This window comes from Chionomys nivalis, chromosome 4 (genome assembly GCF_950005125.1).
Source record: "Chionomys nivalis chromosome 4, mChiNiv1.1, whole genome shotgun sequence".
NCBI classification, from domain to species: Eukaryota; Metazoa; Chordata; class Mammalia; order Rodentia; family Cricetidae; genus Chionomys; species Chionomys nivalis.
In genome coordinates this window covers 21271718-21412508 of record NC_080089.1, presented here as the reverse complement: position 1 = coordinate 21412508, position 140791 = coordinate 21271718, and the positions used below count along the sequence as shown (strand labels likewise).

General features: G+C 50.2%; 3 protein-coding genes across 6 annotated transcripts; 2 read left to right on the top strand and 1 right to left on the bottom strand.

The window, feature by feature from the left end:
- Positions 1–47221: 47221 nt before the first annotated feature.
- Dock6 (dedicator of cytokinesis 6) lies at positions 47222–107004 on the top strand. 3 transcript variants are annotated; one of them, XM_057766648.1, is made up of 49 exons: positions 47222–47287; positions 52423–52510; positions 52995–53170; positions 54435–54503; positions 54724–54853; positions 55771–55983; positions 57266–57351; positions 58716–58782; positions 58908–59057; positions 61143–61223; positions 61316–61469; positions 61563–61690; positions 61806–61899; positions 62146–62308; positions 68460–68577; positions 68666–68736; positions 68928–69066; positions 69153–69254; positions 70223–70309; positions 70577–70808; positions 71027–71188; positions 72558–72721; positions 74004–74108; positions 77857–77952; positions 79089–79229; positions 81853–81966; positions 82117–82287; positions 83210–83349; positions 83439–83608; positions 86001–86161; positions 86468–86650; positions 87505–87631; positions 87948–88032; positions 88678–88774; positions 88903–89037; positions 89639–89791; positions 90151–90309; positions 91355–91455; positions 93008–93200; positions 93283–93426; positions 102257–102388; positions 102546–102560; positions 104181–104306; positions 104397–104486; positions 104702–104938; positions 105414–105557; positions 105643–105749; positions 105974–106135; positions 106782–107004. In XM_057766648.1, exons 1-49 carry the CDS (start codon positions 47244–47246, stop codon positions 106822–106824), a joined length of 6249 nt encoding a protein of 2082 aa, XP_057622631.1. In that variant the 5' UTR covers positions 47222–47243; the 3' UTR covers positions 106825–107004. The 3 variants fall into 3 exon arrangements, with proteins under 3 accessions (XP_057622631.1, XP_057622632.1, XP_057622633.1); XM_057766649.1 differs by lacking the exons at positions 81853–81966; positions 82117–82287; XM_057766650.1 differs by lacking the exons at positions 81853–81966; positions 82117–82287; positions 83210–83349; ... (19 more) ...; positions 105974–106135; positions 106782–107004 and adding an exon at positions 79532–79588.
- Positions 64049–66039, bottom strand: Angptl8 (angiopoietin like 8). Its single transcript, XM_057766652.1, has 4 exons — positions 65734–66039; positions 65436–65597; positions 64435–64544; positions 64049–64323 (listed from the first exon to the last, which is right to left on the bottom strand). The coding sequence occupies exons 1-4, from the start codon at positions 66028–66030 to the stop codon at positions 64296–64298; spliced, it is 597 nt and encodes a 198-aa protein (XP_057622635.1). The 5' UTR covers positions 66031–66039; the 3' UTR covers positions 64049–64295.
- A 4884-nt stretch (positions 107005–111888) lies between the features above and the next one.
- On the top strand, positions 111889–138807 carry Kank2 (KN motif and ankyrin repeat domains 2). 2 transcript variants are annotated; one of them, XM_057768480.1, is made up of 11 exons: positions 111889–111998; positions 112350–113573; positions 126680–126844; positions 126933–127035; positions 127554–127790; positions 130913–131000; positions 131358–131577; positions 133670–133812; positions 135791–135991; positions 136069–136158; positions 136806–138807. In XM_057768480.1, the coding sequence occupies exons 1-11, from the start codon at positions 111962–111964 to the stop codon at positions 136857–136859; spliced, it is 2562 nt and encodes an 853-aa protein (XP_057624463.1). In that variant the 5' UTR covers positions 111889–111961; the 3' UTR covers positions 136860–138807. The 2 variants fall into 2 exon arrangements, with proteins under 2 accessions (XP_057624463.1, XP_057624464.1); XM_057768481.1 differs by having other exon boundaries at positions 111892–111998; positions 126948–127035.
- The last annotated feature ends 1984 nt before the right edge of the window (positions 138808–140791 follow it).

The following is a 140791-nucleotide window of genomic DNA, read 5'->3' as shown; positions in this document are numbered from 1 at the left end:
TCCATCCAGGTCTATTAAGGTGAGCATCCAAACTACCTGGGCTCCCACAAAGCCATTACGTGCAATAGGATCAAGAACCCATTGCCATTGTTCTTCAGTTCTCAGTAGTCCTCATTGTCCGTTATGTTCAGCGAGACCGGTTTTGTCCCATGCTTTTTCAGACCCCGGCCAGCTGGCCTTGGTGAGTTCCCAATAGAACATCCCCTTTGCCTCAGTGTGTGGGTGCACCCCTCGCAGTCCTGAGTTCCTTGCTCGTGCTCACTCTCCTTCTGCTCCTCCTTTGGATCGTGAGATTTCAGTCCAGTGCTCCAATGTTGGTCTCTGTCTCTGTCTTCTTTCATCGCCTGATGAAGGTTAATATTCAGGAGGATGCTTATATGTTTTTCTTTGGGTTCACCTTCTTATTTAGCTTCTCTAGAATCACGAATTATAGTCTCAATGTCCTTTATTTATGGCTAGAAACCAAATATGAGTGAGTACATCCCATGTTCCTCTTTTTGGGTCTGGCTTACCTCACTCAGGATAGTGTTTTCTATTTCCGTCCATTTGTATGCAAAATTCAAGAAGTCATTGTTTTTTACTGCTGAGTAGTACTCGAATATGTATATATTCCATACTTTCTTCATCCATTCTTCCATTGAAGGACATCTAGGTTGTTTCCAGGTTCTGGCTATTACAAACAATGCTGCTATGAACATAGTTGAGCATATACTTTTGTTGTATGTTTGGGCATCTCTTGGGTATATTCCCAATAGTGGTATTGCTGGCTCAAGAGGTAGGTTGATCCCGACTTTCCTGAGAAACCGCCACACTGCTTTCCAAAGTGGTTGCACAAGTTTGCATTCCCACCAGCAATGGGTGAGAGTGCCCCTATCTCCACAACCTCTCCAGCAGAGGCTATCATTGGTGTTTTTGATTTTAGCCATTCTGACAGGTGTAAGATGGTATCTTAATGTTGTCTTGATTTGCATTTCCCTGATTGCTAAGGAAGTTGAGCACGATCTTAAGTGTCTTTTGGCCATTTGAACTTCTTCTGTTGAAAAGTCTCTGTTCAGCTCAGTGCCCCATTTTATAATTGTATTGATTAACCTTTTACGGTCTAATTTATTGAGTTCTTTGTATATTTTGGATATCAGACCTTTGTCAGTTGCGGGGTTGGTGAAGATCTTCTCCCAGTCAGTGGGTTGCCTTTCTGTCTTAGTGACAGTGTCCTTTGCTTTACAGAAGCTTCTCAGTCTCAGGAGGTCCCATTTATTCAATGATGTCCTTAGTGTTTGTGCTGCTGGGGTTATACGTAGGAAGTGTTCTCCTGTGCCCTGCCTGCCACTCTTGGATCCAGCAAATTCCCAGAGCTGGGGTGATAAATGTGGCTCTTGCCAGTACCTGCAGACATGAGGCTAGGCTATTACAGAACCAAGGGAGTGGAGCCAGCCTCCAGCCTCACTCTGCAGGGGTGCCCTAGCCATTTAAGGCTTGTCTCCTGTCAGAGAATGCTGCAGACAGGTCCAGACTGAGAAAACTCTAAAAGGATTTATTATGCTTAAAAATGTGCTGAGGTGCTGAAGAAAGAAAAGAAAGTGGGTACAGACAGTCACAGAAAATAAATAGTTTAAAATAATAAAGTTTTTAAAGAGAGAATAAAGTAACGGGGCAGTGGTGGCGCACGCCTTTAATCCCAGCACTCGGTAGGCAGAAGCAGGTGAATCTCTGTGACTTCAAGGCCAACCTGGTCTACAGAGCAAGTTCCAGAACAGCTAGGGCTGTTATACAGAGAAACCATGTCTTAAAAAACAAAAAAGATGGAAATACACAGGGCATCTGAATCCTGTATGGTGATTTGTTGACTTTGAATTTCTAAGTCTAATAAGTAAAAACAATAGCTGCCAAGATATTAGATTATGGAAACTGCTGAATTAGACCAACCTATATATTTTAAGAATGTCTCAACTTTAAAATGAAAGCCAGAAAATATGTTCTACTGTGAGAGAGGTTATGCCTTTGTTTCCACAGGAAACAAAAAGTTATGATTCTCTTCAAAATTAATAAAGGTCAGATTTGATTGGGGAAGACCTTCTGAAAACATTGGCTGCAGACATGAAAAAAAGAAACCAAGAAAGACAAATATGCTGATCTCTCTACTATGGGAGCAGTTTTGAAATGATAAATCTTGTTGGCTACAGAGACCTCATGAGTTATTATTATATGCCATTCTTTCATGTAGCATGGATAAAGATTTATATTAGTTTGATTATATAGTCCAAATGGACTTATAAAGTTGACAGAGGACTTTTACCCACTCAAACATAGAACCAAAAAAATCATCTTTAACTGACTTGTGCACACCCCCACATTCCATACTTACGTTAATGTAGATATTTGCCACATTTAAAAGTTTATGTCTTCGCCTTTAATCCCAGCACTCGGGAGGCAGAGACAGGCGGATCTCTGTGAGTTCGAGACCAGCCTGGTCTACAAGAGCTAGTTCCAGGACAGGCTCCAAAACCACAGAGAAACCCTGTCTCAAAAAACCAAAAAAAAAAAAAAAAAAAAAAAAAAAAAAAGTTTACGTCTTTTCAATAATAAAAAAGGACCAGACACCAATAAAGGCAAGTAGCTCAGGTGATCTGGTCTCTTAGAGTGCTTCTGTGGCAGTTTCCTCAAAATTCTGCACCAGAACAACTTCAAGTTGCTAACTGGAATGGTCTAGGCTCACAGACTCCTCACGATGCCAGCACTTTCCCATCACACAGAGACTGGACAACAAATGTCACAGCTAGTTTTCCCTGGACTTAACCATTATCATAATTTTCTCAGGGTTCCCTAAAGATGCTGGCACCCCCAGACAATAAGAAGCAGTCTAGAGAATACAATGTCCACATTCACAAGAGGTGGGGTGGGTGGTTTTTGGTCATTTGGTGGGTTATGGATGTTTGTCATCATTTACGGGAGTTGTCTGTGTAGGTCATGGTGAGGAAAAGGCTAAACAATGAAGATTAGATTCAGGGATCTCTTTCTGAAGGGAAAAGTGAGGGATATAGTGTAGAAATGATGAGACACAAGGGTAAATTGTTGAGTCTAGTTTTGAACAACTACTAGTCTCAAATATTTTACAGGGGTATGAATTATTGTATATTGATACAAATTTAAGGTTATTTTTGTTTTACTGTATGTATGTTTCTATTCTTGCTTAGGGTATTGTACTTATGCAGCTCATTTAAAAATATAAAGTTTTAGTCCTTAAAAGCTATTTAGGATAATAAAGAAAGACAGGTTAATAGCTAGTCATCTATAAGAATCAAATTTATAGTCATGTTAGTTATGTTTTCAGGGTCAAACAGAGATATATTTTAAATAGATGGGCTTCAAATAATTCAAAAACCTACAGAATATGGCGTTTAAAATGTTTTAATAGCATAACACTATTCATGACAGTGAGACGCATCTGCTCCTGGCAGCACCAGTCTACTTCAGAGATGATGATGGGCATTGAAGAACCTCCATATTGAGTTTTTTGCTTTGTGGCAAAAGTTAGCCATGGATCAAAAAACTGTTCTTGCCTCAACTGCTGGCAGTATGTTGTCCAAATTGGACAAGCAGGACACAAAAGAAGATGACTGCTGAACTTCACCAAGACAAGGCAGGATAGTCCTTCAAAACTTTTCTGCTCATAAAAAAAAGTCTGTCAGCTGGTCTAGGCCTATAGACCAAAGATAGATTCCCCAACATTGAAGAGGAACCTTGGATGACTGTCCAGGCAGTCAGCTGTTTCTGTCATTCCTATAGTTTTGAAAGTTGTTTGTTCTGCACTGACTGTTTTACTCAGGTAATATTATATCCTTCTCAGATCTCTGATGGAGTTGAAGACCATATGGTTGTAGTTACAGTTTTCCTTGTTACCAGAATCAGAAAAGAAACTCACAAGAGGTGTAAAGTGTATCAGGTTGAAACCATGAAACTTAAATCATTTATCTAAGAAAATATTTTGAAGTCTAAAAAAATAGTTTTGGGTTGGTAAATACAAGTAGGATAAGAAGTGAATTAGGTACAAAACTTTGGACTCACCAAGATAGGATAGATGATGGAGTATTTCCTCTGAATTTGCCAAATGTAAATGGACTAGACATTGTGAATGTAATTCTTACCTGATGATTGTTCTTATTGTATATAGTTTTACTGTGTTAGAGTTAAAACCTTTTTTTTGAATGAGACAAAAATAGAGGAAATATAGGATATTCATATACTGTGAAGGTGTATTGCTATGACTGGTGTAATAAAAAGCTGAGTGAATGGCCAATAGCTTGGCAGGAGAGATAGGCAGGACTTAGGCAGAGAGAGGAAGAGGATAATTGAGGCATACAGGATGCTTTGGAGATGCCAATGAGAGACAGAGGGAATTGAACATACAGAAAGAGAGAAAGGTAAAAAGATACATGGTAAAATGTAGATTAATAGAAACAAATTAATTAAAGTTATAAGAGCTAGTGAATCAAGCCTAAGATAAAGCTGAGCTTTCATAATTAATAATAAGTCTATGTCATTTTCTGGGAGCTGGCAGGATGGAGAAAGAGTCATTATAAATGTCTGGCTGGGCATGGTGGTGCTCACCTTTAATCCCAGAACTTGGGATACAGAGGCAGGAGGATCTCTATAAGTTTAAAGCTAACCTGGTCTACACAGTGAGTTCCAGAAGAGCCAGGATCACATAGAGAGACACTGTCTCAAAACACTAATAATAATAATAACAACAACAACAGCAACAATAGTAATAAAGTGGTGTTGCACAACATCATCCTAGGCCAAACACATGCTGTCTCCCTAAGTTTGGCTATGCCTACTTACAGAAGGGGACCATGGCCAGATTTGTTGACTGTTGATGCTCCTTCAGAGAAGGAGTGGGTATGGAGGGTCACTAGACTCTCAGTGAGTATCCAGCCTCTTTCCAGCAAGTTTCACCCAACTCTTCCCTAATCACATGTGGCCTCCTGATTTTAGAGGAGAACTAGAGGACAGACTGGGAAAGCTAGGGAGCAGTGAGGCTCCACTCATGCAGCACATGCTGCGTGAGAACTGCGCAGTGTGCCTGCTGCTGGGTACCCACACTCCTGTGAGTAACCCCTGCTTCTGGGTACCCTCACTCCTGTGAGTAACCCCTGTTTCTGGTGCCCACACTCTTGTGAGTAGCCCCTGCTTCTGGATACCCTCAATCCTGTGAGTAACTGTTGATGGAGAGAGGGCCCACTTGTTTGTCCCAGCAGCCTGGCTAGCTTACACCCGAAATAATCACACAGAGACTGTATTAATTTAAATACTGCCTGGCCCATTAGCTCTAACTTCTTATTGGCTAACTCTTACATCTTAGTTTAACCCATTTCTATCAATCTGTGTATCACCACAAGGTCGTGGCCTACCAGAAAAGTTTCAGCACATCTACCTCTGGCCGTGGATCCATGGCATCTCCCTGACTCTGCTTTCTTCCTCCCAGAATTCAGTTCTGTCTTCTCCACCTATCTAAGTTCTGCCCTATCAGGCCAAGCAGTTTCTTTATTGATTAACCAATGAAAGCAACACGTAAATAGAAGGACCTCTAACCGGGCAAGACAGAAAACCCAGACAACAAATGGTGCCCACATGGACAACTGTACCCACATAAAACCTGAGAGTGTTTGAGAAGTAATTCTAGACAGAAAACAATAGAGTAAAGCCTGGCTTCTTGGTAGCAGCAATTTCTCAGGTCTGCTCTGCTTGCTAGAGGCAAGCACTCTCATTTAAGAGAGGTTTCCTGATGCCGCTTTAGCTGTGAAACCCTACAGTTCTTTAAGAGGTCCTGCCACGAAACACTTAAATGGTGTTGATGAAAGCTGATCGTATGCTTTTTGGTTTTCAGCGATAGCAGGAAAAAAAGCTATGCCGTTTTAAAATGTCAGCTTTCTGGGCTGTCCTACCAGTGCAAACTCTGACTCTTTGAGGCAGAAAGTCTGGCTACAGAGAGAGCATTTGAGTGTTGTTTTTGGACACACTGGAACTACCTCTTGTAGACCAGGCTGGCCTCAAACTCACAGAGATCCGCATGCCTTTGCCTCCCAAGTGCTGGGATTAAAGGTGTGAACCACTACCTCAGAGAATCTTGATACTGTATGTTATTATGCTCTCTTTGAATTGTTTGAATGCTGAGGAAGGAGCAACAGCTGCTAAAAGATATTTGCTTATAAATGCTGCTAAATTAATCCAAGATAGGTATTTTGAAAATACCTTGACTTCAAAATTGAAGTCAAAAGGTATTTACTCTGGAAAAGATTTTGCTTTTGTTTCCACAGGAAATGAGAGGCTGTGGATTCATTCTGAGTTAAGAAAAATCAGGTTTGATCAAGGAAGATCACCTGAGAAATCTCCGTTAGGAACAGATGGCCCAGATGTCTGAGTTCTACATCCAGGACAGATTCAAGACTGATACTCCAGTCAGGACTTGATCATAATTCTAAATTTTCTTTAGGTCCCCATAAGATTATCAGTGCCCCCAACTAGCCAGAAATAGCCTGGAAAACTATGCCCACATTCCCAAAAAGTGGACTATGGATATTTTCCTTTGTTAAAAAAAAAAGAGGAGGAAGTGGTATGGGACAATTCTGTATTCTGTCAATTATGTTTTAAATAAATGCTGATCGGCCAGTAGCCAGGCAGAAAGTATAGGCAAGACAACCAGACAGGAAGTAGAGGTGGGTCAATGAGAACAGGAGAATTCTGGGAAGGAGGAAGCCCATTCCTCCCCAGTCCTGTCCAGACACAGAAGAAGAAAGATGTGATTGCCATGCTGAAAAAGGTACCGAGCCATGTGGCTAACATAGATAAGAATAGTGGGTTAATATAAGTTATAAGAGTTAATAAGAAGCCTGAGAGGAGGCTGGAGAGATGGCTCAGCAGTTAAGAGAACTGACTGCTCTTCCCGAGGACCCGGGTTCAATTCCCAGCACCCACATGGCAGTTCACAACTGTCTGAAAATCCAGTTCCAGGGATCAGACACCTTCACACCAATGCACATAAAATAAAGTTAAATATGCCATAGAAAATTAAAAAAAAAAAAAAGAAGCCTGAGCTAATGGGCCAATCAGTTTATCATTGATATAGACCTCTGTGTGATTTTCTTTTGGGACTTAATTATGGGAACTGGACAGGACAGAAAACCCAGACAACAAGTAACCCCTGCTTCTGGGTACCCACACTCCTGTGAGTAACCCCTCACTCATTTTCAGTAAGAAGCCAAATTGAGAGATGCTCAATGGTTAAGAGCACCAGCTGCTCTTGCAGAGGACCTGGTTTTGATTCCCAGAACAGGCACAGTGGCTTATTAACCATCAGTAACTCCAGTCCCAGGGAATCTGATGCCCTCTTCTGTTTCTGAGAGTACCAGTTACACACACAGTGCACAGAATACTTTCAGGCAAACACCATATGCAAAATGAATAAAACCCACAACCCTGAACCTGTTGGGTTTGCTCCCTGCCTTGTAACTTTGCACTTTGTTTGATGTTGGGCAGGGCAGGGTAAAGAAGCAAAAAGCAGGAAGCAGACCCAAACTCAACTCAACAGACACAGCTGTTCATTTCAAACACCGAAGCACAGAAGTACAAGAACTCTTCTGCAGGATGGAGTTCTGGGACCTTGTACAGAAAGCTGGCTGGGACCTCATATAGAGGCAGGTGAGGGGCTTGGGACTAAGGAGGTGGATGCAGTTTCCGGGCTACGTGTGGGCCTGTGGTCTCACCTCCTTCAGATTGTTTGCTCAAGGTGAGACAGGCTATCTTGGGAGACCAGCTATATAAGCAGACACTCCTCTCTGGACTAACTGGTAACAGTTGAGCAAGGCCAGCCATAACCTCATAGAAATTCTGTTTTTACAGCTGAGGCTCTCCATCACCTCCCCCACCACAAATGAATAAATGTAAGAAGAAGATTAAGTTTTTATGAATATTTGTGAGGTGGGTGACATGGTCGTGGGGCAAGGCAACCTACCCTTTTCTCACTCTGAAATCATGATGGATTGGATTCCTTTTTGGTGTATTTCCTTCTGTGATCCCCATAAACATGAAGGGATGTCAAGGCAAGGACCTGGCCTGGTATTAAAAGTGGGAGACAAAGCCAGGTGGATCTCTGTAAGTTTGAGGTCACCCAGGGCTATCCAGTGAGACCCTGTGTCAAAAAACAACAACAACAAAAAAAAATCAGGGCTGAAGAGATAGTTCAGCGGTTAAGAGCACTGGCTGCCCTTCCAGAGGTCCTGAGCTCAATTCTCAGCAACCACATGCTAGCTCAAAACCATCTATAATGAGATCTGGTGCCCTCTTCTGAAGTGCAGGTATAGATGCAGGCAGGACACTGTATACATAATAAATAAATCTTTTAAAAAAGAACGACGAAAAACTCTAACACAATGCAAATGATGCTGTAACGACATCAAGTGGGAGAAGGCCCCAGGAAGAGCAACCTCTGTGTAGCTTCAAACACATTAAAGACATCGGAGCCACAGCTACAACAATGCAGCTGGCTTCCTGCCTGTGTCAGATCAACCCTTCTTTGAAAGTGCCCAGCCCCAGGCATTTAATTCTAACAAAACCTAGACTCACACACCCCTGTTACACTTAGCTGTTTCAGGTTAATATCATTGCCAGATGGAGTGCAAAATAAAAACCAAGAAAGGCACCAGGACAGAAAGGGGCTTCCTGATGGTGTTTTATTATTGAGCAGTGAGTGTCCCTGAGAAATAAATGAGGAGACCCACTCTCCAGCAGCCGGGACTCCGTGTCCTGTTCTTTCCCCGACTCTGTCAGCCCAGCTTGATGAGCAACAGTAAGGTGGCAAGAATTCCCGGAAGCTGTGGAGAGACAAAGCAAAACCAAACGGAAAAAGCTGGCAAGATGTCTCAGTGGGTAAAGGCTCTTGTTGCCGAGCCTGATGAGTTCAGTCCCCGGAACTCACAAGGTGGAAGTTGAGACTCAACTTCTGATTCGTGCAGGTTTTTCTCTGACCTCCCTATGTGTACAGTGACACCCAGTGCCCACCTCCCACTGATGTGGGATTCCCCTCTGAATGCTATGAATATGTTTTATTACCATTGGTTAGCAAAGAAGCTGCTTTGGCCTATGGCAGGCCAGAGTATAGCAAGCAGAAAATCCAAGAAGAGATAGAGGAGGAAAGAAGGCAGAGACAGGCAAATGCTAACCAGTCACCAAGGAAACAAGACATGTAGAAAATAAAATAACACCATGGCCATGTGGCATTACATAAAATAATAAAAAATGGGTTAATTTAAGATGTAAGAGCTAACTAGGAATACGCCTGAGCCATTGGACAAACGGTGTTGTAATTAAATATAGTTTCTGCATGATTATTTGGGTCTTGGTGGCCAAGAAATGAAAGCACAGTCTCCATTTATATCCCAGACAAATATTTCTCAAGTTATTTTACAGATTTGTTTTATGTGTATGAGTATTTGGTCTTCATGTACATTTGTGTACCAACCATGTCTGTCTCAAGGGTCAGAAGAGGGCGTCAGACCCCAGTAACCAGGGTCAGGCCCTCGTCTGGGGCCACTGGTCTGCAGCGGGGAAAGGACGGGGAAGAGAAAAGGCAGCTCTGTCCACGGAAACTTTTGGCTAAGATTAAGTCTCCATCCAGGCCTTGTGCTTTGCCCCTCTCGAGGACTACATTTCCCAGAATCCTCTATAATGACGTCCTATAAAGTTGCACCAATAGGAAGAAGCCTCTGTTCTCTATCTTCTGGCAACTGTTCGGAAATGAAAGCATGGATGAGAGATGTGTCTGCCGAAGGGGAAAGCATAAAGCCACTGTTTCCACACTTTGTCTTCAGCTCTGCGGTTATAGCCATGGAAAGAGGGTCTCTTCTGTTTTCTTCTGCTAAATTCGTTTTTTAATTATTTTATTTGTAGACAGAGTCACACTATGTAGCCAGGCTATGCTGGAATTCTTTGTTGACCAGGCTGTCCTCAGAACCCCGAGAAATCCTGCCTGTTTCTGCCTTCCCAGTGCCGGGATTAATGAGTGCACCCCCAGACCGGGATGGTTTTGTTTCGCTTTAGAAAGATTCTTGTAGCTCAGGCTGGCCTCAAACTCCTGATTCCCCTGCCTACCCCTCCTAAAGCCTAGGGTTACTGGTGTATCCCACCATGCCTGGCTTTTGAGCAAATAACAAACAAACATTTGAACATTATAGTACCTTTCTTTATCGTGTGTGAGCGTGTGTATTTGCTCTATCATGGGTGAGTGTGGCGGTCAGAGGACAACTTTGACAGTTCTTGCCACTTATGGGTTCAGGAAACTGAATTCAGGTCATTCAACTTGTCAACAAGCGTCATTGCCAGCGGAACCATCTTGCTGGCCCTCTTTTCGTGTGTATGTAGTGTGTGCGCATGTTCGGAAGTGCATGCTTATACCTATGAATGTCAGATGTTGATCTTGGTGTTTCCCACCTGTCAGTTTTGAAATTATTTCATTTATTCATTTGGGGTCAGAGAAGCCACAGCTCAAATGTGGAGGTCTGAAGACAACTGGTTCTCCATCCACCTTATGGGTTCTAGGTATCCCCAAATCAGGTCCTCATGTTTGAGGGGTAGACATTTTACAGGCTCAGACCTTGAATTTTCTGTTTTGTTTTGAAACAGGGTCTCTGTGTAGTCCTGACTGTTCTGGAACTTGCAATGTAGACCAGGTTGGTGGCCCTTGAACTATTGCTCCTCCTGTCTCCCACCTTTCATGTACTGGGATTGCAGGACCCGCCACCGCGATGGGCTCAGATTAGAGTTCATTTTCAGAAGGAAAGTCTGTGTTTTTGTTTAAAAGTTAGAGCTGGACATAGTGGCACATACCTTTAGTCCCAGTACTCGGGAGGCAAAATCAGGTGAATTTCTATGAGTTTCAGGCTAGCCTGGTTTACAGAGGTAGTTTTGGGGCAGCCTGGCTACATAGTGAGATTCTATCTCAACACCAAGAAGTTGGGGGATGTTCTCCTACATTTATTGCTTAGTCCATGTGACCAGGACATACCATAATTCATTGTCGCACAAGTATAGGTTGTGTTAAAAAACAAAAGGATTAGATTTCCTGAAAAGCACTTTCCATGACTGTTGTTACCTCTGCATGTGGTGTGTGTCCTTCCTGTGTGTCTCTGGGCAGAGGGGTGGGAGTTGTACTCCATCACTCTCGGCCGTAGTCGCTTGGAGAGTCCCTAGCTGAATCTGGAGATAGACTGGTAGCACCTCGAGGTCCTAGTGCTGGGGCTGACAATACCGCCCTTCTTTTCAGGGCAGCCCTTAGGAGGTGACTAGCTTTGCCAGCAGGATGAGCATTTCTTCAGGGATCGAGTTCTGGAGGGGTCTGGATGACTCACAGCAAGAACAGGGGTCCATGAAATGCGGCTGCCCTCTGTGTGTCGTACCTTCCAGACGAACCTCTCCCCCCAACCCTGGCTCTCACCAGAACCCTGAGCAGATCCAGAGACATTCAACTTGTCATCTGCCTGAGCCATAATCTAAAACATAGTGAGTTTGGGGCCAGCCTAGGATACAGGAGAACCCCTAAAAACAAAGAAACAAAGCTAACAAGAATCCTAAAGCCAGCTCTGGCAGCACACACCAGTAATCTCAGTACTAGGGAGGATAAGGCATGGGGATTGGCTCATTGAGATTGACCAAGCCCCAAACTGGACAGGCGGTTGTTGAAATAACCAGGCTAGCTAAGGATAAAACAACTATATTTTATTTATTATAAGGGGAAAACTCACGAAACAAGAAACGAGAAAATCCAAGCACAGCAATGTCCCTCGAGAAAAGGTGCAGAGAGAGCACACACAGAAATGCACACATTTTACCTTAGGTCCCAGCAAAGCCACGCCTTAACTAAGACCCACCTCTTAAAGATGATTGACTACATTCATTTCACCCTTTTGTCTAAACAAAAGCAATCCAAACCCAATACAAAACTATATACAATAGGAACACATATCAAGTGTAAAATTACAAACAACATAAACAATATTAAGCAAGGAACACATGACAAATGTTTTATTTTTTATTTTTTTATTTTTTATTTTTTTTGGTTTTTTGAGACAGGGTTTCTTTGTGATTTTGGAGCCTGTCCAGGAACTAGCTCTTGTAGACCAGGCTGGTCTCGAACTCACAGAGATCCGCCTGCCTCTGCCTCCCGAGTGCTGGGATTAAAGGTGTGCGCCACCACCGCCCGGCCTGACAAATGTTTTAATAAACATTCTATTCCAAGGAGTCTAAATCTTGCATCGGAAATAAGCTTGGCTAAATCATAAAAGGAAGGTAACCATGATTTTCTAATCTTCAACCCCATCGAAGGCCTGAGAAGGGAGATAATATTACTGGAGTGGACAGGAAGTGCAATCAAGCACCTTCCAAAGTGAGCGGAATATGACAGAGACAATTAGCTACCTGAGCAATCACCCAAAGTCTCATTTGCAACATTGAAGCTACCAACTTTGGCTAAGGCCTAGTGTAACTGACAGACCATCTTCAGAGGCAGGAAACTTTTTAGAACCATCATACCCTGTCTTGGCAAGATTTGACAGTCTTTTTCCTTGTATCCTGCTTATCAATTTCCAGATATCATGTACTTTATCAGTGGTTGAGGCATGGGCACTTTCTTGCCCAAAGGCCAATTGTGCCAAGAAGAAAACAAATTCCTAGTGGAGTGTCTTCAGTGCTCAACACTCTCTCTGGTATAGATTGGTGTTGTCAGGAGCAATCATGTCTCGTGTCAACAGAACCCTAAGTCATTTTAATGCCATGTTCTACAGATTCTTAACGTGGTTGAAGATTACCTATCTAGGCAGAATACAATCTCTATGTATCTAAAGATCCTAATTAATCTGACTGTATGTATAACAAACATGAGCAACTATTGACCTAATATTTAATACCTATATAACTTAAAGACTAAGACTTCATGTCAGGATATTAAATAATCTGTAAACAATTGTGCAGCAAATGAGGACAATGACCTCAACTGTAAAAAGTATAAGTATCTAGGTGTGGGAGGGTCGGCAGAGGAAACAGAGAGGAAGCAGGACATACAGGAGGAGAGGTAACAGCCACGGGTTACGTGACAACTAATAGATTAATAGAGCTAGTTAGAAACAAGCTTAAGCTAAGGTCACACTTCATAATTAATAAGAAGTCTCCATGTCATAATTTGGGGGCTGGTGGTATAGGAAAGATTAACTACATATGGCATCCAACATGGGGGCTTGAATATCCTAACATAGTACCTGAGAAAGCTAAGGAAAGTTCCGGATTAGGAACTAGATATAGCTTTCTAGTTCTGTGGTCTCTCATGCCTGCAGGCTGAAGTCGGCCTCCAGTGCCATGCCCCAGGGCCACACGGCGGCTGACATGCCAGTTTAAGATTTGTCTCATGTGGTCAGAGAACAATGCAGGTGCTCAGTAAATATGGATACAGACAGAAAAAAAAAAACTCTAAATAGTTTATAGTTTAAAATATGTACATAGGCTTAAAAAGAAAAGAAAATGAGTATAAACAGTCATAAGAAATAGTTTATAAATAATAAAATAAAGTTTTTAAAGAGAAAATAGAATAATATAAGAAAGATAAGCCATATAAAGATGGAAAATACACAGAGTCTGGATCCTGTATGGTGTCTTGTTGACTTTGAAATTTTTGATTGCTGATGGGTGAATGACATGAGAGATTTGGGATTGTAAGAGCGACTGCTGAAGTAAATCAGCCTAGACACTTTAGGGATGCTTTGACTTTAAAATAGAGGTCAGAAAATGTATTGCTTTGGGGAAGAGGTTATGCTTTTGTTTCCACAAAAAACAAAAGGCTGTGGATTCCTTCAAGGTTGATAGAGATCAGGATTGATCAGGGGAGACCACCTAAAATCTTGCCTACAGACTTAAAAAAATAAACCTAGAAAAACTACATGACATGTACTTTACCTGCTCAGACATTTGACAAAAAACATCTTTGATTGGCTTGTGTACAACTCACAGGTCCATGCTTGTGTTAATGTGGATATGCATATTACCTTTGAAAGTTTGTTTTCAGAACAAGGGGACCAGATGCCAATGAAAATGGGTGGCCCAAGTTATCCAGCCTCTCAGAATCCCTCTGTTGAAGTTTCTTCAAACTTCTGCATACAGAACAGCTTCAACTGCTGACTGAGATGGTCCAGCCTCACAGACTACTCTTGCCAGAACTATAGATTAACCTTGTGCTTTCCCATTTAACAGAGACTGGACAACAAATGTTACAGCTAGTTTCTCCAAGGCTTGACCACTATCTCAATTTTCTCAGGCTCCCCAAAGTTGCCATTGCCCACAGACAACAAGAAGCAGTCTAGAGAACACAACACCCACATTTCCAAGAGGTTGGATGCTTGATGTTTGGTCATTCAATGGGTTATGGACATTTGGTATCACTTGTGGGGGTAGTTACAAATTGTTACTGGTCATGATCAGGAAGAAAGTTAAACATAGCAGATTAGATTCAGGGATTTCTTTCTGAATGGAAAAGGGGGATATAGTATTAAAATGATGGGATAAATGGGTAGATTGTTGAGTTTACTTTGGAATAGCTATTAGTCTCAAGTATTTTACATTTTTATGGATTTTTGTATATTGATACAAATTTAAGGTTTTGTTTTACTGTATATATGTTTCTATTCTTGTTTAAGGTATTGTACCTATGCAGCTCATTTAAAAATGTAAAGTTTTAGTCCTTAAAAGCTATTTAGGATAATAAAGAAAAACAGGTTAGTAGTTATTCATCTATAACAATCACACCTGTAGACAGGTTAACTATGTTTTCAAGACCATGCAAAGATTTATTTTAAATAGATATATGGTCTTCAAACACTTCAGAGATCTAAAGTGGTATTTAAAATGTTTTAATAATGTAAGGCTTTTCATGACAGTGAGACATGTCTGGAACAATATACTTCAAAAAAGGATGATGGGCATCCAAGAAACTCTATATGAAGTTTGCTTTTTTTCTGGCAAAGCTAGCCATTTGGACAAGAAATTGCCCATGTCTCAACCACTGACAGTATGCTATACAATCTGGACAAGTAGGACACGGACATGGACACAGAGAGAGAGAGAGAGAGAGAGACAGAGACAGAGACAGAGACAAAGACAGAGAGAGAGGGAGGGAGGGAGGGAGGGAGGGAGGGAGGGAGGGAGGGAGGGAGAAACAACTGCCAAACTTTTCCAAGGCAGGGCAGGACAGTCCTTCAAAAAAAAATCTCTGCTCCACAGAAAAGTCTGCCAGATATTCTAGGCCTGTAGGCTGGAGATGGATGTCCCAACAATGCAGAGGAACCTTGGGTGACTGTCCAGGCAGCCAGATGTCTCTGCCATTTCTAAAGTTTTGAAAGCTGTTTGTTCTGCACTGCCTGTTTACTCTGGTATTATGTCCTTCTCAGATCTCTGATGGAGTTGAAGACCATATGGTTGTAGTTACAGTCTTCCTTGTTACCAGAATCAGAAAAGAAACTGGGTGAACCATGTGGAGGACCCAGTACAGTAACTGCGGGTGGACCATGTCTGGCAGGTGGTCCTGGACTGTATAAGAAACCAGGCTGAACAAGCCATGAGGAGCAAGCTAGTAAACAACGTTCCTCTATGGCCTCTGCTTTAGTTCCTGCCTTGATTTCCCTCAATGATAGACTAAAAATTGTAAAATGAAATAGATCCTTTCCTCCCCAGGATGCTTTTAGTCACAGTGTTTTAAACACACCCTTAGGAACCCAGTTTTAAGCATTTATGAGCTGTCTAGTGGAATCCGAACTCAATCAAGTTCTCATGATTGAGCACAAAGCGCTCTTAAGCACTGAGCTACCTATCCAGCCCCTGTGTTTTTTGTCTTTGTTTTGAGGCAGGGTCTCGCATAGCACAGGCTAGCTCAGAACTCTCCATGTAGTGGAGGATGTCTCACATAGCACAGGCTAGCTCAGAACGCTCCATGTAGTGGAGGATGTCTCACATAGCACAGGCTAGCTTAGAACTCTCCATGTAGTGGAGGATGATCTTGAACTCTGATTCTCCTGCTCTCCCTTCCCAAATACTGGGATTTTAAATGTGTGCAACCATAGCTGGTTTATGTGGTCCTGGGGTCCACACCAAAGGTCTCGTGCATTCTGTGTTAGCACACTATCTACTTAGTTACATTCCAGGTTTTATTTATATTTACTTGCTTGCTTACTTAAGATCTTATCTCAGTATATAGCCCAGGCTGGCCTCAGGCTTGACCCAGGCTTAATCCTCCAAAGTGCTGGGATTATGAGCATGTACACCCCTCCTTCTTCCTCCCCTTTCTCTGAGCCTGAACTCAGGTCTTCACACATACTAAGGACTTATTCATGCACTGAGCTACAGTGCTCTTTACATTTCTGAGTGTTCTTTATATATGAATAGAAGGACTGAATGAACTGTATTCAACATCTCCTTCCTTCCTTCCTTCCTTCCTTCCTTCCTTCCTTCCTTTCTTTCTTCCTTTCTTTCTTTCTCTGTATGTCCGTCCCTGGAACTCACTTTGTAGACCAGGCTGGCCTTGAACTAACTGAGATCCACCTGTCTCTGCCTCCCGAGTGCTGGGACTCGAGGCATGCACCACCACCACCCGGCCCATCAGAGTTTCTGTTCAAGTGAATCTCAGTGTATCTGGGTGTGAGGTTAAGTGGTCAATCCAGCCTGGACTGGTTGTGTTTCCTGTGCAGAAAGGTGGACTGTGGCCTCAAGTAAACTTTCAGGTAGACCCCCTATTCATCACCTTATACATGTGCATGGTAGGGTGTAAACTTTCAGTAAAACACTTGAGTTACCCCTGAGAGATGACATCCGAGGACACATTATACCCATCACAGTCCAGAGTGTCTGTGGATTTACAACAGCCCTGGGGTAGGAGTGGCCGGTTGTCTCTTGAAAGGAAGAGCCATCAAAATCTGTGTAGTTATCCCCCCACACACACACACACACAGCACCTCAGCTGCAAAAGAAGGGGTTTTAATGGCTCCCTGTGAGGCCTGTGGAGATGACTCCGTGGTAAGAGTATTTGCTGCACGAGCATGAGGACTTGAGCCCAAATCCCCAACATCCGTGTAAAAAGCCAGGCATGCTCCGTGTGCCTGTTACCACAGCTGGGAGGCAGAGATGGGGAATCACCGGGGCTTGCCGGCTGCTAGTCTAGCTCTCACGGGAAAATGCAGGGAGTGACGGAGCAGGACTCTTTTTTTTTTTAAATCTATTTATTTATTTATTTATTTATTTATTTATTTATTTATTTATTTATTTTACCACTGAGTACTACTCCATTGTGTATATTTTTTTTTCTTTTTTTCTTTTTTTTTTATTCTTTTTTAATTAAAATTTCCAACTGCTCCCCGTTTCCCATTTCCCTCCCCTCCTCCCACACATTGCCCCCTCCCCCCACTCCCCTCCCCCATCCCCACAGCTCTTCTCCTCCCCCCAGTCCATTCCCCCTCCCTCTCGATACTGAAGAGCAGTCCAAATTCCCTGCCCTACAGGAAGACCAAGGTCCTCCCACTTCCATCCAGGCCCAGGAAGGTGAGCATCAAAACAGGCTAAGCTCCCACAAAGCCAGTTCATGTATTAGGATCGAAACCTAGTGCCATTGTCCTTGGCTTCTCATCAGCCTTCATTGTCCGCCATGTTCAGAGAGTCCAGTTTCAACCCATGCTTATTCAGTCCCAGTCCAGCTGGCCTTGAAGAGCTCCCAATAGATCAGTTCCACTGTCACAGTGGGTGGGTGCACGCCTCGTGGTCCTGACTTCCTTGCTCATGTTCTCCCTCCTTCTGCTCCTCATTTGGACCTTAAGAGCTCAGACCGTTGCTCCAATTTGGGTCTCTGTCTCTCTCTCGATCTATCGCCAGTTGAAAGTTCCTGTGCCATTCTCCTTGGCCTCTCGTCAGCTCTCATTGTCCGCCACATTCCGAGAGTCCGGTTTTATCCCATGTTTTTTCAGTAGCAGTCCAGCTGACCTTGGTGAGCTCCCAATAGATCGGCCCCACTGTCTCAGTGGTTGGGTGCACCCCTCATGGTCCTGACTTCCTTGTTCATGTTCTCTCTCCTTCTGCTCCTCATTATAACCTTGGGAGCTCAGTCCGGTGCTCCAGTGTGGGTCTCTGGCTCTATCAACGGAGCAGGACTCTTGATGTGCTTTGTCCTCCACGTGCACACACACGCGTACACACTTGCTCACGCACATTATTTAAAGACTCCCCTTTAAATAACAAAACAGCATCAAGGAAGTCACTGTCACCCCAGAGCTGCCAGACTCTTCTCCCAGGGCTCTGGTTAAATGTCCCTGACACCGTTATCATGGGGCAGAATCTGGCCTCTTAAGGACCTGTCCAGGTTGCCTCTGTCACCTCCCAATCTGAGCTCAGGCTGGAGTTGAACTCATGACGAGCCTCCTGCCTCAGACTCCCGAGTACTGAGGTTGCAGGTGTGATCCGCCCCATCAGTCCTTTTAAATACAATTTTGTTTTGTTTTGTTTTGAGACAGCGGCTCACTGTGTAGCCCTGACTGTATGGAGCTGGTGATGAAGTCCAGGCTGGTCTGAAACATAGAGAGAGCTACCTGCCTCTGCCCTCTGCCTTCCGAGTACTGGGATTAAAGACAAGTCCCACTGCATCCAGTTTACATTTTATTTTTATTTCTCACTTATTATTATTATTATTAGGGAATTTTTTGCTACAGCACAGTGTATAGATCAGAGGACAACATCAGGAGTCTGTTCTCTTGCACCACGCGGGCCCCAGGGCCTGAACTCAGGTCACCAGGGACACAGCAAGCCCTTTTCTTACTGAGTCATCTTGCCAGCTTTGTTCCAATCTTTTCAATCCACAGCTGACTGACGCTGGACAAGCAGTGCTTTAATATAGAGAACTAACTAACTAACTAACTAACTGACTAACTGACTAACTAGTTCTAACAGGTTCATTTCTCTCATTGTGCCCATCAAACTTGGCCAGGCACTTGCGACCATCTACTCAGAAGTCCGGACTGGAGTGCAGTAGTGAGTTCAAAGCCAGGTTAGCTACGTGAGACTCATTTTTTAAAAGTTAAAGCGTGCCTGGGAGAATAGTTCAGTAGTTGTTTGTCCAAGGTGTGGGAGGCCCTTGGCTCCATCCTCTCCGCACAGGAAAGGGTTAAACGGTCAGCTTCACATCACGTCAGTTTCAGCGGCTATAGGGTGCAGTCACCTTCTCCATGGCAATGCTCATTGTGTAGAGAAGTCATCGGCCCCATTGTACCAGTAATTCCTCCTCGGGGTCAGAGCGGTGTGCTCAGAGGCCACATCCTGAGCCTCCCGGGAGAGACCAGGAGCAGACGCAGCCAGGGTGAGTCGTTGATGGAGAAAGCATCCCATCTCCAGTCCCTCCTTTTTTCTCCCTCTCTCCCTCCCTTCCCCTCTCTCCTTCCCTTGTTCTTCCTTTTCTTTGAGACAGGGTCTCATGTACCTCAGGCTAGCCTTAGATACACCACACACCCAGAGCTGACTATGAACTTCCGACCCCCTACTTCTTCTACCTTGAGTGCCCGGACTGTTGAGATTTAGTTCCTGGAGCTAGAAGTTGGGTTTCCTTGGCTACCTCACTTTTTCTCCTTTTCCTCGTGGTTCTGGGCTTGAACTGACTCATTCAGGCTGTCATGGTACTGGCTGGGGAAGAGCAGAGCAGGAGTCCCCAGGCAAGCACATCCGGTCCACCCGAGTAACCATGGAACCCGAATCAGCTCCTCTTTCCTACAAGTTTGGCTGCAACTCCATTAAAAACTGATTCCTAGGCAACCACACCTGGTGCTCACTCTTGTTGTCCCAGCATGGAGGAGGAGGAGGAAGAGGAGAAGGGAGAGGAGAAGGAGGAGGAGGAGGAGGAGGAGGAGGGGGGAAGGAGGGGGAGGAGGAGGAGGGACAAGGGTCCAGAGCTCACAGTCAGCCTAGCTACTTAGTGAATTGGAACCTAGTAGACTGGGTTATGAGAGAGAGAGAGAGAGAGAGAGAGAGAGAGAGAGAGAGAGAGAGAGAGAGAGAGAGATTAAATATTACTTTGACCAACCAAATTCCTCTTGGAACACATAAAAGACAAATTTAGCTTTTTTATATTAGTTTGTTTGTTTATTTACTGACACAGAGTCTCAATAAATCTCCAACCCTGACTGCACTGGAACTCGCTATGTAGCCCAGGCTGGCCTCAAATACACAGATCCGCCTGCCTCGGCCATCCGAGCGCTGGGATTAAAGGTGTGTGCCACCTTGCCTAGCCTCCAAATTTTGATTTTTAAAATAAAGGCTTTAAAATATTGGGGTTGCTGAGGATGCGGCTGAGTCAGTTAGCACTTGTCAAGCACGCATGAAGCGCTGGGTTCAATCCCAGCACCACAGAATCCAGGCGTGGTGCCACGCACCTTGTTCCCACCAGCAGGGAGGTGTGGACAAAACTGTCAGGAACTCAGGGCCATCCTCAGCCACACGGGGGCCCAAGACCCTGTTTCAAAAAAAAAAAAAAAAAAAAATCCCCTGCCACAGCAATGGCATCTTCAAAGTGATCGGGGTCTGGAGGGTCAACCCTGAGAGCTTCCCTCCACCAGTGTCTCCAATCTCCCCCAAAAGGTACCCCAACTGCACCAGGGTGACTGGTCCCGGGGCCTCTGCACACAGTCCTCACGCGACCGACCCAAACTGAAGAGGTCAATCAAGAGCTCAGCGCCTCAGCCCTTGGGTATAGTAACTTAGATCCACGTTTTGTGTCGTTTGAGGTAGGTTCTTGGCAAGTAGCCCAGGCTGGATGGATCTCGTCATTCTCCTGCCTCAGCTGCCTGGATTCTGCAGCCACAGGTGTTTGTCATGATTTCTGGCTCCAGAGGCGTGCTTGCGTGTGTGTGTGTGTGTGTGTGTGTGTGTGTGTGTACCCGCATTCATCTGGAGGACAGAGGCTAACCTTGGGTGTCGTCCACCTTGTGTTTTCTGTTTTGTTTTGGTTATGTTTGCTTTATCTTACGTGTGTGCGTGTGCGTGTACGTATGGAGGCGAGAGAGCATCTTAAAGGCACCCGTCCTCATCTTCCGCCATCTGAGTGGGATGAAACTCACCTTTGCCCAGTGAGCTGCCTTGCCACCTCCACCTTGTGTTTTGAGACAGGGCCCCTCACAGGGATTCTGCTGTCTTGGTCTCCTCACGACTGAGACACAGACTACACCGCCATGCCTGGTTCACAGGGCGCTGGGGATGCTGACTGGCGGCCTATGAGCTGAGCTCCAGCCCTTCTCCAGGCCTTTAGATGGATGTCCTACTCTGTGACTGCTCCAGTGACCCACCGAGGGGCTGTCTCCTTTCCCTTCCTGTCCCCATGAGCACATCCCATCATCACTTCCCAAACAGAGTACATGACTTTTTAAAGCCCCTCCCTGAGGATTCTAGACAGGGCCTTTCAGCTAAGACTCTCCATCCCCCTAATCTTTGGGCATCTTACAAATGTACCTGCCTTGCCCATTACCTCCTATCTCCCTGCAGAAGACAAGAGGGAAAGTGACAATTCCTGGTGTCCTCAGCTTTCCCTTCCCCACCCCACTGTCCCCCCATCTCTGGGTTCCTGGGTGTCAAGACATGGAGTGGGGACACCATTGGGGACCAGAATTCTGATGGTGGCTGTCTCTTTCTGCAACTTAGAAATTCTGTACTTACAATTGGGAAGACTACAAGCAGCACGGACGCCATCACGACTTCCAGAATGACAATAACCAGGAACGGGAAACCCTAGAGGACACAGAGAGGGACAGGGCTGGGCTGGGAGCCTGCTTGGCGGATCCCACCGACCTGGTACTGAGAGGGAAGAGGTTTGGTCCTCTGCCCCACCCCCATTCTACTGGGTTCCAATGTGAAAGAACTCAGACGTGGGTGGGGGTGGGAGGTTTCCAAGGTGCAGGAAGATCCAGGTACAGGCTGGCCTGGGGTGCTTGAGAGAGCTGCAAGATGGGAGCATTCTCTTGAGAGGTTTGAGGGAGGACTCGAAATAGGTGCATATGGAGGGGAGGACTCGAAACAGGGGCATATGGAGGGGAGGACTCAAAACAGGGACATATGGAAGGGAGGACTCGAAACAGGTGCATATGGAGGGGAGGAACTGAAACAGGGGCATATGGAGGGGAGGACTCGAAACAGGGGCATATGGTGGGGAGGACTCGAAACAGGGACATATGGAGGAGGAGGACTCGAAACAGGGACATATGGAGGGGAAAACTCGAAACAGGGACATATGGAGAGAAGGACTCGAAACGGACATATGGAGGGGAGGACTCGAAACAGGGACATATGGAGGGGAGGACTCGAAACAGGGACATATGGAGGGGAGGACTCGAAACAGGTGCATATGGAGAGGAGGACTCGAAACAGGGACATATGGAGGGGAGGACTCGAAACAGGGACATATGGAGGGGAGGACTCGAAACAGGTGCATATGGAGAGGAGGACTCGAAACAGGGACATATGGAGGGGAGGACTCGAAACAGGGACATATGGAGGGGAGGACTCGAAACAGGTGCATATGGAGGACAAGGTTGATGAAGAAGAGAGGACTATAGGAGAGCTCTGGCATTCCTGGCCCACCTACTGGTATCAAAATCAAACAAGGAAACCAGGAACCGTACTTGAAAAGTGGAAGAGAATGAGAGTCATTCTCTGCTGCTTAGCCAGAGAAGACCAGCCTGGACTAAAGGAGACCCTGGCTCAAAGGGGGGAAAAAAAAGCCAGGTATGAACCAGGTATGGTAGCTAACACCTTTATTCTTAGTACCCCGGAGGTGGACACAGGAGGATCTTTGAGTTTTAGGTGTTCTTGGGCTACTTATTGAGACCCTGTTCCCAAAACCAAACAAACAAACAAACAAATACATAGCCAGGTGGTGGTGGCGCACGCCTTTAATCCCAGCACTCAGGAGGCAGAAGCAGGTGGATTTCTCTGAGTCTGAGGCCAGCCTGGTCTACAAATTGAGTTCCAGGACAGCCAGAGCTGATATACAGAGAAACCCTGTCTTGAAAAACAAAGAAAATAAAATATAAACTAAATCAGGGGCTGCGGAGGGAGAGCACTGGGAGCCTGCAGTGAGGATGGACACACGGCAGGGCTGTGCGGTGTCCAGGTATGGACTACTTACAGTCAGGAGCCTGCAGTGAGGATGGACACACAGCAGGGCTGTGCGGTGTCCAGGTACGAACTACTTACAGTCAGGAGCCTGCCTCTGTTTTCCGCGGTCACTCCATACCACCCAGCAAGGCTGAGCACTAAGGAGATACATCCATCCCTAGGCTCACATAACCAGAGTGACAGAGGTAGGCAGAGGGCATCCCGAGGACCTTTGTCCGTGTGACGTTTGGCTACATGACCCCGAGAGCCAGGCCAATGAGGACCATGACAGACACCTTGAGAACAGAAACCAAACAGAAGGAGGTTGGGTGGTACAATTAGGAATCTTCCTGGGTGGGGCCAGAGGAAAGCAGAGGCTAATAAAATCAGCGAAAAAAATGTTAAACAGGGAAATATCCAGAGCTGGTGGTGATGTGGAAACATTCTCATAGTTTTAAAACAAACAAAACAAAACAGAAAACAGCTGGGCAGCGGTGGCACAGCCTTTAATCCCAGCACTAAGGAGACAGAGACAGATGGATCTTTGTGAGTTCGAGGTCAGCCTTGTCTACAGAGTAAGTCACAGGATAGCCAGGAATGTCTTGGAAAACGAAAAGAAAGAAAGAAAACCAGAAAAAGAACATGTTGGGTTGAGGGTGTGGCTCAGCTGGCAGCGTGCTGATGAAGCACACAGAGCCCTGGGTTCCATCGCCAGGACCACGTGAACAGCGTGGCAGTGCACACCTGTGATTCCAGTGCTTGAGATGTGGAGGTTTGAGGACTGGAATTAAGTCATCCTTGGCTACATAGTGGATTAGCGTCTTGCCCGGGCTACAAGAAACCCCATCTCATAAGAAAGAAAAGAGTGGAAGAAAGGAAAGACAAAGTGCAATTCATACACAAAACCCTAAAGATTACACATTTAAAAATAATTTTAGCCGGTCGGTGGTGGTGCACACCTTTAATCTCAGCACTCAGGAGGCAGAGACAGATCTCTGTTTTTCTTTTGTTTGCTTGTTTTGTTTCTGTTTTTAGAAGGTTTCACTGTGTATCCATCTCTAGTTGATCTGGAATTCAATATATAAATAAGGTTGGCCTTGAACTCACAGAGATCCACTTGCCTCTGCCTCCTAAGTACTGGAACTAAAGCCATGTGCCATCATGGCTGACTTTTTATTTCTACATGTATTTTTATTTTCTATGCATGGATTTTGTGTATATGCATGTGCACCCTGTGCATGTTTGATTCTCGAGGATGCCAGAAGAGTGTGCTGGATCCCTGGAAGTGGAGTAAGAGGTGATTGGGAGCTATTATATTGGGTGCTGGAGGCAAACCCAGGTCCTCAGGAGCAGCACCTGAAGCTCTGAGCTGATGCATCCCTCCGGCCCCAGATTTTACTTTTTGAGGTAAAATTTTATTTTAGAAATAACACTTTTAGATTTTTGCCTAATGAAATAGTCACAACCATCTTTCCGAGCAGCAGCGTGTTTGCTATAGTGACATTTTGTATTATTTTTTATTGTTTTATTCTGTAGTCTATAGTTGCTCATTATGTAGACTAACCTTGCACTTCCTCTCCCACCATCCCCCGAGACAAGGTTTCTCTGTGTAGCCCTGGCTGTCCTGGAACTCACTCTGTAGAGCAGGCTGGTCTCAAACTCAAAGATCCGCCTGCCTCTGCCTCCCAATCAAGGAGCAGGACACCATGCTCAGTTAATGTATTCTTACGGGAAGAGGACATGGGGCTGTAGAGATGGCTTAGCCGTTAAGAACATTTGCTGTTCTTATAGAGGACTTGAGTTCAGTTCCCAGCCACCCACACTAGACAGTTCACAACTGCCTGTAACTCCAGCTCCAGAGGTTCTGTCCCCTCTTCTGACCTCTGCAGGTGCAAGTGTGCACACACACACACACAACACACATGCACGCACACAAGCACACACACATGCGTGCACACACACACACCGAAAGAAAGGAGTGCTGTAGAGGTGGCTAAGTGGCTACGAGGGCTTCTCCACAATCATGAGCTCCAGAGTTCAGGTTCTAGTACCTACTTAACAACTGAGGTACCCTCCAAAAGCCTGGAACCCTACCTCTGAGTGGGGTGGAGACAGGGAGCTCACTGGGGCTTTGCTGGCTGCCAGCCAAGCTGAGACACCACCTCCAGGTTCAGGGAGAGATCCAACCTGCTTCAAAGGGCATGATGGAGGACAACTGACTCTTTCTTCTGCCCCATGCCCCAATAAACTAAAATAAAAGTAAGGAAGATTAGGAAAGCACAGGAGGAAAGTGAAGACGAAGGCGGGAAAGGGAGTGTGCGAAGGGACAGAGATGAACAAAATTGAGAAAAGAAATGCGCACGCACACACACACACACACATACAAAGGCGCACACACACAGCGGGAGGGCAAAGTGTTAAAGGTGTAGGACAGGGCCGGGGAGCTGGCTCAGGGGGTCGGAGTGCTTGCTGCGCAAGCATGAAACCGAGTTCAGATTTCCAGCACCCACATAAAATCCAGGCCCTGCTGCCCGTGCATCCTCAGGCCTGGGAGGAGGGGGCAGAGACAGGAGGATCCCAGGACCTGCGGACCACCAGCCTAGCTCTAGCTCAGAGAGAGCCCCTGCCTGGAGAGAATAAGGTAGAGAGTGGCAAAGGACACCCCGTGTCCTCCTTAGGCCGCACAAAGGGGACACTCACACCCACACATGCCAGCCGATGCAGAAAGATATTTTTAGCCGGGCAGTGGTGGCGCACGCCTTTAATCCCAGCACTTGGGAGGCAGAGGCAAGCGGATCTCTGTGAGTTCGAGACCAGCCTGGTCTACAAGAGCTAGTTCCAGGACAGGCTCCAAAACCATAGAGAAACCCTGTCTCGAAAAACCAAAAAAAAAAAAAAAATAATAATAATAAAAAATATTTTTAAATTTTAAATTTTGGTTTGTGTCTTAAGTTGTTTATTATGTGTGCATGCGCACCCGACAGCTTGCTGGAGTCAAGTCCCCTCTTTCACCTGTGGGTCCCCGGGATGGAGCGCTGAGGGTCAGGCTGGACGGCAGGTGCGTTTCCCACTAAGACATCTCACTAGTCCTGTTGTGTTTGCTTGTTTGTTTTTAGGACAGAGTCTAGTGTAGCCCAGGCTGGCTTCGATCTTCTGCCAATCCTCCTGTCAGCCTCTCAATGTCTGTGACTGCAGAAGGCACCGCAGCAACCGGGAAAGTCAGGAGTTCAAGGTCATCTTCAGCTACACAGTGAGTTCCAGGCCAACCACAGGGCTGTACAGTAAGATTCTGCCTCAGAAACCATACATGAAACAAAAATAAACACAAAGAGCATACTCTGTGTTCCCCTGATAGTGAAGGAAAGGTGCTTCAGAAAACTGAATAGATCAAAACACCGCGAAGGCGGGTACAGTTCGGTGAGCACACGTGCAGCTCAGGGACCGTGTGCTTAGCATGCCTGAAGGCCTGGCTTCATCCTCAGCACACAAACTAACCAGCAAGAAAGACCACCCAGGGTTGCAGAGACCCTCAGCAGTTCTGAGCACACACTGCCCTTCAGAGGACCGAGTTCAGTTCCCAGCACCCACCTGGTAGCTCACACCGCGGGGGGGGGGGGGGGGGAACCTGCAAAGAAGCCATTTGGCAGAAAATTTGAATTCCTCTAGAGTCAGCACTTCTGGGAAATCAAAATATGTACTCAACTTTCACATCTCCATAGACACCTCGCTGCTCTTTACCAGACACTCTCCTAAGGATGCGAGGCCTGGCTCTGACCACTCAGAGAGGCATGGTGTTCGGAATCCTAAAAACCGGGTGGTGTCCTAATCAAGGCCTTGCACCCTTCTCCAGGGGTAAAACTCTTGCCTTGCCAAAGAACATTGGATTTGTTATTTTCTTTTTTGTTTGCTTGTTTGTTGCAACAAGGTTTCTCTGTGCAGCCCTGGTGTGCTGGAACTTGCTCTGTAGGCCAGGTTGACCTCAAGCTCAGAGATCCGCCAGTCACTGTCTCTTGGGTGCTGGGAGTAGAGGTGAATAACCCACCTTGCTGTGTAATTCAACCCCCAAACTCTGGAGGCAGAAGTAGATGGATCCTTGGTGAGGAGCCACAGCAAGACTCAGGACAACCAGGGCTGGGGAAGTCACACACAGGCCCTGAGCAGGGGGACAGAAACTACTGTTGCTTTGTTGCTTGGGCCTGGCACCAAGCTGCCTTCTGAAAATGATGTTTCTATCCATAGGTTAATGCTGCCTCTGCTTTGGTCAGAGAATCTTCTGTCTGTAGGAGGCAAGCGGGTAATGCAGGGATTCACGATTGGTCAGGAGCTGAGAATAAGTGAGCACTCAGCTCTGACAGGACATCTGTGTCACTTGTTCCTCAGGAACGTCACAGGAGAAAGGGAGAGAACAGAGGAGCTGGAGGATGGGGAGAAGGCCCGGAAGGGCAGTCTTCTGACATGCTGTGGCTATTGCCCCCGTGAGCCTGGGTCAGCAGGGGCTGCTGTGTGAAAGCGGCTGTTGACATCTCTCCTCAGAGAGGGTTCAGGGACCCCACCCATCCAGAGGAGCCATGGGCAAGAAAGTGGGAAAGTCATAGTCCTCTGTGGTGTGGTCACTTGTACACGGCCTCGGTCAAGGAAATAACCAAGTGCCGGTGTGCATAGAGGAAACACCAATTAGTGCAGGAGGCACCAAAACTTCATGGGAAGAAAAGCATTTTCTTAAAAAGAGAAAAAGGAGGGGCTGGAAAATGGGCTCAGCAGCCGAGAGCACTTTCTGCTCTTGCAGAGAACCTGGGTCCAGTTCCCTTCGCCCTCATGGAGGCCACCTGTAAGTCCAGGTCCAGCTCCAGGTCTACGTGACACTCCTTGTACCTCTCCAGGATGGAACACAGCTACACATACACACAGACACGTAATGAAAAGGAAAACAAATCTTCAAAAGACTATACGAAGGGAGAAAAAAGGGGAGGGGCTAGAGAGCCGGCTCGGAGGTTACAGCTCTTGCAGAGCACAGGAGTCCCTTCCTAGCATTCACGTGAGGATGGTTTATAGCCGCCTGTAACTCCAGCTGTAGAGGACGGCTGCACCTAGACACACATACACATGATTAGAATGATAAAGTAAACCTTTAAAAAAAAAAGAACCATCTGTCCAATTTTACTAGGATAATGTGACCAAAACCAACTTGGGGAAGAAAAGGTTTATGTCGGCTTACAGCGGACAGTTCATCCCTGACGGAAGCCAAGGCTCTGGAACCCGGAGGCAGGAGCTGAAGCAGATGCCACAGACTGCTGCTTACTGGCTGCTCGCTCTGGGGCCTGCTCAGCCTGCTTTCCCATAGTCCCAGGATCACCGGCGGGGGGGGGGGGGGGGGGGGGGGGGGGCGCACGGGACGGCTCCGCCCTCAGTGGGTTGGGTTGGGCCCCGTCAGTCACTGACCAAGAAAATACCTCCCCAGACCTCCCCACAGGCCAATCTGAGGAAGGCAATTCCTCAGCCGAGGCACCTTCTTCCCAGAAGCCCCCAGCTTGTGTCTAGGTGATAAAACACGAAACAAACAGACAAAACACCACACTATTCTACTTTTTCAAACTTTTTTTTCCTGATGTATAATTGGTTTGTTCTCATTTTGCTTTGGAGACAGCATCTCACGTAGCTCAGGTAGGTGAGGATCTCTGAGCACGTGTGTGCCTCTGCGTCTGGTCTATGTTGCGCTAGGAATAGAACACAGGGCCCCATGCAAGCTCAGCAAGTGCTCTACCCACGTCCCCAGCCTTTCAAACTCCTTTCCATGAGAGCTGATGGTTTTCCATCACTGATCCAGGCTCCCCAGCTTCGGCTCCCACGGTGCCTCCTACAAGATTATTTCCAGCCCCTCTCAGTCCTCACCAACCTGCCCTACATCTCCTACCCTCCAGCCTTCCTCCGGGAGCACGGATCCAGAAGGCAATTTAGATCAACTTATTTCTGTCTTCCAGGGAGAGGGCTATGAAGGGAGGGCTGCCAAGTCTCCAGGGCCTGGATTGTGACATACTTACAGCCGTGAAGCCATTGAATAAAGACAACAGTTTCTTCAAGAAAGAATATGGCGTGTGTATTTCAGTCATGACGGACAGACCTGGGTGCTCTGGATACTTAAGTCAGCATCTTCTGTAAACTTCTGGGCTGCTGAGTCCTAGCATGTCACCAAGGGACACTCAAGTGACTCGCTCTGTTTCCTGACTGCCTGGTGACTTCCCTAGGATGCTTGGCGCAACCCTCAACCTTCATCACATCACAATAGGAAGATGGCTGGACACGGTGGCACCCACCTTCAGTCCCAGCACAAACACCCCACAAGGGTCGGATGCCCCTACTCCAGTGACTCCCAACTGCCTGGAATTCCAGCTCTGTGGGACTGGATGCCTTCTTCTGGCCCCAGTGGGCCCCTGAGTCACGTGGCAGACAACTCACATGCTCACACACGCACATACAGAAAAATAAAGATATAAAAAAGCATAACAAAACAGTTGGGAGCTGGGGAGAGATTGACAGTAGGAAAACAGCCCCTCCCCCACAGCCATTACCTGGCTCCTTCAAACAGGCCACACAGGACCTCGGAGGAGATAAGCCTCCTATATGCCACCAAGGGACCAGGGCTACCTGGACTCCCAAGCAAAGTGGTCATTCAGCACTTATATTTTGAATGACTGACATCCACTGCCCCTAAATCCTGACCCCATAGGTGCTCATTAAACCTGGGTGGAATTAATAAGAAAGTGGCTTCGAGGTCATACATCTTGTTTTGTTGGGTTTTAATTTAATGAAAACTTTAGCTTTTAAATATATATATATATGTGTGTGTGTGTGTGTATACACACACATATATTTACCTTTATTTTGTGTATGAAAGTTTTGCCTGTGCTCCATGTGTGTGCAGAGCCTATAGAGGTCCCTGATACTGGGGTTATATATGGCTGTGAGCCACAATGTGAGTGCTGATCGTCAGGGTTAATGGTAAATACATTTATCCACTGAGTATCTTGTCAGCCAATGCACTGGCTTTTTTATGTATTTTATGAGGTCCTCAATGTTGCAAGGCAGGCATTCTACTGCCTGAACCCAGGTTAACCTCAAACTAAGTAGGCAGCTGAGAATAATCTTGTACTTTTCTTTCTTCCTTTTTCTTTCTTTTTTTCTTTCTTTCTTTCTATTTATTTATTTATTTATTTATTTTTTGGGAGGCAGGGTCCTATGTATTCCAGATGGCCTGGAACTTGCTATGTAGACCAGGCTGACCTCGAACTCACAAAGACCCACCTGCCTGTGCCTCCTGAGTGCTGGGATTACAGGCGTGCGCCACCACTGCTGGCTTCACCCTTTGAACCACCTCTGAAGATTTACAGTGTCCTGCTTCCCCCGCGCGGCAGGTGGAGGGATGTGTTTCTCTCTTCCACAAAGAATTCTGAGCCACTGATCGCTGTTGAATCCGCAGGATTTTGAGCTTAAAGGATTTCCTTGAACTGCAAAATTACGCCGGCCTGATGGAGCAGCAGCGAAGGTGGAATTCTGGAGCTGTCCCTCGGTGGTCACTAGGGGGCGCTACGCCCACAGAAAACAATTGCCGCTTCTCTGCTCCGCGTCCCTAGGGTGCAGGAGCCTGCTTCCCCACTGGGTAAGGCCCTCCAAACTGTCCCCTCGTGCCAGGTGCGCGGGCATCAGTATCTTCAAACACTGTTTTGTGCCATGTTGCGCTGGCACACGTTGGTTGAGGGCTCCATGTCCCCACTTACCCCGAGTCCTCTCTTCTCTCCTTCCTTCCCATTTTCCTCTTCTCCCTTCTCACCTCTTTAAGACAGATCTCTTGTAGCCCTGGCTGTCCTCAAACTCCATGTTGCCGAGGATAACTTTGGAACTCTGGCTTATTAACTCTGTCTGTCCGTAGTTCTCTGCTGAAGGCATGAGGAAGCAATGCTCTGGGAGTCTCCTGGGGCCCCGGTCACAGAGCTGAGAACGCTCTTGGACGCTTTCTTTGTTGCTCTTTTTGTTTTCCTTCTTTCCTCCCTCTCTCCCTCCTTCCCTTCCCTCCTCTATTTATCTCTTAATTAATTAATTAACTTATTTTTGAGACAGGTAGCTCTGGCTGTCCTGGAACTCACTATGTAGACCAGGCTGACCTCAAACCCTGAGACCTGCCTGCCTCTTCCTCCCAAGTGCTGGGATTAAAGGTGTATACCACCACCTTTATTTTATTTTATTATTTTTTGAGTTTTCTTTTATTTTTGAGATTGTAATATAATTACATTTCTCCCTTCCCTTACCTCCCTCAAATCCTACCATATATCCCTCCTTACTCTCTTTCAAATTCATGGCTCATTTCTTATTATCCATTGTCACAGACACAGATGTGTGTGTGTCCGTGCGTGTGTCCATACATGCACCTCAGGACACCTGCCCAGTCTGTATAATGCTTCTTGTATCTATGTTTTCAGGGCCGACCACTTGGCACGGGATAACCAAATGGCGCTCTCTTCCTTGGGGAAGAGTATTTCTCCCCGCTCGGAGTTCTTCAGTTGGCTGACGTTCTTTGTGTACGACTGAGGCCTCGCGGGCTTTTCTCTGTCTACTTTGAGAATCTATTGGTGTCATCCTTGTTTAGTTCACGTGTAGGTCTTCATGTTGGTGATGAATTATGGGTGGAGCTTCTGATATTTCTAGAAGACACAGACAGTCTCACAGCAAACTCCCTGATCGTCCATACAGCCTTCACCTCTCCTCTTCTGTAATGTTCCCTAGGCCTTAGGTGCAAGGATATAACTGTATCCACTGGGGATCCCCAACTCTCCCATGGCCTTTTGTTTTGTTTTGCTTTGGTTTTTTTTTTGGGGGGGGGGACAGGGTTTCACTGTGTAGACTTGGCTATTCTGGAATAAGAGTAGCTTCTAATTCACAGAGATCCACCTGTCTCTGTCTCCCCGGTGCTGGGGTTAAAGGCATATGCTACCACCAGCCAGTAGCTTTTTAAAGATTTATTTTATAGGGCTGGAGAGGTGGCTCAGCGGTTAAGAGCACTGGCTGCTCTTCCAAAAGTCCTGAGTTCAATTCCCAGCAACCATATGGTGGCTCACAACCACCTGTAATGAGATTTGGCGCCCTCTTTTGGCCTGCAGGCATACATGGAGGCAGAATGTTGTATACATAATAAATAAATCTAAAAAAAAAAAAGATTTATTTTATAGGCAGTGGTGGCACACACCTTTAATCCCAGCACGCGGGAGGCAGAGACAGGCAGATCTCTGAAAAAAATGTATTTTATTTTACATGTCCAAGTGTTTTGTCTGCATGTATGTCTGTGCACTATATGTGTGCCTGGTGCCTTGGAGGTCAGAAAAGGAAGGCAGACCCCTTGGAATTGGGGTTATGAACAATTGTGAGCCATCTTGTGGGTGCTGGGAACCAAACCCAGGCCCTCTGAAGAGCAACACGTGCTTTTAAGCACTGAGCATCTCTCCACCCTTCACCTTAAACTCTTTTTTGTTTGCTTGTTTTTCAAGACAAGGTTTCTCTGTGTAGCCCCGGCTGTTCTGGAACTTGCTCTGCAGACCAGGCTGGCTTTGAATTCACAGAGATCTGCTCCTGTGTGCTGAGATTAAAGGTGTGCGCCGCCACCACTTGGCACCTCTCCTTTCAGTTGATGATGTCACAGGTTCCGTCCCAGTGACAGGAAGCTGACTGAAGAGTTCCAGTCACCAGCTAGGAGCTTTGGATGTGTCGATCCACGCTTCAGTGTTTCTACCAGTAAATATTAACTATGCGTGATAATGGGCTTCACCGACATTTTCTTAAGTGGGGGGGTAGATTTCCTGTCACAGTGAACTTGGTGCTATCTTTATCCCTTCTTCACAGATGAGGTGACGGAGGCATAAAGGATTAGACATCTAAAGCTAAAAGGATCTTTGCAAAATCTCTCTCTCCCTCCCTCTCTCTCATCAGCACGTCAGGCAAGTGAGACCCACTCCAGTTTCCTGTTTATCCGAGAAAACTTGCCCTGATGCTAAGCTGGTCTTGAACTTTTGACCCTCGGGCTTAGGTAACAGGTTTGAGCCTTTGGCCTCTGCATTCTTAGGAGGGTTTCCCAGCAGCCCTCTCAGCTGGGTGCACCTGCTGAGCCTGGCAGGGGGCATCATGGGAATCGGGATCACATCCTGAACCAAGCAAATGAGAGCTCATTTAGGGAAACAAACCCTTTCTGACCTGAAATTTAGCCAAATCCTCTGGGGGTCAAAGAAAACAATCGGCCCAGCAGAGGAATTTCCCTGCTGGTGTCGTTTGCATTGTGCTGTGGCTCTCCTTGGATGGGAAGCAGGAAGGTCAATGGCAGAATTGCTCAGGAGGCTCGCAGCAGGTCAGGTGCTGACGCGGCCTGGAATTCTCCCTCCTTCCCTGGAGGCAGCCTCAGGGACAGCTGCTAGTATAAAAAATGATAAGGCAAGCCTGGCATCCCAGCACTTCAGATCAACAAGGATTTGAAGCATGGCTGGAGGACACAGAGAAACCATGTCTCAGAAGTCTCAGAACAAGCAGGTATCTGAGAAACTGGACTTGTATCAAATGCCAACAAAATGGAGTCAGGAGGCCAGGAAGGAGCACTCATAGGGGAATGTCCACCTACAGGATGAAGTGAGACTGCAGGATACCTGGGCAGCATTGCGGCTATCCCTGCCTAGAATCCCCCTGTGAGGGGCTGGGGGCGTGGCTTGGCTGAAGAGTCCTGGCCTGGCTTTTGGGACCCAAATTCACTCCCAGCAATCAGCTTCACACATAAAGTGCCAGGGAGAGGACTCGGTCTGTAGCAAAGTGCTTGTCTGGCAAACATGAGAGCCTAGGCTTGTGCCCCAGAAACCCCATTAAAAAAAAAAAAAAAAAAAAGCCAGGTGAAGCAGCAGCATGTGTCGGTCATACAAGCACAAGGAATTAAAGCAGGCGGATCCCTGGAGCTTGCTGACCTACACACACATTCACACAGAGGAAGACAATGTCAACCTCTGGCCTCAGGAAACAAGAGCCTGCCTGCATGTGCGCATACACACACACACACACACACACACAAACATGTATACACCTAACATAAACACACAATTAAAGTAAATAATATCTTACACAAAGAGTGGAGGCCAGGTGTGGTGGCACCCCTGTGATGCCAGCACTAGGGAGGTTAGAGGCAGGAGGATGGCGAATTCCCAGCCAGTCTGGCTACAAAACAAGATCCTTCTAATAAGAACCAAGGGCCAAGCAGCTGGAGCAATGGCTCACGGCCTGAGTGCCTACCACACACGAACAAAAGACCTGAATTTGGAGCCTCAGAGCACAGGTCAAAAGCGGGTGCAGTGGTGCATGCGTGTAACCTCGGGCATGGGGAGAGTCAAGGGACCCCTGGGGCTCGCGGGCGGGAATGGGGAGAGGGTCAGGGGACCCCTGGGTTCGCTGGCGGGGATGAGGAGAGTCAGGGGACCCCTGGACTCGCTGCTGAGCATGGGGAGAGTCAGGGGATCCCTGGATCTCGCTGGCAGGGATGGGGAGAGTCAGGGGACCCCTGGGCTCGCTAGCAGCCAGTCTAGTTGATTTGGTGAGCTCCAAGTTCAGTGAGAGGCTACACCAAATGAGAAGGTGGGTCTGGGGGCATGGCTTATCTATCTTCAGCACTGTATCCACAGGAGGATTGGGAGTTCCAGGTCATCCTCCTCATTGGAGTGAGTTTGAGGTCAGTCTGAACTAAAAATCCTGTCTCAAAGATAAATAAATCTCTAAACAAATGAAAAAATTGAGGTGGGGAGGGATAAGAGAAGACAGTCTCTGATTTCCACATGTAAGCACACATACATACACATTCACACACACAAATCAAACAAGGAGACATACACACCAAGGGCTGAGTGTGTCGCAGTGGTAGAGGCCTTCTCTGGAATGTGTACAGCCCGAGCCTCATTTTCAGCACTGAAGAAACAGTCTACCTGGGACTGGTGAGATGTTTGCTGCCAAGCCTAACAATCTAAGTTTGATTCCCAGGAGCCACACAGTAAAAAAAAATGAGAACTAACTCCCGAAGGCTGCCCCTGACCATCACATGGGGCGGGGGCAAGGCACTGGCGCATGCGCACACACAACATAAAGAAATAAATGAACTGGGCAGTGGTGGCGCACGCCACTCAGGAGACAGAGTCAGGCAGGACAGTCAGGGTGGTTACTCAGAGACACTGCCTTGAAAAAAACAAAACAAAAGAAAGAAAAAAAAGAAAGAAAGAAAGGTATTTTTAAATTAGCCAGGCTAAAGGGTGCATTTAAATAATGAAATGGCATTGTAATGTCACAGGTCTCATACATCCTTTCTGAGAAGTAAAGAAATCTGGGTGACATAGCTCAGCATGACCATGGGAAAACAGTTTTATATTGAGTATTATAGGAAATAAGGATGAAAAACACCTGAGTGTTTCATTTGGGCACAATGTCATTTTAATTTTTAATTTTTTAACATTTTATTTATTTTTTTTATTTATTTTTTATTTTTTTATTTTTTTTGGTTTTTCGAGACAGGGTTTCTCTGTGGTTTTGGAGCCTGTCCTGGAACTAGCTCTTGTAGACCAGGCTGGGATCCGCCTGTCTCTGCCTCCCGAGTGCTGGGATTAAAGGCGTGCGCCACCACTGCCCGGCCTTATTTCTTTATTATATAGGTTGGTTCTCATCTTCCACTATGTGGGTCTCAGGGATGGAACTCAGGTGGTCAAGTCTAGGGTCTCTTGTTTTTCATTGTTGAGAGGTGTCTAGCCCAGTCTGGTCTATAACTTGCTATGTAACCCAGGCTAGCCTGCAACTCACTATGTAGCCCGGCTGGTCTTGAGTGCTGGATCCTCCTGCCTCAGCCTTCCAGCACCGACTGGGACTGACATTTCTAAGGTTTGCAGTAGAAGGCAAGTGGCTTTGCCCGTCCCTCCTCAGGTTCCCCTTCTGTAGCGTGGACTTTTGATGGCACCTTCCTCAGAGCTGATTTGAGTTTCTATGGATTCTAAGGCATTCTGTGAAGCTCTGGGCACTTAGGAATCACTCAGCGAACAGTAATGGCCACTACAGTTATGCCATGGATGGTTGCCCTTGGCAAGCCTGTCTCCCCACAGTTGCCAGGAGCACTTCTGCCCCACGTACCCCGATAACTGTCAGAACCGCCCCCCACTCAACCAGGACTCTCACCAAGCATTGTAAAAAAAATGTATTTCAATTATAATACATGTTGCTTATTTATTTGTCTTATTTGTGTGTGGACAGGCACAGCTGCCCTGGCGTGTGAGTACCATGCAGATGTGGAGGTCAGAGGACAACTTGCAGGAGTCAGTTCTTTCCTCCCACAATCTGAAACCTGGGGATCAAATTCGGGTTATCTGGCATGGCAATAGGGGCTTTACCCAGGGACTCATCTCTCTGGCTCCGAGTGTGGCCTTTCACATCTAGCCTCCGTGAGCAGCAATGATGTCTCTAAGACCGACTAGCTGTCGCCTGTAGTAAAAAGTAGTTCTTTTTGTCTTCCTGAAGAATATTCCATGGTACGGACAAACCCTGGCTCAACATTCACTCCTGGACACACAATTGGCCACTTCAAGTCATTCGCAATAATGAATAAAGCTGCTATATCTACTGTGTGACAACCATGGAGAGTGGGCTTTCTGGGGGGGTGCAGCACAGTAGCTAGCTGGAGGACTATTAGAGTTCAAGAGAATGGACAAGCTGAAATCCCAGCAGCCACTGGGGAAAGGCGAGTCATGCCTTGTGGCTTAGGGTCCGAGAAAGAAGACAGGTTGGGCCAGCAAGATGGCTTAGTGGGTAAAGGTACTTGCTGTAATGCCTGCCATCCATCTTTGGAAGCCCCCTCCCCCTGGGAGTTGACTTGGTCAGGACTCTACCTCCAGGAAAGCCCTCCAAGTGCTGACACCTCGCTCAGGGAGCGTCAGGACCACTCCCATAGGCCGCTGTCCAAAAATGGAACATGTGATTTTAGGGTTTTGTGTGCCCTGCCCCTCTGTCTCTCCCCGCCTCAGCAGTGCTTTTCTGGCCACCGGGAAACGCTGCATTTAGTAAACATGGGCATTGATTCCGTCTAATTGGTCTGATTGGAATTATTTGTGTTGGCCGAGAGGCTCATCTTAAGGAATATACCTAACACTTGCCACCAAACCTGGTGTCCTGAATTCAATCCCAGGACCCACATGATCAAAGAAGAGAACCAACTTCCACAAGTTGTTCTCTGAACTCCACACACATGCCGTGGCACACACATGTATGCATGCCCACCCCACATACACAATTAGACACATAAAAAAGAAAGCAAATTCAGCAGTGGAGGTCTGCAAGTATCTGTATGGGGCATGGAAAGGCAGAGGGGTCTTCAGAGAAATTAGTGAGAAAACCCAGAGGGTCAGAGGGGATGAGCTTAGGATGCTTTCGCTGCACAAAATAAATAAATAAATAAAATGTGTGTGCTAGTTTGCTTTCTATTGCAATCGCAAAGACTTGGACAGCATCCCAACTTTCTTGGGTCTCTGGAGATGTCAATGCCCCCAAACAACAGGAAGCAGTCTAAAGAGTGCAGCGACCCCATTCCTGCCTCACCAGCAGCCTTTCCTCTTTCCTTGCCTTTTATAATAAACAAAAGGGAGGAACGTTAGGAACCAGGTGCTCCCCAGCCACCTTCAGTGACTCAGCACCAGCGGCCATGTTATCAGCAGCCACCAACTGCCGCATGGAAACCATTTAAAGGGATTCCCGCCGTCACAGTCCACTCTCTCACTGTCTGTCTCTCACTCTCTGTTTCTCTGTGTTTCTCCCTCTCTGCCTCTGTCTCTCTGTCTTGTCCCAACTCTGAGGCAGCCTTTCAGCACCTCCCAAAGCGTCTCTTGACATTGTGTGATGTGATTTCTGCAGCATTCCTCGGCGTCGACCACCAAGGTACTCTTCCAAAGACACTCTAACACACATGGAACTGGAGAAGTATCTGAGCGCTACACCCTGATCGACTGGCTGGGACAGAGAGAGAAAGAGAGATTGGGTCTGGCCTGGACTTTTGAAAGCTCAAAGCCCATCCCACTGGCACACTTCCTCCACAAGACCACACCCCCTAATCCGTCTCATACAGTGCCTCCCTAATGACTGAGCCTTCAAATGGATGAGCCTACGGGGGCCATTCTAGTTTGACCAACCACAGTTAGTAAGCAGCATGGCCTCTGTTTCAGTTCCTGCCTTGAATTCTTGCTCTATGACCTGGAAGTTGTAATATGAGCTAAACTCTCTTCCCAACTCCTTTCTGGAGGTGGCCTGGGGAGCACCTGACTCCTAACAGTCTCCCTTTTGCTTATTAGAAACATGTGAGGGGCTAGAAAGGAGGGCTGATGGGGCAGGAATACGGGTGCTGCCCTCCTTAGACCGCTTCCTGTTGTCTGGGAGCATAGACATCTTCGGGACCTACGAAACCTAGGATGCTGGCCGAGTCCTAGGAAAGCAAGCTGTTTCACTCACTGTCCGTGCTCTGTGGGACCATCTGGGGCTGGGGACTTGCAAGCAGTAGCTGGAGCAGTTTGTGAGGCTGGACCACCAGGGGTTAGCCTTTGAGTCTGTCCGGGATGCAGATTTTGAAGGGGCATCTGGAGCTGGCAGGATGCTGGGGCGGATATATACTAGTGAGAGAAGGTAAAGTTAAGGCGTTCTGGGGAAATTTTTTTCCTTAAGTGTCCTTTTGAAACTTTTAGGCATTTGGTCCTGGTATTAGGAATATTTCCTAAGCGAGCTCTCTGACGACACAAAAATTCCTAATCAAGCCAAATCAAAACAAGCCAAATTAAGAAATATCCAGGTTTAATGGGAGATCTGCGCTCTCGGGTGGCCCCGAGGGGGAAACAGGAAGCCGCAGAAAAGCGACCCCCGGGAGGAAGAAAGGGGGACCACGTGTTTTTCTTTTGGGGGATCACTTAAGTACCCAGGGGAGTGGTCCTGACCCCACCCCGAGGGAGGGGCCTAGACTCCCAACCTAACACCTGGTAGCTGGGAAAGGGGGAGAGAGAGATTCCACCTTGTAGTATTTCATTTGCATTTTAATAAATAAAACTTGCCTGAAGTTCAGATAGTAAAACAGCCCCACTGGTCAGCCTTACAGACCAGGCAGTGGTGGCATACACCTTTAATCCCAGTAGCCATACTAGTTTGCCATAGAAACCGGGCAGTAGTGGTGCATGCCTTTAATCCCAGCACTAGAGAAGAATGTGAGACAGGAAAAGACAGCTCACACACAGAGAGTCTCTCACAGAATCATTCTGAGATTCCTAGAGGCAGGACTGAGGTAGAGGTAAGAGCCAGTGGCTGGCTGTTTTGCTTTTCTGACCTTCGGGTTGAACCCAATTTCTGTTTCTGGGTTTTTAATAATCGTGCTCCACCACCCTCAGGAAGAGGCAAAATCGGCAGGTGGGGAACAGGTTGTTGGCCGACGGTACTTATCTGGAGTCAGTCTGACCTGTGAGAGATGGATCCATGTCGATTCCCTGACCCTTACAATAAGTTTTTTAAGTTTACAAAGAGAGGTACGTTTTAGATATGTCAGCATTGCCACTGTTTGTAATCCGCACTAAAATCCACACTGTAGAAAAGGCAGTAGACTCACGCCTTTGGATCGTAGTAGATGCTTGGGGACCCAAAATGATTTTGGGCTAAAATATTAACACACTTTCCGGAGAGCTGAATACACAGATTGGACAGAGATGTTTCCAGCTCAGTGAGAAGCATTTTTAAGTCTCTACTTAGAAGACAAGAGGAAATTTAAACTCTTGAGCTTGTGGCTATGATAATAGTAGTCAGAGCTCACCAGAGCTGGGCTAACAGCTCCTCAGAACTCCACTGACTAATGCTAAACTCAGTGTTTGAAGTCTTGATGTTACAATAGCACACAGAGGCAATGAAATCTGAAACAATTTTCTTTGTTTTGTTTTGTTTGAGACAAAAGTTTCTCTGGGTAGTCCTGGCTATCCTGGAACTCACTCTGTAAACCAAGCTGGCCTCAAACTCACAGAAATCCTCCTGCCTCTGTCCCCCCTCCCCCGCCAAGTGCTGGGATTAAAGGTGTGCGCCACCACACTCAGTTCCAACATTTTTCATTTTTACATATATCTTAAATCACTCTCTTATGCCTTTACAAGTAACATTTGCGTACCTTAAGACATTTTCTTTCACCTTTATAACTTGCATTTACACATCTTAAAATATTTCCTTAGACACTCCCGATTTAAGCTTTTGTATCTCCAGACCTTACATAAACTTTACACCACTCTTCTGTCCCTGTCATCACCATGAGACCCAGGTGGCTGATTACTGAGAGCAGTCACTGGAAAGGGAGCTCCTTTAAGTAAAGAAAGAGTGAAAAGTTACACTTAATCTATTTTGTGAGTGCCTCTCTTCTCAGCTGGGGGCCTGGGAAAGTGAGGCCTCAGGCCTGGTTTTTACACTGAAGAGAACTGAGCAGGCAGCTGAAGCCTTGGCTGCTGCTGTTGAACTGAGGGAAAACTAGCAAAGCTACGGCTAGCCCATCAGTCAACCCCATCAGAGATCTGGGGCAGATACATTTTACCTGAGTAAGCCAAAAGTGCAGACCAAGCAGCTCCAAAATTATTAAAAATGACAGGTCCTTGCCGCCTACCTGGACAATTACCCTAGATCCCTCCATGGTCCTGGGGGCAGAGGTCTCGGAGCAGCGTCAGTTGTGGCCATGAGGCCCAGAATATCCAACAGACTTTCCCCTGGAGTAGGAACCTGAGGGGGCGGGGCAGCTTACCTTATTTATCTAGGCAAAGCAAGGCAATCAACTCCGCAGTATCCTGCTCAACCACAGTTTGGACAGGGTCTGAAGGCAGTCAAGGTGAAGAACAGGTTTTGATGGAGCGGCTGACTTTGCCACATTTAAATCATGCTCCAGGTGGAGATTCTGTACCCATCATCTTCTTTGGGGGAGATTATGGGTGCTGCCAGGAGTTGGCGTGTCTCTTTACCACAAAAAGGCCCCCCTTTTAATTAAACACTTTGAATGCCATATTCAGCAGATCTCTGAAGAGTTTGAAGATCATCTACTAAGTATATCTAAACTAAAGAAGCATTGCTTGTGTAACTTTGAAACTATACACAAGAGGCTAAACACAACTTGTTCTGTAATGAATTTCACCAGTGTTGAGCACTCTGCAAGTGCAGTTCTGACCATACGAAAGATTCTCGCCGTCTGAAAGGTGACTGCTGGCTCGCACGCCTTACCTTCCATCCTTGTTAGGTTTAGACTTAAAAAGAGCATTTTTTTTAATTGAAGTTTTTTTTTTTTTTTTTGGTTTTTCGAGACAGGGTTTCTCTGTGGTTTGAAGATTTTCTAATATCAAAATAAAACTTTTCATCATAGACACAGTCAGTAGGGAGACCAGCAGTTTTACTGATCCTTTTATAGTTCACCATTACAGGACACTGCAGTTTTTTGTATTGCTTAGTTCACACAAATGGCTGAAGGTTAACAAGAGCAAGGACAAAGTAGCTAGATAAATATTATTATAAATCTGAGCAGACCTGAGGAACTTATAAATCTTAAATATCAAATATATCTTATTTTTCAAGCATATATTGCTACTTATTTAAGTTTTCTAGTAGCTTGGTGTTGAACAGTTAGCAAAGACGTAAGCATTTAGGTAAAAATCTGTAAGTCAGCTTTTGTTAGCCCGAGTACGTCTTTATAACCTTAAAATTTCATCATCACGTGCAGTATATTCTAAACCAGGGTTGAATCATATGTATAGTATGCTGCAGCAAATATATTCTTAGATTTTTGCTATCATACAAAGGTCCATACTAATCCAAACATCTGAGACTCTTTGCTTCCCCAGTCCAGAAAGATGATAAACAGAGGCTTCTCAGGACTAAGATGTTTACAGTTCTTGCTCTGCGCCACCTGCTTGTCTGAAGATGGCGGGTAAGTCACATGGTATTAACTCTTTAACCTTCGGGAAGATGACTGCCAGCCCTGCAGCTCCTTGCTGCATGAGGTTCATTGGCCAAGAGGGAAGACGGAGGAGAGCTACATGGTTACATGGTTGCTGTTTAAAAACATCTGTTTAGTAGGTCTTTTTTTGTTTTGTTTTGTTTTGTTTTGTTTTGTTTTTCAGGACATGGTTTCTCTGTAGCTTTGGAGCCTGTCCTGGAACTAGCTCTTGTAGACCAGGCTGGCCTCGAACTCACAGAGATCCGCCTGCCTCTGCCTCCCAAGTGCTGGGATTAAAAGAGTGAGCCACCATCGCCCACTTTTGTTTCACTTTTTTGGAGACAGGATCTCAGGCAGCCCAGATGGAATTCTGATCCCCCTGCCTCTACTTAACACCGCCACACCTGGGTAACACTTATATGTGTGATTGTGTGTTATAAATATGCGTTTGCATGCACATACACCATATATATGCATAATATATGTGACATAACATAATACATGTGATGTATACATATGTATATATAAATTCAATGGAAGAGTATTTGGGACTGTAGTACTTGCTTAGTACATCCTCAGCAACAAAAAAAATAAATAAACTTTTGATGGATGGTGGTAGTGCACGCCTTTAATCCAAGCACTCAAGAGGCAGAGGCAGGAGGATCTCTGAGTTTGAGGTCAACCTGGTCTATAGAGTGAGTTCCAGGACAACCACAGCTACACAGCAAAACCCTGTCTTGAAGAAAAAAAGAAGACTTTTTAGTCAGAGAATTCCAGAGTGCTACGGGCTACAGCGTCAGAGACAGACGAGCATCAGAGACAGCCGAGCATCCGGTAACCAGACAATCTGTTCCAAGAAAAACAGGAAGCCTGGGACCTGCCCTGTGATCTCTCTTTGTGACTTCAAGTCCTGAAGTCAGGCCTGAACACTCTGCCTGGCTCTGGCTTCCTTTCCTAGCTCCGGAAGGAGCAAAAAAAAAAAAAAAAAAAAAAATCTTGTGAGGCCCTGGTGGCTTATGTTGGGGTAGCATACCTTAATGGCCCTGTGGTTTTCCTGTACTTTACCAAAAAGGATACCCCCCAGGCCACCTGTGGTCAACCCGTAAAAGGAATAAAAAAATCTCTGCATCTGAGATTGTTGGCGCTCTAGAAGATGCACGTGTGTTCATTCACACGCTCACTCAGTCATTCACTTGTTCTTTAATTCACTCACTCCCTCATGCACGCGTTCACCCACTCACTCAGGCATACATCCATTCATTCATTTGCTCACTCATTCATTCGGTCAATCGCTCATTAATTTGTCATTTAAAAACATTGATTCGAGCTGGGCGGTGGTGGCGCACGCCTTTAATCCCAGCACTTGGGAGGCAGAGGCAGGCGGATCTCTGTGAGTTCGAGGCCAGCCTGGTCTACAAGAGCTAGTTCCAGGACAGGCTCCAAAACCACAGAGAAACCCTGTCTCAAAAAACCAAAAAAAAAAAAAACAAAACATTGATTCAGTGAGTCATCAGTTACCAAGACAGACCTGATGAGTGGAAAGTGTACCTAAGTCAGTCCCGTGAGGCTAGTGGCTCACACACCATACACATATGTATGCTCGAGCCCCCATATAGATAATAAATCTTTAAAGAAAATCTGCATGTGTTGTTTGTATGTTTACCTGTTCATGTGTGTGTAGCTGTGTGTGGGTACATGTGTGCACTTGTGAAGACCAGACGTCTTCCTCTGTCACTCTTTGTCACTCTCCATTGAATTTCTTTTCAATGCTTTTCTTTTGAGGCTGGAGGGAGACTGAACTCGAGTTGCCAGTCTTGCCAACTGAGTTGTCCTTCCTATTGGATGCAGGGTCTCTCACTGTACACGGAGCTCTCTGATTCAGCTGGGCTTGCTGGAGAGTGAGCTCCAGGGATCCTCTTGGTTCTGCCTCCCCAGTGCTAGGATTAAAGGTGTGTATCACCCACCTGGATGTTTTCTTGGGTACTGATGATCAGTTCAGGTCCTCAGAGCAGCCCCTTGCTGCTTTCTGAGATAGTTGCATATAGCCCAGGCTAGCCTAGAACTCCCTCCACTTAACTCCTGATCCCTGTCCCTGTTCCCTCAGTTCTGGGATTACAGACATACGCCACTATGCCTGGCTTCCAAGTGAGTGCTTAGGACCTGAATTCGGGTTCTTCTGCACACACAGCAGATGCTTTACACACTGAGCCATCTCCCTGGGCCGACAAAGACATTTTAATGTCACAGTGATTCCCATCACATGCTCATGGAATGGCAGGTCAGGAACTTTCCCTTCCCAGGAAAAAGGAGCAGCATGCTACAGTAGTATGAATGAAGGGAAGACTTTTGCTGCTGTTTTGAGATAGGGTCTCATGTAGCTCAGGATGACTTCAAACTTCCTCAATAGATAGCCAAGGCTGGTCCCCCTGCTTCTACCTCCCAAGTGCTGGGGTTATATGTGGCTGCTGCCACACCCAGCAGGGGATGGTCTCCAACCCCTCATTTCTCACATGGAAAGTGAACTAGTCTGCGAGTCAGCTGCTGGGACCCACCCCTTCCCACTGCCCCCCCTCAGCCCCACATACATCCGTCCCCCCCAGGGTAGTGAGGAATTCTCCTCCGCAGCCTCCTCCGCCTGGGTCTACCAGCCCCACCTCACACCCCGTCATGTAGAGGCCAAAGTCTCCTGCATTTGAGCAACTTCAAGTGCTCCCCTGCCCCGCCCGGCTGAGTCAGGCCTGGCAGTGCCCTGCAGAGGTGTGGCCTTGACAATCAGGTCTGGCGGGCACCTGGGTGGTGCTGGACACTATCTTGACTTGAAGGGATCTTTGAAACCACCCTTTCGGAAACAATGCCACTCTGAGAGTCCCCAGGCTCTGGTTAGGTCCCCATTAGCTTCTCCAGAGGATCCAGGCTCCAGGATCCTGTTCCCCTACCCATATCTGTGCGTTGTCATGTGACTCACCAGGAGCCCTTGGTGAGGAGAAGAGAAAAATCAGAGAGGTTGACAATTGAATTGTAAGTCACACAGCCAGGTCTGAAGTGAAACATAGCTGATCTTGGCACAGTTGCTCTCTTTTGGGGGTGGGGAGCATCAAACTCCTTGGGTTCAAATCTTAAATCTGGCATTAGGTAAACAGGGCAAGTCCTGAGTTTCCTCGAGTAAATGAGAACATGCTAGCTGGGTGGAGTAGGGGAGTGATGAGGACAAAACCCACAGCCAGCGCAAAGGCCCTGAGGTGAGACACATCTTAATGTCTGAAAGGAATATTTGGGCGGTGAGAGGCAGACAGGCTGTTGGACTGCAGGCTTTCAAGAGGAGGCGATAAGGACAGGGTGGTGGTGGAGCACTCTGCTCCACTCAGGGACTGGAGGCTAAGGAACAGACTTTGACCCCAGTGAGGTGAGAGCCACAGAGACTTCTGCACAAGGGAGGATGTGATGGGACTCAGGTATCCCCAAGACCATGCACAATAGAAGCAGCAGGGAGGGCCGGCTTCATGCCCTCCCACCCAGCCTGAGAGGAGAGGAGGAAGCAGAGATCTCAGAGTGACACTGGGCGCCCCCGCCGGACGCACAGTGGTGGGTGGAGTTACATTCTGCATCTCCTGGGCAGAAGCAGCTGGACAACTCTGGGCTCCTGACAGCTGTGTACATAGATTGCATGCTGGGCAAGGAGCAGACGGACTTCTAGGGGGTGCCCCTACCATCTAGGTTTCCTTTTTATGGCTTTTAAAACTCATATAGGTTTGCTGGGCAACTGGGGCAAGTCACTCTGACCTGCTGACCCGGTTTCATCATACGCTAGCATCCACAAGCGGGAAAAAGAACAGCACACGCAAAATTCTGAGGCAGTCATCCTTGGTGTTACACAGCTGCCCACTCTCCCATGTTTTGACCATGGTTGCTGGGAGGGCAGACGCTTCCCAGGGGAAGGTTGGTATATTCAGAGATAAGCCAGGACTGAACAACCCCAGAAAACTGGTGCTCGGAGAGGAATTATAGGGAAGAGATTTTAGGTCATAAATTAATAAAGACATAGCTACATCTTCTGACGGACAGAAGTTTCCAGACTGGCTCCCTCAGATATCAGTGCTGGCTTTCTGAGTCACACCTCCTAGACGGACACCCCTGAGCCTAGCTGGGCTCATCCACCATTCTACCCCGACCCAGAGATGGGCATGGAATCCCTTGAGCCTCTCGTGAGGTATACTAAGCAAAAGCCTCCATACCTCTAGACTCCAGTTTAGCATCTTGTCAATAGTGGAAAACAACAGACCTTCCCTGCCCTGTCTACTGCACAGCTATAAGCAAAAACTTAGTAATTATTGTTATTCCATGTGAGACGTTGACGTTGTTTTCTTGCCAGAGTGTCTCCGGGGACAAGCAGGGACCTACCGGGTTTTGATGCTCAGTCTTTTCCTCCTCAGCCCAACAGAAGACTCAGCTTCCCCATCTTGACCCCATTGCAAGGGGGAAATCTTCCCCCTCCATGACCCTCCCCTGTTCCACTCCCGGCTTTGCCCACCCAAGTCCAGCTCTGCCTGGCCCCAACCTGCCTTCACAAACCCCCAATTCCCTACCCATCCTAGCGATGCCCAGCCCACAATGTCCCTCCCCATCAAGGACTTCCCTCACTAGCCACGCCCACAAAGACTCCCCATCTCTCCAGTCTTAGCCGGGTCCTTATCTTAGAGCAGGGACAGCCCCCATCACAGCCTGGCTCTAACCCTTGTCAGCGCTATCTCCATCCCAGTCCCCAGTCAGAGAACAGGCTCCTCCCCATTCCCAACGTTTCTGCTCTACTCTCAGTGCTGGCCCCGCCCTATCCCAGAAAGACCCCGCCCTACCCTAGGGAAAGCTCCACCCCCGTCTGGGCCCAGTCCCATCTCTCAGCCTCATTCCGCGGCTGAGGCGGGTCCCTAGCTCAGGCCCCGCCCCATCACTACAGGCCCCGCCCCGTCCGCTCGCCAGCCCCGCCCAGTCCGACTTCCCAGACTCGGGAGACTGCGGCGGGACGCGGGGCGTCATGGCGGCCTCGGAGCGCCGCGCCTTCGCTCACAAGATCAACAGGTAGCGAGTGCGGCCGCGGACACTGTCGTTCCGGGCAGGATGGGCGGGGGCGAGGGCGAGCACTGGGGGCTGGCGAGGAGCGGTAGCGGGGGCGTGCCGGGCTCCCCGAGGACTTCCCGGAGGAGGAAGCGCATCCTGAGTCGGTGCGGGCGGGCTCCCCGGCTGCATCCCGACCCTCCAGCTACTCTCCTGTCCTTTCCTCGCCGGCCGGAGGAAATTCTCAACCCCTCCCCCGCCTAGGGTCCCAGAACCCAGCTGTCTGGGAAGAAGAAGAAGCTGCCGGAGCTGGAGGACAGCTGGGGACAGCCCCCCTCAGTCTCCTGCCTCAGCCTCTCCCCGCACCGCCTGGGCGCAGGAGGGGGGGACGAGGGGGCTGGGGACTGAACCAGCTGGTGGGCAGACGGTGGAGGGGGACAGGCGACAGATGCGCGAGGATTCTTTCCCGTGGTCACTGGTGATTGGGAGAGAGCTTGGAAGAAGGCTCAAAACTGCGGCGGGTTCGTAATCATCTCTGGAATCCGATCCACTGACCACCCTTAGGTGGGAGACGACGCTTGTGGGTCCCACACTAATGGAAACACAAGAAGTAGCCCCTCTCTTGGGTTTGCCATGGTGGGACAAACAGGTGCCAGATAGATGTGACAGAGATATGATGGGCATCTATAAGACAGGAAGCAGGTGGGGAGGCTAGTGGGGGCAGCGGCTCATCAGCTATGTGGGAGGGGCTGGTGCATTCAAGCACCTACCTAAAGGATGGAAAAGATCTCTGGTCCATCATCCAGGGAAGAAGCGAGTGCAAAGGCCCCGTGGCCCCAGAGGGAGTAGATTTTAGAGAGTCTTGCGGACCAGAAGGAGGACTTTGACTTAGCCCCAGGTGAAGTGAGAGCCATAGAGAGTTCTGGAGAGAGGAGGGATGTGACCTGGAGCAGAGCAATTGGACAGTTTTCGGGTCTCATAGTACCATGTGTTTCTCGTCTCTTAAGTCCCTATGCCCTTGAGTTTGGGTTCAAGTGAGCAAGATGGGTGTTGTCTAGGAGAATAGGAGCTGTGGAGCCCAGGGTAAGATCAGAGAATGATCCTGGGGTCCTAATGCCCTTTGGGGAAGTGTCCCAAGACTTCCCAAGAAGTTTGGTAGGTAGACAGTTTTGCATGCAGACCTGACCCTGTATTCACCTATCCTTTGAGTTTACCCACAAATTCCCAGACGAGCCCTAACATCAGGGAACTGAGTGGAGTCTTGGTTACACTTGGTTGTGTTTTGCTTGTTTGAGACAGGTTCTGACGTAGCCCACACTGACCTAAGAGTCACTGTGTAGCCAAGACTGGTCTTGAACGCCTGGCTTTCCTACCTAATGCTAGGTTTACAGGCATGCACTACACACAGTTTCAGTGGCGCTGGGGCCGGAACACGGTGCTTTCTGCATGCCAGGCAAGTCCTCTAACAGCAGAGCCACATGTCCAGCACTTTGCTTTGTGCTTGCTTTCCTTTGGAGAAGGGTTCTCGCCCTCTTCTAACTAGTCCAGAACTGACCATGTAGCCCAAGGTGGCTTCAAAGTTCAGCAGTCATCCTACCTCTCAGCTTTCTGAGTGCTGGGATGGCCACGTGAGGCACTGTGCATGTTTAACTTTTTGTTTTGTTTTGTTTTATTGCTATTTATTGAGCTCTACATTTTTCTCTGCTCCCTTCCCTGCCTCTCCCCTCCTCACTTCAACCCTCCCCCAAGGTCCCCATGCTCCCAAATTACTTAGGAGATCTTGTCTTTTTCTACTTTCTACTTCTCATGTAAATTAGATCTATGTAAGTCTTAGTGTCCACATTGTTGTCTAAGTTCTCTGGAATTGTGGTTTGTAGGATGGCTTTCTTTGCTTTATGTTTAAAAACCACCTATGAGTGAGTACATGTGATAATTGTCTTTCTGTGTCTGGGTTACCTCACTCAAAATAATGTTTTCTAGCTCCATCCATTTTCCTGCAAAATTCAAGCTGTCGTTATTTTTTCTGCTGTGTAGTACTCCATTGTGTAAATGTACCACATTTCCCTTGCGTGTTTAACATATATATGTATGTATTTTCATTTACTTACTTTATGTGTCCTTGTATGTGCCAGTGTGTGTGGGAGGTCAGCGGACAGCTCACAGGAGTCTGTTTGGTTCTTTCACTGTATAGATGCCATGGATCAAGCTGAGGTCATCAGGCTTGGCAACAAGGGCTTTTGCTCACTGAGCCATCTTGCCACCCTCACCTTGGTTTTTGAGGCAAGCCTCTTAGTGGGCTCTGAAGCTCACAGATTCAGCAAGGCTGGTTGCCCAGCAAGCTCTGGTATGCCTGCCGCTACCTCCAGCTACAGGACCCCAAGCTGATGCTTGTATGGCAGGCACTTACTGAGTCATCCCCAGCTCTTCTGTTTGTTTTGTTTTATGGGACAGGGTTTCATTCTGTGTCTAGGCTGGTCTTGAACTGGCAGCAAGGCTCCTGCTTTGGTCTCCCACTCTCAAGTGTGGGGATTACACAATCACATCTGCCTCTTTTGTCTCTCTCAGTCAGATTCCAGGAATGGATATGGCCTCTTCCTACATCCTGGACTTCCGCCACTGTGAACCGTGTGCGTGTGTGTGTAGATGTGAAGTCAGCTCATGCCCCTCCTATGTTCCATAACTCGTGTATGGAGTTAGGACAGCTTTTAGGAGTCCTTTTTCTACAGCTCATCAGGCTTGGCAGCAAGTTGCCACTGAGCCAGCCTCCCTCCATCTTACCTTTTGAGACAGGGTTGCTCACTGGGATCTGGAGCTCCAGCCAAGCTGGTTGGTTAGGGAGCCCCAGGGATCCTCTTGTCCCTGTTTCTGCAGTGCTGGGGGCTGTTGATCTGGTGTGGGTTCTCAGCTTGGGCAGCAGGCACTGACCCTGGTAGGTGTCTCAACCATTGCAGTGAGAGAGAGAGAGAGAGAGAGAGAGAGAGAGAGAGAGAGAGAGAGAGAGAGAGAGAGGTGTTCTCCTAGGATGCCTGAACCAATCAGATTTGCAAGGAGGAATGTAGAGGTTTAGCGTGTGAGCCGTGGAAGTTAGGGTTGAGAGTACAAACCTAGCCTGGGATACACAGTGAGATTGGGGCCAGCCTGTGTGCTACATGAGATCCTGTTTCAAATGTTGGGAGGCCAGAAAGATAACTCAGTCAACAAACAGCCATGCAAGCATGAGGACCTACGTACGTTCAATCCCTAACATCCATGTAAAAGCCAGGTGTGGTGGAACACCATAGCCCTGGCTCTGGGACGATGGAGAATGGTTGGCTCCCGGAGCTCACTGACCAGCAACCTATCCCAATGGAGAGAATCTTTCTCAGGAAGTAGGATGGATGGTACCAGAAGAGACATAAGAAGCTGACCTCTGGCCTCCATCTGTATACACGTCACACCCCTTCTACCCCTTACTGCCGAGCATAAGGCCATCGTAGTAATTTGGACATGTACATAGTAACAAGGCAGCAGTTCCCATGACTGGGGCTGCAAGCCCACCACTCTTTTCCAAGGCCAAGGGCTGTGTCTCATCCTGCCCCTCCTCCCCAACCCCTGTGCTTTCCCCAGCCGAAGACCACCTCAGATAGAGTGTAGCCTCCATCCCCGTCCTTGCGTCTTTTAAAAATACTAATCCTGGAGCCCTGCATGCCCAGGCTTCAGAGGATTCTGCTTTGAGGTTTTGAATCTGAACACAAACCTTCCATTTTCATTTTCATTTCACGGGGCCTGGAGAGATGGCTCAGGGGTTAAGAGGTCCCAGGTTTGGTTCCCAGCATCCACATGGTGGCTCACAGTCAGCTATAACTCCGGTTCCAGGGAATCTGACGCCCGCTCTCTTCTAACCTCTGAGGGTTACACACATACATGCAGGCAAAACACTCATGCACTTAAATAATAAACCTAAGTTTAATTTGGTGCTGGGGCCATTGAGACGGCTCAGCAGGTAAGAGGCTTGCCACCCAGCCTGACATCCTGAATTTGGTCCCATAGTGGGAGGTGGAAAACAACTCCCATGAATTGTCTTTGACTTTTATACGTACGCTGGCTAGCTGGCTTTTTCTTGGTTTTGTTTTGCTGTAGCATGACTCAGTGGTAGAGCCCCTGCCTAGAATCCCCCAATGAGGGGCTAGGGTGTGGCTCAGTGTTGGAACCCTGGCATGTAATCCCCAAGTGAGGGGCTGGGGTGTGTGGCTCAGTGGTAGAGCCCCTGCCTAGAATCCCCCAGTGAGGAGCTGAGGACATGGTCAGCTGCAGCATTTTCTAGCATGCAGGAGGCCAGAAGTCATCCTCAGCACAAAACAAAAGAAACATTGAACACCTAGAATCAACACGACCTCCTCCAAGGCTGGGATTCCAGTGCAGCAGGCCTGGCATCTGGCCGTTCTTTCTGAGCTGAGGGTCCTGTTGGCTTCTCCACCCTGGCAGCCTCACCCTAGACTCCCTGAGAACATACACTTACAGAATGCTCACTGGCCCCTCTGAGGTCAGGGTAATTGTGAACAGGTAAACTGAGGCTGGGCAGAGCTTCACAGACAGGAGGGAATAGGTTCCTGCTCTGAGTGCAGTGCCCAATTGGTGTGTTTGAAGAACCCAGGAAAGATGGAGGGATGGTGACTTCCTCTAGACATTGATGGGTCTAAGAGGGGAGGTCATGGGAGGAAACTGTCACTCCTCACGTCTGGCACAGTGACACTTCCCTATCTGATGTAGGAAGGGACCAGCAGCTTTTATCTATCTATTTATTCTTGCAGTGCTTGCAACCCTGGGACTGGAACCCAGGGCCTGCCACAGCATCAGGGCCAGCCCTCCACCACTGCCTCTCCCAGCCCCTTGTTGTTTTTAATTAGTTTACTCGCTTGGCACCCGAAGTAAGGGGACAGCCTTTGGGAGTCAGCTCCCGCCTACCATGTGAGTCTTGGGGTCTGAGCCCAGGTGGTCATGGACTTCTACCTGCTGAGCCATCTCACAGGTCTCTCTCTCTCTCTCTCTCTCTCTCTCTCTCTCTCTAAAGCTCGTTGTGTTTTTATTTTTCCTTTCATCACCCAAGTTCTCTCTTACAAATAAGCTCGCCCCCCATTCCCAAGCTTTCTTGTTCTCATAAGCCTTTTCTATCTTCCCAGGACAGTGGCTGCCGAGGTCCGGAAGCAGGTGTCCCGTGAACGCAGCGGCTCACCCCACTCCAGCCGACGCTCCAGTAGTTCCCTGGGGGTGAGTCCCTGCCCAGTGGCTGGCAGCAGTGGGCACACCCTCCTCTGATGCTGCTTGGCCATCTGCCTTCAGTGGCCAGTGAGGAGGGGGTTCTTGTCCTTCCCACATCTGTGCAAATGCAGGGTTGTGTGTTCCAGGGGTGGTCTGGGGGTGATACCGGCTTCCTGGATCACCCAGATGGGGCCTCAGACTGGAGGCTGGAAGAGACTTCCTGCCACGGGGGGAAGAGGTGGGGCCTCAGGAATTGTCTCCGACCGTTCCTTCTACCATTAGAGTCTTTCCAGACGCCAGGGTGTGATTTCCTTCCTGGAGTCCCTGGGGAGAGGGGGCAGGGCGCTGGCCAAGCTGCTATGGAAAGTCTGAGCTTGCGGGCTCCCGTCGACCCTCAGAGGCTCCCACCACCCTCTCCTGCAGTCTAAAGTCAACTGTGAGCATACTCCCTGCCTGTCACCAGTGGGAGCCATGGCCACTGTACTTCAATCAGGTCCCTCTGACGGAGGTCATAGAACCCCTGGACTTCGAGGACGTGCTTCTGAGCCGGCCACCTGATGTTGAGCCCGGTCCCCTCAGGGACTTGATAGAGTTTCCAGCCGATGACTTAGAACTACTGAAGCAGCCCCGAGAATGTCGGACCACAGAGTCTGGAGTCCCCGAGGATGGGTGCGTTCTGAACACACACAGACATCTCACTCCCTCTCCCAAAGTCTCGTACTCCCAGCTTCAACTCCAGGCCCTGGATGCCTGTGTGGCCTTGGGCAAATTACTCTCCTTCTCTGATCCTCCATTTTGGCATCTTTGACTTAAAAAAAAAAAATTGTTGTTGTGGATGTGGGGTGTTTGTGTGTGTGTGATAGGTAAGTGTGCAGAGGCTAGAGGTGAATTCAGGAATCTTCCTTTTTTATTCTCCACCTGATGTATTGAGGCAGGGTCTCTCACTTTCCAGTCAGCTTGCTCTAGGGGTGCCCTTCTTTGCCTCTTGAGTCTGGGGTTTGGGTGGGCCACCATGCTCACCCACTGTTGTTGCATGGGTGCAGGGGATCTGAACCTCAGTCTCTATGCTTGTGTGGCAAGCACTATACCTGCCCAGCATCTCTCCAGCTGCATTTTCTTTTTCACTTCTTTTTTTTTATTAATTTATTTTTATTTATGTGCATTGTTGTTTTGCCTGCATGTATGTCTGTGTGAGGGTGCCAGATCCCCTGGAACTGGAGTTACAGACAAACAGACAATTGAGAGCTGCCATATGGGTGCTGGAAATTGAACCTGGGTCCTTTGGAGGAGCAGTCAGTGTTGTTGACCTCTGAGCCATCTCTCTAGCCCCCCCCCACCTTTTTACTTTTTAAAGATTTATTAATTTTACACATATGGTGTTTCACCTGCATGCATGTCTCTGCATCACCTGTGTGCCTGGTGCCCATGGAGGTCAAAAGCGGGCGTCAGATCCTCTGGAACTGGAGTTACAAGTGATTATGAGGCCATGTGGGTGCTGCAGACTGAACTGGGGTCCCCTGTAAGAGCAGCCTGTGTTCTTAATTGCTGAGCATCTCTGCAGCCCATTGAGTTTGTGTTTTGAGGCAGGGTCTCATGTAGCCCAGGCCAGGACCTAAACATCTGGTTCTTCTGAATCTGTCTCCTTGCTACTGGGATCCCAGTGCAGATCATGCCTGTCTGCCCCAGGGCGTGGTGGTCTACGTAGTGCCGAGGATGACCCATGGCTTGGTGAACAGGAAGCTGGTTCCTTCCACTAAGCTGCATGCTTAGCCTGCTGTTAGTAAGACAGAATCTCACACTGTCCCAGCCTGGTTTGTAACTCAGAGAAATTCCCCTGCCTCAGCCTCTCAAGCATTGGTACTGACAGTTCCTTTCTCCTAGGCCTTTGGAAATGTTCCCCACCTCTGTTTACCCTCGTTGTATTTTGCTGTAGAAAGTTGGACGCCCAGGTGAGGGCTGCGGTGGCGATGTACTCGGAGGACTGGGTCATTGTACGCAGAAGGTGCGTCCGACCCAGAGCGGTTCACGGGAGGGGAAGGAGGGTGGCAGGGCTGCAGACTGTGGTTGGCCCCTCTGTTTAGCCACCCACTCTACCATCCAAGAGCAGCTGAACTTCTTTAGTAAAAAGGGGCCTTGGTAGTTGTCATGTGACTTCACTTGTATCACTGTATCAGAGCCCCCAGCTCCGCCACCTGATTGGTCCTGCCCCACCCCCCTGCTAGGTACCAGCACCTGAGTACAGCATACAGCCCTGTCACTACGGAGACACAGCGAGAGCGACAGAAAGGCCTCACTTGCCAGGTCTTCGAGCAGGATACCTCTGGGGATGAAAGGATGGGTCCTGAGGACACGGTGAGGAGCCGCTGGCTGGGATTTCTGAGGGTCAGACTCAGGAAAATGCCCTGTTAGCCTTGATTCTAGTGAGTGAAATAGACCCCAGGACTAAAAGTCCTGATTCCGTGCATTTGTCAAGTACGTGCTGTTTGGATACCAGAGACTTGCCGCTTGTGCTCCGTTCATCCAGTGATTCGGGGCCACAACCCTTATCCCTCTTCACGGGCAGAGAGACCGAGGAGAGCAAAGTTATTAATGCTTATATTTTGTTGGTCAGCATTTACTGAACACCTACTGTATACCAATATCATTTGTTCGTACTAGTAGGTTTCTGTGGTTGTTGTTAGAGGTAGTTAGTTGTAGGAGATGTGGATTTAGCTCAGTGCTGTGCAAAGCCAAGGCATGAGTTTCATCCTCAGCCGGGGTAGGGGGCCAGGGAGGGAAATGAAAAATAAACAAGAAAACTAGATGCAAGGGGAAGCTGAGGCTCATAGACAGGTCAGAGAATCAAGGTCGCAGAGGTGAACTAGATTGGAGTCAGAGCTATGAGATAGCTGACAGGGTGATCTGAGGGTCTAGGTCAGCCAATCACCTAGAGGAAAGAACTCTTCTTTCCCTGACAACAGTGACCTAAGTCCCAGGGAAGGCTCTGATTGGTCCAGCCCAGGGACCATTAGGTGTGCTCCAATTGGCCAGAGAAGGGTCACCTGTGGGATGTGGTGGCCTCCCACATCAGTGATAGAGAGCTCCCTACAAAGAAGTATTTCTAGAAGTTTCTGGAGAGGCCATCCAGGCCCCCAAATGACCCTTGTAGTGGTGACCCCACCTTGGCTTACCCTCAGCTTCTCTCCCATGTGGATTAGATGTCTGCAGGGACAGACCAGGAGAGCAGGGCATACAGTTGGTGCTCAGTGCTGGCACATTTTCAACTGCAGGACGATTCCCAGCACTGCTCAGGCTCTCCAGAGGACACCCCTCGAAGCAGTGGGGCCTCTGGCATCTTCAGCCTGAGGAACCTGGCTGCGGACTCACTACTACCAGCCCTGCTTGAGCGGGCAGCCCCCGAGGACGTGGACCGGCGCAATGAAGCCCTCAGGCGGCAGCACCGGGCCCCTGCCCTGCTCACCTTGTACCCCGCACCTGACGAGGTGGGTGCCAGGGCTCACTGCCCCTCCCCAGACCAGAGTCTAACCACCCAACTAGGTCCCTGTGTATCCAGCCAGTGTTTACTGCCTGCCTACTATATCCCCACCTTCAGCTCATGATGTTTATTGAGGATTAAATGCTTATCTCTACATTTATTTAACCAATATCCATTGTATGCCTACTGTATACTTCCCTAATTAACCCGTGTGCTGACCACCTAACGTATGTGTCTCTATATGTCTAGCCATTTTCTTTGGCACCTAGTAAATACCATTATGTTTTGTTTAGCCATTTATTGAGAGCTGGCCGTATATTTAGTCAGTACTTGCAGGGTTTGTAGAGAATAGAAATACTCCTTGGCTATCATGGGGTTATTGGTATAAATACCAACAAATATTTTCGAAGTTTAAAATATATAAGTCTAAAATGCTTTCAAGCAGGGTGGTGGTGGTGCACTCCTTTAATCCCAGCACTCAGGAGGCAGAGGCAGGCAGATCTCTGTGAGTCCAAGGGCAGCCTGGTTTACAGAGTGAGTTCCAGGACAGCCAAGGCTACACAGAGAAACCCTGTCTCAAAAAAAGCAAAACCAAGCAAACAATGCATTCAAGCTTGGCATAGTGTTCCATGCTTATAATCCCAGCGCTTGGGAGGTGGGGGTAGAAGGATCAGACATTCAAGGTCAACCTTGGCTATGAATTCCAGGCCAATCAGGACTGCATAAAACCATGTCTCAGAATAAAACAAAGAAAATGTGTAGCACAGCCACCTTACCGAGTGTTGTTGTCTAACCTGCGTTAGGTGGGCTCAGAATGCCCACTTAGCGTATAGCTGGGCAGAGCCCTGAGGTGGAAAGCCCTGTTCTATACTAAAGTGTTGACGCTCACGTGGTGTTGTGTGGGTAATACATTCACAACCCTCGCCAAGTCACAGAGTTGGAAACCCAACTGCTAAACTCAGAGACTTTGTACTGTTTGTCTGTCTGTCCGTCTGGCATTCAGTGAGTGCTTTCTTTATACACTGTATCTATCCAAACAGAATCTGTTGGCACTTCCTGTATATCTCTGAACAGAATGGACCAACATGCTTTATGATTGATAGTGGGGATATGGCTGGGTTAGAAGGAGAGGAGGCAGGAGGCATTCCAGGCTGCGAAACACCATGTGGAAAGTTCCATCCAGCTTGGGGTGTGGGGGACTGAAGCCGGGATTGGTGCGGCTCATCTCAGGCCAGGCATTCTAGAACCGTCCTGAAGAAACCATCCTAGACATCCCCTCTCTCCCACAGGATGAAGCTGTAGAACGCTGCAGTCTCCCAGAGCCACCCCGAGAGCACTTTGGACAGCGGATTCTGGTCAAGTGTCTGTCACTCAAGTGAGTCAAAGGGCAGCCAAGATGGGTTTCCCTGTAAGGACACCATGGACTTTTCCTTCCCCTCTCTGAAGGCACAAATGCCTAAACATGTTTCCTCTACATCAGCACATGCCACACACACACACACACACACACACACCATACACACACACACCATACACACACACACACCATACACACACACACCACACACACATCACACACACACACACACCACACCACACACACCATACACACACACACCATACACACACACACCACACACACATCACACACACACACACACCTCCCACTCAGCCAGTCCCCCACTAGCAGCTCCAGCTCCCTCCCCGGGAAATGCCATGCTTCTTCCTACCCTCTGGTCCTCTGAGCTGTGCCCAGAGCTTCTCTGAGCCCCAAGACGTTTCCTCCAAGTGTCTATCACAGGTCTGTGTGAGCCACTCCGTAGTTCTGTATCCTGTGTACAGCAGGAACTCGCTGAGTGAGTGTTGAATGACTACCTGAGCCAACAGCTTCATTCCTAACTTTGGAGTGTGGAGCCGAGGACCAGAATGGAACTTCTGTTTCCTGCTCTGATCTAGACAGAAATAGGGTCCAGGAGGGGCAGGGCCAGGCTCTGAGTGCACTTCCTGCTCTGTTCCATTCCCACGCTCTTCTTGCTGCTCCTGAGAGTTCAGAGCCGGGCCCCGCCTCTCCCTCTGTGTCTCAGTAGGAAGGTGGGCAGGCCATAGCCAGACCCTTGTTTGTTTTGGATTTTTTTTTTTCAAGACAGAGTTCTCTGTGTAACCACCCTAGCTTTCCTGGAACTAGCTCTTGTAAACCAGCCTGGCCTCAAACTCACAAAGATCCATTTGCTTCTGCCTCTCGACTGCTGGGATTAAAGGCATGCACCACTACTGCCCAGCCAGACCCTTGTTTTTACAAATGTCAAGATCTCAAGCAGGTTACCCATGCTGTTATGTGCCTCGGTTTCCCCATCTACACTCACTTCACAGGGGAGGGGAAGGGCTGATGAGTTCATACATGCACAGAGCTGCCTAAAATAGTAGGAGGTCTCATGTTCCCATCAAAGCCCACAGGGGCTGGGGTGTACCTCAGCGGGTAGAATGCTGGTCAAGCACGCATGAATCCCTGGGTTCTGTCCACAGCACTGCAGAGACAGGGTGTCATGTACAGGCCTGTCACCCAGCATTTGAGAGACAGAGACAGAATTGGGAATTTGAGGTCTTTTCTGGAAACATAGGAGTTGGAAGCCAACTGGGCTAAATCAGACCCTGTCCCAAAAGGGGAAGCAAAGAAGGGGAAGGGGGCAGAGTATGTGGGTGACTGCTGGCACAAGCAGAGTGCTTCCCATTTACCCGCAGGTTTGAGATTGAAATTGAACCCATCTTTGGCACCTTGGCCCTGTATGATGTACGGGAGAAAAAGAAGGTAGGCACCTCTCCCCTTGTTCCCTTCTTCTCCCTCCTCCCAGGTGTCTCCCCTGTCCCTCCTCCTCCCCTTGGTGGGGAGCTGTGGAGCAGTGTCTCCCAGCTAGCTGCCTCTCATGTCCCCAGATTTCAGAAAACTTCTACTTTGACCTAAACTCAGACTCCGTGAAGGGACTGCTCCGGGCCCATGGCACCCACCCGGCCATCTCCACCTTGGCACGCTCCGCCATCTTCTCTGTAACCTACCCATCTCCTGACATCTTCCTGGTTGTCAAGGTGCCCACTGGGGCCCCACAAGGGGGTGGTTTATCATAATTGGAACCAGAGGTTCAGTGGGATAGACTGTGATTCCAGCACTTGGAAGCAGGGGGATTGTGAGTTTGAACCGGATTGGACTGCTTATAGAAACTTTGTCTTAAACACGCACAGAACAGTTTCGTCTGCCTCTGTGGTGAGGCAGGAAAGGTGTGCTAATGTATTCTGGGATTCTTTCAGTAAAGGTTAGATCAGTTAGGTTACAGCAATGAAACAAATTATCAGCTCTTCAAGATGAAGGTTGCAACGGAGAAACTGAGGCACAGAGCATGTAAGGACCTTGCCTAGGGTCCCACAACTCTTGAGGTGTTTAGGATTGGAGTTCCTGTCCTGTCATTCCAAGTCAGGCTTCAGTGTGGACTGACAAAATGTAGCATGTGTGATGACATATGCCCGTGTGATGGCGTGTGCCTATGTGATGGCATGTGCCCGTGTGTTGGCATGTGCCCGTGTGATGGTGTGTGCCCGTGTGATGCCGTGTGCCCGTGTGTTGGCGTATGCCCGTGTGATGGTGTGTGCCCGTGTGATGTCGTGTGCCCGTGTGATGCCGTGTGCCCGTGTGATGCCGTGTGCCCTGTGATGGCGTGTGCCCGTGTGATAACGTGTGCCCGTGTGGTGCCGTGTGCCCTGTGATGGCGTGTGCCCCTGTGATGGCGTGTGCCCGTGTGATCCGTGTGCCCGTGTGATGGCGTGTGCCTATTAAGCCTAGCTACCAGGGAGGTTGGGGCTTGCTTATACTTGACAAGCACCATGGCCAACAACAATTTGGGGAGAAAAGGATTTATTTCAGATTATACTTCTCGGGTCACTCCATCGTGAAGGGAAGTTGGGGCAGGAACTCAAGGCAGAAACCTGGAGTCAGAAACTGAAGCAGAGGCCATGGAGGAGAGCTGCTTGCTTCCTGGCTTGCTCTTCCTGACTCGCCAGCCTGCCTTCTTATACACCCCGGGGCCACCTACCCAGAGAGGCACCGCCCACAGTGATGCCTCCCACATCAACATTAATCAAGAAAATGTCTCAGACTGGCCTACAGGCCAATCTGAGGGTAGGTGTTTTCTCCATTGAAATTCCATTCTCCCGGAAAACGCTGGCAGGTGTCAAGCTGACAAAAAGCCAACCAGAACACAGGAGGATTGCAAATCTGAATCCAGGCCATGAGACTCAATTTCAAAATAAAAGTGGAAAAGGGCGTGGCTCAGCAGTAGGGTGTTCTCCTAGAATCCTTCAGTGAGGGCCTGGGGGCGTGGCTTAGTGGTAAAGGAGGCCCTGGTTTCCACTATCCCCAGTGTAAGAGAGATAGATACTGGTGGCGCACGCCTTTAATCCCAGCACCCAGGAGGCAGAGGCAGGTGGATCTTAGTGAGTTAGAGGCCAGCCTGGTCTACAGAGCAAGTTCCAGGACAACCAGTGCTCTACAGTGTGAACTTGTCTCAAAACAAGAGAAATGGGGGCTGGGGCTGGAGAGATGCTTTAGCTGTTGAGCGCCCACTGTTCTTGCTGAAGACTTTTGTTCAATTTCCAGCGCCCATGCTGGGTGGATTCAGTGCCCTCTTCTGGCCACCATGGGCACTGCACTTACACTCAGACATGCATAATTAAAAATAAATTCTGTTAAGAAAGTGAAAAAAAGCTGGGTGTAGAGGTGCACACCTTTAATCCCAGCCCTGGGAGGGCAGAGACCAATGAATCTCTGTGAGTTCAAAGCCCTATGTAGAGAATTTCGGGACAGCCAGAGCTACATAGTGAGATCCTGCATTGGGGGGGGGGGATGTAAAGAAAATATCCAGTTTAAGGTGGGATGGATGAAGGGATTGAGACACATCTGAAAACGAGCTACTGGCCAGCAGCGTGCTAGAAGTCAGTACTGAGGACCGTGGGAGCCATGGTGGCTGTCAGTATGGGCTACAGAATAGTGATAAAGGCTTGCTAGGATGCAGGAGTCCTGGGTTCATTCTTAGTCTCGAATGAAGTATCTGTGGGTCACGGAGGGTCCAGAAGACTGGAAGGGGGCTAAGGAGTCCCTTGCTGGGTCCTTCTGCCCTGCAGCTGGAAAAGGTGCTTCAGCAGGGGGACATCAGCGAGTGCTGCGAGCCCTACATGGTGATGAAGGAGGCAGACACAGCGAAGGTAGGTGTGGGTGACCTGGACAGGGTGGGAGGGTAGGTTTTGAGGGTGCGGCACGGGGAGGGACGCCGAGCTGTGGGTGCATCTCCCCACAGAACAAAGAGAAGCTGGAGAGGCTGCGCCTGGCCGCCGAGCAGTTCTGCACCAGGCTCGGCCGCTACCGCATGCCCTTCGCCTGGACGGCTGTGCACCTAGCGAACATCGTGAGCAGTGTTGGGCCTCAGGACCGGGATTCCGACTCCGAGGGTGGTGAGGACGTGCGCCGGTTGCTGTCTCTCAGCGTCATTACACCCGTCTCATTCCTGCGCCCTCCACCCACGCCACCATGCCCGTCTCTCCTAGAGCGCAGACCTACCTGGGCAGAACGCCGCCGTCGGGGGCCCCAGGATCGAGGCTGTAGTGGGGACGATGCCTGCAGCTTCTCCAGCTTCCGCCCGGCCACTTTAACTGTCACCAACTTCTTTAAACAGGTGACCTTGGTATAGGACAGGGGCCTGGGAGAAAGGAAACAGGGATTCTTACCCTGAGGCCCCATTCTTCTTGGGGACTTTCAACCCCTTGCCTTGGGGAACCTGTAACTGGCAGGAGGCAGAGCGTCTCAGTGATGAGGACCTTTTCAAATTTCTGGCGGACATGCGGCGACCATCGTCCCTGCTGAGGCGTTTGCGACCTGTGACTGGTGCGTGAGTGACACCCTATAAAGAAGAGCTGTTGCCTACATGGTCATTCACCAGACCATCCTGGGGTACTGGGGACTAACCCCGGGGCCCGGATAGACAGTGGAAGAAACTGGGCAGTTGAATTTTGCTCCTAATGGGTGCAACCCCCAGAGGACACCAGGACGCCAGGGGACAGGCAGAGTCCCAGCAGAAGTGCCCCCGCTTTGGAGACTGAGAAAGGTAAAAACCAAGTTCTTTCTCCCCAGCTCAGCTCAAGATCGACATCTCCCCAGCGCCTGAGAACTTACACTTCTGCTTGTCGCCTGAATTACTCCACGTCAAGCCCTACCCAGACCCCAGGGGGCGGCCCACCAAGGAGGTCCTGGAGTTTCCTGCCCGGGAGGTTTATGCCCCCCATACCTGCTACAGGTACAGTGTCTGGCCTGGTGGGGCCCCAATTCGTGTGTGTGTGTGTATGCACGCACCCATATTTATCCTTCTCTTTTGTGAGGGGGTGCTCGGGTGTATTTGAGTGAATGTCTGCATGTGTTTGGAGGCCAGAGAACAAAGTCTTGGGTGCTGTTCTTCAGGAGTTATTGACCTGGTTTTAGGAGCTTTTTTAAAAATCATATTTATTCATTTTATTTGTCGGGGGGCGGGAGGTGCAGCACACAGTGTGAGGTGGAGGTCAGAGGATAGCTTGCAGAATCAGTTGATGTCCACCATGTGCTTTTCAGACTAGAACTCATGTTGCCAGGCTGCGGTGACACCTTTATCCTCTGAGCCATCTTAGTAACCCTACCTTTTTTCTCTAACATTTGTTGTTACTTGATGTGGGATGTTCTTCTGTATGTGTGTTGCTTTTCTTGGTTGATGAATAAAGTTGTTTTGGCCAATGGCTCAGGCTCCTTATTAACTAACTCTTGCATCTTAAATTAACCCATTTCTATTATTTTGTAATTTTACCATGAGGCTCATAATTTGTTACCTCTTGCTTCTTGGGCAGTTCCATGGCATCAGCCTCCTTTGGCAGCTACATGTCATCTCTTTGACTCTGCCTACTCTCTGTATATATCTCTGTTCGGATTTCCTGCCTGACTTTACTTTGCTCTGCTAAGCCATTGGCGAAAACAGCTTCTTTATTAACCAATGGTAATAAAACATATTCACAGCATACAGAGGAGAATTGAATCCCACATCATCTCCCCTTTGCTGTCTAATTTAAAAAAGGAAGGTTTTCACTTTAACAAAAGAGGTGTCAAGCAAGAATTACAGATACAATAGTCTATTTGTACAAGGCAAAAATTAAAGAAAATATTCTATTATCTATCTTATCTTTGTGAGTTTAAAGTTTTGTATCTAATTTATCTTTTATCATAACTAAGGAAAACTATAACTATCTGTCTTCAACTCCTCAAATACCTCTTAAATATATATATATCAATAGACCTAAAATATGTATCAGCAGACAAAGATTTATACCAGTGAAAAGTATTCATCTCTATATCATTACTATTGTTATTTGTTGAGATAGAGTCTCACTATGTAGCCCTGGTTGACCTGGATTCACAGAGATTGTCTACCTCTGCCTCCCAAGTCCTGGGGTTAAAAATGTGTACTACCATGCATGCCTGGATTTTATTATTTTTAATTCTCCCCCCCCCCCCCCGTGTATGCCTGTTTGTATCTGTATGGGAATGTGCACCTGTATGTGGGAACGCTCACCTGTGTGTGGGTACAGGCACACCTGCATGTGGGGTGCTGAGGAGACCAGGGACTTTGAATTCCCTGGAGTTGGAGTTTCAGGTGATTGTGAGCCACCTGGCGAGTGATGAATGTGGACGGGTCCTCTGCAAGAGCAATATGTGCTCTTAACCAGAGCCTTCTCTCCAGCTCCCAACATATTTGTTCTCAGACAGAGTCTCTCACAGCTTGGAACTTTCCGGGTAGGATAGGCTGGCTAGGGATCCACCTGTCTCTGCCTCTCCATGAACTCCTGATTCTCCTGCCATTGCCTTCCCATTCTGAGACAAGTGTTCACCACTACACTGGTGGCTGTATTTGGGACCCAGGGTGTTGTGCATTCTGCATACTGGGCAAGTGTCAGCTAAGCCCCCAACCCCCATTCTTGCAGACACAGGCATAGGCACTCAGCATAGATAGCCTCTGTTCTGTTTTATTGTGGGGTCTGTGGGCATAAAGGAACTCATGTACTTTCTCCAGCCCTTTTCCACGGGGCTCTGTCTTCTGCCTTCCATCCTGCCTGCTTGCTTCTGTCTCCGGCCTGTGTCAGGAAGCGGGGCGCACTGGCCAAGCCCAGCCGGCGGGCAGCTCTGTCTGCCCTGCTCAGGAGCCTCGTGGATCGCATTCAGTGTTCCTCATGGTATGACTGGTTCTCAATGGCATCCAGGCGGTCTCAGGCCGGGAGGGCTGCTGTGTGGAGTCTAGGGAGGGAGACAGCTCAGTCATGGCCGGGCCAGTGTGGGGGCCCACTTCAGTGGACCTAGACGCCACCCACCCTGACACCCCAAGTGGAAGTCCCCCACCAGACTCACCTCTCCTGGACCTGTCGCAGCCACTCTTGCTGCTCTGCTATCTCCCGCCGCTGTCGCTGCACATGGCCCGTGAGCGCCCATAAAAGGTGGCTCTGTTTATCGGCTCGAGCCTGTGGAGTAGCATAGGGACCTCAGCTGGGGCTGGGGGTCACCTCCCATCTCCTGATCACTGCCAGACCTCTCTGTTACAGTCCATATGACCCAGCTAATGTCTAAGCCCCTTTGGCCTCAGTTTCCCAATTTGTAAAGTGTATCTAAGAGAGGGCTTGTTTTCTCAGTACATGGCGCTAGATACTATGGTAAGAAGCATTTATTGAGCACCTACTGTGTTCATTGCCCGCATTTTGAGGCTCTAGCTTTGCTCTGAAGTGACTGTTACTCTTACTTTAAAATTTATTTTTTCTAGTATGTGCACATGCATAGCACAGATGTAGAAATCAGAGGACAGCTTTTGGGAGTGGCCTCTTTCTTTCCCCATGTGGATCCTAGCGTGGAACCCAGGTCACTGGGCTGGGCAGCACGGCCTTCACCTGCTGAGCTACCTTGCCAGTCCCATTCTTCACTCACTCACTTTGAGACAGGGCCTCACTCAGCACTAAGTCGGGTGTCCGTCTAGTCAGACCACCTGGGACTCCTGACCATCCCGCCTGGGGGAGCCAAGTGCTGGGCTTGCAGGCGTGTGCCTCCACACCCAGTTATCCCTCTTTTGTTCTTTTTGACACAGGGTGTCACCATGTGACCCAGGCTGGCCTCTATGTAGACACGACTGGCTTTAAACTTCTGTTCCTCCAGCCCCTGCCTCCAGGGTTCTGGGGTCACAGGCAAGCACCACCGTGCCTGGTCCCTGACCTTACTTGCAAATGGGAAAACAGAGTCCGAGAAGGTCATTGAGGGTAGAACCCAGATACAACAACAAGGGGGGGTCCTCTAGCTCAGGGCTCAGATGCGGCTACTGATTGGGAAGCAGGGCTGTACCCCTCTCAGACCCGGAAGCCCCTTACCTTTAAGGTCTCAAATTCTTGGTGGGCTTGGCCCAGCCAGGCGCCTTTCAGCTGGACTTGTAGTCTCCGTACAGTGTCCCTTAGAGCTCGCTGGGCCCGGTCTACTTCTCCCAGTGACAGAGCTGTGGCCTCTGCTCGAAGGTGCAGTACATCCTCTTCAGCCTGCTCAGCAGATGGCATCAGTGAGGTCACTAGTCCAGGTCTGTTCACGGAGCACTTGATCACTTTTCCTCTATTATGAGCTAACCAGGACAGTGGGACACCCTCAACTTAAGTTCACCCCAGCTCCAGTGCCCACCTGAATCTCCGACAAGCTGGCGCGAAGCTCCTGTGTTGCATCCCGGCCTTGACTGACCTCTGTGCCCAGGAGTCCCAGGGCTCTGTCAAAGAGGCCCAGGCTGCGCCCAGCTTCTGTCAGACGCGCCTCCGTGGCTCTGTACACGCTGTTGAGGGACTGGCCTAGCTGTAAAGCCCCGTGAAAGAGCAGGGTCAGCTCTTCATATTGGGCTGGCTCTGGACCACCCAGAGGAGATACTGGGGCAGGTCGCACTGCTGTTGTGAAGGCCCACAGAAGGCAGAGAGTGAGCACAGCCATGGCTGACGGTCTGGGGGTGTGGTTCCTCTGCCACTGTGGGCCGCCACCTTTTATTTCCACTGACTGCCATTGACCACCCCCCCTCCCTGGTCAATGGTTAGCCAGCCACGGTTGCACAAGGGCCTGGCAGGGTGCAGGCATTGCATCAGGCTGATGGCTAAGCAGGCCACGCTGTTATCACGCTGGCTAGAACTCGGGGCCAGCTGTGGCAGGGGGTAGGGGTGGAGGAGGAACTCAGGCCCTAGATCTCAGCACCAGGGGCTGTATGACTGCAACATGCCTTGTCCCTCAGTTTCCCACTTGAGCCCAGGCTTGTCTTCCGTGATCCATGGCTCTCTACACACTGATGCAGTGGCCAGTGTTTGGCCACCCCGAGGGACCCTGGAGCAGGCTGGAGTCTCGTGACTGTCAGCCATTTGCATGGACTCAGGCCTGTGCGTCACCTGGTTTCCTTGTCTCCTTGCAAGGGGTCACTGTGAGTGTGGCTGCCAGCTTGGGGGTGCAGGAGTGACATGACAGCCCCCTCCTGAGGTTATGAAGCCTGACCTCTGACCCTGTCTGTGCTCGGTGCTAACTTTAAGTTCCTAGAAGCCTGGGGGCAAGTACTGCACCTCATTTTCCACCTAGGGGGTCACACATATGGTAAATACACATTTGTTGAGCACCCACTGTGTGCTCAATAGTCATTGATTGCAAATGGAAAGTTAGTAAATCAGGTGTGGAGCTCACGTCCTTCCAGCACTTGGGAGGCTGAGGCGGGAGGAATTGGGTTCAAGGCCAGCCTGGGCTGCAGAACTAGACCCTCTCTCCCTTCAAGAAAGGAAGGGCTGAGATGAAGCTTAGAGACGGACGGCTTGCTGGGTATGCGCCGGGCCCTTCTTCCCATTCCCCAGCAGCACAGAACATGGCCATGGGGTTGCTCATACTGATTGTTTGGAGTGGAGCTGGCACCCAAATGCCACAGAGGTGTGTGTGGCGACTGTCACTGGGTTATTGGTGGTTGGTATTGGGTTACAAAGGCTGAACTGGCAAGCCAGATGCCCCGTTATACAGATAGAGCAACCGAGGCCTACAGGTTGGGGGCTGTGCAGTTATACTTGGGTACAGGAGGCAGGACCAGGCCCTCCAGCACCAGGTTCTGACTGTTATGTCCACCTGAGAGACAGACTCTGTGTAACGGTAATGCCAGTGGGTCAGCAAGGCGCTGGTGGGGTGAGGAGGGCAGCTATGCCTCCTGGTCATCTGGACCACATTTTTTTTTTATTAGATTTTTTTTTTATTAGATTTTTTTTAAAAATACTAATCCAAGTTCCCACTGCCTCCCCTTCTCCCATTCCCTCCACATGCCCACTCACCGCACCCCCATCAAGTCCTCAGAGAGGGTAAGGCACATTGCTGAGTAGAAGGTCCAAGGCCCTCCCAACTCCCTCAGCTTTTCTAGCCAGGCAGCAGGAAACTGCGGATAGCCCCCCCCAAAACCCAACTCATCCAGCGGCCACTACAAACTGCTAGCCCCACCCCGCCCCCAAACCTGTCTATCCCTACTGGGTCGCCTTTGGAAAGGTTTATTTTATTGTTCTAGTCATATGTGTTTGGGGACAGGGTATGAGCACAGGTCCCCCTGGAGCTGCCTGATGTGGGTGCTGGGGACAGAGCAGTTTTAACTGCTGGGCCATTCCTCCAGCACTCAGTTAACTGCTGGGCCATTCCTCCAGCACCCAGGCCACTTTTTCAGCCCCCAGGAACTGGAGCTGGGGCTCAGCTGGCAGAGTGCTTGCCTAGTTCACACGAAGCCCAGCATTCTGTCCCTGGTCCTTGATCACTCCAGGAATGGTGGCACATGCCTGTCGCCCCAGCACTTTGGAGGTAGAAATAGGAAGACAAGAGTTTAAAATCATCCTGAGCTAAGTAGGAAACCAAATCTGTCCTGGGCCACATGAGACCCTGACTCAAATGCTTGCTGTTGTTGTTTGTGGGGTTTTTCTGAGACAAGGTCTCCTGTGTAGCTTTGGCTGGCCTAGAACTTGCTATGTAGACCTTGAATTAGAATTTAAAAGACCAAAAAAAAAACCCTGGCTCTCAGTGCCCATATGTGCCTGGCTTCTTCCTCCCTGAATCTAGATGTGTGCATCAAGAGGTTTCATCTGGCAGTGGTGGTGCACACCTCTAATCCTAGCACTCGGGAGGCAGAGGCAGGCGGATCTCTGTGAGTTCAAGGCCAGCCTGGTCTACAAGAGCTAGATCCAGGACAGCTAGGGTGGTTACACAAAGAAACCCTGTCTCAAAAAACAAAACAACACCAACAAAGAGGTTTTGTTTATCCATGACCCTTGTGATGCCTGGGTCACAGCCTACTCTGTCCTGAGTGCACCTACTTCATGATTCATGACCGTCTTTCCCATGGCTGACCCCCCATCTCTCTTTTTCAGGAACCTGCTCTTCGTATATCCACACAGCCTCAATTTCAGCAGTCGCCAGGGCTCTGTGCGCAACCTGGCCGTGCGGATCCAGTACATGGCAGGCGAGGACCAGAGCCAGGCCTTGCCGGTCAGTGCAGTGACCCTGCCCTGGAGGGAAGGGGATGGGGCAGGCGTAGCTTGTCCCCAGTTAGTCCCTCATGTCCCACCTCCCACAGGTCATCTTCGGGAAATCCAGCTGTAGCGAGTTCACCCGAGAAGCCTTTACACCAGTGATCTATCATAACAAGTATGTGGGGTTGGGTGTCTCTGGGGGACTCTGAGGCGGCCAGGGTGGCCTCCTGGAGGGAGAGTATGAAGGGAACAGGAAGAGTGGAGGCTTAAGGTTTGGTATGCAAATGAGGTAAGTTGAGGCAGGAAGTCACCCTCTGAGATTCCCACTCCCTAGCTGGCCCCCAGCCCCTGGCCCTGTCTTACCAGGTCTCCTGAATTTTACGAGGAATTCAAGCTGCGACTTCCCGCCTGTGTGACCGAGAACCATCACCTCTTTTTTACCTTCTACCACGTCAGCTGCCAGCCCCGGCCAGGAACAGCCCTGGAGACGCCTGTGGGCTTCACCGTGAGCCACTGTTACCTCACAGCTTCCTCCCCTGACCCGCGGTCCCCCAGCCACACCTGACCCTCATCCATTCATCTTCTCCCCAGTGGATCCCTCTGCTACAACATGGCCGCCTGAGAACGGGTCCCTTCTGCCTGCCTGTGTCCGTGGACCAGCCTCCACCCAGCTATTCAGTCCTGACGCCGGATGTAGGTGCTTGTGCCCCCAACACCAATGCCTTCATTGCCCTCCAGCTCTCAGCCTCCTCCGTGGGCCCCTGCGGGTCCCCTGTGCCTCCTGCCACTCCAACAGAATGACCCTGTGGGATGCTGCATCCCCTGTGCCTGTTCCTTACCCCTACTAGCCCTCTCCTCTCTCACTGTCCCCAAGCCTCTCTGTTCCGTTAACAGCCTTCCAGGTCGTAGTGGCGCGCGCCTTTAATCCCAGCACTCTGGAGGCAGAGGCAGGCGGGCCAGCCTGGTCTACAGAGCAAGTTCCAGGACAGGCTCCAAAGCTACACAGAGAAACTCCTTCTCGAACCCCCAAAATACATACATACATACACACACACACTCACACACACACATTTGTTATTTTGGGAGTGTGCCCCATGTACCATGGGAAGTGTGTGAAAGTCAGAGAATAAAGAATAACTCTAGGGTCTGTTCTGTCTACCGTGCAGGTCCCAGGAGTTAGACGCAGGTTATTAGACTAGGTGGTCAGAGCCTCTACCTACTGGAACATTTTTTTTTTTAAGACAAGGTCACACACAGCCCAAGCAGGCCTGGACTTCTGCGTAGTTGAGGATAACCTTGCGTCTGTCTCCCAGGTGTTGGGATGGCCGGCATGTATCACCAAGCCTGGCGTTGTTTCCGTCACCTCCATCAGCCCCTCTCCCTTGTACCAGCTAACGAACAAGTCTGATGGCTTCAAGTTCCCCGTTACGTGCTGTTCCTAGGCCATTGTCTTTCCTGGTTAATGTTCACTCCTAACATAGCCCCCATTTTCTGTGGGTTTCCAGCCTGCCATTAGGGCTCTCCTTAGGGTGCCCTGCCGCTCCCTTAGGCTGGGCCACTTTCTGGCCATGATGTCGCAATGGCCAGGGCCATGGCCTGGCCTTGTGGCCTGATGCATGTGGGAGGGAGAGCCTTGCCCACCCCACCTCTCCCTCCCACAGGTGGCGCTGCCGGGCATGCGCTGGGTGGACGGTCACAAGGGTGTGTTCAGTGTGGAGCTAACAGCTGTGTCTTCCGTGCACCCCCAGGTACAGAGCGGGTTGAGAACCCCTCCCACTTACCCTGGGATTGAGCAAGATTTACTTGCAACTGGCTGATAAAGGTCTGGCCTCCAGCCACCGGACGTGACTTTAGTCCGCTTGGCCCAGACTGCTGACTCAGATGAGGGGGAGGGGCGCCGCCACCCCCCCTTACCCCTTCCTCCCTTCGCTCCCCTTCTGCTCCCTCTCCCCACTACCACCCCACCCCACCCCACCCCTGCTCTCTGCTCACTCCATGTCCTTCCCTCTCCTTAGGACCCCCACTTGGATAAGTTCTTCACTTTGGTACATGTTCTAGAAGAAGGGACCTTTCCATTCCGGCTCAAGGAGACAGTGCTGAGTGAGGCCACTGTGGAGCAGGAGCTGCGAGCCAGCTTGGCAGCCCTGCGCCTTGCCAGCCCAGAGCCCCTTGTGGCCTTTTCCCACCACGTTCTAGACAAGCTTGTCCACCTGGTTGTGCGGCCACCCATCATTGGGGGCCAGATAGGTGAGCCACTGTGGTGTCAGGCCTGTTTCTGGAAAGGCACCCCCCCTTGTTCCCCAGCCCTGAGTTTCTTCCTATAGTTCATTTGTTTCTCTGGACCCCCAGGGCACAGGCCCCCAGTGCAGGGCCTTTAAGATCCTGATGGGCTCTTCCACCCTAACGACCTCTCCCTCCTCTGGAGGCTTTGGGCTGTGGAGCTTGACCTTTGCTCTGTCCGACAGTGAACCTGGGCCGAGGGGCCTTTGAAGCTATGGCTCATGTAGCCAGCCTTGTGCACCGGAGCCTGGAGGCTGTTCAAGATTGCCGTGGTCACTGCCCACTGCTGGCTGCCTATGTCCACTATGCCTTTCGCCTCCCTGGCGGTGACCTCAGCCTGCCAGGCGGTGAGTGTTGACGGAGAATGCTGGGCCACAGGAATTGCTGGTGAGAACTGCACACTAAGCAGAAGAGAATAGCCATATGCAAAGGCCCAGGGCCTCATGGCCTCCCTTGGGTGACTTGCGAGGTAGACACCAGCTGGCCCACTTTGCTCTGGCCTCAGGGCAGGGCTCTACGCACGTGACTGACAACTGGTTCCGCCCATCAGCTAGATGCTGAGAACAGGGGCTTAAGAAAGGCTGCCTGGCTGAGTGTCATTCTATTGCCTAGACGCTCTGTGGCCCTGGCCTTTACCTCTCTGAGCCTGCTTTCCCACTTTTCTATCTATCTATCTATCTATCTATCTATCTATCTATCTATCTATCTATCATCTATCTATCTATATCATCTATCTATCCATCTATCTATCTTATCTATCTATCTATCTATCTATCTATCTATCTATCTATCTATATCATCTATCTATCTATCTATCTAATCATCTATCTATCTATCATCTATCTATCATCTATCTATATCATCTATATATCTATCTATCTATCTACCTATCATCTATCTATCTATTCATCCATCTATCTATATCTATCTATCTATCTATCTCATCTATCTATCATCTATCTTTCTATCTATCATCTACCTGTCTATCTGTCTATTTTGGAGACAATTTCTCTTTGTAGTTTTGGCCGTCCTGGAACTCACTTTGTAGACCAGACTAGCTTTGAACTCACAGAGATCCGCCTGCTTCTCCCTCCCGAGTGCTGGAATTAAAGCCGTGTGCCACCACCGCCCAGTTTATCTTCCCGTTTTTAAGTAGGGCGATAGTAGTGTTCATGCCACAAGGACACAGGTAGTCACAGATACAGCGATCTTGGAAAGCTCTTTCTGCAGAGAGCATTCGCTGAGATTGGCTTTGCAGGGGTCTGTACTTCAGTGGCATGCCTGAGGCACAGAAAGAATAGTGGTGAGGGGGCACAGAGGGAGAGACAGAGGGAGAAAGGGAAGGAAAGGTGGGGGGGGGACTTGGGCTGAGGCAAAGCTCCTGATAGCCTAAGTGTTCAGCCTGCACAAGACCTTGGGTTTCATCCCCAGCACTGAAAGAGAAGTTAGCTTCTTCCCATCCTTGCACAATGAAGAGTGGCTATGAACACGTGGGCTCTAGGCTCTGTTTCCAGTGTGTTCTGTCTACCCCGAGTGGCTATGAACACGTGGGTTCTAGGCTCTGTTTCCAGTGTGTTCTGTCTACCCTGAGTTGCTATGAAGCAGAAACCATGTTCAACTTCATGTCATAGGGAGAACATGGAAAGTCAGAAGGAAGCCATTTCAGACTGGGTTCCTCCTGACAGGTGTTGACCTGACCTTTTCCTCTCTCCTCAGGGGTCCCTCCAGCAACGGTACAGGCTGCCACACTGGCCCGCGGCTCTGGCCGCCCCACCAGCCTCTACCTGACACGTTCTAAGAGCATCAGCAGCAGCAACCCTGACCTGGCCGTGGTCCCCGGCTCTGTGGATGATGAGGTGTCTCGCATCCTTGCCACCAAGGTAGGACAAGGGAGCATCTGAAACCTCCAGCCTCAAGGGCCTAACTGCAGGCTCGGTGGGCGGGTGAAGAATCTCCATGCTGATGGAGGAAGGAGAACCAGATGTCACTGTTGAGAAGGTGTGTCCCAGCTCTGTGGCCAGGCTGAGGTTCTCACAGCTGCAGGGCTGTTCTGGGGTTTCTGCCAACTGCTCAGTTGACTGGAGAATGGGAAAGAGGGCTTGACCTGACTCAACAAAAAGCACAATGTACGTGGTTCAGCGGGTGCATGTACACATGTAGCCTGTGCACACTAATACAAGGTGCGTGCACACATGCAGCCTGTGCACACTAATACAAGGTGCGTGTACACATGCAGCCTGTGCACACTAATACAAGGTGCGTGTACACATGCAGCTTGTGCACACTAATACAAAGGTGTGTATACACATGCAGCCTGTGCACACTAATATGAAAATGTGTGTGCACATGCAACCTGTGCACACTAATTTGAAGGTGTGTATACGCATGTTGCCAGTGTACACTAATTTGAAGGCGTGTGTACACTAATTTGAGGTGTGTATACACATGCAACCTATGCACACTAACTTGAAGGTGTGTGTACAATGCAGCCTGTGTACACTAGTATGAAGGTGTGTGTACACATGCAGCCTGTGTACACTAGCATGAAGGTGTGTGTACACATGCAGCCTGTGTACACTAGCATGAAAGTGTGTGTACAATGCAGCCTGTGCACACTAGTATGAAGGTGTGTGTACACATGCAGCCTGTGCACACTAGTATGAAGGTGTGTGTACACATGCAGCCTGTGTACACTAGTATGAAGGTGTGTGTACACATGCAGCCTGTGTACACTAGTATGAAGGTGTGTGTACACATGCAGCCTGTGCACACTAGTATGAAGGTGTGTATATGTGTGTCCCTTGTACATATATGCACAGGTGCATATACATTGTAGCCTATGTTATACACATACATTGATATATATGCACACAATGCACATACATATTTACCCCATGTACATACATGCAGAAGTGCATGTAGACAGGCCCCATGTGCACATATATACATGAGTACATATGTACATGCTCTCCATGCTCATCTGCATGGGTTCAAATGCATGTGCACTCCAGGCAGTTACATACTACATGAACACATGCACATTGCACATTTTCCAGATGTGTGCATGGCACACATGTACTCTGGCGCGGTGTCCACACTTGGTTTCTCATACTTCCTTCCCTGTACTCGGCTTGGGACATCATCCCTTCTCTGTATCTTCAGGGCGTCGATCGCTCACACTCCTGGGTGAATTCTGCTTACGCTCCGGGAGGCAGCAAGGCTGTGCTGCGGCGGGTGCTTCCGTACTGTGGGGCTGACCCCAGACAGGTGCCCTCCCTATCTGCCCCCACATGTGTGTCACCTTTGCATGAACTAATCCCTGAGGACAGCAAGGACCCCACCAGACTTTGTCTGGGTCTGTGGCGGTCTTGTTCTATCTGGTCGGCATAATGAGCCTCCGGCTGCCACTTAGGCCACTGCATGGTTGGGGTGTGGCTGAGTGGCAGAGTTTTCATAGCAGGCATGAGGTTCTGGGTTCCATCCCCAGTACCACCAAGAAGTAAAATTAAGATTAAGAAGCAAGACTGGGTGGTGGTGGCGCATGCCTCTGATCCCAGCACTTGGGAGGCAGAGACGGGTGGATCTCCATGAGTTTAAGGCCAGCCTGGTCTACATGGTGAGTTGGAGACCATCCAGGGCAGCACAGTGAGACCCTGTCTTAACAGATAAAGAACAAACATTGAGAAAAACATAGACCCTAGCCCCAGCAGAGGCGGAAGACTCTGTGGTGTGCAAATGGAGCAAAGCCTGTGTCAATCTACTGGCTACAGCTCCACCACCCTGCATGGATGGCCCTGCTCTTTAACCCACCTCTGCTTTCGGGGACTCCTAACCTTCTCCTTGGCATAGATAACCCTATGAGGGTGAAGTAGCGCTGGACCCCCAGAGTTCCCCATCTGTTTTCATGCAGGGGTTTCCCCAATTTAGCTTCTTCCTAGGGACCTGGTATGCAGTAGGCCTGGGCTCTTTTCCCCCTTGACTCAGGCCTTGCCCTGTGCCCAGCTGATTGGCTGCCTCTCTGAGTCTCTCAATATTTGAGATGAAGATAACACACCAAATTTTCAGGTGCCTGCCTATAATCCCAAGTTTTGGGAAGTAGAGGAAGGAGTACAAAGTCGCTGTGGGCTACATGGAAGTTTCAAGGCAGCCTAGGCTACATCAGATCTCATTTCAGCAAAACAAACAAAAAAGACTCTTAGTAAAGTACTCAGCAGCGTGGTCCCAAGCATGGGCAGAGGGTGGGGCCCAGAGGGTCTCCTGAGCTGCAGCAAACATCCCAGAATAGATCCCACAAACAGGTGAGCATGTTCAGAAGTGCTGCATAGATGCTTCAGCAGGCTGGAGCTGGGCTCAGCAGGTGGAGCACTGGCCTAGCACGTACACAGCCTGGGTTCCATCCCTAGGACCACATACACCACGCACGGTGGTGCACGCCTGTAAACCTAGCCTTTGGAGATGGAGGCAGGAGGATCAGTAGTCTAAAGTCATCCTTGGCTGCATAACGAGTCTGAGGCCCTGTCCCAAAAGAAAAATGCTGGGCTGAAGTTCAATGGCAAGGCACGCGCTCAGCCAACACCCCGTCATTAAAAATATATGTTAGATTTATTTACTTATGTGTATGGGTGTTTTTCCATGAGTGTTAAATGTGTGTCTATGCTGCACCTACCTGGTGCCCTCGTGAGTCACCATGTGGGTGCTGGGATCAAACACGGGTCCTCTGCAAGAGCAACCAATGACTTAACTGCTGAGCCATCTCTAGTCCCATCTGTAGCATTAATCAGAGTCATCCTCAGTTTCCTGAAAGGTCAGTCAGGCCTTGAGGAGCCACGAGGAGGTGACAGGTAGTAACAGGGTAGTGTTCCATGCAGGAAGTGATCTTCATAGTGTGTGGTCTGGCTCAGGCATGCGAAGTAAGCCGTGCATGATGGGCCATGTCAGCTGCAGGGTGCTTAAATGCCAGTGGCAGAGCCAGCTCCAGCACTGACCAGAAAACCAGGCAGGGAGAGTGAAACTTGGACCATGATACCTATTTGGCAGAGGGGCATACTGAGGCCCTGTGAGGCCCTGAGCAAGGCTGGAGCAGGAGGCCAGGCCTGTAGTCCTGGCAGGTACCGTCTTTACTGTCTTACCTTCCTTCCTTTCCTTCTCTCTCCACACCTCCTCCATGTTTGGCCTCTCCTCCAGTCATGCATTCCTTCCCCTGTCTGCAGTGGTGCCATGGCCAGCCTTTGTCTCTGCCGCACCCCCCACACTAGGGGAGTCATGGCCTACATCACCCCACGTCATCACCTCGTCTTCATTGTTCGCCCTGACTCCATCCTTCACAGGGCACCCCCTTTTCTTTTGTTTTTTGTTTTGTTTTGTTTTCCCTGAGTACAGGGCATGGAGCCCAGGGCCTTGCCCATATGAAGACAAGCGCTCTACCACCGGGTCAAATCCTAACCCTTATTTTTGTTGTTTGCTTTGTGTTTTGTGGAGTCTTGTTCAGTTTGGTTTTTGCACTTTGAGACAAATTCTTGCTATGTAGCCCATGATGGCCTGGAAGTCACTGTGTTCCTGCCCCCTGAGCGATGGGATGACAGGTGTACCCCACCGTGTCCAGCCCCCTCTTTTCTCAACATATCTGCTTTCAGTTGCTCCTTCACCTGCCCTTACCCGCACCGTCCCATGTACTTCCACAGCTCCCTGGCCATGCCCAGTGTCCTCGTTCTACCTACAAACACATTCCCACACGCCTGTGCCCCTTCCCCATGGACCTCATAGCCTGCATGGCCCTGCCCATCGCCCTAGTCTGTCTTCTGTTGCTGGCACAAAGAACTCAAGACCGAGTCTTTATAAGGAGTAACTGCCGAGCAGGGTGGCACACGCCTTTAATCCCAACTCAGGAGGCAGAAGCAGGGGATCTCTGTGAGCTCGAGGCCAGCCTAGTCTACAGAGCGAGTTCCAGGATAGCCAGGGCTACACAGAGAAACCCTGTCTTGAAAAACAAACAAATAAAGAGTAACTAGCTAATTTATACCTCTGGATGCTAAGTAAGCTCCCAAGCACAGGCCCCTCGCACTGATCATGTGGCAAAGGTAGCCATGGTGACAGAGGCAGTGAGCTAATTTGGGTCTCTCCCTTCTGTGCCCCCACTTTCTCAATTCTCCCTGTTTCTCTCCCTCTCCCCTTTCTCTTCCCTTCCTCTCTCCCCCTCTCCCTCCCTCCCTCTCCTCTTTCCTTCTTTTCCTTTCTCTTTCATTTATTGTGGACAAGGTCCCCCTTGACTTGGAGTTCACAATCCTCCTGCCTCAGCGTCCTCAGCTCTAGGATTATAGGTGTATTCCATCTTGCCTGCCTTTTTCTTTCTCTTCTTCTAAAGCCACTAATAGTACTGTAGGGGTTCCACCCTTACAGCTTTACCTAATGCTAGTCACCTGCTAAGGTTCCACCACCAAATGCCATCAACATGTCCAGCCTGGGCTACATGAGACCCTGTCTCAAGAAAACTAAACACAAAATCTCTAGCATATGGAAGTTTCTGGCAATGTTTTCAAACCCTAAGTTCCTCCTGTGTTTAGGGGACCGGACCCATCTCTCTTTACCCATGCCCGCATCCTCCCTCCATCCACGTAGCCTCGTCTGTTCCCATCCTCATCACTAACCCTTTCTGCCATCCATGCTCATCCCATCCATCCTAGGCCATGGACCGCAGCTCTAGCCGTGCCTCCTCTTACCTCGAGGCCTCCTCCTCGGCCCCGTCAGCCCCTCAGCCAAGACACACTGTGCAGAAGGTAGAGGGGGGGAATAGGGTGGCTGATCTGATGTCTACCCCACTGCCCCACAGCAAGGGTCCAGTGCTCCTCCCCACATCCAGAGCCCAGCCAGGGCTTGAGTCTGCTCTCATCCCACCCTGCATGGCCTCCTGCTGCTCTGACCCCCAACCAGGCTTCAGGCTACCTCCCCCAAGTCATGCCTTGCTAAGGGGTGTGGGAGGGTGTCACGTGGCCCTTGGTGACTCTCGCCCTGTCCACAGTTGCTGCACGAGGAGCTGGCCCTGCAGTGGGTGGTGAGTGGCAGTGCGGTCCGGGAGGTGGCCCTACAGCATGCCTGGTTCTTCTTCCAGCTCATGGTGAGCACGTCCCCATCCAGGGAGACCGTTGAGAACAAGTGCCCCACAACTGCATTTGAGAACCCTAGAAAAAGGCCTTGGGGCTCTTCCATAACGAGGGATAGAGGTCACCTTGACAGTGACCCCACCCCCCTTGAGAGAGGATTTCTCAACCCAGAGATGGGCCCTCCTTCCTCCAAAAGATGCTAAGCACTGAGAGTCAGGCTTGCCAACCCCCAGATTCCTTCAAGTGGGTCTTTGTGTTCTCTTCCCCAGGGCCTGTTGGTCCTGACCTCCCCCAAATCCTTCAAGACAGAGTCCTGAATTCCTCAAAGTCAGCCCCTCAGAGGCTGGGAAGAAGGTTCAGTTAGAGCAAAGTGCTTGCCACACACACAAAGACCAGAGTTAGATCAGGAGAACACATCTGAAAAGGAAAGGACTGGGCCTGGAGGAAGCTGGTCATCCCAGCACTGGAACCTGGAGGCAGAAGGGTCCCTGTACTTGTTGACCAGCCAGCCTAGCCAATCAGGATGCTCCAGCCTCAGTGAGACCCGCCCCAAACAGGATCCTAGGCTCTACCATTGGTCCCACCTGTTTCTCACACCCTACCCACTCCTCACCCATACCACTTCCTCAGGTCCTGCTCACAGCCTTCAGGCTGCGTCTGTTGGGGTCAGGACCCCTTAAGCCTATTGCTTTTTTGGGGGGTTGTTTTGTTTTGGATTTATTTATTTTATATATATGGTGCTCTATCTGCATGTACACCTGCACGTCAGAAGAAGGCATCAGATCTCATTATAGATGGCTGTGAGCCACCATGTGGTTGCAGGGAATTGAACTCAGAACCTCTGGAAGAGCTGCCAATGCTCTTAACTGCTGAGCCATCTCTCCAGCCTACAGCCCACTGTTCTCAATGCTAAAGTTCCGTGCCTTCTGTCAAGCCCAGACCACCCTTCAGTCGTGACTACTTAGCTCAGAGCCTCTGATGTTCCCCTTTCTTGCCTGTAGTGCCTCACCTGTCAGCCCAGCACCCCAGTTTCTCTCAAGCCCCAGCTATGTATTTAAGCCCCTCCCACAGCTTTGGGGCCCCTCCCATATGACAGATCCCTGCCCACAACCTTTCAAGTTAACACCCTGCCCACCTACCTCATCCCCAGATAAAAAGCATGGAACTACACTTGCTCTTGAACCAGCGACTGGACACTCCCCGCAAGCTGCGCTTCCCTGGACGCTTCCTGGATGACATCGCGGCCCTGGTGGCCTCTGTGGGGCTGGAAGTCATCACTAGGGCCCATAAGGTAAGGAGGGACTCAGGGCCTCTTGGAGGAAAGTGACCACGTGAACATACTTTTTGTTTTTGTTTGTCAAGACAGGGTTTCTCAGTAGCTATGCAACTGGTCCTGGAACTTGCTATGTAGACCAGGCTGGTCTCGAACTCACAGAGATCCGCCTGCCTCTGCCTCCTGAGTGCTGGGACTAAAGGCGTGTGCCACCACTGCCTGGCCATGGTCTCTTTCTTGAGCACCTATGGCATACATAGCCCCGGCTGGATGTAGAGACACAGCAGTAAGCAAAACTGATCAAGTCCCTGCCCTCACAGAGCATTCTTGGAGGAAAAGCTGCAAGGCGAGACGGATAAGGCCTGGGGGCCACAGGCAGGAGGAACGGCGGTGCAAGGGTCCAGAGGCAGGGAGAGCCATGGAGGAGAATAAGAGTGGTGAGGACACAGTGGTGGGCTGGGGCCATCAGACGGGTGGCCCTTAGCTTGGCACCAGTATGCTGCAGGAGCATAATAAGTGGATGTTGCTATTCTGAGAGCCTGATGCTCTCCGAGGCCCCAGGGTCACCAGTTCCAGTCCCCACAGGAATTAGGCAAGCAGCAGTCATGATCACCGTAGCCCTACGGAAGCATTTATTGATCTCCTTCTGCACGAGTCAGCTGGATCATATTCAGCCTCACCAGCCATCCATGAAGTATTACTGTTACCCCTACTTTACTGATAAGGAAACTGAGGCAGAGAGTGACAGAGTAGCATAACCTAGCGCCATGCTTCTGGGGGGCAACGAGTCACCCTCTTCTGTGGGGGTGTGTGGGGCCAGAGAGAATGTTTCCCTCAGACAGAAACACCCACTGCGCTACTCCATCCAACCCATGTTCTGCAGAAATGTCTCCTAATTATTTTTTATTAAAAAATTAAGCTGGACAGTGGTGTGCATGCTTTTAATCCTAGTGCAGAAGGCAGAGGCCGGCAGATCTCTGAGTTCGAGGCTAGCCTGGTCTACAGAGAGTTCCAGGACAGCCAGGGCCACACGGAGAGACCATGACTGGGAAAGCCAAAAAATTATTTATGTGGATGAGTGTCTGGCTTGTGCACCGTGTGTCGTGCCCTTGGAGGCCAGAAAAGGGCTTTGGATTCCCTAGTACAGGAGTTCCAGATGGTTGTGAGCAGCCATGTGGGTGCTGAGATCAGACCCTGGACCACTGAGCTATCTTTCCAGCCCCATATCCTGATTGTTTAGAATTACATTTGTTTATCTATTGTGTTTGTGTGGGTTTGTGAAACACGGTGCATGTGAGAATTTAGGAGACAATCTGGGAGGCAGCTCTCTTCCCAGGGCGTCAAACTCCAGACATCAGGCTCGGCAGCCAGCTTGCCAGCCCATCTCTCCTGATGCGCTTTGATTTTTACAGAGTCTCGTTGTGTAGCCGAGACTGGCTGGGAACTTGCTGTGTAGCTTCAAGATCAAAGGGAAGCACCTGCCTCCCCAGTGTGAGGTTAAGTTCATGGTTTTTAAGGAGAAATGTCACTTGGGGATGATAGGGACACTCAGGCAGGTTTGGGAAAGGCCGCCTGTTGCACGGTCCCAGTTACCTCTAGGCTGATGCAGAGGTCCCAGTCTCGGTGTCCCTGGAGCAATCCCAAGCGTTGACAGCAGGGTCGTTGGTGGTGGGCACTGCTCTTTCATTCATTCCTTTGGCATATAATGAACACCAGTTGTAACTGGCTCCATATTTAAGGTGTCCCAGCCAGGTGTGGTGGTGCACATCTGTGGTCTCTGCATCAAGAGGCTGAGGCAGGAAAACCACATGCTTGAGGCTAGCCTGGGCTATGTAGTTAGCGTATGACTTCTCCCCTAAGACTGGTGGACTAGCACCCAGGACCATATGTTTCTTTCTCAGAGGTGGCACACAGTAGGTGCCCAATAGATGCTCATTACTGGTGGTATAGCATTAGAGTACATTAATTTGCTAGGGTAAGCATTTAAACAGAACCAAAGTGTTTCTCTGTACATAAGTAGGCTACGGGGCTACGTTTGGTTCATGGCCTCCCAGTTCACCAGGGGTCTCAAGCAATGAAAGATGGTACTTCACCTCTCTGATCTCATTGACCGGAATATGGTCACATGACTATCAGCTGCAAGAGAGCCTGGGAAATGCATTCTGTTGCACTCTGAAGTCTGGATGTAGAGAGTGGATTATCCAACTATGGGTGGGAGAAGAAAGAAAAATGTATTGTGGGGCTGGGTGTGACATGGTGGCATCTGACCCCAACCTGGGGTGTGGAGGCTGGGAGATCTCTGTACTTGATCCCAGCCTGGGGTGTGGAGGCTGGGAGATCTCTGTACTTGATCCCAGCCTGGGGTGTGGAGGCTGGGAGATCTCTCTGCTTGATCCCAGCCTGGGGTGTGGAGGCTGGGAGATCTCTGTGCTTGATCCCAGCCTGGATTTCAGTGGTCTAGGTCAGCTAGGCTGCATCACGAGACCCTGTCTCAGATAATAAAATAAAGTTCAGTGAGGGTTGTGAGTGAATCATAGAGGGGGAGGAAGTCAGGGATGAAGACCCGAGAGTTAAGGAAGTCATGCAGAGGTGAGCCAGGCTGGGCACTGTCAATATGGACTGAGAGGTCCCGTGTCCCCAGGACATAGAGCTGGCTGAACGCCTCAACGCCAGCCTGGCCTTCTTCCTCAGTGACCTCCTGTCCATAGCAGATCGAGGTTACATCTTCAGCCTGGTACGAGCTCACTACAAGCAGGTAGGTGTGCATGATGGAAGACATGGAGGGTGGCAGATGGCATCATGGGACCATGGTGGGGGATGTGGAGGCAGAAGCTGGCATCGTGGGACCCATGGAGTCTAAAAGCAGGAGAATGGTGATCTCACCCCTGCATCCCCTTTCTTGCAGGTGGCCACTCGGCTGCAATCTGCCCCCAATCCAACTGCACTGCTGACCCTTCGAATGGACTTCACTCGCATCCTGTGTAGCCATGAGCACTATGTGACCCTTAACCTCCCCTGCAGCCCCCTGTCACCCCCAGCCTCCCCCTCCCCCTCGGTGTCCTCCACTACTTCCCAGGTAGGTGGGCCTCCTCCTCCCCGCTTTCACCTGTCTTCTGCATGTCTGTTCACTTCCTTGTGGTACACTGCCCTGGCACACCCTTGACCTTTGACTCGTCACCTTTGAGTCTTCACCCTGACTTCTCAGAGATTTCCTAGCAAAAATGACTCCTTCTGACCCACAAACCCAGTCTTTGAACTTGCATTTGGTCTGCTGTTCCTCAGCCTTTTGAGTTTTGACTCCACGCCCTCCCCGCTCACAGATGGGTTATCCCTGACCTCGCACCTCTGACCTTTAAGGATTTATTTGTTTTATTTTAGTGTATGACTGTGCACCACATGCATGCCTGGTATCAGTGCAGGCTAGAAGAGGGCGCTTGGTCCCCTGGAACTGGCATTGCAGAAGGTTGTGAGCCACTATGTGGAGGCTGGGAGATGAACCCAGGTCCTCTGGAAGAGCAGCCAGTGCTCTCAACTGCTGAGCCATCGCTCGGTTCCTCTGACCTTTAACCCTGTGCCCATGGACAGTACTGCTGCACTGTCGTCCTACAATAGTGAGCAGAATAATACCATGATGACACTTTCTTGGGAGATACTTAATTTAAAATTGTATTTACTTTGTGGGGAGCACTTGTGTGCTGTGATAATACCGTGGCACTCAGAGAACAACTTCCGGGAGTTGGTTCTCTCCATCCACCATGTGTGCCTTGGGGATCAAACTCAGGTTGTTAACTTTGGTGGAGAGTGCCCTTCCTGGCTGAGCCCTATTCCTGGCCCCTCCTGAAGTACTTTTAGGAGAGGAAAGTGGGAAATATCCAGATTTAGGATCTGTGGGTTCGTCTCTACCATCCCAACCACTCATCTTGATGCTAACTTCTGTTACTGTCATGGTGGCCATGGTTGTGAACTTTTACCTCATCCACTCTACCATCCATCTACAGAGCTCCACCTTCTCCAGCCAGGCCCCTGACCCTAAAGTGACCAGCATGTTCGAGCTAAGTGGGCTTTTCAGGCAGCAGCACTTTCTCTCTGGACTCCTGCTGACGGAGCTGGCCCTAGCCCTCGACCCTGAAGCTGAGGGGTGAGCATGGGGCCTGGGTGTGGCCGGAGGAGTGTGACATGGGCCAGGAGCCATGTCTGCACCATACTGAGTACCCTGTCACTCCACAGGGCATCCCTTTTACACAAGAAGGCCATTAGTGCTGTACACAGCCTGCTGTGCAGCCACGATGTTGACTCCCGCTACACAGAGGCCACCGTGAAGGCCAAGGTGGCCGAGCTGTACCTGCCCCTGCTCTCCCTTGCGAGGGACACACTACCACGACTGCATGGCTTCGCTGGTCAGAGGGCTGGGGAAGACGGGGTTTTATGGGGCCAGACTTGACCATGGGATATGGAGTGGGAGAAGCAGAGAACGGGGTGGGGGATGGGGTGGCTAGTCAGCCTGAGGGGGAGCAGCTCAGGGCCACAGCATCCACATCAAGCCATAAGCCTCACCTGGAAAGTGAAACCGTGAGCATCCACATGACAGAGGAACACACGTGTGGACAGCTGTCCAGGGAGACAGTGTGAGCATCCATATGACAGGAACACACGTATGGACAGCTGTCCAGGGAGACAGTGTGAGCATCCATATGACAGGAACACACGTGTGGACAGCTGTCCAGGGAGACAGTGTGAGCATCCATATGACAGGAACACACGTGTAGACAGCTGTCCATTTGTTGCCAGCCCACCAGAGGGCTCCTGATGGCCTGCGCTGCCTTCTGAGAGGGACGGGGAAGGCTCAGTGGGAAATAGGCAGGTGAGAGACCAGGCCTTGTGCTCCTGTCTTCGCTCTCTCATCTGTTCCAAGTTGTGAGTGGTCCTGCATGGCCTTCAGGCACAACCGAGGGCACTTTCCTGGATACAAACAGGACCCTAGATTCATGCCTTTCATCAGTATGGAGAAATCCTCAGCTCTTATCTTCTCAACCTTTTTCCTGCCTCCTCTTCTGTCTCCTGGGACTCCAGTGCTTCATGTTAGAATGTTTCTTTGTATGACATGTCTGCTGTTTTCTCATCTGTCTTTGAGTTCACTGTCTTCAAGCCCATCTGTTTAGTTCTTGTGTGTGTGTGTACATGCATGTGAAGGCCCGAGTTTAATGTCAGGAGTCAGCCTTGATCACTCTTCCACTGTATCTTCTGAGTCAGGGCTTGCTTCTTCAGTCAGACTTGGAGCTTGCTGACAGGGCTGGTCTCACAGCCAGCTTGCACTGCATCCAGGTCTGCACCTTCTCAGGCTGGAATTGCAAGCATGTTGCATCTGACATTTACATGAGTGCTGGGCACTTTGAACTCCAGTCCTCATGTGTGCATGATAAATACTCAGCCACTGAACCATCTCCCAGCCCAAATTCTTAATTTCAGACACTATATCTTTTAACTTGTAAAATGTCCAATTTGATTTAATTTTTTCATACATTCCAATTTTGTTTTGTCATTTTTGTATTGTTTCATTGTGTGAATGTTTTGTCTGTGTGTATGTGTGTGTGTACCATGTGCGTACCTGCTACCCACAGAGGCCAGAGGCTGTCACAACCCTGGAACTGGAGTTATACACAGTTGTAAGTCACCACGTGGGAGCTGGGAACTGAACCTGAGTCCTTTGGAAGAGCAGCCAGTGCTTATTTTTTTATTTTTTTGAGACAGAATCTCTATATAATCCAGGCTGTCCTGGAACTTGCTATTTAGACTCTGAGGTCCACCTGCCTCTGCCTCCTGAGTGCTGAGGTTGAAGGTGTGCGCCACCATGTCCAGCAGCTCCCTAGTTTTCTGTGTGTGTGTAGAACATGTGGAAGTCTGGACGACTTGTGAGAGTCGGTTCTCTCCTTCCACCATGTGAACCCTGGAGACCGGAACGTGGGTCATAGGTCATCAGGCATGGCAGCAGCCATCTTTGCACTGAGCCGTCTCACTGACCCTCTGGCATTATTTCAAAATTCTTCATGTTTGAAACCATTTTGTCCTTCTCTGACTTTTATTTGTAAAATCGTTGCTTGCTAAGGGACATTTACTCTTTTCTGTGTCTTCTTCAGATGTCTTGGTCACTTACAATTTTGTGTTCTCTCTGGACATTGAATATGCGAGCCACGGCCTGGAGCAGTGTTGGCTTCTCCAGGGAGGATGTTCCTTTTAGTGTCTAGGCAGATAGGTAGCTCCGACCTCCTCAGCCGGGACCTGCACCAAGCTGGCTGAGGCCAGAATTTCACTTGGGTTCAGTCTACCTTTTGTCCGTGGCGGCCAGGTGTTGTGGTAAACGCCGTGTAACCCAGTATTCAGGAGGCCGAGACACACTCCCAGCCCCTCACTGACCGACCCATGGCCCAATCCTCAAGTTATGTTCTAAGTGTTAACTATGGAGCTGTGGCCAGAGTAGCCATACTTTAAGTACAAAGATTAAATTTGAGCAATAAGCAACTATTGACCTGACCTGGTCTGAGGCGGCTGATGTCAGAGAATACTGGAAATTTGGAATGAGAGCAACAATTATTCCTTTTGGGGGTGGTGTTCTAGACAGGATTTTTCTGTGTAGCCCTGTCTGTCCTGGAACTCACTCTGCAGACCAGACTGGCCTCAAACTGCCTGCCTTTCCCTCTTGAGTATTGGGATTCAAAACATGGGCCACTGCTCCTGGCTAAAGCAAGGAGCTTCCCAGTGCCTCATCCTTCTTGTCTTCTATTCTGCCCCTAGAGGGCTCAGGGCAGCGGTCAAGACTGGCTTCCATGTTGGACTCAGACACAGAAGGTGAAGGGGACATTGGAGGCACCATCAACCCATCTGTGGCCATGGCCATCGCTGGGGGACCTCTGGCTCCTGGCTCTCGTGCCAGCATTTCCCAGGGACCTTCAGCAGTAAGTCTGAGGCTCATCCCCAGAGAAGACTGGGTATGTGACTCACGTGGTAGAGTGCTTGCCTAGCATCATGCAGCCCTGGTACCACATTCCTGCACGGAGTGGTGAGTACCTGTGATCTAAGCACGGCGGTGATAGAGGCAGGGGGATCACAAGTTTAAAGTCTTCTTCAGACCGTGTTGTGGGTTTGACACTGGTCTGTGTCTCAAACAAAACAAAAAGGATGTCATGTCACGAGGTACAGTTGGCCACAGCTCACCTTGTGTAAGGAAACTAACATTGATTCTGTTCCCTCTCTGCACCCAGGCAGCTCGCTCAGGCTGTCCCCTCTCTGCCGAGTCCAGCCGGACCTTGTTGGTGTGTGTGCTGTGGGTCCTGAAAAATGCTGAGCCGGCCCTTCTGCAGCGTTGGGCTGCTGATCTGGCCCTGCCCCAGCTGGGCCGCCTCCTGGACCTCCTCTACCTCTGTCTGGCTGCCTTTGAGTACAAGGTGTGAGGCAGTGGGTGAGGCTGAGGTGGGGATGAGCACACACCTAGAGCTCCCTGTAGTGGGAGCTGGGTAGCCAGGGGCAGACTGTGTGTACAGGGCTTCTGTGAGCTGAGGGTGGAAGGTGGGCTGTGTCTGTCCTCAGCTCTGGAGGGGGATGGCACATGACCTCATGAATAAAGTGTTGCACTGGGGATGAGGGCAGTCATAGAGTGCTTGACAGGCACTCATAAAGTCCATCCGCCCCACAATGAAAGAGAGTGAGGAGGGTGGAGGAGGGAAGGCACACAAGCCTGTCATCCCGTGCTTGGCTATTCAGAAGGCCAAGATCATTCTCGGCTACATAGTGAGTTCAAGACCAGCCTGGAGTACGGGAGGCTCTGTCTTAAAAATGAGAAATTTAGCCGGGCGGTGGTGGCACACGCCTTTAATCCCAGCACTCGGGAGGCAGAGGCAGGCGGATCTCTGTGAGTTCGAGGCCAGCCTGGTCTACAAGAGCTAGTTCCAGGACAGGCTCCAAAACCACAGAGAAACCCTGTCTCAAAAAACCAAAAAAAAAAAAAAAAGAGAGAGAAATTTAGAGAGTGAAGAAAGGAGAGAAGGTGGAAAGCTGCAAGGGAGTCTGATAGCGTGGTTGGCAGGTGCTGGGAGAAGTGTAGTGGGGGGAGGAGAGTGGGGAAGGGGGAGGAGAGGGGAGAAGGGGGAGCAGAGGGGAGAAGGGGGAGCAGAGGGGAGAAGGGAGGAAGAGAATTTGGAGGTGGTGAGCTTTTGGAGAGAAGGCTGTATTGTCTTCTGGCAAAGGGCCCTGAGCAGAAGGAACACATATCACCTGAAACCCCGGTTCTCTGCTTTTCCAGGGGAAAAGGGCATTTGAGCGCATCAACAGCCTCACGTTCAAGAAGTCCCTGGACATGAAAGCCCGGCTGGAGGAGGCCATCCTGGGCACCATCGGGGCGCGACAGGAGATGGTGCGCCGGAGCAGGGGTGAGGTGACAGGGGGAGCTGGTGTGTGGTGCACACCTGCAATCCCAGCACTCGGGAAACGAGTTCAAGGCTAGGCCTTGGCTATACATGAGTCCTTGTCTCAGAGAGAAAAGGTTCACGTGTCACTGCTCTCTACATGGATGTATGTGGTTCTCATCTGTCCCCACAGCCTATTTGTGTCTAGTGGTGGTGTCTGATGGGCAGTGTCTCTCTGCTTAACTCTACATAGACGTCTTCCTGTGTGTGAATGTTTCGCTCTGTTTGCGTGAGTCTTTCTCTCTCCACATACCTATGAACATACATTTGTACATGGCAGAGAGAAGTTCATCTGGAAACCAAGAGAATGTTCGCTGGCGTAAGAGTGTTACACACTGGAGACAGACCTCAGACCGTGTGGACAAGTAGGTTGAAAGATGGGTATTCTCATGACTGTGATGAGCTGCCTGAGGCAGCCACTTATAGTCTAAAAATTTCTCATAGACTGTGCTGCTGCAAGCCTGGGAGCCCAGGGCAAATAGTTCTAAGCCATACAGTGCTACACAGCAAGACCCTATCTCTAAATAAATAAATAAATACATAAAATAAAAAGTTGTCCCTTGAGACCTACCTTAATTGCTTCTTAGGGCACACTCCTAATAACCAAAAACTGTCTAACTAGTCCCTACGGGTCTAGGGAATCAAACCCTAGATCTCACCAATGTTGGAAAAGTACTCTACCACTGAGCCACACCCCAGCCCCTCACTGGAGGATTCTAGGCAGGGGCTCTACCACTGAGCCACACCCCAGCCCCTCACTGGGGGACTCTAGGCAGGGGCTCTACCCCTGAGTCATGCCACACCCCTGCTCTCTATCTCTTAGCTTCTTCAAGCTGAGGACCAGCCTTCCAACACAAGAAGCTTTAGGAACACACTCAGACCATCATATGAGGTTTAGATGAATATCTAGAGAGCTGCTCCCTCCAAGGACAGCCAAGGGTGGAAGAGGGCTCTGTTGTGTCACTGGGTCTGACTCCAAGTGGCTTCACATGGTCCCCCCTGCCCTCCAGGACCAAGGATGAAATGGAACATGAAGCCCTGGTGGATGGAAATCTGGCTACAGAGGCCAGCCTAGTGGTTCTGGACATGCTGGAGATCATTGTGCAGGTATGATTTGATCCAGTGTCTGTCCTGGCCTCTCATCCTGCATGGTGGCCCCATAATCCCTCAACTTCCCAGACCCCATAAGCACCCTTGCCTCTTAACCCATGGATTTCTAACACCTTCCTGTGAAGACGGTGATGCTGTCGGAGGCCCGTGAGAGCATCTTGAGTGCTGTGCTGAAAGTTGTTCTGTACAGTCTGGGGAGCGCCCAGAGTGCCCTCTTCCTGCAGCACGGCCTAGCCACCCAACGAGCACTGGTTTCCAAGGTGAGCAGACTCCCAAGCAGCAGCCACAATTCACAGGATAATAATAGTTCATGTGCCGAGCACCTACTGTGTGCCAGGTAGTTTCAGGGCACAGACAACACCGCTGCATTTCTGAACTGAGGAGCAAGCCTGGCATGGTGGCTGTCATCTGTCATCCCAGGTCATCTTTGGCTACATAGCAAGTTCAAGGCCAGCCTGGACTGCCTAAGATAATGTTGCAAAATAAGAACAACCAAAGAAAGAAAGTCTTCCAGAAATATAAATAGGCTGGGTGGAGTTATATGTACCTGTCATCCCAGCTTTAGGAGGTAGATGCAAGGAATCAGGCATTCAAGGGCATTCTTGGCCCTACAGGGAGAACGAAGTCAACCTAAGTTACGTAAAAGAGCCTGTCTCAAAAAAAAAATAAAAACAGCCAGTCGGTGATGGTGCATGCCTTTACTCCTAAAGTAGAGGCAGGCGGATCTCTGAGTTTGAGGTCAGCCTGGTCTACAGAGTGAGTTCCAGGATAGCAGAGCTGCCCAGAGAGACCCTGTATTGGAGGTAGGGAGGGAAGTACCAAGAATGGGCTGAACAACCTCTCTCTGGGGCCTGGGGGCAGTTCCCGGAGCTGCTTTTCGAGGAAGACACTGAGCTTTGTGCCGACCTATGCCTGAGGCTTCTGCGACACTGTGGCAGCCGCATCAGCACCATCCGCATCCACGCCAGTGCCTCGCTCTACCTGCTCATGCGCCAGAACTTCGAGATCGGCCATGTATGGGGCAGTTTCCGGGCTCCAGCTGGGGTGGCGCTGCATGGGGCAAGATCGGCCATGTATGGGGCAGTTTCCGGGCTCCAGCTGGGGTGGCGCTGCATGGGGCAAGATCGGCCATGTATGGGGCAGTTTCCGGGCTCCAGCTGGGGTGGCGCAGCACAGCACAGGGGCCATCAACAAGTATCACCCAGTGTCATAGGCCAGAAAGAGAGGTCAGACTGGGAAGCCTGGGTGGACAGGTAGGTGGGGAGCAGTAACCACATATGGCAGCTGACCAGTGAGAAAGTTTAAGGGACCCTGGTGTGAGGGAGTCGGGGACCTGAGGCTCTCAGGGCAACACCGCCTCCCTGCCCTATTAGAACTTCGCCCGTGTGAAGATGCTGGTGACCATGTCCCTGTCATCCCTTGTGGGGACAACTCAGAACTTCAGTGAAGAGCACTTGAGACGGTCCCTCAAGACCATCCTGACCTATGCGGAGGAGGACATAGGGCTGCGGGACAGCACATTCGCTGAGCAGGTAAAGCCTGCACTGCCCCTCCTCCCACTGTGGACAGTGTGTCTGTTTGCCCCGTGTCTTTTGGTTTATTTGTTTATTTATTTTTGATATCCATATTTGAACTTTGGTATTGTGAAGCAGGGTCTCACTCTATATCCCAGGTTGGCCTTAGACTCACAACAATCCTCCTGCCTCTACTGTCTGAGTGCTAGGATTATATGCATGATCCACCAAGACAAACCTTTTGTTTTACTTTTTGAGATAAGTTTTCTCCCTTCCCTCTCTCTTTTCCTCCCTCCCTCCCCTGGTCAAGGAGGCCTAGATCTCACTATGTCGCTGAGGATGGCCTTGAACCCCTGGCCCTCCTGCCCCTACATCCCGTGTTCTGAGATAACTGATCTGCTCCTCCACTCCAACTTCTTGTTTCTTTTTGGACATCTCGGCCTTAGCCTAGGCTAACCTGGAACACATTATATAGCCAGGATGACTTCTGACTTGCCGCTGTGGTCCCGGCTCTGCCTCCCAGTGCTGGGAATACAAGGTGTGCGTGCGTACTTGTGTGACATCCAGTGTGCCCTGCTGCCACCCCCACTGTGTGTGTGGTGAATGTGCATGTATGTGTACCTGTGCATACGTGCATGTGGAGGCCAGAAGTCACAGGAGGATGACTCCTTCAGTCTCTCTCCACCTTATTTTTCTGCGAGGACTTTTCTTTCAGATGGTTCCACTGTGCACCTCTGGCTGTCCTGGACCTTGCTATGTAGAGCAGGCTAGCCTCAAATTCACACAGATGGGCCTTCTCTGCCTCACAAGTGCTGGAGTTAAAGTACCTTACTTTTAGGGACGGGGTCAGAGATGCCATGGTGTTGTCCTTGTCCTCATCGTCCCATGTCCATGCTCTACCCACCCTGCCCTGCTCCTGCTTTTCACATGGGTGCTGGGGATCAGACTCAGGTCGTTATGTTGCCTGGCAACGTTCCCCACTGAGCCATCTCCCAGTCCTGCTCTCCCATCTTAGTCCTGACCCCATTGCCCTTGCTGACCCCTGGACATTCGCTTGCTCCAGGTTCAGGACCTCATGTTCAACCTGCACATGATCCTGACAGACACAGTGAAGATGAAGGAACACCAGGAGGACCCCGAGATGCTCATGGACCTCATGTACAGGTGAGGGGGGCAAGAGTCAGGCCTGGAGCAGGGAGCCGGGCAAGCAGGCAGATGAAGGGCACGGGTCAAAGCACAAGATGGGACAAAACGGGAACAGATACGGGTACGTGTTTGTAGTTCTCCAGTGCCAGACCACACACCCAAGACAATCCGCTCATAAAAAGAAAAGGCTCCGATGGTAAATGTGCCTACCACCAAAGCTGATGACCTGAGTTCCATCCCAGGGCCCACATAGTAGAGGAGAGGGTCCCTCGGGTTGTCATCAGACCTCTTGATGTGCACTCTGTTAGCACAGGTGTGCCCTCTTCTCCACACATATATTACACACACAGAGAAATAAAATAAATGCACAAAAGAGGGAAAAGAACTGTTCATTTAACTAATGGTTTTGGGGATTTCATTCTGTAGTCAGTTGGCCCCATAACTGGGGCCTGTGAGAGAGCTCCACACTGCAGCTTGTGGGACACTGAAGCCACCCAGGTGAGGAAGCCAGGCAGACAAGAGGAAGAAACCGGGTCACACAGACAGTGGCCATAAACAGGACTCATGGTGGTCGGCCTAGCACACGTGAGGCCCGGCTTCCGTCTGCAGCGCCGCTTACACTGGTCTCTCTAGCATGCAGGCAGGGGAAGCAGGTGGATGAGAGCCTTAAGGTCATTCTTGGCTACACAGCCGGTTTGGGGTGCTCTAGTTTGCTGTCTGTTACTGTGATAAACACCACAGCCAAAAGCAATTTGGGGAGAAAAGGGTTTATTTGGCTTAAATGTCCCAATCACAGTCTGCCATTGAGGGAAGTTGGGGCAGGAACCAAACAGAGACCATGGAAGAATACTGCTCACTGGCTTGCTCCCCATGACTTGCACAGAAAGCTTTCTTATAGAACCCAGAACCACCTGCCCAAGGGTGTCACCACCCAGAGTGGGCTGGGCCATCAATCATTAATTAGGACAATACTTCACAGATTTGCCTACATGCCAATCTGATGGAGACATCCTCTCCTTTAAAGTTCTTCCCAGATGTCTCTAGCTTGTGCCGGCGGGTGGAGAGATGGCTCAGCAGTTGAGAGCCCAGAGGACCTGGGTTCAATTCCCAGCACTCACATGGCAGCTTATGACTGTCAATAGCTCCAGGATCCAACACCCTCACACAGACACACATGTAGGCAAAACACCGATGCACATAAAATAAATTATTTAAAAGAAAAAAGAAAAACTAACCAGTGCAAGTGGCCAGCCTGGCACACACCTATGATCCCCGCACTCAAGAGGCAGGAGGATCAGAAGTTCAAAGTCAACCTCAGCTACATAGCAAGTTCCAGGCCATCCTGGGCTATATGAGACCCTGCCTCAAAAAGGAAAAAAGGAAAACAAGAAAAGTGAGTTAGACAGGGCTGTGAGGATAAGTAAAAGTATGGAGAAGAGAGGGGCAAGGTGTGTGGGGTGGAGCCATGACTGAGCAATAGGGATGGTTAGAGGGACAGACAAGAATGCAGGTGGGGTGGGGCTGGACAAGCAGGGACAGGCACTCACTCCCCTGCTGACCTGGACCCTAGGATTGCCCGGGGGTACCAAGGCTCTCCAGACCTGCGGCTGACATGGCTGCAGAACATGGCTGGCAAACATGCAGAGCTGGGCAACCATGCAGAGGCTGCCCAATGCATGGTACATGCTGCTGCCCTGGTGGCCGAATACCTTGCCCTCCTCGAGGACAGCCGCCACCTGCCTGTGGGCTGTGTGTCTTTCCAGGTTAGTGATGGAGTAACTGGGAGGTAGAGGAGGGCCCACTTGGGTGGGCGCTGGATCCAATGCCACCTCCTGCCCTCCCCAGAATGTCTCATCCAACGTGCTGGAGGAATCTGCCATCTCTGATGACATCCTGTCTCCAGATGAGGAGGGCTTCTGCTCCGGGAAGAACTTCACGGAACTGGGTCTGGTGGGGCTGCTGGAGCAGGCTGCTGCCTACTTCACCATGGTGAGACCTACAGCGATGGTGTCAGACTGCTTGGCAGGGATTTGGAATGGGGAGTCAGGAGCAGGCAAGGTGGTGCATGCCTGTGAAGCCAGCATTTGAGACAGTGAGGCCGTAGGACTGGCGTTGAGGCCAGCATGGACTACAGAGCCATTTTCCCCCAAACAAAACGAAATTGGGCCTGGGGCTCTAGCACACAGAGCCCTGGATTCCATCTCCAGACCCTGTAAGCCAGGTATGGTGATGTGTGCCTGTGATCCCAGCGCTCAGAGGGTGGAATGTAGGAGGGGCAGAGGTTCAAGGCTGTCCTCCGCCACACAGCAAGTTCTAGGCTACTCTGGGCTGTGTAAAGAATAAAGGGGGAGGGAGGAAAGAACAGAAACAAAACAGGAAAAACAAACCCCTGAGGCGTTAGGTCAATGGCGATGGTAGAGTGTGTGCCCAGCATGGTGAGTGAGGCCTGGGTCGGGGCAGGGGACAGAACCATTAACCTGGGACCACCCTGAGAATGTAGGGCTAGGAGATGACTCGGTTGGTTAATGTGCTTGTCACTCAAGCATGAGTTTGGATCTCCAGTAAAAAGCCAGGCATGGCGATAAAAACCTATAATCCCAGAGCTGGGCCAGAGTGAGGATTCTGAGGCTGGCTAACTAGCTAGTCTACCTCAGATGGCTCAGAGAGAGACAGACTGCTTCAGAAAGTAAGGTGCGGAGCGACAGGAAGACACCTGACACAACCTCCGGTCACCACGCAGACACGTACCCCACAAGGGCTGGGAGCTGGCTTAGTTTGTAGAGTGCTGACCTAGCCTGCTCGAAGCCCTGAGTTCCATTCCTAGAACTTCATAAACGTGGCATAGTGGTACACACCTCTCAGCACTCGGAAGGTAGCAGCAGGATCGGAAGTTCAAGACCAGCCTGGGCTCGTAGGACCCTGGTTCAGAATGAGAGAAAAGCAGAGAATTGGTTCCCCAGCACCGTGAGCTGCCTCTCCCTTCATTCACAATTTTATCAGTGCTAGGACTTGTGTGTGCTAGTGCACATAAAAGAAGAAAGGGTTTTTGTTCCTGCTTGCTTCTCCAGTCTTATTCTCGGTAGTTTCCTCTGCTTGGGCCTTCCTGGGCAGCTACTCTATTCTCTGGGGTGCTGTGTTACCCGACTCGGGTAAAAATAAACCCAGTTAAGACAGGAGCTGGCAGTCAGCCCAGTGGAGCCCCAGGTTAGCCCTGTGAGGCTCTGAGCTCCATCCCAGCACTGGTCAGCTGGGTGAGGTACTGTACATCTGTCATCCCAGTGGCTTGGGAGGCAGAGGAAGGATGAGGGCTTCAGGTCATCCTGAGGCTGCGTAGTGAGTTTGAGGCTAGCCTGGGCTACATGAGACCCTGTCTCAAACAAAAAGACAAAGAGGCTCGTGTTGCAGTATAGTGACCGAGCACTTGCCTAAAGTGCACAAGATCCTGGGCCCCATCTCTAGTATAAAAATAAAATAAAGTGCCGGGCGGTGGTGGCACACGCCTTTAATCCCAGCACTTGGGAGGCAGAGGCAGGTGGATCTCTGTGAGTTCGAGACCAGCCTGGTCTACAAGAGCTAGTTCCAGGACAGGCTCCAAAACCACAGAGAAACCCTGTCTCAAAAAACCAAAATAAATAAATAAATAAATAAATAAATGTATCAAATCAAATATGGGATCCAGGCGGTGGTGGCACACACCTTTAATTCCAGCACTCAGGAGGCAGAGGCAGGAGGATCTCTGTGAGTTTGTGGCCAGTCTGGTCTACAGAGTGAGTTCCAGGACAGCCAGGGCAGTTACACAGAAAAACCCTGTCTCAAAAAACCAAAAAGAAAAAAATCAAATCTGGGACCTCACTCAAACCACACCAGCTTTGCATTTAAACAAGGTTTGAAAGAACCCCTTTCTTAATGAACTCTGAGAAGCCCCAGTGCCATGCAGGTCCCAGTCATCACCCCTGAGCCCCAGTGAGCCTCCCAGCACCCTCACCTGGGAAGGTGGGCGCACTGACCCTGTCCACAGGGCTGCACAGCAGTCCTGCAGTGCAGACTGCTCCCATAAAGCTCTCCTGGGCGGGGAATTGCTTAGTGCTGGGGCATGTACTAGTAGCGTGTGTGATGTTTGGTGATAGGACTATTCCCCCGGACAGATGCCCACGCTTATTTTCTTTTCCTTTAAAAAAAAATATATTTATTTATGTGGGGGCGTGGTGCTTGATGTGCCCTGGCTCACTGCGAAGGTCAGGAGGCGACGTGCAGGAATTGGTCTCCCCTCTCACCATGTGAGTTTCAGAATCAAACCCAGGTCATCAAACTTGGAGGCAAACACCTTTACCCACTGAGCCATGTCACCCTGTGTATCCTGGAACGTCTATGGAAGCCCCAATAGTGTTTCTCTGGGAGCATTACACGCACCACCACCACCACCACACTCAGATGGTGAAGTTTATTCTTTTTTTTTTTTTTTTTTTTTTTAGATTTATTTGTTTATTATGTATACAACATCCCTTCCATGTATGCCAGCATGCCAGAAGAGGGCATCAGATCTCATTATAGATGGCCGTGAGCCACCATGTAGTTGCTGGGAATTGAACTCAGGACCTCTGAAGGGGTAGTCAGTGTTCTTAACCACTGAGCCATCTCTCCAGCCCCGTGAAGTTTATTCTTGAGCAGTCTCCAGCTCACAGTCAGACCGCATGGAAAGCCTGTGACGAGCCTTGCTCGGAAGGGCGGCTTTCTAAGGCCGTTTCCACTCCAGCCGTGGAGCACTTCGAGCAGATCCCCTTCTCTCGCTTTCTTTCCCTTCTCACATAGCCCAAGCAATCCTCAAATCCCCTATCTGGTGGAGGATAGCCTTGAACTCTTGATCCTTAAGCCTCCACCTCCAGACCACAGGGCTTGAGGGGTGGCCACCAGACCTCTTCCCCAATATACACAGCCTCCCCCATTGTCAACACCCCATGCTGGGTTGTATGTTGTTCCCAATCGATGAAGCTCCATTGACAGACCCAACATTGTCCCCCACAGTCCAGAGTTCACATCCGGGATCAGCCTGGGTTATATACATACTCTTGCAGGCTTTAGCACACTTGCAATAGCACCGACCCCACTGTGGAATTTCCAGAAAGGCTACTACCGAGTCTCTCAATCTTAAAAAGCCCAAATCAGGAAAATCGGTTACCACTTCTTCCTTCCCGGGATCCTCCTCCTCTCCAGTGTAGTGGTTGGGTGGCACCTCGGGCTTCAGAAGGCTGAAGCCCTCTGCAAATGGAGCTGCATCCTCCCTGCCTCCTTTTATCACATTTGTTTATTACATCACACATGCTCTCATGCATGTGTGCGTGTTCAGAGGACAGCTCGCAGGAGTCAGTTCTCTCCTGCCACCATGTGAGTTCCGGGGACGTCCTAGTCTGCTTTCTGCTGCTGTGACAAACTCCGTGACCAGAAGCAGCATGGGGAGGACAGGGATTATTTCAGCTCTCATTTCCAGGTAACAGTCCATCGCTAAGGGAAGTCAGGGACCTGGAGGCAAGAACTGAAGCGTAGACCCTGGAGCGCTGCTTACTTGCTTGTTCCTCTGTTTAGCGCCCAGGACCACCTGCCCCCTGAGGCTCCGCCTCCCACATCAGTCATTAATCAAGAAATGTCCCAAGGAGGCATTTTCTGAATTTTAGGTGCCTTTTTCTCAGGTTACCTTAACTTGTGTTTCAAGTTGACAAAAAACAACAACAAAAGTCCTAACCAACACGTCCGCAGAGGCTTCTCAGCGGTCCCTGTCTTTTTGTGGTGGTGGTTGTTGTTTGTTTTGTTTTTTTGTGAAAGTATCTCGGTATGGCCTGGAACGTCTATGTAGACCAGACTGTCCTCAAACCTGTGACTTCTGGTTCTGCCTCTAAATTACTAGAAGCACAGGTGTGCATGCCATGCCTGGCTTGGTTTTGTTTGTTTTGATCTCTGCATACACACGCATGTATATGATGTGTATGTGTGGTATGTACTTACGTGTGTACACGCATGCGTGTGCCACTGTACACCTGTGGAGCTCAGGGGACAGCATGTTGCATTGGCTGTTACCTACCTTGTGTGAGACGGTCTCGTGCTGTCTCACATGGCAGGCTCTCTGGCCCCAAAGGTGCCAGGGATTCTCCTGTCCCCTCTCATCTTGTTTAGGGATCATGGACTCTACAGCTTTGCATGGGTTCCAGGTGCCACACTCAGATTGTCACTGCTTGTGCCCACAGAGCCATCTCCGTAGCCCCGGTTGGGGGGGGGTTTATTGTTGCTGGGGTTTTTTGTTTGTTTGTTTGTTTGAAGACAGCCTGGGCTGGCCTTGGACTCCTTAATCTCCACCTGTACTTCCGGTGCAGTCGTGACCTTCACATGCCACAGCCCTGCTGCCCAAGTACCTCTCGGCTCTGTCTGGCTGTGCTTCTGCACAGGACTTGCTCTCCTGCCCTGGGGCAGGCTGTGCTGTGCGGTGTTATTTGACCTAGAGTTTTTGGGTTTATTTCGTTTTGTTGGTTTTCTGTTTTATTTTGTTTTGTCCTCATTGGAAAATGAAAGTTAAATCTGGTTTTCTTTTAGTTTTTTAAGATAGAGTGTTTTAAGGCTGGGCGGTGGTGGTGCACGCCTTTAATCCCAGCACTTGGGAGGCAGAGGCAGGCAGATCTCTGAGTTTGAGTCCAGCCTGGTCTACAAGAGCTAGTTCCAGGACAGGCTCCAAACCCTGTCTAAAAAAAAAAAAAAAAAAAAAAAAGAAGAAGAAGAAGAAAAAAGATACAGTGTTTAGAGTGTTTTAGTTACTTTCTATTGCTGTGAAGAGATACCATGCCCAAGGCAGCTTATAAAAGAACATTTAACTGGGGCATTGCTTACCATCAGAGAGTGAGTTCATGGCCATCACGGTGGGACATGGCAGCAGCAGGCATGGCAATGGGGCAGGAGATGAGAACTTACATCTTATCCACAAGTTGAAGACAGAGAGGAAGAGAGACTGGGAGTGCTATGGGCTTTTGAAATGTTAAAGCCCAACCCCAGTAACATGCCTCCTCCAACAAAGCTGCACCTCCTAATCCTTCCAAAATAGTTCCACCAACTAGTGACCAGACATTCAAATAGGTGCATCTCTGGGGCCATTGTCATTCAGACCATCACATAGGTTCTCACTATGTAGTCTTGGCTGTTCTGGAACGCCTAGTGATTCATCTGCCTCTGCCTCCCTAGTACTGGGATTTTAGATGTGTGTCGCAGTGCCTAGCCCTAAAGTGAGTTTTCTCTGGATATATGATTTGTTTGTATGTGATGCTGGAGATGAACCCAGTCTTGCAGATGTTAGGAGGGTACTCTACCCCTGAGCCAGTGAAGTTCCTCGCTGGGGGATTCTAGGCAGGAGCTCTACCCCAAGCCAGTGAAGTTCTGATTCTAGGCAGGGGCTCTACCCCTGAGCCAGTGAAGTTCCTCGCTGGGGCATTCTAGGCAGGGGCTCTACCACTGATCCACACCCCAGCCCTTCACTAGGAGATACTAAGCAAGGGCTCTACCCCTGTTTCATGCCCCTAGGCCCTCATTAGTCAGGCCCTCTGGTCAGCTCTCTCGGGTGAGACATGGCCCAGCCTTGTTAAAGGAATATGTATTTAAAACAGAACCTCACTATATGGCCCTTGCTGGCCTGGAACTCACTATATAAACCTGGTTGGTCTCAAACTCAAAGAGATCCAGCTGCCTCTACCTCCAGAATGCTTGGGTCAGAGTGTGTGCCCCCAGGCCTGCCCCTAAACAGGATTTTTTTCTTCTGGATCATCACTTTGCTGATGTCTTCAGAGAGACTGCCAGAGAGAGGAGGCCCAGCACGGACAGACCCTGCCTGGAGGACTCCAGCTTGGGGGAGAGCAAGAGGTTCTTACAGCGCTAGGAGGCAGTTGGGCCTGGAGTCCTGGGGTGTGGGGTCAGGTGGGCTGATGTTGACAGTCTGGTCTTGGGAGCCCTCCATCTCCAGGTGTGGAAGGCAGGAGCAACAGTTTCTGAGGTATGGCTCAGTTGGTAAAGTGCTGAACACTCTCGCATAAGGACTTAAATTCACATCTCCCCAAACTATACCTTATCAAAAAGCCAGATGGGGGCTGGAGAGGTGACTCAGCCTGTGCTGCTGTTGCAGAGAACTGGAGTTCAGCTCCCAGCACCATGAGAAACAGCTCTCGACTGCCTGAAACAGAGGTCCAAGGCCTCTGGCTTCTTCTAGCGCCTGTTCTTATGTGTGCATACCCACACATCATACACATACTGAAATAGACCAGCTGGGCCTGGTGGCATATGCCAGCACTCAGGACACTGAAGAAACTGAATTTCTGAGTGCAAGGCCAGCCACCTGGTCTACTCACGGAGCTCTGGGCCAGCCAGGGCTACACAGGGAGACCCTGTGCCTTAGGTTTCTGCCACTGCGATGAAAGACCATGACTGAAAGCAAGCTGTGGAGGAAAGAGTTCATTCGGCTTACACTTCCAGATCATGGTCCATCGCTGGAGGAAGTCAGGACAGGAGCTCAAGCAGGGCTGAAACTGGAGGAAGGAGCTGATGCAGAGGCCATGGAGAGTTGCTGCTTCCTGGCTTGCTCTCCATGGCTTTCTCAATCTGCTTTCTTATAGAACCCAGGACTAGCCCAGGGATGGCACCACCCAAAGGGCTGGGCCCTCAGCCCCTCCCCCATTGATCACTAACTGAGAAAGTGTCTTACAGCTCGAGGCCTTTCCTCAGTGAGGCTCCCTCCTCTCTGATGACTCCAGCTTGTGTCAAGTTGACACCCAGAGCCAGTACACTGTCTCAATACGAACAAGTCAATCAACCTTTGTGGGTAAAAGTCAAGCCTGGTGGTCGGTCCTATTACCCTATCTGAGGAGGCAAGATGGGGATCCATGGGGCCCTCAGGTATCAGAACTGATGAGCTCCCCTTTCTCAAAACATAGAGGGGAGGGTGTGTGAGAAAGACATCATCCAGCGTCCATATCTGGTCATCCAGAGTCGATATAGGCATGCGCACACCAGAGGGAAGGCTGGACACGGTGCACAGCACTTGGGAGGTGGAGGCTTAGGCTCAGGAATTCATGGTCATCCTTAGCTACAAAATCAGCCGGTACTGCCCAAGATCCCTTCTCAAAAACAAACAAACAAAAATCCAGCCAAGCCAAAAAGCAAACTGTGGTCTGTTAGAGGCTTTGCAGGGGCAGAGCTCACCGTGCACACCTTACTATTCCAGGTCAGTCCCTGGAGTCTCAGATAAATTTTTTTAATTTAAAAAAAAAAAAAGATTGAGGTTGGGGCAAGCACAAGGACCTCAGTTTGATCCTCACCTCCAGAGAGAGAAATTTATGTGCATGAGTGTTTGCCTGAATGTATGTGTGGGCACCATCTGTGTGCCTGGTGCCTACATAGCTCAGAAGAGGGTTTCAGACCCACTGGACTGGAGTTACAGACAGTTGTGAGCTGCAGTGTGGGTACTAGGAGCCAAACCCAGGGTCTCTGCAAGAGCAACCAGTGCACGCTCTTAGCCACTGAGCCATCGCTCTGGTCCTGATTTGTTTCTGTTTGGTTGTTTGGTTGGTTGGTTTGGGGTTTTGTTTTTGTTTTTGTTTTTTTTTTGTTTTTTTTGTTTTTTTTGTTTTTTTTTTTTAAAGATTCATTTATTTATTATGTATACAACATTCCTCCTATGTATGCTTGCATGCCAGAAGAGGGCACCAGATCTCATTACAGATGGTTGTGAGCCACCATGTGGTTGCTAGGAATTGAACTCAGGACCTCTGGAAGAGCAGTCAGTGCTCTTAACCTCTGAGCCATCTCTCCAGCCCCTTGTTTTTGTTTTTTGACAGGATTTCTCTGTGTCCCTGACTGTCCTGGAAATTGTCTGTAGACCAGGCTGACCTTGAACTTACAGAGATCTGCCTGCCTCTGCCTCCTGAGTGCTGGGACTAAAAACATGTGTCACCACTCCCTGGATTATTTTTTATTTTTAAGATTTGCTTATTTATTTTATGTATATGAGTGTTCTACCAACTTTATGCCAGAAGAGGGCATTAGATCCCACTATAGATGGTTGTGAGCCACCATGTGATTGCTGGGAATTGAACTTAGAACCTCTGAAGGGTCAGCCAGTGCTCTTAACCACTAAGCCATCTCTCCACCTACCCCCCCTTTATTATTATTATTATTATTTGATTCTTTGAGACATGATTTTCTTAGGTAGCCTTTGCTGTCTTAGAACTTGCTCTGTAGATCAGGCTGGCTTTGAACTCACCCTGCCTCTGCCTCCGGAGTGTTAGGCTTAAAGGCTTGTCCCACCTATTTTTAATTTTTTTAAAATATTTATTTATTTATTATGTATACAATATTCTGTCTGCAGGCCAGAAGAGGTCACCAGACCTCATTATAGATGGTTGTGAACCACCATATGGTTGCTGGGATTTGAACTCAGGACCTTTGGAAGAACAGGCAATGCTCTTAACCACTGAGCCATCTCTCCAGCCCCCCTATTTTTAATTTTTATTTTTTAAAGCAGACTGTATTCAGACTGGTGTTTTTCAGTGGCAGAGCAGGTGTTTGCCCAGCATGTTCAGAAGCCCTGGGTTTCATCCACAGCCAGCAAAGACCCCTCTCTTCCCGCAAGGAGGAGCCAGTACAGATCGCCACAGCTCCTGTGAGAGAGGTGGAGACCTCAGTGGGGGCCCAAGCAGGAAGGCCTGTCTTTCTAGGAGTAGGAGTTGTCAAGGTAGTGATGGGGAGGGGAAAGCCATACAGGATCTTGGGAAATCCTTACCTCACGTCTATTCTCCAGGGTGGGCTGTACGAAGCGGTGAACGAAGTCTACAAAAACCTCATCCCCATCCTTGAAGCCCACAGAGACTACAAGAAGCTGGCTGCCGTGCATGGGAAACTGCAGGAGGCCTTCACCAAGATAATGCACCAGGTGGGTCCTGGGCGCCCTCCCAGGAGAGGCTTATCCTAGCCCCTCTTAGACCTCTAGTCAGGCCTGCCCTAGGCCGCCCTGTTTTCTTTACTCTGGGTCTCTGGGTCCCTCTCCTTGACCCCGGGCTCTGCTAATGTTGCCCTCTCTTTTCCCACAGAGCTCTGGCTGGGAGGTGAGTCTGTGTTGGGGACCATGATCCCTGGTGAACATTGGTCAATGAACACTAGGGGGCGACAGAACAGCACAACACCCCCTCCACGGGGCCTGGGTGCAGTGGGTGATGACGCACCCCCCCTACTTACTACCTCCTCCCCAAATGCCTCCCCCCAATCTCAAGGGCAGTCTGTGAGTCACCCAGCTGGGAACCCTCCAGAGACACCCCTCCCTCGGGTAGGACCAGCTCAGTCACCACCCGGGAGGGGGGTGAGAAGAAGGGGGCTATCTCTTCTCCTCTAGCCCTCACCATCTCTTTCTTAGGGTTCCCTCACTCTCTCTCCCTTGCAGTCTCCCCAACTCCCAGCTTTGCCCACTGCTCCCCATCTCTTGTCAAGAATTCGTGCTCCCCCAAACTCCCCCCCCCCCGCTTTCTATTTTTAGGCATCTCTCAGTTGAGGGAGAATTTTCTGGCCAAAGATGGCAGGAACCCAGAGCCCTGGCAGGCTGGGTGGAGGCCAATGGGGTGGGTAGGTCCCTTGGTCTCCTCCTCCCTCCATAGAATGAGTCTCATAAGGTGGTATAACCAGGACCCTGGGAGGGGGTAACTCTGACCTCTGACCTCTGATCTCTCCACTGTGTCTCTCTGTCCACCGTCCCTGTTTCTGGCCTCACCATGTCTGCTCCACCCTGCCTGGATCGGCCTTGGTGAGTGATCTACCTCCTCTTCCGTGGGTTAGGGGAGGTTTCTTGGGGTGAAAGGTCTCCCTTCCACATTCAGGGATAGGGACACAGAGAAGAATGTCCTAGAACTAGAGCCCACCATCCCAGGACAGGCGGCAGCCCAAAGTGTTCCTTGGTCACTCAGTCACTAGGGCATCTTCTGGGCCTGAGTCCCAAGGGAGCTGAGGTGTAGTTGGGAGCTACACAGCCCCTAATTTGGTATTGGAATGTAGGTGATGGAGGCAACAGAAACCCAAGTTTATGTTAAACAAGGAAGTTGACAGAAGAGAGGAGACAGAAGAACAAAGACAAGGAGCCTGCCTGGTGGTGCTCGGGCGGCTGAGACAGGAGGATAGAAAGGTTGGGAGTAACATGGGCAGCTTATTAAGACTGTATCAAAAGTAAAACTAAGCCAGGTGGTGGTGGTGGCACACGCCTTTAATCATAGCACTGGGGAGGCAGAGGTAGGCAGATTTCTGAATTTGAGGCCAGCCCAGTCTACAGGATGAGTTTCAAGTCAGCTGAGGTTATGTAGAGAGAGACATTGTCTCAAATAAATAAATTTAAGAAAGAAAATGACTGGGGGCTTAGCTCAACCATTCACAACCTAGAATCTTCCAGTGGGGAGCTGGGAGTGTGGTTCAGACATGAAATGCTTACCTAGCATGTGGGTGGCTCTGGCCTCAGTCATCAACACACATACATGCAAAATGACGGTGACGGCATCTGGCTGTGATCTGGGTCCCCCGGCATGTTAGTCTGCCTCACTGTTTCTGAGGTCCTCAGACAGGCTCCCGAGAGTCCCAGGATTCACCATTCCCATCTCGTCCCCTAATTCCCACCCTGAGTGTGTCTGGGCTGGAGGTCACCCGCAGAGATGCCTCCATGTCAACACCACTGGCTTCTCTCAGCCCAGCGTGTATTTGGAACATATTTCCGAGTGGGCTTCTATGGTGCACGATTTGGTGACCTGGATGAACAAGAGTTTGTGTACAAGGAACCGTCCATCACAAAGCTGGCAGAGATCTCACACCGACTGGAGGCACGTCCTGGCACTGGGAGGTGGGACAGGATATGTGGGTTATAGTGGGGGCTGTCCCAGTGAGGACCCAAGTCAACCCCGTGTCTCTAGGAATTCTATACGGAGAGGTTCGGGGACGATGTGGTAGAGATCATCAAAGATTCTAACCCAGTGGACAAGTCCAAGCTGGACCCACAGAAGGTGCGTCCTTTGACCGTCTCCCCAAGATCCTATATTGAAGGAGCTTGCAAATATTGTTTGAGTGGGGCAAGTCTGGTTTCTCGGGGGTAGGGGTTCATGTCCATCCAGAATTGGGGAGATCTGGACTCTAGATTCAAAGACTTCAAGCCCAGAGGGACCAAGGCCTCTGGCTGGAGCTGTGGTGTCCCAGCCTTATGCACGACCCTGTGCCCCAGGCCTACATCCAGATAACCTACGTGGAGCCGCACTTTGACACTTACGAGCTCAAGGACCGGGTGACCTACTTTGACCGCAACTACGGGCTGCGAGCCTTCCTCTTCTGCACACCGTTCACACCAGATGGGCGAGCTCATGGGGAGCTGGCTGAACAGCACAAACGCAAGACCCTGCTGAGCACGGAGCACGCCTTTCCCTACATCAAGACACGCATCCGCGTGTGCCACCGTGAGGAGGTGGGACCCCAGGCCTGGGGAGGGGTAACAGGAGGCTTAAGACCCAGAAAGGGGAGATATAAGGACTCAAGGTCCAGGGAGGAAAAGGTAGGGGAACCCCTCTAACAATGCATTTCAGGGACCCTGGATTCAGGAAAAGAGAGATAAGGTTTGGGAAATAGCAGAATTGGGTTTGGGAAATATCAGGACCCCAGGCTGTAGATTCAGATGCAAACCTCTACCACCAGACCTGGAGAGATCTGGAAACCTCAAACTTAGAGTCCCCAGACTCAAAGGCTGACAGTGTGTGCACCAGACTGAAGCCCCAGCAGAGTCAAGATCCACCCAAGGAAGGACAAATCCCCAGCTCTGTTCATGGCCTAGGACCCTCCTATCCCAATTCTAGCTGCCTTGGAATAGGACATGGCAGGCCTCAGCAGGTGCACCCCGACACGGGCACTCGTTTCCATACCTACACCTCCCGCTCACCCCACAGACGGTGCTGACACCAGTGGAGGTGGCCATTGAGGACATGCAGAAGAAGACACGGGAGCTGGCCTTTGCCACTGAGCAGGACCCTCCAGATGCCAAGATGCTACAGATGGTTCTGCAGGGCTCTGTAGGACCCACTGTGAACCAGGCATGGCTGGCATTCCTGGGGCGGGGGCTGCTACTCTGGGCCTCCAGGTGCCATTCAGGCCCACATGGTTCTTCTCACCCAGTAGGGTCCCTTGGAAGTGGCCCAGGTATTTTTGGCAGAGATCCCAGAAGATCCAAAACTCTTCCGGCATCACAACAAACTACGACTCTGCTTTAAGGATTTCTGCAAAAAGTATGCTGGCTGTTACAGCCCTGCCTTCCTGACTCCCTACTGTCCAGGCTGGTTAATACCCATCCTGACTTTCCTGCTGCATAAACCTGGCTCCCTATTTAAATTCACAGACCCATTGTGGGCCTTTGCACACCTGTCCCCACACTCCACCTCCTTAAGGACTCCCTGGCCTCTGTGCTCTCTCTTGAGTGCGAGTCCCTAGCAGCCTCCTCCTGATCCCTCAGGTGTGAGGATGCACTGAGAAAGAACAAGGCCCTGATTGGACCAGATCAGAAGGAGTACCACCGGGAACTGGAACGCCACTACAGCCGCCTACGGGAGGCTCTACAGCCTCTGCTCACCCAGCGTCTGCCCCAGATGCTGGCACCAAGCTCCACCAGCCTCAGGTGCCCACTGTGGGGGCTGTGACACATATATGCACATACACAGCAAAGTCCACGTCCAGACTAGGTGGTGTGACTTCATCTACTCTGTTTTTCTATTATGACGTTTGATTTAGTTGATGGGGCATATATGTGTTTACAGTTCTCTTCCACTCTGGGTCCCACGGATTGAACTCAGGTCAGCAGGCTTGGCAGCAAGGGCTTTGACCCACTGCGCCGTTTCTTGTAGTCTCAGTCTCTTCTATCGTGGAGACTGAATCTTAGGACTTCACATGCTAGATTAGTGCCCTCCCTAAAAATGAACATTATTCTAGTCCCCTGTGGTAGACTGCCACACTTTGTGACTCTTCTGGTCCGGGAAAGCCAGGATTATCTGGCTACAGGCTATTACAGCCATGCTTGAATGCCTGAGTTTGAGTCCCCAGATCCCACGTGGAGGAAGGAAAGAACCAATTCTAGTAAGTTGTCTTCTGACTTCTACACTGTGCACACACCACAGAAATAAATGTGATTTGTTTTAAAAAAAAAAAAAATCCCTTGATTGGATCAGGATAGATAGATTCTTGGGAAGGTTACAGAATGACAGAAGAGGAGGGTGGGAGGACCGTGGAGCTGGGGGTCCTGTGGCTAACCTGCCTTCTGCCCCCAGGAACTCCCTGAACAGATCAAGTTTCCGGAAGGCTGACCTCTGACCCCAAAGGACTGGAAGGCACACCAAGAAGACCAGCACCCACGCCTCAGCTGTCTGTGCTTTCTGGAGTTCCTCCTGCCCCTCATCCATGGGGTGACCACACGTCCTTAGGGCTGGGCCCTCGAGCCCTGTCTGTCTGCACTGATGGATCCTAAGTTTTGTCTTGTTTGTTTGTTCTTAATTTAAAATGAGTTTTATATGCAACCTGTGTGGTGTGACAGTTCCTGGTGAGCTAACATTCAGTTGAAGAAGAGAACACACACAATGTAACATGTCCAAGAGAAAAAGTGCTGTATGTATGTGTGTGTGTTCATGTATGTGCACGTGGTAAGGGTTTGCACAAATGTGTGATACATGTGTATTCCTCGGTCTCTCTTCACTTTTTGTTTTGTATTTACTATGTAGCCCAGGCTGGCCTGGAGCTTATAGATCACACTGACCTTGAACTCACAAAGATCCACCCGTCTCAGTGTCCTGAGTGCTGGGATTAAAGGGATACGCCACTATGCTTAGCTTCTCTTCACCTTATTTTTATTTTATTCTTTGTTTCATTTATTTATGTGAGTCTCTATATGTTGTGGGCGCATGTGTGCCATGGCACCCAAGTGGAGTCAGAGGGCCACTTGCAGGACTCAGTTTCCCCTTCTTATCATGTGGACCCCAGGCCCTCAGATTTAGCAATAGGCACTTTTCCCCCCTGGTCTTTCGAGATAGGGTTTCTCTGTGTAACAGCCCTGGCTGTCCTGGAACTAGCTTTTGTAGACCAGGCTGACCTCAAACTCACAGAGATCTGCCTGCCTCTGCCTCCCAAGTGCTGGGGTTAAAGGGGTGCTCAGCAGCAGGCACCTTTACCTGATGACTCTCTCCTTGGCCCTCCACTTATTTTTTAAGACAGGTGTCTCACTGAACCTGGAGTTCCCAGATCCAGCTAGGTTCACTGGCCAGTAAGTCCCAGAGATCTGCCCAGCTTCCAAAATTGGGCTTACAGATAAATGTTTAGACCCAACTTTACATGGCTGCTGGAATCTGAACTCAGGTCCTGGTGCCTTCTCAGGCAAGCACTTTACCCCTGAGACAAAGACGATCCCCAGCTCCAGGACTCCAGGAGCAATATTCCTGGGCTTCTGGGTTGGAGTTCCTTTCTCCTCTCTCTCCGTCTCTCTCTGAACTGGAGTCCTTGGTAGCCCTGGCTCCACCTCTTTGATGTGCTGGAACTACAGGTGTGCACTGCCACAGCCAGACTGACTTCAGAAAGTTCTGTGCAAACAGAAGTAGTTCTCTGGGCTGGGGGCGCAGTTTAGTGGCAGGGTGATTACCTAGCATTCAGAGTCCTGGGATCCATCCAAACCCCACAACCCCATGACCCCACGGACTGTGACTTGTGTCAACCTGTGAGTAGTTTAAAAGAAATTTTCTGAATACACTGATCACATAGGTCAATGATTAACCCAATTTTATTAATGGGGAAACTGAGGCCTAGTTCAGGAAAAGACAGGTGGGGGCGGGGGACTGGGTTACTCGTCAGTCAGTGCTATCTCTAAGCTTGGGCCGGCGGTCACGCCACGGTACACCCGGCCCGCAGCTGGAAGGCTTCCAGCCGGCGGCGGCCAACGGGGGAGGGGTGACCTCCAGTCGCCGCCACCGCACCCGCCCTCGAGCTGGGCCGCAGCCAGCTCCGCCCCCCTGCAGCGTCCAGCTGCAAAGGGCGGGCACCAGGCTCGGAGGAGAGGGACCCTGTCCCGAGGGCTGGTGGCCAGGGGCCGACTGAGCCCCTAGGACGTGCACAGGCAGCAGCGAGAGACCGTGCACCCCCACGACCACCCTTCAACTTCGCCCCCAGTCCCCGTTGCACAGGCGCCCCGGAGGCTGAAGGGGCGGGGTTTGCTGATTGGGGCGTGGCTACCGCGCTGGCGGGGCTGGGTATCGGCGGCCGAGGCGGAGCGCGCAGGACGCCTGGGACGGCGAAAGCTGGAGCGCGCCAGGCGAGTGGGACCCAGGGCTGGTTGGGGTGGCTTGGGGTCCGGGCTGCTCTGGGGGGGGCTATCAGGATTTCTAATTCACTTCCAACCCCAGGCTACAAACTCACTCCGCTCTCTGAGCTGGTCCTTCCCGAGTCTCACCATCTGCGCCCTAACTTTGCAAACCTGAGCGTCTGGATCCCCGCGCTCCTGTCCCCTTCCCCAGCCCTGACCTCGGCCCTGCTTCTCTTTCCTCAACCCACCTCCATTACTTTATCGTTCCCTGCCTTTCTTCCTCTGCTTCACCCCTCTCATCTAACTTTGCCCGGGTTCCCGCTTTCGCAGCTCTCGGTGGCCGGGCCCAGACCCTCAGCGGCGGGAAGGCATCCGGGCGTCCGGCCGGGCTGGGCCTGCTGCTGGGCGAGTGTGTGTGTGTGTGTGGGGGGGGGATCAGCATATGTTTGCCATTAGACGGGGACCCCGCAGGCCCCGCCCCTCCCCGCCCGGGGCGGGGTCCTGCTCACCCTCAACTTTGGGGGCGGAGAGAGCTAGGCAGGAAAGCCCCCAGATCCGCCCAGGCTGATGAGGAGGTGCACTCTGGGGAGACCCAGTGGCCTTTCTCTGAAAACTCCCACCTGTTGATTCTTCCAGCCTCCTTTCGCCACCCCATCCAGGGATCTTGTTGGGAGAGAGGGGCCTCCTGCCACCCTTGCCACCGACTTACTGCCTGCGGTCATATGACTGGAGACCCTTAAACCTCAATCCTTCATTCCCTACGTCTGGGAAGAGATGTGTGGGGTCTAGAAGTGTCTTGGGCGAATCTGCCACACTTAGGTTAAGTCCAGGCCCACCACCACAGCTTTCCCAAGTGACCTTGGGCAAGATTCACACGCAGTGATAACTTAGGTGAGGGCTTACCTCCTGGGGTTGTCGTAGCAGCTGAGAGTTGGTGTTATAACCTGTAGTCACGGAGGACGCCTGCTGAGGCCAGAGAATATAGAGATCGAGGCTGGTCTAGGCAGTGTAGTAAACTCCTCTCTCTCTCTCTCTCTCTCTCTCTCTCTCTCTCTCTCTCTCTCTCTCTCTAGGTTTTTTTAAATTTGTTTTTTGTTTTGTTCTTTGAGACAGAGTTTCTTTTTTTTTTTTTTTTTTTTTTTTTGGTTTTTCGAGACAGGGTTTCTCTGTGGTTTTGGAGCCTGTCCTGGAACTAGCTCTTGTAGACCAGGCTGGTCTCGAACTCACAGAGATTCGCCTGCCTCTGCCTCCCAAGTGCTGGGATTAAAGGCGTGCGCCACCACGCTCGGCGAGACAGTTTCTTTCTGTAACAGTCCTGGCTGTCCTGGAACTCTCTTTGTAGACTAGGCCAGTCTCCAACTCGCAAAGCTCCACCTGTCTTTGCCTCCTGAGCTCTGGGATTAAAAGCATGAGCTCCCACGGCACAAGTTCTTAGAAACATAAATGGGCCAGGTGGTGGTGGCACACAACTTTAATCACAGCACTTGGGAAGCAGAGGCAGGCAGATCTCTGGGTTCAAGGCCAGCCTGATCTACAGAGCGAGTTTCAGGACAGCCTCCAAAGCTACACAGAGAAACCCTGTCTTGAAAAAAAAAGAAAAAAAAGAAAGAAAGAAAAAATAATAAAAGAAAAAGCGGGACTGGGGATGTACGAGGCAGGCAGATCTCTGTGGGTTCAAGGCCAGCCTGATCTACAGAGCAAGTTTCAGGACAGCTTCCAAAGCTACACGGAGAAACCCTGTCTTGAAAAAAAAAGAAAAAAAGAAAGAAAAAATAATAAAAGAAAAAGTGGGACTGGGGATGTACAACGCATGCCCAGCATGTACGAAACCTGGTGTTGTATTCCCAGAATGGCGTAACTGGGTGTGGTGGTACAACCAGCCGCCCCCAGCACTTGGGAGGTAGAGGCAGGAGGAGCAGAGTTCCAAGGTCATCCTCAGCCACTTAGTGGGTTTGAGGCCAGCCTGGGCTACATGAGATTCTGTCTCAAAACAAAACACAAAGCAAGTTGATGTTATAATTATTCATTCCATCTCGGCACCCCTACCTCAGGTTACCCCAGCACTGCTCCCTACCCCTGTGTCTCTCTGAGGTCTCCAGAAATATTTTGAACCAGCGTCCTGGTGTTGGAGACTCCAGGCGGATGCAGGGCCAGTTTTCCCTCTGGTTGGTCACTGTGTATTCCAGGTGTTCAAGGCTGCAAAGCCAGGGCAGAGGTGTAGAGAGACACAGGCTGGGGGGGCAGAGGTGTGGACGGAGGCTAAACAAGAGGGAGAGAGCATCCCAGGCCTGCCTCCATGCCTAGCAGGTGCCCACAGCCGAGACTGGTCCACCCTGGAGGACGAGATGGGTAGAGGTGTCTGCAACGAGGTGGCTGGAGGGCAGACAGCTGAAAAGCCTGACCCTGGCTGACCTCCAGGGCTGAAGTGGGCTTAGTAAGAGCTCTTTGCAGGCCATGGGCACCCCCCTTTACTTCCTCCTCCCCACCTCTATCCCTGCTGCACCCCCTACCCTCCCAGGCCGGACACATCCTGAGGGGGCAGGAAGTTCTCTCTAGCTGGGCAGAGAAACTGTTTATTTTTAGAGAAAATTGTTTCCTTAAAGAGGAAGGCTTCTCACAGCTTGTATCCTCAGCACTTTCCCCGCTCCAGGGGCCTGACCTCGCTCTTGTCTTTGGGGTCCCCAAGGGGTCCCACCCTCCATGTTGTGTCTCTTGCCGGGCTCTGGGATCCCCACTGCGTCTCTGTTAGCATCTCTACCTACTCTTAGCCAGCTCTCCCTGTGCACAATCCAAGATGAGCCAAGGGGAGGGGGCACAGGAAGGGTGGGGCCCCCTGCCTTGGGGGCCATGTGGAGGCTGTGGGAACAGCTGGAGCCTGTCCAGGGCTGGACAGATGTGCACACAGGCAGGGCGGTTTGGTTTCTTTGTTCTAGGACTTTCTGCAGCCAGGCAAGGGTAGGGAGGGGAGCTTGAGTGTTTAAGAATTTGAGAGGTGCCTGACCTGTGTGCAAGGCCATCTGTGGAGGGAGGGTGCCACATCCCTCCCCTCCCCTTGACAACCGCTGCTGAGACTACTCTGTCAACCTCTGCAGGTCGGCCTCAGTGCTGCAGGCAGTGTGACTCACAGTTCGCTGGTGACACCTGAGGAGAAACAGCAGAGAGAGGATGGCCCAGGTCCTGCATGTGCCTGCCCCGTTCCCAGGTCAGGGGCAGAGGGGAGGCGGGGAAGCTCTGCCCTGGAGGTCTTGAACGGGAAGGACACTGACAGTGTGGGGAAGGTCAGCCCTAATGTGAGGGCCTGTGGTGGGGGACAGAGGGGATGAGACAGCCATGTAAGGCTCTGTGAGGCAGGAAGGCCCTAATGTGAGTGAAGAAGGACATCCCTGTCCTTCTGGCTGTCCACCCTGGCATCTGTGGGTGACAGGGCCAAACAAGACCCTGTTGATGTAGGGTAGACTCCCAGCTCTGGCAGAAGCTACCTGTGTCCCTGGGCTGTCGCCTGGGCACAGGGCGCCCAGCAGTACTTTAAGGTCTTGGCTTTCCCCCCCTCCAGGGACTCCTGGCCAGGCCACCCCTGCAACCTTCCCTGGCAAAGAGCCAGATCCACCATACTCTGTGGAGACGCCCTACGGCTACCGCCTGGACCTGGACTTTCTAAAGTACGTGGATGACATTGAGAAGGGCCACACACTGCGCAGGGTGGCAGTGCAACGCCGCCCGCGCCTGGGCTCCCTGCCGCGGGGCCCAGGTTCCTGGTGGACGTCCACGGAGTCGCTGTGCTCCGATGCCAGCGGAGACAGCCGGCACTCGGCTTACTCCTACTGTGGCCGTGGCTTCTACCCACAGTACGGGGCGCTGGAGACCCGCGGCGGCTCCAACCCACGTGTGGAACGTACGCTGCTGGATGCACGGCGCCGGCTGGAGGACCAGGCGGCCGCCCCATCAGGTGGTCTGGGCTCCCTGACACCCAGCGCCGCGGGCTCCACCAGCTCCCTGGCAGGCGTAGGCCTGCTGCCGCCCACACCTCGCAGCTCGGGTCTGTCCACCCCGGTACCACCCAGCGCAGGTCACCTGGCCCATGTGCGAGAGCAGATGGCTGGGGCCCTGCGCAAGTTGCGCCAGCTGGAGGAGCAGGTGAAGCTGATCCCCGTGCTCCAGGTCAAGCTGTCGGTGCTCCAGGAGGAGAAGAGACAACTCACCGTGCAACTCAAGAGCCAGAAGTTTCTAGGCCACCCCTCAGGAACACGGGGCCGGGGTGAGCTCTGTCTGGACCTTCCGGAGCCTCCCGATGACCCTGCTGTGCTAGAGACCCGCTCTGTAGGCACCTGGGTCCGGGAACGGGACTTGGGCATACCGGATGGTGAAGCTGCCCTGTTGGCTAAAGTGGCCGTGTTGGAGACGCAGCTCAAAAAAGCGCTGCAGGAGCTGCGGGCGGCTCAGACCCAGCAGGCTGACCTCCAGCCCCATGCCTGGCCACCGCCAGACACCCAGGTCCGTGTGGACACCGTACGAGTGGTCGAGGGTCCCCGGGAAGTGGAGGTGGCAGCCAGCACGGCAGCGGGAGCCCCTGCACAGCGAGCCCAGAGTCTGGAACCCTACGGAGCAGGGCTGAAGGCCCTGGCCACATCTGGGGGCACAGAGAACGCCCTCGTGTTCCGCAGCCATGAGGTAGTGGAGACTATGTGCCCGGTGCCCACAGCCAGCACCAGCAACGTGCACACGGCCAAGAAGATCAGTATTACAGAACGGAGTTGCTTTGGCGTGGCCAGGACTGCAGGTGAGTGACTGTTCAGGGGAGACCCAGTAGGGCCTCTCCTTCATCTAACCTTCAGCAAACAAGGAGCACCAGCTTCTTAACATGGAGACAATTCCACAATGGGCTGCAGAGCTGGAGGGGCCTGGAGAGAGGGCACGAATGGTAAAGTGCTTGCTGTACAAGCGTGAGGACCTGAGTTCTAATCCCCAGCCCCCATGTAAGAGGCTGACGGTGGCCATGTTCATCCCAGTGCTGGGGGGAGAGACAGGAGGATGATGGGACCTGCTGGGCTAGGTTATTTGGTGAGTTCAGCCTGTGATGGACCTTGTCTGAGACAGGATGGGCCTAGCAAGATGGCTCGGTGGCTAAGGCACCTTGCAGCCGAGCCGATGACCCGAGTTGTAGCCCTGGAGTTCACATGGTGGAAGGGCAGAACTGACACCTACGAGTGTCCCCTTTGCCCTCCACAGGTGTGCTGTGGCCACGTAAAAGTTCAGACACCTTTATTGGTTTTTGTTTGTTTTTCGAGATAGGGTTCCTGTGCGTAACAGCCTTGGCTGTTCTGGAACTCACTCTGTAGACTGGGCTGGCCTCGAACTCACAGAGACCTGCCTGCTTCAGGCTCCCGAGTTCTGGGTTAAAGGCGTGCGCCATCACTGCCTGGCAATTGTGCATTTTTAAAAAGGTAGACAGTACCTGAGGAACACCACCTGTTTACCTCTGACCTAAACATGCATACAGATATACACACATGCACACACACACACATGCATGCCTGCACACATGCTCTCGTACATACATGCACAGAGAAATTGAACTTGAAGCATATTGCCTTGTTGTGTTGAGGTGTTTGGAGGACATTCCCCAAGATGGTTGGTTTCATAGCAGAGTCTCTCTTTTGAATTAAAAAATGGCAGGAACGTGTTGGGCACATGTAATTCTAGATAGTGTGTTGTCCGTGGTTCAGGCTGGATCCGAGTGCTCAGAAGCCGTGTGGATTCCCTACCTCGTGTCTGTTCTGTGGCACCTTCAGGAGGATGAGGAGTCCAGAACTCCTCCTTCTCCACGGATCCCGTGAGTTCACATAACACCAGATTAAAACCCCAGTGGCAGAGCCAACCAGTGTACATCTCCCTGCCCAGCCCTGAGCCCCGAGGGTGGAGGAGACCCTTCCTGAGTCCAGGGGCCTTCAGAAGAGGAAGGGGTGCACCCGGAGGAAGTGCTGAGTCCTCGTGTCCGGAAGGGCTGTATACAGATTGTCAGCTGCCCAGGAAAAGCTGCCAGGGTGATTCATAGGAATAGTCACAGCTGTTCTGTCTTGGCACGGGCCAAGGGGTGCCAGCTGCTCTGCTAAGTGATGGGCCAACAGCCGAGGTACCCCAGGTTCCATCACTGTGTGACCCCAGCAGTGACTCCACCTCTTGGGCCTACACTTTCCTCTCTGTGACATGCTCTAATATGGATCCACCCGAGTGCACACAGTAAGTGCTCAAGCTCTGCTTATTGCTGCTTCTGCTGACAGGTTGACCTTTGTGGGCTGTTCGGTTTGGGGTTTTCTTCTCTTTCCCTCTGGGCTATGTGGCTTGGAGACAGTTTTGCTATGCACTGCACTCCAGCCTTGAGCCTTACCTTCTTCTTCCCATTCCCTCCCTTCCTTGCCTTTTTACCTCCATCTCCCCTCCTGAGACCTCACCTGGCTCAGCCTTGAACTCTCTCATTCCTCCTGCCTCAGCTCCCTGACTAGTTGGAATTACAGAGCATTTAATCCACTCCTGACTTCACTCTACTTATAGCTGGGGAGACTGAGGCTTAGGGCAAGGATTCACTGTGCCAGGGTCTGCATCAAGAGCCCGTGGAAGCCGACTTCTCACCCCCATAACCAAGGTCAAGTTGACTGGAGCCCTGCTGACTCTAATGGAGGGGGGGCTGTGTTTCCTTGCTTCCCTGTTGTTCCTGGCCGGCTACGGAAACCACCCCTCTGTTCCGTGTCCATCTAAACACCCAGCCCTGAGGTTCTGGCCCCCAGCCAGGGGCCCGCCCAGCCCAGCCTTGGAATCTTTGAGAGGCACCCTCCATTCCAGACGTGCCTCCCAGGGCAGTCATGGGACCTCCTGCTTGCCGGACATACAGACAAAGCTATGTTCACTGCCTGTGGAAACTGCCACCCCAGAAGTCCTCCCTCATGTCTCACTACACTCCCTCTTGCTGCAGCTTGCTTACATCAGGCCTCACTTAGATGGAGCAGGAGTGGGTCTGTTCCAGGATTTCTCCAAGATGCTTGGTACTTAGTCTCACAGGCCCTGAGAACACTTGCAAAGCTCTCTGCTCAGGGCAGGGGGACACAGTTCAGCAGGTAAAGTTGCTTGCCACCAAGTCTGAGTTTGACCTCCGACCCACATTTTGTTTGTTTTTTGGAGATAGGGTCTCACTATATTGCACTGTTTGGCCTGGAGCTTGCCATGGGGACCAGGCTGACCTCCAAATGCTGGGATTGAAGGTGCTCACCACCATGCCTGACCCACGTAATGTAAAGAACTGACCCTGCCCCCCAACAGGTTGTCCTGTGAACTCCATATGCACAAGCCATGGCATCCCACCCCCCCAAGTAAATAAGAGCCTAAGTCAGTGTCACTGTTTAGAGACAGGGCCTCCTCATGTAGCCAGGCTACCCTCGAACTCTCAGAGGTCACTCACTGCCCTTGACTCTGGAGAATTGGAATTAAAGATGTACACTAGTGTGCCCAGAAATAAACGTCATTTTAAAAATACCCCTGCGGAAAATATGCGAGAGACCCCAGTAGGAAAGTGAAAAGTATTCACGTGGGAAATACGTGCTCAGATCAAAACGGAGAGAAACAGAACTGGATCGTGGTAGTTCCCTGGGTGCTGGCCTCCCTGTGCCCTGCAGCTGTAATCTTGAGCATACTCTTCAAATTGTGGTCTTTTTCAACAGCATCCTGAACCTCCTCAAAGTGGTGTGTCCTGACAGACATTGTGCTGGAGGTGTGGCTCAGTGAGAACCTCCTGCCTGGAATCCCCCAGTGAGGGGCTGGGGGTGTGGCTCAGTGGTAGAGCCCCTACCTAGAGTCCCCCAGTGAGGGGCTGGGGCGTGGCTTGGTGACAGAGCAGCTGTCTAGTGCTGGGAGGCTTGAGTTCTGGCCCTAGCACTGTGAATCATGGTTGTGCGGCCTGGCTCTGTGTGTACTGTTTATGTTCTCGGTTGGATCTAGGCTCCGTGGTGTCTTTTTGACTCAGTCTGTTGGGGTGCGGTAGCATGAGTGTATAAGCCTAGCACTCAATAAGCTGAAACTGTGTAGGTGGGTGGGAATCACCTCAGCATCAAGGCCAGCCTGGGCTACAGAGTGAGTCTCAAAACATCAAAAAATAACGGGAAGTGGAGAAGATACAGCCTGTGGGCAAAGAAGCACCAGGCCAGGGCGCAGTGGATCCAAGGCCCTGGGATAAAGACGGACTTGGGCTGATGAAATCTAGAATGAGACAGAGTTAAGGTGTGGGGGAATCCCAGCACCCAAGGGTGAGTTCCAGAGGCTCCGGTGCGCTGACAGTGCGGTGTCAGAGCTGGACTGGGGGCAAGGGCAGTCACCATGTCTGTCTGCTGAGCTTGGTAAGCCTGATGGGAAATCATGGTGCACTCCTTGGAGGACGAGGCAGAGCTGTCTGACTTCTTTAGCATCAGGCAAGGCCTTTGCTTCTCAACAGAGCAGGATTTTCTTTCTCCAGCCGGAGAGTGGGGGAAACCCCTCTCCACAGATAGACACCCAGGCTTGAGAGAGATGGGCAGAATGGACCCAAAGACCCGGGGCCCTGTCCACTCCAACATCCCAAGCCAGTCAAGTCAGGGCAGAGTCAGCGAGCCCAGGCAAGCCAGGACCAGTACAAGCAGCCCTGTTCTGGTTTGACATGAGTTTCTGAGCGACAGAGATGGCCCGGCTTGTACAAGCACAATGACCTGAATTGGACCCTCGAAACCCATGTTAAAAACCCACTATGTGATGAGACACGCAATCTTAATGCTGGAGAGGCCAAGACGGGTGGATCCTTGGGGCTTGCCTGCCAGCTTAGCCTATTCTACAAACCCAGGACAGAGAGACCCTGTCCCAGACAGCAGACTCCACAGAGCAACAAAGACTGCGTACTCTGGTAAAAAGCGCTTGCCACTCTTGCAGAGAAACTAAGTTTGCTTCTCAGCACCCAACACCTGAAATCCCAGCTCCAAGGATCTGACGTCCTTTTATGGCCTTCTCAGTCCTCTCTTACACACACACACACACACACTCACTCACACACAAGTACATATACACACACGTAAACGATAAAACAAAGCTTACAGTGATGGTGCGTGCCTTTAATTCTGGCACTCGGAAGGCAGAGGCAGATAGGTCTCTGTGAATGTGAGGCCGGCCTGGCCTACATGTTGAGCTTCAGGTCAGCCAGGGCTAGAGAGTGAGACCCTGGCTCAAGTAACAGAAAAGTGATTTCTGATATTTATAGAAGCATTGGAAAGTGCAGAAAATTTTAGACTGCTAGACTCTGTCTCCCCCACCCAGGTGTGGCTGCTCCCTAGATTTTTGTCCATTCTGTTTCGCTGAGATGGGGTCCCATTCTGTAAGCCAGGAACTGGCCTAGGACTCATGGCCATGCTCCAGCCTCAGCTTCTCTGTAACAGGCACAGCTTCTGTGAGCATTTCTGTTCTTTGGCTTCTGTGCATTTGGGCTTTTTGTTTTGGTTTGGTTTTGGGAGTTTTGTTGTTGTTTGTTGGTTTTGGTTTTTGGAGACGGGTTTCTCTGTGTAGCCCTGGCTGTCCTGGCACTTGCTTTGTAGACCAGGCTGGCCTCGAACTCACAGAGATCTGCCTGCTTCTGCCCCCTGAGTGCACCACCACTGCCTGCCTACTTTGGTTTTATTATGTGGTGCTAGGAATGAACCCAGGCCCCAGGCCCCACACATGCTGTGCCAATGCTCTACCTTGGTCACACTCCAGATCCGCTTCTGAATTTTTATTTTTTCATTTCATTAATATATTTGTTTATTTATTTGGAGACAGAGTCTCCGGTAGCCCAGGTTAGTATTGAACTCAATGTAACCCAGGATGACCTTGAATTTCTGACACCCCCCCCCCCCCGCCACACCCCGCTGCCGCCTCTGCCTCTTGAGTGCTGGGGTTACAGGTTGGAGCCACCATGCCTGGTTTATGGGATGCTGGGGATGGTACCCAGGGCTGGAGTGTGCTTGGCAACAACGCTCTACCACTCAACTCCATCCTCGACCCATTTACTTTGTAAGAGCGCATGTATTTGAGACAGTTCCATTTTGTAGCCCAGGCTGCTCTTCTCTTGCCCCCGTCTGACTTGCCAGAGCTGGGATTTTGGGTGTGAGCCACCGCAGCCAGCGTGAAGTTTTCAAGGGCATAAGAGAAGAGTATGTTTTTGATATCTGGCATCACAAAGCTTATTATTGTTTTCCTTGACTTCGTTTATTTTTTCAGCTGCTAGGGATGGAACCCAGGGCCTCAGATATCCTGGGTAAGCAGTCTGCTGCTGGACCAAGCCCTAACTCCGGTGCTTTTCATACGTCCTAAACTATATTTTCCTTTCGATTTTCCCCAGTCACATAAAAACGTACACTACTGAGCATGGTAGCACACACACATCTATAATTCCAACATTTGCGAGAATGAGGCAGGAGGATTGCTGTGAATTCTAGACTATCCTGGGCTACATAGCAAGATGCCATCTCTTTTGTTTGTTTGTTTTTGTTTTTCAGTGTAGCCTTGGCTGTCTCAGAACTCACTCTGTAGAACAGGCTGGCCTCTAATTTACAGAGATCCGCCTGCCTCTGCCTCCTGAGTGCTGGGATTAAAGGCGTGTGCCGCCATTACCACTGGGCAGCTGCAAGGTGCCATCTTGATAAAGAAAAAGAAGGAAGGAAGGGAAAGGAAAAAAATTTAAGTAAAAACAGGGCTGGAGACATCCCGACTGGAAGAGGGCTTGCCGAAGATGCATGAAGCCCTGCGTTCCATCCCCGACATCACATACCACTAAACCGGTACAGTGTCGGGTACCTCTCCTCTCAGTGCTGGGAGGTGGAGGCTTTTTAAAATTTTATTTATCATTATTATTATTATTTTGCTCTGGATCTTCCAGAGGATCTGTTTGGTTCTCAGCACCTATGTCAGGCAGCTCACAACCACCTGTATTTCCCCAGTCCATTGGAGCCGCCCCAGGCACCTGTATGTGCACCTGTGCGCATGTGCGCGCACACACACACACACACACACACACACACACACAGGCTCACGGACTTGATTAAAAATAAATCTTAGAAAACATGCCGGGGGGTGGGGGTTGCACACGCCTTTAATCCCAGCACTTTGGAGGCAGAGGCCTGCTGATCTCTGTTAGTTCAAGGCCAGCCTGCTCTATGGAGCTAGTTCCAGGGTTTCTCTGTGTAACAGTCCTGGCTGGTCTGGAACTCACAGAGATCCACCTGCCTCTGCCTCCTGAGTTCTGGGATTAGAGGTGAGCGCCACCACCCGCACCCTGCAAGTCTTACCTGTATTTCAGTTACAACTTTCACCCCATTCATTATATATGTATATTTTTTTCTTTATTCTGCCTTGCTTTCTAGTTATCTGATACCACCATGGCCAACATATTTTGTCTCCTTTTGAATTACTTGCAAACTTTTTTATTTATTCTGTGTGTGTGTGTGTGTGTTGTGTATGTGCGCGCATGTACGCACACCCAAGTACAATTTTTGGGAGTGGTTTCTCTCCTACTGTGTGTGTCCGAGCAACCAAACTCAAGGCATCAGTCCCAGCAGCAAGTTCCTATCCACTGAGGCATCTCGGCAGCCCAAGAGTTTGCTTTTTGAAGAGGAAGTTTCTCTGTGCTGCCCTGGCTGGCTACCAAGCAGTCCTCCTGCCTCACCCTGCTCATTCCCGGGGCCCTCAGGCATGCGCCGCCACCCTGGCCTTCCTATCCCTTTTACTGTCATTGCTGCACCCCACCTCAGCCACTTACTTAGCTATTGCATGTCTTGAAAAACATTCCCTGTGCCTGCCTGATTTCCTTAAATGGTCTTGTGTTTCAGAAAAACAAGATCCTCTCTCTGTTTCTTGTTTTTTCCACTTTAACTTTTTTCCCCTCCAGTGCTGGGACGGGGCTGTGGGTATCCTGCAAGCCAGGCGGGTGCCAGGCGCTGAACGCCTGCTCTGAATTTCATTTTCATTACTTTTTTTTTTTTTTTTTTTTTTTTTTTTTTTGGTTTTTCGAGACAGGGTTTCTCTGTGGTTTTGGAGCCTATCCTGGAACTAGCTCTTGTAGACCAGGCTGGTCTCGAACTCACAGAGATCCGCCTGCCTCTGCCTCCCAAGTGCTGGGATTAAAGGCATGCGCCACCACCGCCCGGCTCATTTTCATTACTTTATTAATGTTTGTTGACTTTGTGGAGTGCATGGGCCAGAGTGTGTGGAGTGTGTAAAGGCCAGAGAAAATCTGTTCTCTTCTGCTACCTTGTGGGTCCTGGGGATCAAACGCAGGCCATCAGACTTGGCAGCCAGCGCCTTTAACCACTGAGCAACCTTGCCAGCCCCGCATCTGGCTGTTTCTGCACAGGCTCTGGGAATCTGAATTCAGACTCTTGTGGCAAACACTTTTACCTGCCATGCCACCACACCAGCCGCTTTAGGTTTTGATTTTGTTTTGAAGTAAGGTCTTACACAATTGTCCAGGCTAGCCTTGAAGTTACTCAAGCCTGGGCAGACCTTTGACTTGTGATTCTCCTCAGCTCAGCTCCCCAAGTCGCTGGGATAGCAGGCCTGGAGAGCTGTGTGTGTGTGTGAACAGCGTGTGTATGGGGCTGAGAACACAGCCCTAGGCGTTGCTTTGAGGGGAATTGTTCTGTTTGCTGCTTTTGTGTCCTGCTAACTGGCCTATGGCTTCTGAGGATGCTCCGGCTGTGTGCCCACCTCTGTAGGGGCCCTGGGATTGCAGACATACAGTCATGCTGGGGTTTGTGGGACTTGAACTCAGATCCTCGTGCTTGCACAGCAGATGCTGTGCTCGCTGAGCCTTCTTCCCAATGCAGGTAGTTTTTAAGAGTCGTTCCATTTTTATTTACAGGGGGAAGGGTGTCGAGAACAGCCTGCAGGAGTCAGCTGTCTCCTTCCTCCGTGTGGGTCCCAGAGATCAGACTGGACTGTCAGGCTTGGTTGTGAGCCTAGCCTTTAATGGCTGAGCCATCCCTCCAGGCCTGGACTGTCAGACTCGGGGACACGCACCTTTACTGCGAGCTCTCTTGAAAAGTCTTTTTCCACTGTTGTTTTGTGTTTCAAACAGGGTTTCTCTGTACCCTTGGCTGTCTTGGAACTAGCTCTGTAGACCAGACTGGCCACTCTTTTCTCTTCCTTCTTTCTCTTTTTCACATGGGATCTTGCATATATGTAGTACATACACATACATGTATATGCATAGCACATGCAAACATATGTAGTATACACAATTATGGGATACACACAGTACGCACACATATATAGTACACCTACACATATATATAGTACATGTGCATATATATGTATACATTACACACACACACACATACTTATATATGTTGGCTTCAAACTCATGCCCCTCCGCCCTCAGTCCCCAACCCTAGTGCCTGGGCTTATGGGGACAAGCCAGCACACCAGGCTATATCTAAGGTTTATTGTTCCTGTTTTTATTAAGGTGTAGGACACTTTGGGAAGACAAACATGTCGCCACAGAAGGCACATGGAGATCAGACACCAGTCCTCACTCTGTTTAAAGCAAGGTTTCTCTCTTGTTCATTGCTAGGTGCCCGGGCTAGCCCAAAGACTTCCAAGGGCCCCTTTTCTCTGTCTCCCATCTCACCATGGGAACCATGGGATCACATTCCTCCACTGTATCCAGCTTACACATAGGTCATCGGGCAGGTTCCCCTATCCACAGAGCTCTGCACCACCCCCCACCCCCCACCAGCCCCAGCATTTAGATCAGGAGCTTTAAACCAAGCATGGTGGTATATGCGTGTTATCCCAGCACTCTGGAGGAGGGAGGAGGACTAGTCTGGGATGATAGAGAGAGACCCTCTTGACAGCAGAAAGAACCTGAGGATGCAGCTCAGTTTCTAGAGTGCAGGCTTAGAATACAGGGAGCCCCAGGTTTTATCCCAGAACTTGGTAGAGTCGTTCAGCCTGGGCCACATGAGGCCCTGCCTAAAAAGAGACACCGTGCAAGCGGAGCCGCGGCTCAGTCAAGATACTGCAATAGGGTTTGGGGTTCAGCTCATGGTACAGCACGTGCCCAGCAAAAGCAAAGTCCTGCGTTCAGGCCTCAGCGCAAGACCCCCCCCCCAAAAAAAAAATCTACAGTAATGGACACAAACCTGGGGTTCCTTCCCCAGTACCACAAAACATTAATAAGTAAATGAGAGTTAGACACACCCCAGCACTGGCCCTGGCTCGGTGTGAATCCAGTCCTGGTGTCAGCTCGGGTCACCACACCCTAGACTATATTCCTTTTGGACAGATTTGTAGCCAAGTGCCTCACTCCACCCTGTCTTGTCTGTACTCAGCTTGTGGAGGAAAAGCACTTAGTTCCTTGCAGAACTTAAATAGCACCCAGGAACTTCAGGAAGCAGTGAATTGCTTATGTTAAAAAAAGATTTAGTGGTGGTAGCTCCTTTTTTTTTTTAATATTTATTTTATTATTTATTATGTATACAATATTCTGTCTGCGTGTATGCCTGAAGGCCAGAAGAGGGCACCAGACCTCATTACAGATGGTTGTGAGCCACCATGTGGTTGCTGGGAATTGAACTCAGGACCTTTGGAAGAGCAGGCAGTGCTCTTAACCTCTGAGCCATCTCTCCAGCCCCGGTGGTAGCTCCTTTAATCGTAGCACTTGGGAAACCAAGGCAAGCAATCACTTTGAGTTTGGTCTATATATGGTGTTTCAGGCCATCAGGGTAACATAGTGACATAAAACAAAATATTAGATTTAAAAAATACGTATACTCTTAAAGAGCCTTACACGCTGACCTTCCACAGGCTGTGCCCATGGCAGGAAGGCAGTGCCTCTGGGACAGCAAAGCTACCACAGGGTGTGAGGAGCACAGGCAGCTGGGGGAGTAGAAATCGCACTGTGATTCCACACTGGAAGCTGGAGGACTGTGCGTTCGTGGAGACTGAGCCCAAGAAGTCACCCGTGTCAGCGTGGTAGCACACACCTTTGACCTCAGTGCTCAAGAGGCGGAGGCAGGACAATCACCTGCTCTAGGCAAGCCAAGGCTACACAACGAGACCCTGTCTAAAAAAAAAGAAAAAAAGAGCTGGTGGGGTGGGTGGTGGGTCAGTGGTTAAGAGCACTGGCTGCTCTTCCAGAGGACCGGGGTTCAATTCTCAGTGCCCACATGGTGGCTCACACCATCTGTAACTCCAGTCCCAAAAAATGATAAATATTCTCTTTCACGCAGGCACCAGGCATGTATATGGTGTACAGACATACATGCAGAGAAAACATACATACACACACACAAAAAAAATCTTTAAAACCTAGACTAAATGATACATGGAGTAAAATATACCCTCTTATGTGGGTGTGTATGCTGTCTACAGGAGCCTGAGTACAGAACCAGTGTTCACACAGACTGCCGGCCTTGTAGAGCAAATGCCTTTAACAGTATTACTGATAAAGCCATCCTGGGAGCCCCCTACATGCAGGAAGCATGTTTCACATAATCTTTAGCTGATCCATCTCTAGAAATGTCTTTTTTTAAAAACTGAGACAGTGTCTTGGTACGTAGACTTGACGGACCTGGAGCTTGCTCTGTAGACCAACCTGGCATCAATCTCACAAAGATCCTCCTGTCTCTACCTCTCCTGTGCTGGAATTAGAGATGCGCACAACCATACCCGACCTCCTATACTTTATCTTCTCCAAGGAAATTTTTGGCAGAGTGGGGTTTGATCTGATTGGTTGGTTGATTGTGCTGATTGTGGCACTGAGATCGTAATCCAAGGTGTCACGTGCTAGACAAGTATTTTACCACCAAGCCACGCCTCAGCCTCTCACTGCGGGATTCTAGGCAGGGGCTCTACCACTGAGCCACGCCCCAGCCCCTCACTGGGGGATTCTAGGCAGGCTCTTTACTAAGCTATGTCCAGGTCCCAAATTTTAAAATGGGTTTTTTGTTTTTTTTTGTTTGTTTGTTTTTTGTTTTTTTGAGACGGATTTTTCTTTAGCATTAGAGCCTGTCCTGGAACTCACTCTGTAGACCAGGCTGACCTCGAACTAACAGAGATCCTCCTGTCTCTGCCTCCTGAGTGCTGGGATTAAAGGCATGCACCACCACGGCTCGGCGTTTTTTAAATTTTTCTAATGGCTCCGGTCCCATTTTCCTAGTGGCCAAACTCACACATGTTTAAGTTAGATTAAGACAGTCTGTCCCTCACATGGCTTAGGGAGGGGATATAACTGTGTGTGTTCTTTAAAGAGGAATGGCGAAGGGCTCGGGGAGGCAGCTCTGGGTGAAGCATTTGCTGGGATCTGTGAGGATCCTGAGTGAATCTGGGGGGAGCAGCCTCGTAAAGCTGGGCGAAGAGGCTCATGACCCGAACGCTCCTACAGGAAGGGAGGGCGCAGAGACAGGAGAGTTTGGAGGCCTGCAGGCCAGCCAGTCTGGCACACAGTGAGCAACAGGAGACCCTGTCTCTCTACAAGACAGACAAGGATGACGACCTCATCAGAGGCTCTCCTATGACCTTCGTGCATGCTGTGGCAACTGTACACACACACTCATACACACACAATCATAGCTACACACACAATCGCAGACACTCACACAGGTGCAGTCACACACACACATATACACACAGTCGCACAGACACACAGGTACAGTCTCTCTCTCTCTCTCTCTCTCTCTCTCTCTCTCTCTCTCTCTCTCACACACACACACACACACACACGAGATAAGGAAGAGGAAACACCAGACAGGGGAGCATGCCTGTGATCCCTGCATTTGGGTGATGGAGACAGAAAAATTGCTGCAAATTCTAGGCCAGCCTAAGCTATGTAGTAATGCCATGAGTTAAAATGGTTTTTTTTTGGGGGGGGGGTGCAGAGATGTTAAGACACTTGACACTTGCTCAGGTCACACAGCTCCTAGGTATGAAGTTTGAATCTCTGTTCTGGCCACCATGCTCTTGACCACAATTGGACTTCTTTTTCTTTAGAAAATATTCAGGGTGACAGAGTGTGAGAGATTTGAGTCTGAAGCCAGGACTCTGAGGTCTCCCAGATCTCTATCATTGGCGGGCTGCCGGCTGACAATGGTTTCAACAACTCATTTTCTTCCCTCTGTGAGCTGAGCCCTTCCTGGGGTGGAAGCTTTGATGTAAGGATTGTCCAGCATGCTCTGGCTGTGTGGTGCAGAGCCATCATGACTGTCGGGCTCTTTGCTGGGTGTCCCGCAGGCGTCAGAGGACACCTCCGAGACAGGCGCAGGCCTGGAATTTACCAGAAGACTAGGCTGGAAGCGGTCAACTCCAGCTCTAGGGTGACGGATCAGTTTGAGTGTGCACTGCTTGTCTGTGTGGATTCTAGGGATGAGCTCGGGTCCCCCGCTTCCAGCCAGCCCTGCCCCAGCTGCTTCTCTCCCTTCCCTTTGCGTGCGCTCTTGTGTTGCCGGTCTTCCACGGCTTTCTTGTTTTTCTATTTTGTTTGTTTGAGACAGGGTCACTACTGTGCAGCCCTGGCTGACCTGGAGCTCACTCTGTAGACCAGGCTGGCCTCAAACTCACAGAGATCCTCCTGCTTCTGCCTTCTGGGTGCTGGGATTGCAGATATACACCACCATGCCTGATTTAGGTTGTGCTGGGGATGGATCTCAGTGCTTAGGACAGGCTAGGCAAGTGCTCTACCATAGAGACCAGCTGTGTGCATTTTAGAGACAAGGGCTCACTCTGTAGCCCAGGCTAATCCTCCCACCTCTACCCTACAGCAACGCTGGAGCACCACGCCAGGCATCTTTTATTATTATTTATTATTATTGATCTCCGTCTGGTCCACATCTCTTTTTATCCCAGGTGTCTCACAGTCTCCTGCAGAGCCTTCCTCCTCCGCTGCACACCCTGCTGCAGCGCCCACGAAACAGTCCGAGAATCCTGACCAGGCAGCTGCCCCGGACACCACTGACAGGGAGCCCACAAGGCCAGCAGCCTCCCAGGAGACACAAGTGGCTGAGGGAGCAGGTGAATAGACAATGGCGAGGGAGACGGGCCCCTGGTTGTCCAGAGTGGACTAGGAGTCAAGGGGCACTCATGTTACGTGGTCTCTCAGACAGAGTCTCTGTAGGAGGGCAGTCTACCTTGAAGAGGAAAGAGGACCCTGCAGATCCCGGAGCCCACCAGAGGCACCTCCAGTTTGTGGGGGTCAATGGCGGGTGAGTGATCTCCAGCCCCCAGTGGCTCCCCTAAGTCCTTCATACTGTAACCCTGAAGACTGGGGACAGGAGGTCTGTTTGTCCTGCTGCTGAGAGCCAGTCCCAGTTCGGCCCCTCACTGCTCATCCCTCAAGTCAAAGCATGGGCGTATAGAACAAGGAAACTGACGCAAAGGAGTGTGTGCACCTGGTTGAGACCCATGCAGTGGCTCTGGCGCCTGTGTGGGTCCAGTGCACCCCAAAGGGCCTGATCAGATTAGAGCCGCGGTATGGCACCCCAGGTCTGCAGTAGCAGCTGAGTGACAGTTCTGGTGTACCGCGGTTAGAAACGGAGGGCCACAGGCACGCCAGTCCCCCCAGCGAGGGGCTGGAGCGTGGACTCCAGGCGCCTGCTTGCCTAGCGTGTGACTTGCCCTGGGATCTTCCCTGATGGAAAATGTGGAGAACCAAGGCCCAGGGCGGTCACACTGGTCCCTCCTGCACCCATTCCCTTTAGTGTCCTTTCCCGTCGTTCCTTAGTTACGAGTCGTCCTCAGAAGACTCGAGCACAGCGGAGAACTCGGAGCACGAGAGCACAGAGAATGAAGCCCCAGAGCCACCAGCAAGGGCCCCGAGCACAGCTGAATGCTCTCAGCTCAGGCCTCCCGGGACTGCAGCGGCCAAGGCCAGTCTGGAAGAGAGCCAACTGCCCCAGGAAGCTCAGCGTGTGCCCGCAGCTGAGGCGGCATCAGAATCCAACTCCGAGGAGGAAATTCGGTCAGTTCTCTGGGAGGGACGGCATTGGACAGGGTGAAGGGTTGGTGATCTGCTGCTGCCTGGGATCCAGCCAGACAGGAAGCCGTGTTTCTGAGTGTGTCTGAAAGTTTTCTTCTTGAGACAGGGTCTCACTTTGTAGCCCTGGCTGGCCTGGAACTCACTAAGCAGACCAGGCCGGCCTCAGACTCAGAGCTCTGCCTCATGTGTACACGTCAGCACGTGTGTTGTTGGTTGCTTGCGGGAGACGTGCGTGTGAAGACTGAGGGTCAGTGTTGTTTACTCCGCTCTCTTTGTTTTGGTTTTTGGTTTTGTGTGTGTGTGTGTGTTGCATGTGTGTGCTATTGAGACCGTGTGTTTTGTGTCTGTGTGTATGGTGTGGATGCATGTGTTTGTGTAGATATCTGTGCACACGTATGCGTCCATTGGTATGCACCCAGGACTGGTGCTCAGTGTCTTTCTTCTTCCACCACTCCACCTTATCTGCCAAGTCAGGGTCCCCTCCTGGCCCAGCTGGCTGTGCAGCCCAGCCTAGCCAGCATGTTCTGCAGATCAACTGTCTCCCACCCATGTGCTGGTATTGCCACTGCCTGCCATACCCATCTGGCCTTTCCGTGGCTTCTGGGAATGTGGATTCCTGCCTTCACACCCAGACTGCAAGTCCTCTCCTACTGACCCATCTTTCCACCCCTCCCTTTTTATTTTGAGATAAGGTTTCAAAATTAAGTTGCCCAGGCTAACCTTGAACTGACTCTGTAGCCCAGGTACCTCGAATTTGCAGCCCTACTGCCTCCGTTTCCTGAGTGTTAAGATCATAGACATATGTAATCAAGCCTAGTTTATGGGGTGCCAGGGACCCCAGGGCCCCATGCCTAGGGCAAGTCTAACAGTTGAACCACATCTCCAGCCCACTCTTCATACTTCTTATGTAGAGTTGCTAGGTTGCCCAAACTAGCCTCCAGCTCACTGTAAGCCAGGCTGGCCTTGAACCTTCAATCTTGCCTCCACCTCCAAGTAGCCGGGATTTCCAATCAAGTCCACCAGCCCTGGCAATGAACCTGCCCTATTGAGTTTGAAGCTAGCCCGGGACACATGAGACCATGTCTCGAAAAGTGGGGAGAGGCCTGGAATGATGCCTCTTCATTTAAGCGCACTGGCTGTTCTTCCACGGGACCTGGGTTCAATTCTTAGCACCCACATGTGTTACGACAAGGCATTTCCTGAGGAGACACAATACATGCCTCTGCTCACCCCAGATGAGGAACCCATGACAGACTAAAGTACAAATACTGCCAAAGTCCAACTTCATGCACCAATGAGTTCCACTGGGGTACCTAGAGGCATATGGGTGAGGGGTGACTTACAGGAGCAGAAATGGTTCCAAGACAGCTGCATCACCAAGGCCCACCCCAGCACGAGTGACAGCTCCCACAGCTGGGAACCTGGAGCGCACTGCACAGCCTGCAGGCAGCTGCACAGGTTGGAGAGCGTCCTTCCCAGGTGCCCTGCCCAGGTGGCCTAACCTTGCCTGGCAGCTGAGCTGGTTTCTGCTTCTCCCAGGCTGCTGGTCGGGTCTCAGTCCTCGCAGGTCAGCCTCCTTTCCTCTGAGGCCGTGGTCCTCAAGCTTTCTAATGCTGTGACCTTTTAATACAATTCTCCATACTGTGGTGACCCCAACCGTAAAATTATTTTCGTTGTGGGGCTGGAGAGATGGCTCAGTGGTTAAGAGCACTGGCTGCTCTTCCAAAGGTCCTGAGTTCAATTCCCAGCAACCACATGGTGGCTCACAACCATCTGTAATGAGGTCTGGTGCCCTCCTCTGAACTGCAGGCATACATGCAGACAGAATACTAAGAATACTCTACACATAATAAATGAATAAATCTTTTAAAAAAATTATTTTCGTTGTTACTTCATAACTGTAATTTTGCTATTGTTATGAATCATAACATAAATATCTGTGTTTTCAGGTGGTCTTAGGCAATCCCCATGAAAGGGTCATTTGACCCCCCTGCAAAGGGGTCATGACCCACAGGTTGAGAACCGCATATCTAGGGGAACCCTCTGTTTTTATTGCTTATTTTGGCAGGGTCAGTTTCAGGGACTTCCCGGTACTATTTTGAGTTGTCTACCCTCTTGTTTAAGGAGCTTTGTGCAGGATGGGTTGTTTCAATCTCAGAGGAAACTGTTACAATGTGGCAGCTCACAACCGTCTGTAACTACAGTTCCAGAGAATCCAACACCCTCTTCTGGCCTGTTTGGACACTAGCCACACATGCACAGATATACGTACATGCAGGCAAAACACCCACACACATGAAATAAAAATGGATAAGTCTTTTTTGAGATCATAATCTGATAACATTTTCCCCTTCGCTTTTCTCCTTCTAAGCCTCCCATACCCACCCCGCTCTTTCAGATTCATAGCCTGTTTTTTATTGTTACTGCATGTGTGTGTGTGTGTGTAAACATACATATTCCTAGATAAAATGTGTCTGGCCAAAAAATTAATTCATCTTTTAAAAAGTAATACTAGGGTGCTGGAGAGATGGCTCAGAGGTTAAGAGCATCGCCTGCTCTTCCAAAGGTCCTGAGTTCAATTCCCAGCAACCACATGGTGGCTCACAACCATCTGTAATGAGGTCTGGTGCCCTCTTCTGACCTGCAGACGTACACACAGACAGAATATTGTATACATAATAAATAAATAAATATTTTTTTAAAAAAAAGTAATACTAGGGGACTGGAGAGATGGCTCAGTTGTTAAGAGCACTGGCTGCCCTTTCAGAGGATCCAGGTTCAATCTCCAGCACCCACATGGCAGCTCATGCTGTTTGTAACTACAGTTCCAGAGAATCCAGCACCCTTACACAGACATATATTGCAGGCAAAATACCAATGCACATTAGAAAGAAACGAAAAAATGCCAGGCAGTATTGTCACATACCTTTAGTCCCAGCACTCATAAGGCAGAGGCAGGTGGATCTCTGTGAGTTCCAGGACAGCCAGGGCTACACAGAGAAACCCTATCTTGGGGGGAAAAGTAAATAAAAAGCTAAAGCCAAAAATAAATAAATGTTTAGAAAGTAAAATAATGTAAGCCTGACCTTATCTGTTCCTGGCAGGATGGAGCTAAGCCCTGACCTCATATCAGCCTGTCTGGCCCTGGAGAAATACCTGGAGAACCCCAATGCCCTCACTGAGCGAGAACTGGTACGGAGGATCCCTGGGCCCGAGGGTGCCCCTCCACCCGCACACCACACCTCCCCACCCTCAAAGGTGTCACTAGTGTTGGGTGGGCTCGAGTCCTGACGTTGGTGCCGGGGTCCCCATGGTCTTGTTTGGGGGATGTTTGGAGATTCCATGCTTTTGCTGTAGGCACTGTGTCTGTCAGTGTCTCAGGCTACGATTCCTGGACCCTATGCACCCCAGAGTCAGCACTGCCACTGTAGCTGGCAATGGCCATTACTTTGTTTTTATGTCCCCTGTAGCCAACGCTGGCCCGGAATCACACTTGCCCAGATAAGGGCACCTCTGTCCTCACTCCCCACTCCTGCTGTCTCTATCCAGAAAGTGGCCTACACCACAGTACTTCAGGAATGGCTGCGCCTGGCCTGCCGCAGTGATGCTCACCCTGAGCTTGTACGGCGACATCTGGTCACCTTCAGGGCCATGTCTGCCCGGCTGCTGGACTATGTGGTCAACATTGCCGACAGCAACGGTAACACGGCGCTGCACTACTCCGTGTCCCATGCCAACTTCCCTGTGGTACGGCAGTTACTGGACAGCGGTAAGCCTCCAGGCTGGGCCAGCCTGCTGGGCTAACAGGGAGGTGTGGCTTCCTGAGCTCCCTGTACAGTGGGATGGGAGGTGGAAGGCAAGGAGTACGGGGTTTCCAGTCTGATGGGGGAGGCCCTGTGCTTTCTCTCTCTGAGGAAGCTTTCTCTCTGCTGATCTGACGGAGGCAATACCACCTTCTTAAGTTGGATAGAGGGGGAATGTGCCCTCCCCATCTCATGGAAGAATGTAGCCCACCCAGTCTGGTAGAGCAGGCTAGGCCCTTGCTGTGTGCTGGGAAGACTGTTAGCTGAATAATGAATTTGGTCTTGATGTTACATCGCCAAATGGTACCTCTGTGATGGACACACTGTTTTGGTTTTTTGTTTTTTTTTTGTTTTTTTTGGTTTTTCAAGACAGGGTTTCTCTGTGTCCTGGAACTAGCTCTGTAGACCAGGCTGGTCTCAAACTCACAGAGATCCGCCTGCCTCTGCCTCCCAAGTGCTGGGATTAGACACACTGTTTCCAAAGCCCTTGTGAGAGGAAGGCTGTGGCCTCTGGACTGCCGATTGGAGAGTACACATGATATTCAGTCAGGCAGGAAGAAACCTGTCTTCCCTGGTCTGATGGAGAAGGCAGAACCTCCCAGTCTATGAGGGAGGCAAGAGCCATGGTCTGATGGTCAAGGTATAGACCTGTTAGGAGGCGGAATAGCAATTCCAGATTCCCAGGGGGAGCCACTGCGCCTATTCTCAGCCCTAACTGTATATGTGACATCAGCCAGGCACCCCAGGTCTGGGAGAGGAGGCATCATCTCCACCTTCTGGGACCCCCTCATCTACTAGGGTAACAGTGTGACTATAGTGGATGGGACTCCCCATTTGGGAACAGAAAGCAGTCGGGGCTGTAGAGGAGGTTTAGCTGTAAAAGGCGGTCCGTGCAGGCATGAGGCCCCTCGTGAAAAGCTGGGACCTCAGCGCTGGGGAGACAGAGACGGAGGACCCCTAGCCTGGTTGGCAAGCCCTAGGACACAGAAATGACCTTAAGAAAAAGAAAGGGGGTGCTGGAGAGATGGCTCAGAGGTTAAGAACATTGCCTGTTCTTCCAAAGGTCCTGAGTTCAATTCCCAGCAACCACATGGTGGCTCACAACCATCTGTAATGAGGTCTGGTGCCCTCTTCTGGACTTCAGGCATACACACAGACAGAATATTGTATACATAATAAATAAATATTTAAAAAAAATAAAAAAATAAAAAAAAAAAAGAAAGAAAAGAAAAAGAAAGGGGGGGGGGGGAAGAAAAGAAAGAGTGGCCGGGAGATGGCCCTGTGAGTACTGTGCTTTTCCTGCCACCGTGACCTGAGTTCAGGTCCCCAACATCCAAGTTTTAAAAAAACTCTTAAGCTCTGTGGAGTGAGAGGTGGAGTCGGGAGAGTCCTGGAGCTCGCTGGCCACCGGCTACAATTCAGTGATGGACCTCACCGCAACAGTGAGGTGAGAGCGATCAAGGAGCTCCCTGTGTGCGCAAGCAGACTACATACACACACACACACACTCACAAAGCTTTTAAGAAGGGCTGGAGAGATGGCTCAGAGGTTAAGAGCACTGGCTGCTCTTCCAGAGGTCCTGAGTTCAATTCCCAGCAACCACATGGTGGTTCACAACCATCTGTAATGAGGTCTGGTGCCCTCTTCTTGCGGAACACTTTATACTTAATAAATAAAATCTTTAAAAAAAATAAACAAGCCGGGCGGTGGTGGCGCACGCCTTTAATCCCAGCACTTGGGAGGCAGAGGTAGGCGGATCTCTGTGAGTTCGAGACCAGCCTGGTCTACAAGAGCTAGTTCCAGGACAGGCTCCAAAGCCACAGAGAAACCCTATCTCGAAAAACCAAAAAAAAAAAAAATAAAAAAAAAATAAACAAAGCAAACAAAATGCAAAGACAGGTGCCTGACTCCTGAAGGATGCAGGATGCATCCAGCTCTCCACAAGCTCATACACGTATACAGAAACCTGCTCGGCTATGCCTAGACCGAGCGTTCGGCCAGCCTTTAGTGCAGATGGCAGAGGCTCACAGTCGCCTCATCCCCACCCTCCCCACACAGGTGTCTGTCAGGTGGACAAGCTGAACCGTGCTGGCTACAGCCCCATCATGCTCACTGCTCTGGCCACCCTGAAGACCCAGGATGACATGGAGACCATCCTTCAGCTCTTCCGGCTTGGGGATGTGAATGCCAAAGCCAGCCAGGTACGGGCTGCGGTATGCCTTGAGACTCACTTCACTCCTACTGCCGTGTGGGTCCCAGGGTGAAACTTGGGTTATCAGGCTTGGTGGCAAGCATCTTACCCACTGAGTCCCCTCACCTGCTCCCAGACCTACTTTATTAATTCCATACCAAGCCAGGTCATGATGACATTCTGTGTCCATGGGAACAGTCGCCGCTCTGAGACTCAGAAACAGTATTGGTTCTTCAGGGTTCAAGGCAAGGAGCTGATGTTCAAACCTGAGTGACTCAGTCTTAGAGCGAGCTCCGGTTAGCTTGCATATGATGCATCTGTGTGCGTGCGCGCGTGTACATGCTTGCACGCCAGAGGACCGTGCATTTTAAGACATATCTCTCACTAAATCTAGGATTCACCAATTCCCTTAGATTGGCTATCTAGGATTCTCCAACCTCTGCCTCCCAGGTGCTGAGATCACAAGTTGTACATGGACCTGATTGTACACAGGTTCTTTCTGATGGAACTCAGCTGCTTGTGTTTGCAAGGCAAGCACCTTACCTGCTTGGCAACAATTGTATTTCCCCCTCCCTGTTTGAGACAGTATCTAACAGTTATACCCCAGACTGGCCCTGAACTCAGAGATCCGCCTGCCGCTGCCTCCGGAGTGCTGGGATTAAAGGCAAGCAGCACATTCTGTGTGTTTTGCCTGCTTGTATGTGCACCATGTTTGTGCCTAGAGGCCAGAACAGGGCATCAGATCCCCTGTGACTGGAGCTACAGGTAGTTGTGAGCATCCATGTAGCTGCAGGGAACCAAACCTCTGCAAGAACAATTGGTGCTTTTAACCACAGAGCTACTCCAGCTCACAGCCCTCTTCTTACAGGTTGATTTGAAATAGGATCTCATTGAGTTACCCAGGCTGGCCTGAACTGTCCCGATAGACCTGGAACATGAGACCCTTTGACATCAGGCCCCGCCTCTTTTCTTTCCTTCCCCATGTCCCCTTCAGTCTCCTTCTGTCTACAGGGGTGATATATGCCTATAACCGCAGCACTTAGGAAACTGGTCCAGTAAGATCAGGGGTTAACATAGCAAGCTCCAGGCCAGCCTGGGCTACGTGAGGCCTGCCTGTTAGGTAATGAAAAATAACAGTGATAACAAAGAGGAAAGCCCTGTTCTCATAGGTAGACTCTCTTCCCGGAGCCCTGCTGGCTTTGAACTTGCCCGCTCTGGCTATAGTCTGTAAATGGAGTCCCCTAACTGGGAATCAACGTGTTCAGGGAACCTCTGAACAAAAGGGCCGCAGGTTCCTGCCCATCTTGGGGGCTCTGCGGTGAGACCCTGACTGCCCATCCTGGGGGCTCTGCAGTGAGACCCTGACTGCCCATCCTGGGGGCTCTGCGGTGAGACCCTGACTGCCCGTCCTGGGGGCTCTGTGGTGAGGCCCCGACACACCTAAACAAAAAACACCATCGATGAATTTTTGCACTCAAAAGTTTTTCCACGTTTGAGCATCCATCAGTATTCTGAGTGATGCTCCTCTTCGTGACTGAGTGGTGTTCTGTTGTGTCTAGACATGGTTTGATCGTTTCATCCACTGGTGAGCATCCATTTTTGTTTTGTTCTTTGTTTTTCGAGACAGGGTTTCTCTGTGTAACCCTGGCTGTGCTAGAACTCGCTTTCTTAGACAAGGATGACCTCGAACTCACAGAGATCCGCCTGCCTCTGCCTTCTGAGTGCCGGGATTAAAGACGTGCACCACCACCACCTTGCTAGTTTGATTAAATTTTTGCTTAACTTTACACCTGTGAGTTGGAGGCTCATGGTAGATGACCATACAGGTGGGTAGAACCAAGAGAGCCCTTCTGAGGAAGACAACCAGGAGATGGAGGGCCCAGCGTGTGCACCCAGTCAGTGTCAGAGCACTTGGGAGCCATGGGACGGTCAAGAGCAGGGTGTGATGTTGCCGGCCTCTATACTGTAGCCCCGTTCTGTTACCTCAGGCTGGACAGACGGCCCTGATGCTGGCAGTCAGCCACGGACGGGTGGACGTGGTGAAAGCTCTGTTGGCCTGTGAGGTGGATGTCAACATGCAGGATGAGGATGGCTCCACGGCCCTAATGTGTGCATGTGAGCACGGACACAAGGAGATCACCGGGCTCCTGCTGGCTGTGCCCAACTGCGACATCTCACTCACCGACCGAGTGAGTCCCCACCCAGGTGCTGCCCAGGGAGGGTGGGTTGCACACAGGGCATCTTTATAGTTGTGGCTGCTTTGCAGGATGGGAGCACAGCACTGATGGTGGCCCTCGACGCAGGGCAGAGCGAGATCGCATCCATGCTGTACTCACGCATGAACATCCAGTGCTCGGTGAGTCCAGATCCCTGCGTGAGAGGGCGGGACTCAGAGCTGAGCGGCAGGTGATGGGCACCTGTCATTCCAGAACTGGGGAGACTAAGATAGAAGAGAAGGTAGGTCCCAGTCCAGCCAGGGCTACAGAATTGAGTTTAAGGCCAGCCCTGGCAACTAAGTAAGACTTACCTCAAAATGTAAAGAAAAAGGGCTGGGGCTCAGGGTAGAGCCAAGAATCTTCCCATGAAAGAGGCTGGGGCTCAGGGTAGAAACCCCGCCTACAATCCCCCAGTGAGAGGCCAGGGTGTAACTTAGCAGTGGGACCAGCATTCTTTCTTGAACCTCTGCATCAATATTTGGTTGCCTAAAACAATATTTGGTGTTTTGTTTGTTTTTCAAGGTAAGTATATTTGATCGTACTATGATCCTCCTCCAGCTGGGTTGAGTTTGAGGCCTGGTGCAGGGGTCAGTGAAGAAGTCCCTTTGTGTCCCAAGTCTCCACTTTGATTCCTTCCCACGCCTTCTCCGCAAGGACAAGGTGACAATACACTGCTGTATGTGGTGCCTTGGAGGGAGGGACCACCCTCCCTCCCTCTGCATCCACAGCAAATCTCCTCAGAGGGATTTGAAAGGATTCCAAGAAAGAATTCTGCCTCTCGTTGCAGTTCGCTCCCATGTCAGACTATGAGAGTCCGGCATCATCCTCAGCTGAAGAGTAAAGACCAGGAGAGGCCAGTGACTCCCCAAGGACCCCAGCCACACAGCAGAGGCGCCTCCCCTCATCCCGCCCCCTGTCTGCCCTGCACTTCCTCAGCCTTCCTCTCCGGGGGAGTCCTGACATCTGCCAGACTCAGCTCTACAGGCCTTTCCCAGCACCCTGAGTTCAAAGCCACATTCAAAGCCAAAAAGCCAAGCTACTTTCTCCGCCCAGTTGGCGCCAGTTGCTGACACCCGGGTGTGGGTTTCTTATGGAGAACATGGAGAACAATCAGCCGGCAATTATGGGAGGGGTGGGGGCAAGAAGGGAAAATACTGTATTTTTGAGTCATTGTTGGGGGAGGGAGGGGTCAGAATTTGAGTTGCTAAATTCGAATGTCACTGGAATGTTAGAGTCTCCTTGTCCTGACTTCACTACGGCAAGTCTCCACTAGGCCTGCTTAATGCCCTTGTAGCCTCATGTCATTGTCTAGTGTATAATAGGGTTTTGTCCACCGCCCTCCACCCCCAGACAGTTTTCTTGGGGGCCAGGGGAGTCTTGAGTGATTGCGTCACAATATAAGATTCTGTCACTCTTGAGCATGCGGTCTCTCCCCAGGTCGGAAACATTTGTCTTTTCAAGATCTGTCACCCACTCCACACACACATTCAAGTTGGGGCATCTCAGCACCCTGCAGTTGAGGTCTTGGTGGGCCCTGTGGCTTGGAAATGACCATCTTACAAGGAGAAATGATACAGACTTACCCATTCCCCACAGGGAGAGCTCAGGACACAGGAGTATTCCTAGAAAAGCTCTCAGACCTACAGAGGAAAGAGAAAAGGGGCCATTCCAGAGCGTCTCCCAGCTTGGAACCCAGAACTGCTCTCCTCCAAGGAGAGTAAACAGAGGAGGATTGATACTGACCAAGTACAGGCGCATTCCACAGCCCATGTGGTCTTGATTAGGTGCTGGCTGGCCTCAAAACACACCCAGAAGTAGCTTAAAGTCACAGGCTTCACGGAAACCCAACGGCCAGAGGAGTAGCTGTGTGTGTGTGTGTGTGTGTGTTCTTAAAGCTCTAGAGTGCCTGTTGGTGACAGGGCACAGGCTCTAGAGTGCCTGTCAGTGATGGGGCACAGGCTCTAGAGTGCCTGTTGGTGACGGGGCACAGGCAGGCTGCACTTTTCTTTTAGTGGGTTTTTTGGTTGTTTTGTTTTGTTTTTCTGTTCCCGGAATCTCAGCATGTTTTTGTTTTTCCTAATTTCCTTGTCTTTGTAAAGAAGAAAGGAGACCACTTCTAAATGTGCCTTGTGATGGGAGCAGTCTTGTCCAGGTCACAGCTGTACCCACTGGGCTTTGGAGCCAAACCTCAGCAGGGCAGAGTCGAGGCTTATGAGCTAAGGAAAGTGCTGGGTTCTCTTCTAGACAAGTAGGTCTCTTGGTTTGATGGAATCTTAGTTGGATTGGGTTTTTAGGTCTAAGGCATAGAGGCTTGATTGGCATGAGAAATAAGATGGATGGATGGATGGATGGATGGATGGATGGATGGATGGATGGATGAGTGCCTGGGTAGAGGCTGGATAGAGATGAGTGATGACAGACAGATGGACAAGTATGGATGGATGATAAATGAGAGACGGGCGAGGGATGGGTGGGCTGGCGGGCGGATGTCAGGATGGAGTCTGCATGTGGATAGAGCTGCTGGTGCCTGAGGGATGCTCACAGCCTCTGGAAGCATTCTCTGTGATCCCAAAGCACGGAGCTCCTCATACAAGCCCATCTGTCTCTGCCACTGTTCTCTCTGCCTCGGGGACAGCAGGGTCAGTGCTTGTCCCTGCTCTCTTTTCTATACTCAGCTCCACTTTGCGACCACGGTACGTCCATGAAGACAGTGTTACACATAAATGAAGTATTCTTTTCTTGTAATCATGTTTTAGGAAGTAAAAGGACTTTTAATAAAGCTACAAACAATGGCAATGCCTTTGTGGTTTTTTTTTTTAACCCCTTCCTTATTTTAAGGCTGGCCTAGAACTTTTCGATCTTTGTGCCTCCTCTTCACACCCAGTGTATCTGATGCTGGCCTGTAGCCCGGTGCCTTGTGTGTGCTAGCCTCTACTAACCCCAGCCCCTGCATGTTGTTTTGTCTCTTGCTATTCCTGGTGTGTGCAGCTCTGGGGATTGAACCCAGGCCTTGTGCACACCAGGCAAGTGCTGTGCCACTGAGCCACACCCCAGGTCATTGTTTTCTGATTCTTTAAGCTTTTAAAAATAAACCTAAAGTGTTGGAGCTGTGGCTCAGCAGCTAAGAGCATGAGCTGCTCTTCCAAAGGGCCCAAGTTTGTCCCCAGCACCCAGGCATGCAGCTCACAGCCCCTGGAACTCCAGCTCCAAGAAATCCTCCATTGTGGGCACTGCATTAACATGGCACATACACACATAATTAAAACTTAAGTAAGTTTTTTTTTTTTTTTTTTTGGTTTTTCGAGACAGGGTTTCTCTGTGGCTTTGGAGCCTGTTCTGGAACTAGCTCTGTAGACCAGGCTGGTCTCGAATTCACAGAGATCCGCCTGCCTCTGCCTCCTGAGTGCTGTTATTAAAGGCGTGCACCACCATTGCCCGGCTGAAGTAAATTTTTTTAAAAATAATAATGCTGGGTGGTAGTAGTGCAAGCTTTTAAACCCAGCACTGGGGAGTCAGAGGCAGGTGGATCTCTGTGAGTTCGAGGACAGCCGGGGCTACACAGAGAAACTCTGTCTTGAAAAAACAAAAACAACCAAAACAAAAAGATAAAATAGGTCTGGAGAGATGACTCAGTGCCTAAGAGCACTGGCTGCTCTTCTACAAAACCCAAGTCCGATTTCCAGCACCCGTGCGGTGGCTCAGAACTATCTGTAATTCCAGTTTCCAGGGATCTGATGCCATCTTGTCCTCTGCAGACACCAGATACACACATGATACATAGACACACGTGCAAAACACCCACACCCACGCCAAGTAAAATCTTACCAGGCAGTGGTGGTGCATGCCTTTAATCCCAGCACTCAGGAGGCAGAGGCAGGCAGATGTCTGTGAGTTCGAGGCCAACCTGGTCTACAGAGCAAGTTCCAGGACAGGTAGGGCTGTTACACAGAGAAACCCTCTCTTGAAAAGCAAAAAACAAACAGTGGGAACCCCCCCCCCCAAAAAAAAGCTTGTTTCCACACAGGTTTTTGTTGATAGTGGTGTTCATCTTGTTTTTGAGGCAGGTCTCATGTAGCCCAGGCTGGCCCCAAACTCACTACCAAGGATGACCTTGAACTTCTGATTCTGATTCCACCCCTGCCCCCCAAGCGCACCCACACAGCAGTTTATAACTGCTCGGAACCTGTAACTTCAGCTCCCCGATGCTTGTCCTGACTCCCTGGGCACCAGGCATACAGAGAGTGGGCACACATACAAGCAAAACACCCAAGCACATAAACATTTTTTTCTTTTGTTGTTGTTTTGTTTGAGACAGGGTTTCTCTGTATATCTTTGGCTGTCCTGGAACTCACTCTGTAGACCAGGCTGGTCTCTAACTCACAGAGATCCGCCTACCTTTGCGTCCTTAGTGCTGGGATTAAAAGTGTGCACCACCAAGCCTGGTCTGCAGATAAACTTTTTTTTTTTTTTTTTAAATATTTATTTATTTATGTATACAATATTCTGTCTGCTTGTATACCTGCAGGCCAGAAGAGGGCACCAGATCTCATTACAGATGGTTGTGAGCCACCATGTGGTTGCTGGGAATTGAACTCAGGACCTTTGGAAGAGCAGGCAATGCTCTTAACCACTGAGCCATTTCTCCAGCCCCTGCAGATAAACTTTTTAAAGATTTATTTTTATTTTATGTGTATGAGTCTTTATGTGTGTCTGTGTACTTCGAGCATGGCTGGTGCCCTTGAAGGTCAGAGGAGGGCATCAGATCCCCTAGAA

Bases quoted from the DNA above. Each gene is read 5' to 3' on its own strand.
- Dock6 (XM_057766648.1), top strand. From the start codon at position 47,244: ATGGCGGCCTCGGAGCGCCGCGCCTTCGCTCACAAGATCAACAG. The intron at 68,737-68,927 runs GTATGTGGGGTT...CTGTCTTACCAG, and splicing joins CCAGTGATCTATCATAACAA to GTCTCCTGAATTTTACGAGG. The intron at 88,033-88,677 runs GTAGGTTGAAAG...CCTGCCCTCCAG, and splicing joins ACCTCAGACCGTGTGGACAA to GACCAAGGATGAAATGGAAC.
- Angptl8 (XM_057766652.1), bottom strand. From the start codon at position 66,030: ATGGCTGTGCTCACTCTCTGCCTTCTGTGGGCCTTCACAACAGCAGTG. The intron at 65,598-65,733 runs GTGGGCACTGGA...TCTGCTGAGCAG, and splicing joins CCAGCTTGTCGGAGATTCAG to GCTGAAGAGGATGTACTGCA. The intron at 64,324-64,434 runs GTGAGTCTGGTG...CTCCCTCCCTAG, and splicing joins CTGCGACAGGTCCAGGAGAG to ACTCCACACAGCAGCCCTCC.
- Kank2 (XM_057768480.1), top strand. From the start codon at position 111,962: ATGGCCCAGGTCCTGCATGTGCCTGCCCCGTTCCCAG. The intron at 126,845-126,932 runs GTGAATAGACAA...GTGGTCTCTCAG, and splicing joins ACAAGTGGCTGAGGGAGCAG to ACAGAGTCTCTGTAGGAGGG. The intron at 131,578-133,669 runs GTAAGCCTCCAG...CTCCCCACACAG, and splicing joins ACGGCAGTTACTGGACAGCG to GTGTCTGTCAGGTGGACAAG.